At 40.1% G+C, this 120,049-nt stretch overlaps 5 protein-coding genes across 10 annotated transcripts; 4 read left to right on the top strand and 1 right to left on the bottom strand.

Annotated features, from left to right (window-relative positions):
- Positions 1–2,117: 2,117 nt before the first annotated feature.
- c10h10orf90 (chromosome 10 C10orf90 homolog) lies at positions 2,118–13,955 on the top strand. The gene is made up of 8 exons (XM_063892709.1): positions 2,118–2,302; positions 3,792–5,052; positions 6,554–6,700; positions 7,007–7,137; positions 8,068–8,239; positions 9,383–9,446; positions 9,801–9,891; positions 11,472–13,955. Exons 1-8 carry the CDS (start codon positions 2,159–2,161, stop codon positions 11,508–11,510), a joined length of 2,049 nt encoding a protein of 682 aa, XP_063748779.1. The 5' UTR covers positions 2,118–2,158; the 3' UTR covers positions 11,511–13,955.
- Positions 13,956–14,967: 1,012 nt separating this feature from the next.
- LOC134871398 (disintegrin and metalloproteinase domain-containing protein 12-like) lies at positions 14,968–83,330 on the top strand. 5 transcript variants are annotated; one of them, XR_010166683.1, is made up of 25 exons: positions 14,968–15,139; positions 25,310–25,431; positions 29,035–29,108; positions 50,133–50,211; positions 53,729–53,805; positions 54,945–55,131; positions 59,898–59,963; positions 60,521–60,592; positions 61,027–61,196; positions 61,889–61,973; positions 63,834–63,982; positions 70,533–70,710; positions 72,680–72,769; positions 72,892–73,087; positions 73,175–73,283; positions 73,810–74,008; positions 75,463–75,540; positions 76,754–76,862; positions 77,178–77,313; positions 77,582–77,696; positions 78,853–79,095; positions 81,424–81,587; positions 81,671–81,911; positions 82,177–82,344; positions 82,431–83,330. XR_010166683.1 is itself a non-coding variant. In XM_063894172.1 (23 exons), exons 1-23 carry the CDS (start codon positions 15,046–15,048, stop codon positions 81,738–81,740), a joined length of 2,862 nt encoding a protein of 953 aa, XP_063750242.1. In that variant the 5' UTR covers positions 14,968–15,045; the 3' UTR covers positions 81,741–83,330. The 5 variants fall into 5 exon arrangements, 2 of the variants coding, with proteins under 2 accessions (XP_063750242.1, XP_063750243.1); XR_010166681.1 differs by having other exon boundaries at positions 82,177–83,330; XR_010166682.1 differs by having other exon boundaries at positions 81,671–82,344.
- Positions 83,331–84,569: 1,239 nt separating this feature from the next.
- dhx32a (DEAH (Asp-Glu-Ala-His) box polypeptide 32a) lies at positions 84,570–91,530 on the top strand. Of its 2 annotated transcripts, none has more exons than XM_063892992.1 (11): positions 84,570–85,097; positions 85,900–86,093; positions 86,696–87,068; positions 87,151–87,390; positions 87,473–87,566; positions 87,743–87,892; positions 89,095–89,286; positions 89,489–89,629; positions 90,029–90,219; positions 90,302–90,492; positions 90,749–91,530. In XM_063892992.1, exons 1-11 carry the CDS (start codon positions 84,837–84,839, stop codon positions 90,945–90,947), a joined length of 2,226 nt encoding a protein of 741 aa, XP_063749062.1. In that variant the 5' UTR covers positions 84,570–84,836; the 3' UTR covers positions 90,948–91,530. The 2 variants fall into 2 exon arrangements, with proteins under 2 accessions (XP_063749062.1, XP_063749063.1); XM_063892993.1 differs by lacking the exon at positions 84,570–85,097 and adding an exon at positions 85,632–85,799.
- bccip (BRCA2 and CDKN1A interacting protein) lies at positions 91,461–94,062 on the bottom strand. The gene is made up of 7 exons (XM_063892994.1): positions 93,817–94,062; positions 93,338–93,412; positions 93,160–93,240; positions 92,983–93,069; positions 92,708–92,895; positions 92,321–92,489; positions 91,461–92,165 (listed from the first exon to the last, which is right to left on the bottom strand). Exons 1-7 carry the CDS (start codon positions 93,955–93,957, stop codon positions 91,995–91,997), a joined length of 912 nt encoding a protein of 303 aa, XP_063749064.1. The 5' UTR covers positions 93,958–94,062; the 3' UTR covers positions 91,461–91,994.
- Positions 94,063–94,290: 228 nt separating this feature from the next.
- mmp21 (matrix metallopeptidase 21) lies at positions 94,291–102,258 on the top strand. The gene is made up of 16 exons (XM_063892995.1): positions 94,291–94,373; positions 94,830–94,911; positions 95,046–95,129; positions 95,240–95,336; positions 95,533–95,607; positions 95,941–96,015; positions 96,119–96,202; positions 96,320–96,405; positions 96,482–96,557; positions 96,676–96,721; positions 97,725–98,602; positions 99,188–99,327; positions 99,425–99,566; positions 99,689–99,946; positions 100,033–100,205; positions 100,992–102,258. The coding sequence occupies exons 2-16, from the start codon at positions 94,849–94,851 to the stop codon at positions 101,295–101,297; spliced, it is 2,583 nt and encodes an 860-aa protein (XP_063749065.1). The 5' UTR covers positions 94,291–94,373; positions 94,830–94,848; the 3' UTR covers positions 101,298–102,258.
- The last annotated feature ends 17,791 nt before the right edge of the window (positions 102,259–120,049 follow it).

Genomic DNA, 120,049 nt, shown 5'->3' with positions numbered 1-120,049 from the left:
TCCTAATATACTTTACTAATACCAACCAAATCTCCATTTTGCAAAACTGATTGTTTAAAGGTAAAAGTTGTACCTTGAAGAAAAAGATTGCACAACAGAAAATTGCCCAAAGGTTCCATTTCAATTGATGTTTAGTGCCTGATCAGTGCAAGAACAAATATGGCCGAGGGGTAACTGCAGGGGCTGGGTTTGCTGGAGGGAGAATAAAAAGCTTATTTCAGGGCTGACTAGCCATAAAGTTTACCTGCCTCCAATCAGCTCCTTGCAGCCCCTGTCCTCTTTCAAACACTTCTCACTGTAAGTATGAACACTTTAAACAACCTTCTGCTCCTAAAACAAAGTCAATTTCTAGTACAACATCCTGACTGTTGTTCCAGTCGTTAGGCAGGATTGCAGGTAAACGAAAGGCACTATTAGGTGAGGGAAAGGAGAAGAAAAGGGAGGCGGGAGGAAGCAGAAAGATAAGGAGAGATGCAGACTGATTGAAGATGGAGCCCTGTTAATCTTTGAATATGGCAGGCCCATACTCTCTGAGTTTGATCTGAGGATTGATCTTTCAGCCCTGTCCTTGTTTATACCAGATATTATCCTGGCAAGGCTCAGGCCGCCTGCAGAATTCAAAGCAATTTATCCGTGGCAGCAAGGAACTTTAATATTAAGGGATGTTTAAAGTAGCACGAACCTTAATGACATCATATACTGTAGACTACACATTATTAGTTACATGCAAAGGCTGTGAGATTTGAGGAAAAGTCATCTAAAGTATAAAGTGTATAATGTCATGCTAGATGAATATAAATCTTCACGTGGTCTATATAGAGGTTTGATTATTTATTCATCAAGCCTTGTGAAGCACGATTGCTTCTGTTCAACCCTTTAATATTAAAGAATAATTGAAGAAAAACTTGCATTTCACATGCAACATCTCAAGCAATGCCTTTAGATAAATTATAAATCTGTAAGCCAATGAAATTGGCCATATATGTCACATTTTGAGTTACTTCACAGTGAATAATAATGCTGCTAAGGTGCATCTACCCATCAAATTTGCAACGGCTGAAATCCCAGCAATGAGTTAGAGCAAGATGATCGACAACAAAGAAACATTTGAACACAGGCTTGCCTCCAAATATGTCTTGATACAGTGCTGGTTTCTTTTCCTCAGCTGTCAGTACATTTAAACCCACGATTCCACATTCGAAAAACAAATGAGACTATCAGAAATTCCTTCCACAATTACTCCAACTGACTCGGTTACACTCCAGCTAGCAAATTATCCCACCATTTTCTCATCCTTTTTTTCTCCCTCTTTCTGGTTGTTCCTGACAACCCTTACAGAATCCGACTTGAGGTCTTTTTCAGACACTCAGTGAACTTCTCCTCCACAAAAGTCACATTTACTGTACAAAATGGCCCCAATGTTAATGAACAGATGATAGTAAAATTGGATCTTGTGCTCCAAGGGCCATCATGTTTAGACAGACTTGCCAATTTCCACTCTGCTCACACATACTATTTAGATTAAACTTAATGGGGATGAGGAATACATTGGGAGGGTGGTGACTTCAGAGGGTGTTTGCCATATGGTCCTGTTGCTTTATTTTCCTCCGGGATGTTAAGCTGCTGTTGATCCAGAAAAAAAGGTAATTCGAGCAAGGAAGTAATGAGAGAGGCTCTTTAAGTTAATATGGGGCCCTTCACATATAAAGATATGAGACATGTGATGGCAGCAAGTGGAACAATGTGAGTGAGAGACCAGAGGACACCTGTGTAGGGACATCTCTTTGTTTTTCAGGTGTGATCACATTTACAAAGTGGTGCAATTTTCACCTTGTCTCTTGTTTTCTCACTTAAAATGAAAAACAGATTATCCGCACAGCATTCGAGGGGTTATCCCAAAGTGAGAGCCAGTCGCCATGGTAACAGCAGCAGGTGGAAATGCAGACAGACATGCCGTCGGGCTGGCAATGGAGTAACAGTCAGGGCTGAGAGGCAGACCAGTGAAGTTGCCTGGTCTCCTGAGGTTGCAGAGAAGTGGCTCTGGGGTGGTGCTAGATTCACTTTACTGTGCCAACGTCAATTATTGACACTGTCAACATTGACACACAGGAAGGAACGCCAGAGCTGTGTTTGTGTGTGTGTGTGAAAGAGAGAGAGCATGTCTTGTGAGCAATGTGACATTGGCTCGTTTGTTTTGCTTTTATACATAGATGGAGAGGTGGAAAGGAGTCACAACAGTCTAAGTGCTTTGGGTGTGAAGACGTGGCAGTCACCTGACCAAGACTCTCCCAAATTCAAACAGGTAACTTGTTATACCTATCGTATGATTGTTTTACGCTGTTTTTTACATTTAGATAAGATGATGATGGATACTGTATCAGTGGGTCTGTGTGTGTTGGGAGTGCATAGTATGTCAGCCTGGACACTGATAGGACACTGAGTCTTCTAATAGTTGTCTGCTAGAGCATTATTATATAAATAGATTAAATTATTTTATACATTGCATGTAAAAGTTAAGTTTGCATTTGGTTAAAAATATGATAATAGTGAAGTAAAGAGAATAAAAAAACAAAGGGCCTTATTTACAACCACAACTGTGAAAAAGGTTGAAATGCACTCCTACTAAGAAAAAGAATGTTGAGACATACAATAGACAAAAGTTTCATTTAGTTAAAATACACTTGTTTCTGGGACCCCCAGACTCCTACATTTTCAGAACACTTACTTATGCCAAAAGAGAGTCCAAGAAATGGCAGTAAATAATCACTGATGGTGCAAGCTATCTGTTCAAAAGCTGAGGGAAATTAATAAAAATGTATAGTGTAGCATTCTGTGGGAAAAAAGATAAGTCCTCTTTTCAGATTGCATTACTTACATTTTACAAACAAAAAGCAAATATGCTCAATGGAACTTGAAACAAATGATAGAAAATATAGCAGGTCAAGCTTTAATGGAATTGCCATTCCTGAGTCACTGAAAAAAAATAATGCAGAGGACTTGTGATCAACATAAATGCTGATGGCAGACCTCTTTGCTTTATGAACCTTATTTGCCGAGATGTCAGAGTCTGTGTGCTGTCTTAAAGGCATTTATCCAAAGCATTGCCAAAAGGAAAAAACAATTCTGGCCTTTTAGTAGATGTGGACTACATTGCCTGCAATTTTAATTATCACTTTCATAATCTCAAGTTATTTAATGAGTGCATTTGTTTACATTTGATCGTAATCAAGGAAATGTATCAGTGGACTGCAGCAAGTATTTTAAATTATTTACTACTGCGCATAGGGACATATCAGCATTTCTTAGTGCTCTAAAAAAAACACCTTTAGAAACCTCTGGGCCAAGGACCAGAATCCTTGCATTTTTTCTTGTTTTTCCATCTCTTTTTAGGATAGAGTCACATTGTGCTTCTGTGAGGGATAAGTCACACTGTGTGCTGGCTTTGCCTCACTGTGTCAAGCATGGGGAGAGTCACCTGACTACAGAACAAACAGCAAAGCCCTGAAGACAAGACAGCTGACTGCCTATTTGAATGTACCATTATACAGTAGATATGTCATGTTGTCAATATGTCATGCCGTAGCAAATGAAGTTACGATGCATTTTCTGTACTTGCCACACAAGAGCTCAATTGACCAGATGAACGTACTGTACAGCATATGTTCTGCTGTGTTGATTAATGACTAAACATTAAGCAGCAGGCATTAGCAAAAACAGAAGGGTGGGATGGAGTTTCCATGCATAATGAAGTATCTTTTTCATTTAGAATCTGTTTTATCCACATGCTGTAGGTGCCAGATAAACGAAGCTTTCCTGCTGCTGAAGGGGACAGACCTGTAGGCTGGCAAGCTCTGAGGAGAGCCTGGAATACCAAGAGGGTGTCAGCTTTCCCTGGAGGCAGTCAGTCCAATGAGCCCCCCAGAGGGACAAGCTCAGATGCGAACAGGAAGCCCCCTCTGACGAAAACAACCAGCATAGACCCCCACAAGCATCCTCCTCTGCATGGAAACACTTTTGCAGATGCCTGCAAACCACACACTCTGCTGCAAGGGACAAGCAACACAGAAACAAACAAGTCACACGCTCACAGGACAAGCTGTGTTCAGCCTATAAGGGCAACAGTCCCACTGTTCACAGCCTCACAGACAAACTCTGCTGTGACAACAATCATCCCTCAGAACAAAGCAGGGTTCTCCTCCATCACCATCTCCTCCAGGAAAGTGTGCAGATCGGCTAGTTTGCCTGGCCGAAACCACTCTTCCAACTCCCCTTCTCCACCACTAGCCCACCAACCCATGGACCCAAACTCCAGGCAGGTCACTGTGCAGAGGAAGGCCACTATAGTCAAAGTGACAGAGCAGAGGATGACGTCTGGCCCTATCATGAATGCAAAAAGCACAACCTCACCAACTACCCAGGCTTTTGACACAGTGGTGCTCAGAAGAAAGGCTACCATCATCAAAGTGACGGAGCACAGAGAGAGCTATAGTCCAGCTAAGGCAGGGGCCGGGACCCTGAGGCACCCGGAGTACAGACACAGCTACACAGAGGGAGTGCACAAGAAAAACAGCATGTGGAGTGAGGGGAACCATTCACCACACATTTCATATAACCCTGTAGAATCCAACAATATGCCAAACTCTGCTGTAGAACCAAATACATTCACCTTAGAGAAAAATGGTGGGACGTTACACAAATCCACTCTGAAGCTTCTTGTCAGCAGTCCCCCTGCTATAGCAGCACCTGAGGTTTCCCCAGAGGCTGTTGGACAGAGATCAGGCAGGCCGAGCAGACCACAGAGCTGCTATGGCAATATATTTGGACACACTGAGCCAAGCGAGGACATTTTGAGAAAACCAGCCACCAGGAAATGGAGCTTTGGGATTCCACAACAGACCAATATCCAACCCGTGAACTCTGACAGTGTCTTCAGCCGGCCGTCATCAGCACACGAAGCAGCAGACACACCAAATGGAGGCCAGAAAGAAAGATGGCGGTCTGAGAATTCAGAGAGGAGAGCATCCCCCAGTTTGACTCTCATCAAGGCCTCAGGTAGGTTTCTCTGTCTCCTTGACAGTCTTCCTGTCAGCACACAGGCTCCCTTTGTCTCTGATCTCAATTTTCAAAGGATGGTGGTGTCTAAATATACATCTCCTCTGTGCCGTTTGTGTGTTCTCGCTTGAAGTTGTTACACACTCTGCAATGTTCTGGGGTTGAACTCTCAGTTTTGATATTGTCTATTAACTGATGTCTTATTGATAGGCATTCTACAGTAATATTGTATTTGAGTTTTCCTTTATCTGCTGCCTTGAGTGCAATTGACACATATCTGCACCAATGTCAAACAGCATTGCTTTGACGCAGAGGCCCATTGGTACCTACACTCTTTCTCATTTTCACCTTCTTTCATTTCCCCCACGCATCGCTTTGCATGTATAATCTATTAGTCTCACTTTTCCGCTGACAGCCTAGGAGAGGACGAGAAATCACAAGCTCCTAAACATGGTGACAATAATGCATTAGGATGGGTTAGAATCATGTTTGGCTTCCAGATCCTGTGAAGTACTGTAGCTATTACATTTAGGTACTTTTCTTTGTAGTATACTACTGAGGGGATAAACTCTGTTGGCACATTTGGGGGCTAGTCCCAGAAAGCTTTGTATTTTATGATTAATGCTTGGTTTTTGGTTGTGGTTCGATAAACTACAGAAAGATTTAGCTTAATGAGTTGTGTTCTACATTTTGGTAAATAGACTTTTGTGCTGAGGATTAAATAAGAAGATCAATACCTCTCAAAAATATTAAGAGTGCTATTGATCTTCCTATTCAACCCTTGGAGAGAAAGTAAATACATTTATTAACTAAAAATAAAAATGTACAATTTAATTGATTTAATATTAAAGGTTATTCTCCATTAAATAAATGCAGAGCTGTTTAAAAGTAGGGTATAGGGTAGTTTTTATCTCAAGTCTCAGTTAGTAAATGTAAACATCAATATGCAAGTTCTTATATTCAATGCTTCAGCTAAACATTAAATGCCAAGATGATGTTGTTGGGTTTATCTTTTGATATTTCAGGATTTAAATTTGGAATTGAACGTTTTGCATCAAGTCTGAACTCCTCATTTTATGCCTTAGCCTGACATAAGTCCTAGTTTTGAGACAACAGTTCTAAAATAAATGGGAAGTGTTTACGATATCCTAAAAAGGAACCAAGAAACACATTGTATTATGTTTAATGATGGGTTGTTTTTGAATGCTAATTATTCAGGTGAATATGTACAGTAAGAAGAAAGTGTTTTGCTGTTTCTTTGTTCACGATTTCTTTGCTCTGTGTGAAATAATGAATGATTCCTTAATCACATTCATTGAGAGATTCATCAATTAATTACAGAAGCCGGAGGCAACGTTATTTCAATTTAACATTTGATACAGTCAACCTTAAAATGAGGCAGGGATTATAAAATAGTTTTAACATCCGCCCAGCAGCCAAATGGCAGTCTGCCACAGCTTTACCGTCCCTTCACCTACGTTTAAGTCCTCTTGTGTTTCAGATCCGAACTCGAATCAGTCTCAAGAGGAAGTGCTTGCTCTCAATGCAGCTGCCATCATAGCAAATATCAAACTCCAAACACAACTTAGTAAGAAGAAAACCCCAAGTTGTGAGAAGGGCTCTGCTGTGTCACCCCAAGGAAATACAGGTATTATAACTTCTCTCCTCCCCTCAATGTAATCAGAATTTCTCACCTTATGAAACATTGATCCATGTTACATTTAACTGTCAAGTTTGCAAGCGCAACACTGTTTTCAGAGCTACGCCCTTCATTGAATCAATAACAGATCTAGTAAAAAATCCTCGGCTCTTCCATACTGTGAATATTTGATTTATACCATGAAGAAATATATCATGGCAGGCCCAGAGGGCTATTGCACATTGCGCCCAGACATCTGAAGCCAAGGCACGTGTAAATGAAATGCAAATAATTTGATTTACTTGTTTGTGATAGATGAAGGGAAATGTATGAAACCACATCCAGATCCAGATCAAAGACCAATCGAGAGTCACAACCAGCCCCATGCTGCATTTGTTCCACTGAGTCCTGACACTGAAAGGTCACCTCAGACTATTTCTCTACAGGTGAGTTCAGATGTTTTTTTCACAAAATAAAACAATCAGATTGGGAATTTTATGCAAATAGATATGATAGACAATTTGTGTATCGCTTTGGAACAATGCAATGTCTAATGCTGCATTCACATGCTCTCTGGATGATCACATGTGAAGTTGTTCTACTGACCTCGTGTTCTGTTAACATGCCTTATAAATCGTTGCTCTCAGTATTTTAAAAGTGAAGATTAGTTTTTTGATCCAAGTATGCTGAAACTTTTTAAAGTTTATTTTAGTTATTTTGTCCCTGATTTCCACCTGTCATTTCCCTAAAAAACACTAAAATATGTCTTTACCTAACTTGTTTTTAGGGTAATCCTGAGTAAGGAAATATTTTCTGGGCCTCTTTACCTTAATAGCAACTAACAGTTTCAAACTAATGCCAAATGAAAGTTAAAGATATCAGAAATATAATTTAGAGTGAATAAAGAGAGACATATTTTAACTTTTGTCCAGCATGTTTTTGCATAATATGACATGAACTAAGCAAGTCACAGCAAAATGCTCCCCAAATTTCCAAGAAGGTGTTCATGTGGATTCTCTCAGTGTGTACCTCATTTTTATAATTATTCTAACGCCACCTGAATGCATCTTATTTATTACACAGGTTGAAATCAGTACAGCCAAAGAGTGTTGAAAACAGTGTGTTGTTTTTAAATCCCCATGTGGTTAATTATCTGACCCGTCAGGTTGATCCTAACCCCGTTTGGGGATTTTGACCCCATGGCTGGAAACCAAGTAAAGTACTCTTAAGTGTCAGCAAAAGGGAATCACATTTGTACTGGCTACCTTTGGAGTGTTCCAAGGGGGGCCCAAGAGCTATATTGCAGGGGGAGTTGGAGTGGGAAGTTGGGCTTAAGTGTTTTGTCAAAAAGAGCAATATGTTTCTGGTCTTGGCAGAATGCACTGCAGAGGTCCAGACCAGACTTCATCAGTCGATCCCAGGGCAGACTGCGAGAGCTGGAGCGACGGGCACAGGAGAGGAGGGAGCTGGCAGGATCTGTAGACCTGTGGTCAGATGCTGCTGTCAGGCAGAGGAGAGCCCGCAGTGGCCGCTTTACCTCTCTGAACGGTACTGTGCCAGCAGCACCCTCACCTCACTCATCAACTTTGCTGCACATTGTCCTACTGCAGCTGCAAGAGCTGTTTGCCATATCGTAATCACACACATACAGGCACAGAACAAAGGGCAAGTCAATTCAGCCAATATGTTTTGTTTTTAATGGCCCACATCAACATTTTTGGTATTCAAGTTGCGTATAGGTAACATTTTGCTCAATTATACACAACATACACATTCATTTATTGCTTTAAGAGTTGCTAAATCCACTAAAACCATCTTCAGAAACCCAAAATAGTGAGTTACTAGTAGTTGAAACACCAAAACTGCTCAATGACAACACTTCATTGCATAGAAAAGCTTAATAAAATATAAAAAATGTGTAGAAAATATTGTTAAATTTTTTTTTCTTTATTTTGGGATTGGTTTGCCTTTACAGGAATAGTATTACAAGGACATTGTCAGCCTAATATATCGTTGAATCTGTTTTTCAACTGTAAGGGAAAAATATGAAGGAGAGAGCTGTGACTTAATTACAATAAAAGCCACTTGAAGTAAGATGTGAAACAAATTGTTTTATTGCATATATATATATATATATATATATATATGCAAGTGCTCGTCTATTAAGTAACAAGGTTATAGAGTGATTGAATTTCAGCTCAAATATTTCTGTGACCTTCAAATGTCGTTAAGCTTGCAGCGCAGTGTTATGTTTGGTGAGATTTCCATTCAGAGTGTCCAGGGTTCACAGGCAATAATAATGAATTTCAAGATGTGTGACAGTGATTGTGTAGCTCTTTCTGCACTCTAGTGGCCATGACAGAAAATTCACCAGTGGGCAATGGCTGCTGGGAAAATGGATGAGTGTTCATGTATACCGGATTTTGGAACCTCAATGGTCTTGCATGATGATGAAATAATACGTCATAAAGTATCCTGAGAAAATCTTCATTTAAACATGTTCTCTGTTCTTTTTGTGTAAGAGAGGAGGCTTTCAGTCTGTGCAACATCAGCAAAAGCTATACTGTCATGATCTTGAGCCTTCAACTCATCAGCGCTGTGTGTCGTGTGTGTGTGTGTGTGTGTGTGTGTGTGTGTGTGTGTGTGTGTGTGTGTGTGTGTGTTTTCATGTACATACGTTCCCGTTTCCAGATAACCTTTTGAAACCCAGAGATAGAGCCTTGACTGGGAGAGAGGTGCAGCTGAGATCTAAGCGGTGAGTGTTTCTACACCTCAGCACAATGTCTGGTGCCTCTTCTTATAAGAAGATGCATCCTTATCTCCTGTGTTGCTTTTATGTGTGAAGGAACCCAGAACCTCTATCGGTGACATCTCCTTTCAAAACATACTGCTTTTGATCCTCTGCCAAGACTTTTGCTCTAGTCATTTTTAGTTTTTTATTTCCCTTCCAGGCCCAGTTCTTTATTTTTTTTGCTTTATGGTATATTCAACCATTAGGAAGTATTTTTAGATGGAAGTGTTAGACTGTGGATTTATTCAGAATATGCTTTATTTACTTGCAAATCTACCAACAACCATAAAAGACACACATTTGTTATTTTTGTTACAGAACGCAAGGAGAGGGTAAGAGGAAAAAAGAGGAAGAGAAGAAAAGGGAGGTGTGTTTGACAAACAGACAGCGAGTTGAGCTTTTCAAAAAGGTAACCTCTTCATCTGTTTTTCAAAACATTGATAGATAACACCCTTTAAAACTCAATAACCTGCTTCTTCCAACCCGCATCTTAATAGTATATGTTTAATTATTGTAAAGATGCAATATACACATTTTGGGATATTTGGAAAGTGTGTGGAATAAGATGATGTTTCAAGGATGTAGGTAAGGGGAAGAAAATGATATTAAAGAATGAAATAGAACAAGATTAACTTCATTAGAGCAAACAGACTGACTTTAAGGTTTTAGAGGTCATCTCTTAGAATTGAAGCACCAGGCTTGCCTTTGTTGAACACCCTGAGGTTTTTATAAAAAATGTGTATGCCGAAATGATGCACTGAATTCCATTAAAACATTCAGTTCCAATTAGCATGTTACCTCAAAACTGTTACAGCCAGAGTGTTAACAACTTGCCTGGGAAATTGAACAACACATTAATTGTTCATATGACCCACAGGCAGTTAAGCAAGTAATAAAACACCTTTTCATACAAGCTCAATTAAATCTGGCAAAAGGTGATTTTTTTTTTAGTTATGGACAAACTACACAGCAATGAAACTGTTGGAAATGATGGCTTTACATTGCTTAGCAAGTCCATCATACCTGAAAAGACACATATAAGGTTGAAAGATATTTGAAACCATAGAAACACAATGAACAGCATGTAAATTCGATGTATAACATGTTTCTGGATGTTCTTCTGTTGAGGGGGAAATGTTGGCCTAGTGGAGTTATAAACAGATGAATAATTAGATACTGCAACACATCACTAATACAACAAATACAATTGTCTCTGACAAAATATTGAATGATAAGAACTTTTTCTGTTTTAAAAATGATATGATAAATAATATCGTATGGTGCACACATTAGTTTGGGGAAGTTTTCATACAGTTTAATTATATTTAATATTGAATCTTTATTTTGCCAGTAGATGTCGCTGTTGCCATACTTGTTCTATTTTCTTGCATTTCTCTGAGCAGTTTGATTAGAAAAGTTGATTAATAAAAGAAAAAATACTTCCTATGCAGTTTTCTGAATGGTAGAAATTGTAGTTTTGATCAGTAAATATCACCCAGTGCAGTTTTCATTGCTGTAGGTATTTTAGCTTCTCTCTTAAAACACTCCATACACCCTTCTCTCGTTATGGAGAACAACTGTGAACAGTGTCATTGTGCTGAGTGTATGAGGCCTGTGTTCAGTGTGAAACAAAAGGCCCTTCAGTGGCAGAGAGCGCTACATTGCAGTGCCACTATTCAGCAGAGCTGCACCCACACGCAGCTGCTCCACCCTCACTGCTGCTACAGCAGATAACACACGGAAGAGAGGCAGTGCCAGAGATCAAGCAGGGTCCTAAAAAAAAAAAAAGACTGGAAACCTGAGCATGTGGGTGACAGGACAGCAGGCTTCAAACCTGTTAAGGGATGATTTCCAACTGAAGCTGTAAAATAATGTTTGTTTGTCTGCCTGGATTCTCTAAAAAAAGCCACATTTCTTTTTTAGGACAAGACTGGTGCTCTATAGCCACAAAGGGTTTTAACAATCAGATTTTTTGTTTTCTTATTACAGACACTGTTGGATCAGATTCTTCAAAGGAACAACAGCTGAAAGAAGATGAAGAGATGCTGTGACAGAGCCTGTAGCATTGCATGGCAGACTGATGAAGTGACCTTTGCCCTTTGACAGTGCTGAACACAAGATGATGTCCTTTTGGCCCTCTTTTGTTTTTCTCATGTATCAACATTTCTCAAGTAACAGAACTTAACATCTGTTTTTTTCTATGAGATAAATCTAAGGCAATCTTTCAGAATGTCCAGACAGTCATTTAACATCGCTTACTGTACTGCTGCTTTGAAGGTTTTTCCAGAATTCTTCTTCACATCTGGTCATGCTGATATGTTGTACAAATCCAGCCATAAGATAATTATGTCCTTCTTAAAAATAGCAGTTCAAAACAGGGTAGATTTATTGACAGGATTTGTTGATGCTTTAAGGATCTTGAAAATCCAAAAAAGCATTATGTTTTGTTAAATGACCTTCTGGGTTTTTTGAAACATTGCCATAGATCATTCTTTTTAGAAAAACAGATGCTTTTCCCTGTGCATCAGCTGTTTTAAAAGCCCTTGTGGTATGCAATTACAAATGAAGATGGCAAAAGGAATCTATTAAGTCCTGTCCTAACATTCTGTTTTGGATAAATACCACATTGAGCCCCATAAACGCTGATTTGCTTCTGATAAAAAAACAGTCATGTCTGCTGTTTATCGCTGTTATCTTGTTTTTCACTTGATTGCAAATTGCCTTTCTTTCTAGAATACTTCAAGTAATGGGATGCAGAGTAAGCGCTGATGTCCTCACACAACCACTTTCACATGATCTCATGTGATGTGGAGCAGTGATCAGAAACATTCATTGTGCTTCACAGTCCCTTCCAGGACACTCTTTAACCGTCATCCTCATTATACAGCAAATATGAAGTCTGAAGTGTGCTCTGCTATTATCCAGTGCCAGCTATGAGCTGTAAGACGGAGGAATATGACCTCTTCTCACTGGAAATGCCCTGTTAATGGACAATGCAGATTTGAATTGAGCTTTTGTCCCTGTCCATGATGGACTAAGACGCGCCATTTTGCAATTTTAAAATGTGTGTGATCCAAAGTGAGAGTGCTAAACATTGGATAGTGGTTGGCATAAATCAAAAGTGAAATGTGTGTATATTTATTTTCAAAATAACAGACAACAGAGCAGACGCTCCTCATTATTCCTAATTGTTTTTTTACTCATTAGCCTTTAAGTCAGAGTTCCTTCATAGTCCAGCTGTTTCATCCATCTAAATTTGTACTGATGTCTTGGAGGAGAACGATGATCACTACTGACTGTTTTTGGTGAATTCTATTCCATGTGGGTGTTTTTGGATGAGAGGAAATTCATTTATACCAGCAGTCATGGTTCATAAATGTTCCTCTCTTTCTAAAATTAGTAATTTTAGACTGCAAAGTAGAATAAAACGTCTATGAACCATGACTGCTGCTTAAAGAAATGATTTACTGTGCGTTGTTTTGCTATTTAACTTTACAAAGAAAGTTTCACTATGCAATGTCATTGTTTAAACTTTTAGGTATGCTATATTTGAATTGAGTTACATGTTTTCTTTTATATATATATTTGAGTTTTATATGTTGTTTATTTTTATTCCAAACAAAACCATAAATGTTTTTCCAGGAATAAAGAGATGTATTTTCCCCAAAAATGCATTGACATAATAACAAAGATTAGATGGAATCATTTCCATGGAGTTAGGATTTATTATTGACTATTTTCTGTCTTCTCACACTAACAGAAATCCCCTTTTTACTGCCTGCACTTTATCTTCCTTCAGGCATCCTGGTTCTTAAAAAGAGCAAAAGATCAGCATTTTTTTTCAGCCTATAGCCGAATGTTGGGTTCCAGTCAAATCAGCAGGCCGGGAAACACTCCTCAGTTGTGTTTCATTTCGATTATTATTTAATCCCGAAAGAAGACTTTGAGAAATGTTGGTTTCTGAGTGTCATGACAAAAGGCTGTAGCCTACCCCATAGTTCCTATTTCAAAAGGTAAAAGCCAACATTTGGATGTACTGCTGTGACTTTACCTGACATCGAGCATATCAGAGTTCTCCTCTGTTCGGAGAAAAAAAGCTTTCAGGAACTCATCCCCATGTGAACACCTGCCTTATTTCTGACTGCATTTCCTCTTGAAGTGGATGTCTATGGTGGATGGCCATAGTGTCTGAATGGGTCACATCTATACTGTACGTCGAGTAGCTGGCTGTGACTCTCATGAATATATTTGAATCAGATATCGTAACATGTAAATATATTCAAAGTCATACCACTTTTTTGTGTCCTGTTCCGTTCTCATAAAACAGACACTTTTGTTCACACTATGCTTAGCTTACTCTGACACAATAACAACATGTATGCACAACAACGATGAGTAAAATCTGTGAGTGTGGGCTGTGTAGGCCACATTATTCAAATCTAAGCATGTGTGGGACTATCAGCACAGCATGTGTGGGACTATCAGCACATTGGGTCAAGTTAAGCAGTGCATACCCAGAGTCAGGCCGGAAATTAAATAGTTTGCCTTCAAAATAAAATGCCGTTTTCAAGCTTGAGTCATGTGCCCTGCTGCAACCTTCAGATTGTTGTGGCACATGGGTTGAAATGAATTCCTATTATTATTTACTTGCTTTATTGGGATATCCACTTACAAGTGCAAGTGACAATGCAAGGTTCAAATTGCCTTTTCCCATGACCATCATTTCAAAACATAATATGATCAAACATTCAATTTGCAATAAGAATACAAAAAAAAAAAGATGAAATCCTCAGTTTTATGAAAATAGAACCTGTTCATATTTGACTGTACATGTTTAAGTGAAGGGAAATAAAATCCATAGAAATGAGAGCCACGTAGCCATAAACGTTCATTATAGATAAAGTGGAATTTTTTCGTTCTAGGATAAGTCAAAGAAGAGTAATTCAAATCAAATTAACCTTCATTAGTTTAATTTAAGTAAATGTATTTAAGATTTTTCTAATTGTATCGTACAAACATAATTTCAAAGATGTGTAATTTGGGGTCTTTATTGTGAAAGCTCGGACCGGATGTTGTGTTTTGTTTATCTGTGTTAGCTTCATGCTGCTCCTGCTTGTTTAATAATAATAGGCGCGGAAGGTGGCATTAGGACCTGGCAGAGCGTTTCATGGAGCACATGGTCCCTACTCATAAGACAACACTTCTCACCAGTAATTGCCTTGCAATTGATGTCATTTCAGTAGGCGTCTGATACAGCGGCGGCTTGTGTGTTTGTTAACATTTTCCCCGGTTGCTCTTCAGTTCCCCTTACATGTCATACTTGTTTGCGGCTGCTTCTTGACTTGGACGTTTGTGAATGGGAGTTGAATCAGCTGTCCTCGGGATTTCCTAAGACACGGCTCATTTACTTGATCATATTTCAGGAAGTGGTTTTATTTCTTTTATTTTTTTTATTTTTTGGGGGGGGTGGGTGGGGGGGATTGCTCTTGTACATCAGCTGTTGTTGGATTGTATGATGCAGTGAAACAGTTGGCCAGTCCCGTCCACGCTTCAGCCGGGCATCATGAACCTCTGGAGTCTGAAGTGTGTTATTCTGACAGCACTTCAGGCTTTATCTGTCGCTTTGTGTGACAGCGTGGTCTCCACATCTGCTGAAGGTAAGAGGCGATGATGTGTCTTTCCTTTCCTATTATAGGCTTTGAAAGATCTATGTGCAAATTAATTGTCTTCTTAATTGATGTATCACTTTGTGATTGTCACACTTTAAAAAAATATATTGTTTTCACGTGGAAACGTCAAGAGAACGATGTTATGCCTAGCAAAGAACCCTTTTGGATTTGTGATTGTGTGCGGTCTGCAGTGTCTTTTCTTTTCTATTCTTCATTCATCTCTCCCCTTTGGCTGTTTGTGGTATATCATGTTTTATGAAAGCCTGTGTTAGTACAGCAGACTTACAGATCCATAACACATGTTTGGGCAGAGTGTAAACAAACTTTCTAAATTCATGGCTTGTTCTCATTCTCTCCAATCTCTGTGTCTGAAAGGCATATCATCATTTCTTTTTTAGCTAGCAGTCCATCCAGTGTGTGTGCACCTCAGAGGAGAAGAGACGCTGTATAATTGATGATGCTGAAACTCTCTTTGGTAATCAGGGGTAGCACTTGAGGCGTTACGCTCGCGCTTTAAGCATACTTCAGTTTTTCAAGGCACTTCAAAGATACTTCAAATGTTCAATTATGGACGAATACCAGCGTTACTTTAGTTGCAAATATAGAAACCAAAAATCCACAATGTTTTTTAACCTTAAGAAGTCAAGTAGATTTTTAGTTAATGACATCCCAGCAATCAAATGAAAAATAGATGCTTGAGAGCCCTGGGGAAATGTCGATGTCTGCAGCAGTGTGTGTTTTTGTCTTTTCTTTTGTGTGTTTGTCACACACTTGGATTGCACCCCTTTGGGCTGTAACTCATGCATCTCCATCACATGGCCCATGCCCTATAGGTGTGATTCAACAAGAACACTACACAGTGGGCTATGATCAACAGCTTGAGCATTGGCACCTACAGCAAACCTTTTCCATCTGCCTGTCACGACACTCACTGTTGAGTCATGGGAATTAATTACCAGCCAGGGCCAATGTGTAAAACTGGGATCAAAGAGTAAAAAAGTTGTTCATTTATTCATCAACAGTTTGTCGTCATCAGACGGTTGGCCTTGATAGGTTTGTTCTTGTGGGTTCAGACTTTATAAACATCTGTGTGTGTGTGTGTGTGTGTGTGTGGCTGGGAATGTCTGAGCCCATCTGTATTGGCAGGATATCAACTTGCTTGGGGGTAATCCATACTGATTGAGAAAAATGGATGGAGGGAGTGGTGTGAAAAAGTGCACATGAGATGAGATTGTGTTTAACTGACAAAAATAATCAAAATGTGCAGGGTGATGCATGACTTTGTAAGTGATGAAACCATTGGTCATTGTTCAAAAACTTAATCAGCAATAGTGTTGTGCGATATGGCCATAATGTTTTGCTAAGAGCTGGGTATTTTCATATCTTGATAATGATTCGAAATTCATCAAGCAAAAAGAACATAACAGCTTTAAGGGAGCTTAGCCTATATCACAAAAGAAACAATGAAGAAAGATATATATGACATACATTTTAATATCACTTTCACATATGCAGTACAGGGCTTGGGCTTCATTTTCTAATTTCTTTTTACTTACTATGACAAAAATATTGTTTGATTTATGAAAAAAAGTAGAAGCAGCTTACTGCAAGTGATGAGCATATTGAGTAGGAATCATTCTTTTTTTTTTGTGTCCAGACTGTGCTGAATTTGACTAGGCTGTCAGGAAACGAAGGCTGCTAAAAAAAAAGATGGAGTAGTTAGACTCTATGCAATGTCATGTTTGCATATATATTTCATGACACTGCCCCTAGAGCTTTCTTGTCGGTTCTCCTTTCCCTGTCTCTCTTATGTACGTTTCTGTCCTACCCAGGGATTACTGGGGAAGGATTTCCACCGATGGTTGACACATTTTAGTGTCAGCCAGTATTTACAAGCCATGCAGCTGCACTGCTATAACCAACATTACTCTGTCTGCCTCGAGCTCTTCATGCAGCTTGCATGCTGCATGCTCAGACAAATGAAAGTTGAGCTGAGAATGTATTTTTGGACTGTAGTAAAACATTCCTACAGCAAACCATGTCCTCCCCAGAGAGACATTATCACTTGAGGTGACCCATCTGAAGTCAGAGCTAGTCAGATGCAGTTTGTATCTTTTCAGTGTGAATGTATTCAGAGCTTCCAGATGAGTTGCTCAGGATAGTTGAAACCAACAGGGCCAGTAAGGAGACTTGGCTCATGTGTGGATGTGAATTAATACAGACTGATCAACCAGTTGCTGATCCAACGTGGGAATATTTATAAAGGGTGGAGGGAAATGGCTATAGAACTCATGTGGCCTAACCCTACATATGTTGCATTAATTTCTTCGAAGTTGCTTTGGACTTATTTGACCCTCCTCCCCCTGACCAAGTTTAACACACAAGCTGAAACCTGATGCTGGCTCTGGACTTTCTCATTGGACTTTCACACCCAGTAAGGTCAGAGTTGAGCTCAGCGCAGCTCTCCCCAAGCGTCTTCTCTTGTCTCTTCGGAGAACCCTTTTGGCTCAGATATCTCCTGTGAGTGTCAAATCTATCTGTGTAAATTCAAGTTACACCCTATCAGTGTTTACCCACTAAAGGTGACAGTTTATAAGCCTGTTCAGGTCAGTTCTTGTGTTCTGTTTTGCCGCACTTTAAGGTGGGGCATAATGAATAACATATGCTATATATAATGTCAGATAGCGCTTTCTCTGGCCACAAGAATAACTAACAACTGGATATCCTTTAGATTAACAGACCCAGTGTTTGGCTTTTCTGCATGAAATGGTTTAGGCAACTATTTCACTTAATATAACTGAGTCATGTCTAATTAGTCTTAACCATGGATTTTGTTCCACCTGTGCTCTTTCTGAGATGACAGGTCAAACTGTCTGATGGAGAAATAAGTCCACTGGGCCCTTCCACCTTTTAAAGCTGATATGGCCAACATGTTAGCAAACAATTGAGCATGGAGTGGAGTAGTTCTGGTTAAGTCTCCATCAACTTCTGGGAAAATATATTGCTTTCATACAGATATTTCTAGTTTATTATTTTTCTTAACGAAGTACAAAGTTTGCTATACTTAGTTAGCTCAAAGTTATTTATCTTAGTAGCTAACTTTGTTAGTCATTCGGGGATAAGCAGTTAGCTGCTCAGCCCTAAAGCAATAGCTAATGTTTTTTCTATTAATTGAAACACAATTGAGTGAGACTTAGAAAGTAAGATGCCTTTTAAAATATAATAATGAGATTAAACGCTTTGGCAATCTCCGTGAGGTTACTGTTGGGTTAACATCTAGCACATTAAGCAGTCACATTGGTACATGTGTTGTTAATGTTGCTGTTTTATTGCTGTAAGTAGCATACATGGGTTTACGTTGTCAAAATGGCCCATTTGTTTTCAACTTTACAGTAGTTATGGCTTACAAAGTAAAACCATATGTTTTTATTGTCTATTTACCCCTTTTTGTCTGTTTTAGTAAGATTGAATTTGATAAATATCCATGTAGATTTATATCACTTTTTGTCAAAGGATTTTTAACAAAAAAGAAACTACGCTTCTCATGTTGTCCTTGTTAATTTATTCATTTTGTTTCCAGCTAGAAAATCACATCAGCGTCTCATTTTTATAATCCTGCCAAAGCAGTGAATAGGAATCAAAAACAGGCATCAATCGCAATTCCAGATACTGAACTACACTGGGAAACATTCCCCAGTTTGACTTGATTCCATGTGAAGGCCCAGTCATTGTCTTTCACTTTTCCACATCATCCATCTACAGCCTAGCAAACGGCATCTGCCCTGATTTCACCATATTCTTTAATGAGAGAAAAGCAGGGATAAGACAGGTTACCTCCCTTCTGGGTAGGATTCCAAAACATTAGTCCAAAAGCTCTGCTCCAACCGTTTGCTTTGTCTTTCTGAGTAATGTTCCACAGGCAGACCTCTGATGTATTTTAAGGTGAGGCAGTAAGTGCACATAGAATAGTTACATAAAGACAACAGTTTCAAGGCCATACTTGACCAGGCAAAGATTGCTATAATCTTTCAGGTTTTCAAAAGAAGAGGCAATATCAAATCCTGTTTTACACTGCACATTTTAAATTACGGTGTAAAAAACATTTATATTACATTTCAAATTATTTAAATATTGCTACTGTATGACTTAAATGAATAGAAATTAAATAAGTATTGCTGAACTCTCTGGAGATCAAGTAATGGAGGAAATCGCACAAGCTGCATCAGTTTCAGAGTGATATCTATCTTTATTGTTATTATCCTATGAGACTTTCAAAGAAAGACATACCACTGACATAATTAGATATTTGCCCTCCACATATTGTACAATAGCTTGAGAACTGACCATATGATGATATGTTCCCCCATTTTCTCTTTGTCTTTTTTTTAGTGTTGCCTAATGTTTTATTCCTTCTTTTTTTGTGGTTTAATTTTGTGCCAGACATTGGCTTCCCATGACGCTGTAAATTGAATCCATCTTAGGGACCATATTAACAAGCTTTCACACGGCTCTGCTCCAGAAGCTCTCTGTGACTCTGACCTTAGTTGCTAAGGCACACAGGCGCCATACTGGGCAGCAAGCACAGCCCCTCGCAGCAGGCGAAGCGTAACAGTGTCACCTGCCTGGGGCGTAACAGCACAGGTTCCTCGGACAACATTAACCTCCTGCTGAGCCAAGGGGAATTTGTGCTGCAGGTCCATCTATTTCCCATCAAGTAATTATGTGCTGACATCATGCTAGTTTGACGGTAAATTAATTCAGTGTACAAGGTGGGGGTAGAGAAACAGGAAGAGGGAGAACACACAAAGAACTATTTACCAGTAGAGGGAGCCCAGTGTTAAATGGCTTGATTATGACCGTCAATATGTTCTAAGAAATTCTATAAATTCAACCATTAACAACTCTCATTGCTGTCATTTTTGACACACTGCTACCTTATAAGATTTGATTTAAGGAGACCCTCTCTCCAGTTTGTGCAGAATCCCATTACCATGATGTCACCTACAGGTTTTTATGTTTCCTAGTGCAACCCTCAGGGTGTTGACTTAATGTTCCCCAAATGGGTCAGATGTTTACCGTGGACTCAAGCCAAGATTACCATGCACTTTTCACCTTTGCTCGGTTATCCCCATAAAACATCAAGAACAAAAACAAGGATCAAGGTGAAGATTGGTTGACTAGGTGATCAGCAGTACATTAAGTCCAGCTTCTGGAATAAGATAATTCACTGCTTTGCTTTTTTTAATCATTCATTTTAAAGACTATAACATGTTGAAAATAATAATGAATGTTCATCACAAGTTCTTACAGCCCCAGGTGGTGTCTGTAATTGCTTGTTTTGTGTGATCCAGAGTCCCAAAGAAGGATTATTCTTTATAAGGATGTTCTGCTTTGAGACACTGGGTTCATTGAAAATAAGGCATTCTTTCTTAAAAATGAAGTGATGAATAATACTCTATCACACAACTAATGAATGTATTAACTATTCTTTCCAAAATATCACATTGAAATGTTTGGGTTTTGGACTGCTTTTCAATTTGAAGTTGTCTTTGGAACCTGGAACCAGGCATTTATCTACATTTTTTTACATTTTCAATTATGACAATAATGATCTGTCCCAGTGCTGATGATGAGAGAAAGAAAGAGATAAGCAAAGACATCAGAGTTCATTGCTTTTGTCCCCAAGGTCATTTATGAAAAAGCATCCTCTCAATGTATCATTTATTATTGTGTTCCCAATCACCATTCTGTTTGAATTAGCATATTTTGCCCACTCTGATTGAGGATAGATTGAGTTTGTGTCACGCCTGTCAATCACCCATTATTAAATGAGCAATAGCCATAAACATTAACCAAGTTTCCCCCTGTCGGCTGACCTCATGACCAACTTTTGGCTCAGAGCCTTTCCTTGATCTTGTCCCCAATCCTGTCAGTGCTCTGATTAAAGACATCCCCCGAATCTGGATAAAATGGGAGTGGATACATGTTGCTAATGTAGAAAAAGTGATCATTTTATTAGATTTGCTATATCCAAAACACATTTCCATATGTAACCAGGGAAAGGGTTGTTTTTAAATACCCGTGTTGTCTTTATTGTGTCATAGTTCTGCTTAAAACAGGCCAGTTAAACTCATTGCTTTGCCATAATTAATTCCACATGCTCTTATTTCAAGCCCATTTCCTTCTGGAGCTTTGAGTCGTAACTAAACAGTGTCCAGCCGTGTCAAACAATGATGGGATCATCTCAAGTGTGTCTCCTATACTCTTTTTCTTGAACTATTCAGGGGATTTTGTTTACAAACAGTGTCATTCAAGCTGCCCAATGCGTTGTTTTAGTATTCTCAAGATCATCGAGAATTGCTGTCAAAGTGACTTTGGAGAATGTCCTTGTGTTCTATTCCTGTGTCAGCCATCAGGCAAGGGTGACTGTGATTAGGATGGCTATTTATTGATGTGTAGCCTGATGTATTCCATCTCAGCAGGACCTGTGTATGTGTGGGGCACAGCCTTATCAAGTGTGCAGATGAAATGAAACGTATGCCATTTGGTAAAGCAAAGATTGTTATGAATATATTTATTCCATGGTTGCCTGTCAAGGAGTGAGTTACAATTAGTTGTGAGAAAGCACACTCTGCGGTTTAATACAGCAGAACAGTTGTTGATTTGTTTTGGTGGAACAGAGTGAGATGGGAAAGGGCACTAAGAAAGGATATCTTGACATCTGAGAAAGAACTGAGGAAGGTCATGTGTTCCCATGGACCAGTATCTCATAGGCTGTGGCGAATGCATACATTTTGAAGAGCTGATAAAACCAGGTAAAGATTGACTGTGAAATATCATCAGGAGCTGTAATCTTCTCTAGCAAGCACTGATTTAATACACAAGGCTACACAGCCTATCAAGGTTAAAACAGACAAGTCTTGACAACCAAAACAGTACCTTTTGTGTGCTATGATATCCTAACCTTTGTGTCAACATTGATGTGCTTATAATCTTAATTTTTCTATTTAATGACCTGATCATTTTGCCCCTCCTTGCCTCTTCTACAAATTCCTATATTGATCTTCACTTAACCTGAAGCCCTATGCAACAGGTGATTATGACCTACAATTAGGCTTTACTTGTAGTGGTCACAAACTGCATCTCTGACCCCTGATCTAGACTGCAGGTTACTACCTTTTTATCTTTATGAACAAGAAATGCCTCCCTTGTCACAAGTTCCACATGTCTTTGAACCTCGACCAAAAAGGGTTATTTTTTGTTTGGGTTGTTTATCTGTCTTTAAGATTAAACAGCTGGCCAGATTTCCATGAAACTTGGTTGAAGCGTGAAGCATGGGGAAAGGAAGAATCCATCAAATGTGGAGCTGATTCAAACCATGGGGCGGATACAGATTTTTTTCACTTTAAAAAACATAGTGAGACGGAGCATTTGGCAGGGTCTGGAGTCTTCTAGTTATAGAAAAAATATATAAAAATCCGATAAACCCGATCTTGTGTTTAATGGTCTTGTCAATCATCAAGACTGATTTACCTGCGATCCCTTGGGACATCCCCAACCCTCTGACCTTAGAACGCTGCTATCAAATGTAACCCAGTTTAGACACCTTTTGACCTGCAAACCAATTAATCTATGTACGTATGATACACCAGTAAAACAACCAAACAATGGCAGTACATACAGATTTTACAATAGATTTTGTTATTCTCTTCTTAACAACACTGCTGGGGAAAGACTAATTAATTACTCCAAACAGTCATGGGTCTGTATCACATTTCCGTCACCCACACAAGAACAAACACACATAGTCACATTACCACGTATAAGAACACACACTCCACCTAGCATTGATTTTATGGAGGCAATATAAGTGGCACAAACCCTCCCTGTGTATGCAGGAGCATAAAGGGAGCTGATCATGGCCAGTACTCTGCTTTTATTAAGAACTCTGTTTACACTCTTCTTTATTGAACGTATAAATAAGGCTTTGGGTTGTCGTGCCACTTTTACCGCTCCCTTAATGCTTCGGGTGGCTCTTATAACATTTTAGCTAACAAAAGCCATTTACACACCACAGCCACGCTACACTCCAACTTTACCAAATGTCTCTCCCGAGCACAGGGAAAAACCTGAGCCTCCAGACTGTTTCCACTAATATAATGCCATTTATAAGCGGGAATTAAACCTCATAGCACACCACATTAACAAAATGGCCATTCACTTGTGGACTTTGAAGTTGGGGAAGGAACCGCTGTATGGTGAACCTTAAAGTTGACGTGGACCACAAAAAAGGACACTCGTCTGTGTAAATGTGTGTTTTCTCATGAATTGGATAAGCATCATTTAGATTTGACCTTTCTCCGTCAAAATGTCTCCCTGTTTCCCCCTCATCATTTGTGTTTATCCATCCGTACTTTTCACAGAGGTCGTCATGTGTTCCCTTACTCACCATGCCCACCTCCCCCAGACGGTGTGGTTTTCTAGGACTAATGAGAGTAGGAAGCTTCCCTCGTGTGTGTGTGTGTGTGTGTGTGTGTGCATGCACGCGTGCATGTGTCTGTGCGCGTGTGTGTGTGTGAGAGATGCCTGCTTCTCATCATCAGGCTGGAGCTGGCTGAAGATTGCTGAGCTGGTCACCTCTGGCTCTCCCCTATCAGCTGGAGAGGCTCTGTGATCAACTCCAGAGGGGTGATTTCCTCAGAGGAGAACCAGAACAAAGCTCAGCTGAGGGGGAGGGGGTGTGTCTGACCTGGGTTTTGAAAGTCAGATAATAAGCAGATTCAGCAATTTAGCTGGGTGAATCATAGAGACAGCATTGATGTGAACCACGAAGGAAAAAAACCTTGAATCTGCTGCTAATAATAATAAAAATCTGTGCTCCCTTGAGGTTTCTTTTGGTTTATATGTGTTTGAAATTTGATTCAGAATTAAGAAATAAAACTCAAACATACCATAAATCATGATTAGACCACACGCCTAACTTATTCACAGTGACATCACCCTCCAAATAAATCTGTTTCCCTGCTGTTTGGAAACGCTTGGTGTAGCATCAGTGGAAGAAAACCAAAAAAGAAAATGAGCAAACATTTGATTTAGGATGTTTGCACTGAAACAAATGGTGCAAACACCCCCTGCTGTTTAAGTAAGAGACCCAAGCTTGGAAATAGCTTCCCTGCTGCGGGGAGATGATTACTGCAGGAACACTATTAGCAATGTCCTCCAGTGGCTCACTATTGCATTCAGACTCTCTGTGTGCTCATGATTTACTGTTTAGTATTTGTTGCAGCTTCTATCTCAGTTATAAGTGGAATATGTGTTTCTTTACTCCTATCTGCACCCTTGTGCAATTCAGTATTGGATTCAGGGACATATATAGCCTTAAATGTGTAGGAATACAGCAGATCTCCAGGAATTGTAGCCACTTGGAGGCTCAGTTAACACCCTGTCAGAACACGGAGAGAAGAGATAAAAAGAACGCTGGGAACAATGCTCTATAGCTTCATCCAATCCCTGCAGTGCATCCTGGACACTTGCCCTGTGTTAGGAGTTATCACAGCAGCAGCAGCAACCACAGTTCCACGCTCTAAACTCCTGAGCTGTGGAGATGCATGCAGCTTGAGAGAGAAAAGGGGGTGGTTACAGTTTCACCACAGGCTTCAGGTTTTCATTGCTTGATGTCTGAGAGTACTGATTATTGTATTCATGTCTTAATAGCAGAGGAGCCGGCTCCATCTTGACATCCTATAAAAAGGAGTTGAACATGTGTCCAGGAAAGACGTATTGTAGATGGTATTTCGTCAGTGGAGATAATTGTCCGTTGTTAAAACCAAAAAACATCCAAAGAGCATTATTTGTGTGCGGTGACTCAGAAAAGCCATCAAATACAAGTGGTGTGATTTTGTTTAACTGACATAAAATATTACATGGCAGCTGTACTGTCAGGTTGTGTTCTGTTATAATAGACACCAGGCTCAGGCCTTTTAATAGTGGGGAGGAACTCATTATCAGTATTGTTTGTATAAAATCAGTTTAGAAAATGTTCCTATTGTTTGTGTCCAAAAAGATGTTTTAACAGATGCAGAGAGTATTTAGAATAAATGAGGAACACTTAGAAGTTTTCTGTGTATTCTCATGTGGTATTTACGTTTTCTTTTACAGGGAGTCTTCTGAGCACGACCATTCATCACAGACCAACAGCAAAGCAGAAACACTATGGGACTACAGTGCCTCTTCAGCTCGTTGGAAAAGAATGGAAACCTACCAGCCAGTTCCCATCCCAGGTGAAGAATAGCAGTTGATTTAAATATGTTCGACCTCCTTCTCTTGTCCAGAGCGCAATGTCATGAAATCTTGCGTGTACATTCACTGTGGCCTCCTGCTGATTTCTAATGATTTTGGTTACCTCCAAAATCTATTTTCATGGCATCGACGGCCACCATATGGTAAGAATTTCAACATGTACAAAAGAAATATATATATCGACATATATAAAAAAATTAAAGCCTGATTCCTCTGCTTCCCAGAAGATAAAAGCTTCTTTTGTGGACACTCCAAAGCGTTCTTCTTTCACCACCGTGACTTTACGATACTCTCAGACAGGATTTGATGGCGATTTTATAGCGAGATCAATTTTAGCTTCTGTTCAAATCGACATGGCTTTAAAAAGATCCATTTTGAGTATGCTTTCAGCTTTGTTTTTCTGTTTGCAACCTACCAGGTAAAATATTTGAGCGTTGGCCACCAACTACTATCTTAAATGTTTTAAATCCTGCTCATAAACCTGTTGCAAAAACACTTAAACCCAGATTAACTCATGATGACATTTAATAAGCAGTATTGCACTGCAGTATTGAGAAAGAAACAATAAGTGGCCCTGAATTGACTTTGTGAACGGCAATAGATTGTAGATCCTGAATGTATGTAAAGTAATCCTATATTACAATACTTTTGTAATGTTTCTCTCTTGAAAGGCTTTGTTTGTTTTACTTACAGTATCTAACAAAAGTGAGTACACCCCTCACATTTTTGTAAATATTTTGTTATATCTTTCCATGGGACAACATTGAAGATAAGACACTTTGATACAATGTAAAGCAGTCAGTGTGCAGCTTGTATAACAGTGTAAATTTGCTGTGCCCTCAAAATAACTCAACACACAGCCATTAATGTCTAACCTGCTGGCAACAAAAGGGAGTACACCCCTAAGTGAAAATGGCCAAATTGTGCCCAATTAGCCATTATCCCTCCCCAGTGTCATGTGACTCATTAGTGTTACGAGGTCTCAGGTGTGAATGGGGAGCAGGTGTGTTAAATTTGGTGTTATCGCTCTCACACTCTCTCATACGTGTCACTGGAAGTTCAACATGGCACCTCATTGCAAAGAACTCTTGGAGGATCTGAAAAAAAGAACTGTTGCTCTACATAAAGATGGCCTAGGCTATAAGACGATTGCCAACACCCTGAAACTGAGCTGGAGCATGGGGGCCAAGACCATACAGCGGTTTAACAGGTTCCACTCAGAACAGGCCTCGCCATGGTTGACCAAAGAGGTTGAGTGCACGTGCTCAGCGTCATATCCAGAGGTTGTCTCTTGAAAATAGACGTATGACTAATGCCAGCATTGCTGCAGAGGTTAAAGGGATGGGGGGTCAGTCTGTCAGTGCTCGGACCATACGCCATATACTGTATCAAATTGGTCTGCATGGCTGTCGTCCCAGAAAGAAGCCTCTTCTGAAGATGATTCACAAGAAAGCCCGCAAACAGTTTGCTGAAGACAAGCAGACTAAGGACATGGATTGCTGGAACCATGTCCTGTGGTCTGATGAGACCAAGATAAACTTATTTGGTTCTGATGGTGTCAAGCGTGTGTGGCGGCAACCAGGTGAGGAGTACGAAGACAAGTGTGTCTTGCCTACAGTCAAGCATGGTGGTGGGAGTGTCATGGTTTGGGGCTGCATGAGTGCTGCTGGCTGTGGGGAGCTACAGTTCATTGAGGGAACCATGAATGCCAACATGTACTGTGACATACTGAAGCAGAGCATGATCCCCTCCCTTCGAAACTGAGCTGCAGGGCCATATTCCAACATGATAACGACCCCAAATAGACCTCCAAAATGACCACTGACTTTCTAAGGTCTCTAACATCCGCCAGCTCCGTGATGCCGTCATGGAGGAGTGGAAGAGGATTCCACTGGCAACCTGTGAAGCTCTAGTGAACTCTAGCCCAAGAGAGTTAAGGCAGTTCTGGAAAATAATGGTGGCCACACAAAATATTGACACTTTGGGCACAATTTGGACATTTTCACTTAGGGGTGTACTGACTTTTGTTGCCAGCGGTTTAGACTGTAATGGCTGTGTGTTGAGTTATTTTGAGGGCACAGCAAATGTAGACTGTTATACAAGCTGTACACTGACTACTTGTATCAAAGTGTCATATCTTCAGTGTTGTCCCATGAAAAGATATTATACAATATTTACAAAAATGTGAGATGTGTACTCACTTTTGTAAGATACTGTAGTTTGAGAATTGTTGCTTAGATTTACTGCAAATTAAAGTAATACCTCTTGAATCAACTCATTTTAAATTGTGATCTCACTGCAAGCTGCATCTTACTCTGAATGTAATGACAGTGTCAGCTCAATTAAAGGTTTAAGAGGGGCCAGCCACATATATTCAAACACAGATAGCAAAAAAGGCGGGAAAACAATACGAAATCCACTGTAACATTAATGAAATGTGGGATCTGTTTGTTGTTACTATCAAAGACTTCATAAAAACTAAATACATTTCTGCCAGGCAGACTTAGAAAAACACAGCTTGAGTTTCCAGGTTGTGTTATTGAGTCAATTCATTAGTGAATTCATTTGTTCTGGCTTAACCAAACAGGCACGGCGCAACAACGTTTTCTGGGATGTTATTACCCTAAAAATAGAGCATTAAAAAAAAGAATGAAGGTGAAATTAAGTGCTGATTTGAATATATTACTCCCTTAATAAAAAGCTCAAACATGCAGTGTACTGTGTATGTTTCCCTGAAGTTATAAATGTCATAAACTTTCGCAGTGTGGGGTCAAAGCTTGCATCATATAGAAAGCTGTCTGAATAAAAAATAGCAAGAAGTGTGGTCCCATGGCTTGTGCAATGATTCTGCCTAAAACCTTCTCTGTCTGCTTCCATATCCTCTTATGATCCACTCGACATTCTCCTCCCCGGGGGCTGATGGATGACTTAACCCAGAGCAGCGATCTCTGCCACCGTTGACCCAGATTGAACTACGTGTGTGAAATATATTTGTGTGTGTGGTTGCCAATCCCTAGATAAATTGTGTGAGACAGAGGATTTTTATATGTGTGTTTTTTTGTGCCTGAGTGAGACACCACAGGAGAGAGTTTATGACATGTGGACGAGTGTGCGTGCAAACGTGCGTGCGAGCATGTGCGACTGACAGTACTGATGTATGACTTGGTGCCACTTCATCCGACTCTAATGGAGACACACGGTCGCTCTCAGTGTTGTAACTCAGGGGTGCGAAGACTCGTGGCTTTCTGCGGGATTAATGTCAAATGGATAGAAACATAACGCTAATCCTCTCAGCTCTTGTTCTAAGATACAAAGTCGCTTCACATGATTCCCGACCACTCAATTGAAAACAGCCTTCTTGTATTGTTTATTACAGCACTGGGTGGCTTTGTTCAAGTTTCATCAGAGTTGTAATCAAGCTTTTTGATAACACTTTTGTGCACACATAGCACAAATTTCATTTATTTTCTTAAATTTAAACCATGTTTGCCACCAGAGAAACATCTTCCCTCAACCAAGATGCTGTCTGCCTGACTCTGTAACCAATCTTTCTCATCCCCTTCCCCTGTCTGCTTCCTCTTCAGAGTCACCCCGCATCACTGAAGTTCCTGATTGAAGCGGAAGGTGAGCAGCTGCTCTTGGTGCTGGAGAAAAACGAGTAAGTGTTCCCTCCATTCATACTTGGCCCTTGCCCGAAAGTGAGTGCTTTTTGGAGTACAAATGTGTGACATATGCACTGCCCAGGGGCTACAACTGGGGCTGTTGCCAAGTTGCGTGTCGCACAGAACAACTAGGCAAAGAGAAAGAGGAAAGCTTTTTCTCCTGCATTACTACTGTGGGCATGGCCATTGCTCTCCATGTTTTGTTCTTTTTGCTGTTCTGAAACAAAGACTTGAAAGACAGGGATTCCTGAATACATGAGCAAGACATTGATGAAAACCGACATCTTCCTCCTTCTTCTCCCTTTATCTTTTCATTTGATCTGTTGGCATAACACAGGGGAGAAGGAGGATTTGTTTGAACACGGCACACACTCCTCTCTGTGTATATTAAGATACTGTCAACGCAGTGTCAGTCAAGGGACTGGCATGTAAGGGGAACATCATTTGAAAGAGATCAGGTTATCGGAATAGGAACAGTCTGACAGAGCTCTGTATCTGTTCAGAGGAATGTGTGTCATCTTTGCATTCTTACTCAAGACAACCTGAACTCTGCCTCGGTCTGAGACAAGCTCTGAGTCGAATGTGTTGCTGAGAAGAATGGGACGTGATTGATGGAGCAATATGTTTTCCATCCAGCTCTGCTGCCACACATGAGCAACCAGGAACAAGCAGAGCTGTCTGTGTGATAGAGAGGAAAAGGGAGAGGGAAACAAAGAGTCAGACAGAGAGAGAGAAAGACAGACAGAGAGAAAGAGAGAGAGAGAGAGAGAGAGAGAGAGAGAGAGAGTGGATGGGTTTTTATGTCAGAGTCAGCCATTAATCTCAGTTGTTTTTGAGACTTAATATATGTAAATTCCACCTGCAGACTGTGGGACAAAGCTTTCAACACCAGCGACCGCAATTTTATGGCTTACCTACTTTGAAAACATTTTTTCGGGAAAATCACGCTCAGGCTTTCATTTGAATAACATTCCTGCTCTGCACAGGTGGGGATTTTGCAAAGCTGACTTGCAGATTGTCAATTTTTCACCAGCCCCATTTATAGCATGGAATTACATTCTCGTGCCGTGAAAACATTTCATTTCCATACGGGAACCAAATTTTCCCCCTGTGATCAGCTAGGGTGGAAAAACGCCTTGCGTTCCCACGCATTGCCCACATGATCCTCATAGCATGGCTGTCATCGATGTCCAGCAGCATTAAATGTAACGTCTACAGTTGTTTTCAAACCCCAAGCCAAGAGGAACAAATGGAGAAGATGGAGAGGTGCAATTTACTGTGGATCTTTCTAATGAGCTTAAGCATGATGGAAAACGTTTCTGAAACAAACCTCCATGCATATCAAATACCAGTCTGCCAGAATTGACTCTACACTTACACATAGCCTGGATAACAGTTTAATTACCGGCGAAACATATTCCAAAAGAAATTAGACGCTACTTTTATGAGTAGAACAGTAGAAAATAGGAAGTGGATTTAAAGAGGATTTTTGTTTTTAAGTGTGCTCTGCAGATCAGATCACCAAAGCCAGAACCGAACCTGCTGTGCTGACATTAAGTGAGGGTTTTTTGTCTGAGGTTGCTGGCAGATTGGCTGCATGCCGCTGATGAAATCCAGTTGTTCAAACACAGCTGGCATCAGTAGAGGATAAAAAGAAAATGTAGTCCAGAATAAAATGATTTGATTTAAACCCGCAGATTTATTTGTTGTTTTCTCTGGTCTTTGTTAATAAATAATGCTGGCAACCGAACACGAGTGCGGTATGCTGCACAGCTGAACGCCATCATTTCTGTTGTATTGAGAGAGGAGAACATCAACCTAGAGTGATGGGAAGAGTAGTAGAGGTCGGCAGCTGAAGTGCATGAAAGATTTATCACAAACTGCTTGAAATTATTACATTTGTGATGTTTCTGCTTATTTATTGCAAAACTAAAGTTGTCATTAGTTATCTCAATGAACAACATGTACATTGAGTTAACTAATTAAAGTCAATCCACCTATTTAAAACACATCTCCCAAGCCACTGTATTAGTGTTTTGGCTCGGCGAATGACTTACTGTGAAGGTTACAGCTTTGACATTTGAAGGTCTTATGTTTAAGCTGGTTGCCGGTTTTAATAGTGTTGACCAAACCCTCCTTCTAAAGCCCAGTCAATAGCTTTAGGGAATTAAACTTGTCCTCAATAAACTACACATTGAACGGAATGTTTTATGCTGCCATCTGTGACTTTGTATGACCATTTCATGTGAATACTGAAAGCAAATATCAGTCTGTTCCATATTCTTATAAATAATTCAGATATTCTAAACCTGCAAATCCATTGGACAGGACCATGTGAGGCTATAACGTTACACCAGTCTATTCACGAGAAATCAATAACTATAACGTACAAATACTTTTCAAAGAAGTCGTGAACTTTAGACTTCATTCTGTATTCTTTCTCCTTATGATATTTCTGTATAGACAATTCATCATACTCACCAGTGAATATGAAAAACTCAGGCAGCATTGACGCTGTTCCCTTGTGGAAAATGTAATCTCTTTCGGATGTATGCTCCTAACAAAGCACTGGTTCTTACTCTGATGTTCAGCTGTGTCGTGTCAGTGGCCCAGATGACATTTAGAGAGCCTGGAACATGATGAAAACGATTGTTGATGGTGCAGAACTGGTGTGTTTGTGAGCCAATATGGAACTGTGTGTGGTGTGTCTCATCTTTAAAATTAATGACCAGGGAAGCAGGAAACGTAAAGTAGGCGTCAAATATCCCTACATTGAAAGCCGCCTGTTTGCGATATTGAAAGGGTGCATATGGCCTCGAGTATTTTGTCAACCGTTTGAATTGGAGATCCAAATGATGTTTCAAAAGATATCTGACTGGAATCAAGGACTTCTTCATGTAGAAATGCTGCCATTGTAATCCATGCACCTTTGTATTGCCTTTACTTTAAATAACAAGTAAGAATATTGATTAGTTCTGTCCTTCGATTGCTTTAGATTTTCAGCATCCATACCATTTTGTTGTTGTGAATAAATGAAGGCAGGTCACATATAAACTCATGAAAGCAGTATGCAGGACTTTTTCATTGTTATCCTCATCATCAAGTTTGGTGCCATGAGAAATAGTCAACAAAATACCCACAGGAAAAAAGCATATGCTCTAGACAGTATTGGTTTTAACTGCAGTATTTCTGTTAGAAAAGTATTTTCTGATCATTAGCTACAGCAGTCCTCTGTGTCTAGATTTGGAGAAGCAATCATGCAGAAAACTCTGAATACAGCCCTGAAGTGAATGTTAATATTGCAGCACTTCACTTCTTCAATGAGTAGTTTCAATAAATGTTCAATGCCAAAAATATAAATCTGAAAATGTGTTGGGAGATGATTTTTCAAGGATTAGGAATGTGATCAAAATGCAATCAGTTCTTTAACCATATCATAAAAAGAACCCAAGGAGGTTCTTTAAACATCCTGCATGTAAAGTAAGTGCAGGTCAATGTGGTGTTAGCCCGGTAATATTGTTCATGCTCTCTTTGATTTGCACAATTTAAGGTTGTCGATCAGCAAAGCCCCATCAGCTGCCTTCACTCTGATCACTGATGGCATCTCATCTTCTCGGATCAATTTACTTTTGTCGATGAATAAACAGAATCTACACGTGGCATTTGCTTTGTTCATGAGCACCTTTTTGGGCTTTATTACCTAAAGCGTATTCTCCTTTTTTAGAAGACTCTGAGCACTTGAGAGAAACTCCCAAGACTGTACACATCAAGAATAGTTGTGTAGACAATTGTTAAGCTTGAACCCCCGGGTTTGGAACCATTTCTGGCCAAGCTGCTCAAGCAACTCTTGTTGCTTTGTGGCTTTAAATGTGAGGCCTGCAGGCATATAAAGATGAGTCCCAAGTTGAGCCGGCAGCATGCTCTCCATGCGTGTTTCCTTTTTCTAATGGACAGCTTGATCGCTGAAAGGAGGCCTGGGGCTCGTCAGCTTGGAGGATGATGTTCTCGGTTGCCTGCTCTTGGTGTTTCTCCCTGCTCATCATGTTGTTTGGCCTAAAACATAAGGGGCCTGGAGGTTTGGCAATCCATCTTTTAGAGCTTGTGGTGCTGTGTGACAAACCGACAGATGCACACACTTTAATCTGTCCTTTTCCCTGGACAGAGGGCAGGGAGAGGATATGTTTCCTGAGTGAAAGGCCTGGCCGCAGAGTTCTTCCACCTCTCTGCTGTTTGGAAGAACAATAAAATTCAGCCTGGCCAGGATCCAGACTGAATTTGTCCTAGTTTGCGTATTGGGTTTTTAGGGATGTTTTTTAATTCCATATCTCAAGCTGGACTGCTGCTGGTCTGTGACCTTCTCTCAATGAAGACTTCCTCATGTCTCACTGAAAACACAGGCAGGAAGCAGTCTCTCCTGGGGAGCTGGACAAACAGAAGGCTGAAGACCAACCCTTTCTGGAAAATAGACATCTCTCTTGTGACCTCCTTTTGTAGAGTTATTGTGCTCGACTGCGGAGCCACACACAGATTGTTTAAGGAATGGCAAACCTAATGTGTATAGAATCCTTCCTCTTGTCAAATAACCCAGAAGTGAGACAAGGAGTGTATAAAATCATTTCCCAAGTGTTTCCTCAGTGCTTACTCAAACTGAACAGCCTAAAATGTGTTTATTAGAGATTGTAATGTCTTTATTGACTTCTTCAAATCAAGAGGTAAATCTTTGTATCGATTCTCATGATTCTCAACTCATTCAATTACATTTAATTGGAGATAGTTGATCATTATTTCTTTAGTTCTCTCATGACCGGTCAACCTTTTGTTAGATCCTGCCCCTAAATTGGATCGTGTTCCAAGATTATTTTTAAAAATTGCAATATATATATTACATTCAGACAGAAATCCCAGTGTTTTCAACAACTCAAAGTACAAACCATTGCATAGACATTTTCATTTTAAACTTATGAATTGTTAACGGGATTTACACCCAATAAAGTCCTTTGTTCTTTAGCAATTCTCGTCTCCAATTATCGACGATCAACTGGATAAGAATAATACTTTGTTCCCATAGTTATTCGTTAGCCTAGTATCCCCACATCCCCTCACTGTAAAGCTTGTATGTATGAACATGGGTTTTTAAAAAAAGCACTTCATGAGATAGGAGAGAGGATAGGAAGGGGAACTGACAATGAAACTGGGAATTTGGAGTCTGCATACACCATCGCTTTGAAGCTTGAGATACTGTATGTGCTCTTCCTGCTATTCTCCTGTTATCACTGTGGACATGACATTATGGCAGAGCCTTGCTCATGGTTATCTTATCTGAAGCTTACATCTGTATCCACCGTCAGTGGGAAATTAGCTTGTTCTCTGATCCATTAGCCAAAATTACTGTCCGTAGTGACGCATGGACAGTTAGTGGGCGAATGACTCATTAGCTAGTGTGAATTTGTACATTACAGGGAAAGTAATTTTAGAGAGGGCACAAACAGCCCAGTCTAATCACGCACCAGCTACTGTACATGAGCAGATGTACTCCCATAAAACTTGCTTTTACGGCATGCTTGTACCAATGCTCATTTATTCTCTCTTCTGCACAATTCAAACACATATACACACCACACACACATGTTCTAACCCTTACTTCTATTCGAATGCTGCACTGAGGTTAACTCTATCCTTTGTACCCTACTACCCTTGCGGCTGGAAGGCCATGTATACCGTGTTTCATTAGTTTCAAAGACAAGTCATGGAAATGGAAGCGTCCAGAGCCAGCGCCTTTTAACTACTTCCTTCAAAAAGGATTTTTTTGGAAGGAGCTTCCTTCTTTTGAATTGCCTTTTCTGAAGCTCCAATTATTTTCAAGCTTAGAGCAGTAATTAATAAGGTGGACTCACCACTCCATACTCCTAATTAATTAGAGGGCACAGAGTAACACTGGAAAGCCCTTAGAACGCCTTTTTCTTGTCTTTCAGGATGAAGAAGAGTGAGATGCACATGCACAGTGTCCCTTTGAATGCTCTGTTTTGTGAGTGTCTGTATAACTGAGTTTTTACTGGTCCACAAGCTTCCCATCCCAACCTTCCAACTTACTACAAAGTCCCAAAACAGCTTGTTTACCTCAGTTTCTCTCTGTCAAACTTCACAGTCCTACCTTCATTTTTATGCTATACATATATTAAACTGTAATCAGAAAGAAAACTGCTGAAAAATGTATCACCTCAATTTTGTGTATGCTTTAATACATGTGGACATAAGATTTTTCTCCAGCACTAAGAAAAAAACACTTTCTTAGTATTCTCACATAGGGGTTCATGTTTCCACATCACTCTTGTGTAACTTGCAGATTCTGCCAGAATTTGCTTCCAAATTGGTGATGTCACAAAATAATTTGTACACGCCTTAAACAAAGATGAAGGTGAGTGAAGAGAAAATGATCCTCCTCAGCAGATAATGTGAAAGCAGCCCTCTTGTGTAAAATTCTGCACATGCGTCATTCTGCACAGTGAAGGTCAAACAAGTCACAATAATTTGAGTGGAGAGAGACTTAAAGTATGAAGCTGGTGAAAATGAAGATTGAGTATCAGACTCAATGGCTTGTAAAAAAAAGACATTTTGTGCAGTGAAAGGGGTCTTCCCCTCTCCACTCTGAGCCTTTTACCAGACGGACCACGGGGGTCTCAGGACTCCAGCTGCTAGATCTATTCCTCAGCCTCCCTCCCTTCAACACAAAGAGTACAGCCAAATGAAACCTGCTGTAAGCAGCACTTTCTCTCTTGGGGACAAGCCATCACTCACTACTTACTTTCACCAAATGGCTTAGGGCAGTTCCTGGAGATAAAGAAGTCCTCCTTTGGCATTACAGGTATAATGCTGCCACGGTAAAGTCCAATGTATGTGGATATCAAATTAAAACATATTTTAAAATGTAAATGTGTGTTCCATCACTTCAGTCCCTGTAACTCATCAAGAGCCTAACTTTAAGCCTGGTATCCTATCTTATCAGTTAACGAAGACTTAGGGTAGTGTTGGAACTGCAGTAACATATTTTGTAAATACATGCAAATCTTATTTTATGTTATGAATAGGGATTTAACCATTAGAGAACCATCTTAATATTGGAGTCGTTAAGTAAACATGGCATTGACCCTGTCCTAAATTCAATTGTTATGTATGGCAATATAATGATCAAAACTCAGAATAATGACGATAAGATTCCAAGAGCATCTATTAACAGGTAACCTATATATCAATAGCCAAGATAATTCTTTTTGCATAAAAAACAACACAATAGCCAGTGATAAGCAACAGCATGTTGATTTAATAAAATCCAATTTACTGTAATTGTTAGGATTTCTTAACTTCAGAAAAGCATAGAAGGTCTGAGAAAAGATAGAACACATGAGTTTGGAAATAATTGTCTTATTCATTTAAGATATGAGTTTGGATATTTGTCTACAATGAGGCCCCAGGTCAATTGTAAAATATTCTGATCATGCTTTCAATTTAGATAACTGGGGGTTCGGAGCCTTCTTCACAGGTACCCTGATGAAAGCTGATGAGGAGTGGGAGTGTGTTTGACTTTTACAGCTAATGGACAGAAACAAGTCCTGTTTTTTATTTCGTCGTGTTTTGTATGAGTCACCTTTTAAGAACACTTTTTTGCATTTTGCAACAATTCAAAGTCTGAACAATAACCCATTACATTTTGCCTGTAAATGCCAGTCTGTCATTTTAAACAGGAGCCTAAATGCGTCTTTTAAAATGAGATTACATTCAAAGTTATCAACAGAGAGGGTTATGACAGGAGCGTTTCATTTTTTAGACCTTTATTTAACTTCTAGGTAACATTTGTTCGAGCAAAATGCAAGGCTTTATCCACAAGAGCATTTATTGCACAACTTTTCAACATTTTCCAGACAGCTGATAAATTTGAAGCACGTATTCTTTCCAACTCTCTATCCGTCTTGTGAATGTGTTAAGAAATATTCCTTGAATAGGAGCCAACCTCATGTTTTATCAAGGCATTCTATTCACTTCACTACGGTATATCACACAGAAGTACTATTTAGATTGCACCACAGTATGTGCCATTACTGAACAGCACACAAATTTAATGGAATTACATTGTCTTACCTGTCTCCAAACACTTAGATCATTTGTTTTTAATATGAATACAGAATTTTGGAATCATTTCACATTGTCACAACATTACATGTGTCATCGGTAAGTCCCTTCAGACACTGACATTTCTCATTGCTACAATAAAAAGTCCCTGATGTCGCCAATTGGCTAGTTGCAGGAACTTTTACACAATTTGTGTAAATACAGAATATTCCCAAACACATGCTGAAGATTTGTGATTTTGATCATTACATTTTCATCCGCTGAACAAATGACCATAAACATAAAATGTTACTGTGCTTCCTCTTTCATTGCTTTGTTTGTGAGCACTATGTTTTGAAATGAAAAAGACAAATCAACAAACCACGACTTTTAATGTGCAGCGAATTTTCTCTCTTTTAAATATGGCAGCAATTACCAAACTTGGAGACTGGGAACCTTTAACCATGTTGTTTCCCAAAGGCCTATAATAATGTTAAATCGTTTGTATTTAAATATGGGGCAATAAACTAGCAGAACAAAAGCGTACCTTTTGGATTTCATGTAATACAGCAATGAAAGTAGAGCTTAAAAAAAACACCCTGTCATTTAATGTTTGATTTGTATGACCATAAGGATTAATACATTGTTTTTCCATTTAATTAACAGTAACAGAAATGTAAGACGGAATATTTAATATGAACTGCCAGAAAATGTGTCTATATAAGATGTTCTTGAGGATTTTGGAGAACAAAAGTTAGTTTTACCATCCGTCAGCCAAGACCATCTATCTTCCTCTTCCTTTCCATTCCATTGTTTGTCTTTCTGTCTCGTTCTCTGCCTCTCTCCCTTTCACCTATTTAAGCAAACCATAAATTGTAGTGAAATCTAATTTTCTCAAGGCTTTGGGGTGCCAAAGGGAATAAACAAAAAGCAGACAAAGTTTTTGACCTCTGTGTCTGCTGACCATACAGATAATCAGTCCAAGCTCACAGTCCTGGCTTCCCTCCTGCCTATTTGACAGACAGACAAATAGATCTGCCGGAGTTACAGTGTGAGTTAAGCCTGGAGGAAATGTTCGCTCTACTTGTCCTCCATCCTGTTCTGTCCGTTCTCACAGTCCACTGCCCTTCCTATGACCAGCCCTCCCTGCGTGTGGGGGTCACTGACTGAGCGAAGAAGCCACGCGTGGTCATCAGTCATACGTTCAAATCTGGGCTGAAGGGAAGCCTGTTTCTTTCAGCTGATGTCGAAGTTTTGCCCCTTCTGTTGTCCTACATGCTCACCCAGAGCAGTGTCCTTGTGAAAAATGATTGCTGGCTGGAAAGCAAAAACAGCATCCGCTACAGTTGACCAGCACAGCAAAAAGCTCCAGCAGTTTCCCTCCCTTCTTGCCCTGAAATGTAGCATCTCTGTCGAAGAACATCTTTTTTTTCTCTCTTATGTTTCTGATTTTTTTAAACTGCATCTAACCGCATTCGACTCAAAGGTAGGAAGGAGTTAGAGGTCAGAATATTCTTTCATCACTACCTTTAACTATGTGATTAAAAGAAATTATGCGTACAAAGTCATGGATCTGGAGCATAGGGTTTTCCCTAGTCTTCCTTAGTCTCTGTGTCAAGCTGAAAGCAGATGCTTTTCCTTTACCATCCCACTTGTCATTAAGGATATGTGTCTGAGGCCCCACAGTACTGAGAGATAGACACACAGGGAGTAGACGGGGGCAGGGGAGGATGTGTGATGACTGGATTGGAGGTTTCTGCTGTTTTTGCTTTGTCAGATGAGGTGTGAAGGCAGTCCTCACCCAATTCTGTCCACCTGCCTCCATATCTTTCCTTCCTTGCCTATTTTCTTGCCAGCAACATCTAATAACTCTGTTTTAGGGAATTGGACGCGGCAGGGTTTCCTTTTGGTTGGCCCTGCTTATTCCTTCTTCTTCTTGCTCACTCTCACCTAATCCTTCCAGCGCTGGGGAGTGAGCTGCCAACATCAATAGGAGCTGCCAGGGTTTGATGAAGAGGCTGTGGAGTGCTTCGGGGTGCAGGGACCCCATGGAATCGAGGTCCATGACATAGATGCCTTAGAATCCTCAGCAGAGTTCCCGAGAGAAGGGGTCACAGGCAGGTTGTAAATTCACAGAGGGTTAAGCAGGAAACTGCATTTGTTGACACATGAGCTGAGAGAAAAACTATATGTTTTCCCTCTTGAAAGATAAGGCGTAAAAGCCATATATTCAGTTGGCTGGAGGTGACCCAGTTGTCAACTGAGGCCATAGTCATTGTATTTGCATCGCAAATTACGGTTTAAAGCTAGTAGACATGATTAAAAGTAATGACACATTGCTCCACATTCTTGGGAAATACATCCAATCAATTTCTTGAAAAGTGTTAGAAGAGATGATCAGTGTTAAACATTAATCAGTTTGACATACTGTAAAGATGGAGTTCTGTCATCACGACCAAAAGATTTCAAAGCAACCAGTCAATACTCAAACAAGTCGATGCAAGTCAGTTTAGAAACATTCCCCCACATACTCCTCCAACAAATTACAGCTTGTCCTTTTTACAATTCAGTTTTTGAATAAACAAACAACACTGTTACAAAACCACACATTTAGTAGTGAATAGGGGTCCTAGGGGATAATGGGTCTCGGTTATTCTCGAGACCCCATGTACCTTTTAGTAGTGAAAATGAGTACTGATGCCTTGGTGGTGTCGCTCTTCCCATCCGACCCTTGGCAAGAAACCCAATAAGTATACTCAAAAGTAAGGTTCTACTGTTACAAAAGTTCCATGACGGTATATTTGATTGGCTGGCTGTATTTTGGGACTAAATATATTTAAATTAGCTGAAAAATAAACAAGAAAATTAATGATTTAGTAGATATACTTTTATGTTCAATACATATCTGGCTGCTATACTTTTATTTTTGTGTATTTTGCAATTGTGTGATTCTTTTACATATATTATTTTAGTATCTTGGTGTAATATTGAGCTGTCTTTGGCTCTTTCTGCTGTAACAATGCAAATGTACCCTCTGTGGGACTATTAAAGGTATTCTGATTCTGTTTCTGATTCTGAAAATAGCAGTGGGGAGAAAAACTTTCAACAATCAGACCTTCTTGTTGGGAAGTAAAATCGACTCAAAAGTAGTAGTTAGAGTAGTTAACTAAATGGTAAGAATATGATATATACAATTAAATGAAAACGTTTTAAGGCTCTTAGTTTGGGTGTTTTGTAAGGATATGCTGAACATGTTCAGGGATTGTGAATGACTTACTGCCTTGGATTTTCTAACATCCTGGCAGTGACTGCCTGTCCATCAATATTCAAAATGCAGATGAAAATGATTAAATAGATGCAAATCCAAATCAAACATGCTCGCCTTTTTGTCATGCTCGATGGGTCATCGATGGTGCGAGCTGTAAGCTCCATCTGCACGCTCTGATGTATGATGTTTACCAACAATCTCTTAAAGACATCTAATAATTGTCCACTTCCTGTGTGCATCAGGAGTGCCATATTCCTTTCAGAGATTTTTGGACCATGGATGATCAATGAGCTTTTTGTGCATTATTGTGAAATCAATCACCAGCTTTAGAAACTGGGTGAAAGAGATGTGAAGAGCTGATTCAAAGAGGCATGAGAAAACTGAATATTCTCTCAGCACTCACAGCAGAAAATGGTTTGAATAAAAGCTGATAGAGATGTATGATTGCTTTATGAGTGCTAAAGGGTGGAGAAACGTATTGATTGTTGAATTGGACATTTTATTTCTGGTCTGAGAACAGACCGCACCTGTTTTAGATGCATTAGGTTTCTGACCTTGCATGTTATGCTAAAGTTCACTTATTTAGTGTATTCTGTCTCTCTAATCTAGTAGCTTTATTTTCCTGTCAATCATCTTCTAAAATAATACAGGGTCAGGGTGCATAACCAATCCCACCTAATGCATAAAAAGCTGACTTAACTACAAAGAGGAAGGACATCTCCTCCACTGACATAATCGGAGGGGTGAAAGACCTGAAGGGAGAGAGCGCACATTTGTATTCATCCCTTAATTGTTTGATTTCCCTGAAGGCATGCAAGACAAGTGAGAAGGGCAGGGAAGAAGGGGGGAGGGCGTACAAGAACAGACAGATTTAATTAAATGAATTGCTGTTTTTCTGCATGTGCATTTACCTTGTGAAAAGAATGATAGGCTTGATTGTTTGAAGTTCCCTAGCTGCTCATTAGTTCAAGCACAGTGTTGCAATGAATATAGATGCATGAGCTTTGGGCCTGGAGCCAGCTCTTCGCAAAACCATTCAAATTAATGGGAAAGCTCAAAGCTGTTGTTTTAGCATGACCCGTCCAGAAAATGACTTTGCATTCACCCTTCCTCAGTACATCATCCCAGTTCTCAGCCAAAACAAACATAATGATCTTAAAAACCGATGTAGAAAACACACATAGAAGATGGGAAGCAATTAAATGCTTTGAAGCCTCAAGTTTTGTGATTTTTCTTCAGGCTGAAAGACATGATTATCAAAAACAGGCATCTATCACTATGATTCCTGCCTTCACTCAAATGCAATGGAGGTTTATGGTGCCTTTCATGTTGTCTGAGAGAAATTCAGCATTTCTTTCTAGAAACTCTCCTCATTCCTCACAGACCTCACCATCAAAAGATGTTCCAGGGACTGCTTCTTTGGTAGGAAGTAGTTCTAGTGGAAACTGTTTACTGTTTTTAAACTGGGTAAACTTGGCTTTTAACGTTATTTTTTTCAGAGTTTGCAAATACTTCAGGAGAGCATTCAAGTTCTAAAAGCCATACTGATATTCCGGTGCAGGATGTACAGAGTGTTGAATAAGTAGTTTAGGAAATCAGGCAGGGAGTGTTGTGGTTTGCTGATAGTGTTGAAAGAAAATAATGTGTTGCATGATCTACAATCCATGAGGCCCGATGTGTGTGGAGCACACACACACACAATCCTCATTGCGGAAACAGCACAAGCAGTGATGCCTTCATGTGTATAAGCACACACACACGTGCTCCCACACAGTCGCGCATAAATCAAGTCGGGCTACCAGCGCATTCGATGATTGCTGCACACAAGCAGGGACACACTCTCTGTTTCCATCTCTCCCACACACCCGCATGCTGACACACAACCAGAGCTCACCCAGAGGGGAAAGCAGAGGCAAGCTCTCTGCCACAGAGGAGCCGAAGCCCCAGGGCAGATAGGAGTAGAAAGCAGGGTGAAGTATCTCCCCTGCAGTGATCCACAGCCACAAAGACGATTTGAGAGACTGCTGTCTTGGCACCCGGCATAATTAGTCTCAGATAACAATGTCACTGGTCCATGCAATTAAAAAAACAAAACACATTCACCTGGGACAAACTGCCAAAACATTTCAGCTTTTGTTTGTTTTTCTAAAATTTAGATATAATTAGTATCAGTTGTCTAATTTCAAGCGTAAGACATATTTAGGTTCGTATTCCACTTGACCTGGAGAATTTAGAGTTCATACTGTGCCCATCAACTGCCTTTGATTAGTCACAGTGATTACATTTCCCTTGCCCTTGGGGATCGTGACATCATGAGCAATAAAGTGGTATTGATGTTCTTTTTAGAAGAAATGAAAGAGACTTGCCCTGCTGTAAACCCAACATGAGCAGGTTATGGTTTGCTAGTTTCTCATAGACACTATTTATCACATGTGGCATGTGCCAGCATGCCTTTGGGTGACAAATACTGTGACGTAAGCCACACACATTATAGCCAGATGTAACTTGATGTCACAGTTGGAAAGTGTCAACAGGCAAAGAAACAAAAGAGGGGAACAATTATTTGGAAAGAAATCTGACTCAGTGTTTCACTTTTCCTGTAGTTATCCTGTTTGAGACTGGTTATAGTTAGGCTATTGTGCTATTCTAATACGCACCACAGATACGTTGTAAAACCAACAACTTAGAAGCTACATAAACATTGCCATTTATTTTTGTATTAAGTGATCATCATGCCTGTCAGTTTGGAATGGCTGGACTATGTATCTCTCCACGCTGAAATGTGGTTCAGCAACAGACAGAGTGTTTCCATTATGTGGTAAGGCAGCAACATGTGTGCTTCGTGTGACACAGGATTCAACTGAGAGAAAAACAAGTCTCCATTGATAAATGACACGTTTGAATGTGCCTCACATAAATAGGCCATGTGGCCATTTCAAAACAATTAATGAGCTTCTTCTGGTCTTACTTGGTCTCATTAGGGTAAAGCAAGTCAATCTGCTGCGTTAACATTGTGGTTGTGGTTACCATTCATGCACCATCTACTCTCAACTCCTGCGCTTTTGAACTGGTTTAACAGTATCACTCCACTTTCACCTTTTCTACTTAAAAAGTCGTTATTTTTGCAACCCCAAGTGCTCCCTCCAAGTGAAACACAAACATAGGCCTTTTTAAGCCAAACATACAATCAATTCAATGATTGTCTTTGTTGGGACATACTTTACACTTATTCATGGAGATGTGAGGTTGCCAGCATCACTTATCGGCTTTCTCTGGGCTTTCTCTCTTCTCAGTGATCTGATCAAACTGCTCAATCATTTTTAACTGCACAGTTGTTTAAGTGGTGACCCAAATGTAGCCATCCAGTTACTGTACAGTATACAAATCTATTTTATCTCAATGTAGGAGCAAGATTTGGGGTTTATGTGTTTCTATTTATTGTGTGGTATTTTTTACATATTATTGGTAGTGGGCGTGCACTGGAGCTTGGGGCGGAGTAAGTGGTTGTTTAACCTGGCTGCACTCACCTGCTCAGTGTGGTTTTGTATGGAAAATAAAGGGGGTTAGAAACCTTCTATTGACTGCAAATTATACAGAAACTGGCAAAAGTTTTCCACTGCAATATTCTAAAACATCAGTGATTGAAGCACTTGGATAGATTTTATTTTCGCTTGTTTTTTCTACAATAAATGTTCAAACGAAACGGAAGGAGTGGAGCAATTGTTTGAGTGTGTCAAGGTGTTTATCTTCCCGTATTTAACTCCTCGCGGCAGCTTTCAATTGGACTGCCTATAGCCTCAACATTCCAAAAGCAGACCATGACGGGTATACTTTGTGCACTTTGACATATACACTGCACTATATCAATCATTACTTAGATTGTTTAGTTAACATGCTTGTGTATCTCAGTATTCACGGCCTCATTATCTTCAAACTTTATCAAAGATTAGTGTTGCATTTCTGTCCTAATTCCGCTCATCTTACCCGTTGTTTGGGGGGTATTCATCACCCAGTCTCTGTAATTGGGATCCTGTGGAGTCATCCATCAGGCAGACATTGCACTGAGATGACACTTTATTGATTTCACGGGGCATGCCTGGGCTTAACCACATCAATCTTGCGGTGACAGTAACTGTGATAATTGCGTGCCACTGCTACTAATGACTATTGTGTTTGACCATCTCGCTGCCCAATTAACCACCCCAGGAAGCCACGCAGGTGTAAAGAATCATAATGAGGCTGTCATGGTAAAAATATGAGAAGCTTTCATTTCTTCCATTTTCAACACAGTTAGCTTTCTTGACAGAAGCCAAAGACCACATTTTTTTGTGTTTCTACCTCGTCATGTTGGACGTAGCTTGATGGGCGCCAGCAAGCACCATGTTAGCTCTCTACCAAACGTGACAGCTTATAAAGTCAAAACCATCTGCCTTGACTTTCTACTCTTTTTTCCCCCCTTCTTCCCCACTCCCTGAGCCGAAATCATTGGCTGGCATGCTCTAACAGCTCTGTTCATGACATGCTTGGTGAAGACCGGGAGTTGCATTGAGCTCAGGGTAAGCAGGGGGAATTCTGCTTCTCTGCTCTACTTGGCACTGGCCTGCAACACTGCCTGATGTCAGACAGATCACAGCCAGGAAGACTGGCCCTCTTCTCTTGCGCCTGGAAAAAGAATGTTACTGACACAAGTATTTTTTTTCGCTCGGGGGTTTGCACCATTGTAGGTTTCATGCACATGATCCCACTTTTCCGCACAGAGCTGGTTTTTTTTAAACTTACCACAAAAAAAGAAAAGGGAAATTATCACTACCACATTGCCTCACGGGTCTCTCCACTGAAATGTAATGTACTAATTGGAGCTCATAGATTAGGTTTTACGAGAAACGTCTTTCTTTGATGGTGATTTCATCTGCTCTAAATGTTTATATTTACATCTGTTCTAAATAACTTTTTATATAGCACAGGGCTTACAAATGCTACAGAGCTACTTGCTCTGCAGAGGCCTAATGCCTGGTTTCTCATTTATCATAGTTAACTGCAGGATTTGTCCAGAAGTCCCTGATTAGGTCGTCTGAGTTTAACGAGACATATCCAAACCTGTGACTGTGAAATCGCTGCAAGTTGATACAGCTTGTATTCCAACCATGGTAAAAAAAGGCTGGTGTGTCAATGAACTGGTCAGAACAAGTCACTTAAGGATATTCACTTCATCTAAAAGGAAGTTAATGTTCTTTATAAAATAGAAGAAGGAACCCTTAATCGTCCCACAGAGGGGAAATTTACATTCTGCCTTTAACCCATCCCAGTGTTAGGAGCACCTCGGTAGCACTTGGTCTTTTGGGGACTTGAACAGGTGACCTTCCGTTTCCCAAGCCAAGTCCCTATGGACCTTTACTGCCATAAATACTTCTAACTATTGTCACAGATCGTGTTAACATATCCTTTCTATGCTCAGTTTTTCTTATCGCTGAATTGGATACTTCATGTGGAGAAAAAGGGGGAGTCTTGTAGAGCTTGAAGTTGAAAACCCATTTGTGACTACTGACTGAAAAATGAGTTTTGTATATTCCACCAAATAAAAATGATCCAGCATGAGCAAGGAGACATGGTATTTATTTATCTTTTTGACCTGTTGTTTAATAAATTCAACCATTTGTTGTTTCCTCGAGATTTGTTCAATCGTGAAAGCTCTAGATATGTATGTCTGAATGCTTTGGTGTCGTATCGTTTTAAGTCGCCTAAAAAAAGAATGGATGTACAATTATTTCATAATCAATGGAAACTCAATGAACATTAGCATATAAAAGCTGTAAAGGACGTTTCTTTCTACAGTAGGTCATACGCAGCACTCGCCTACAAATAAGACCTCCTGTTTGCCTTTGATTGATTAGGCACCAACTGCAATTCATCAAGCCTGTTGCAATTAATATAGCTCACACACCACAAAATTTGCTTTACTCGCATAGAAGCAGCGCAAACACTTGCCATTAAGACCACATGCGAGGAAAATGATGGAATCTGATCATAAAACACCAATGAGCTAAGTGTCCTGGGATTGGCTTGGTTGTATTTTCTGAATTAGAATGTTCACAACAGGGATTGTGTTTGCAGAGTAAGCTTTGACATTTTTAAATATATTCCATTTAGATAGACATTGTGCAATTCCCTGTGTTATTTCCCTATACAAAGACAGACAGAAGAGGCTGACAATGTTGAACAGATACAACAGGAAAATGCGATTAATTTAATGCAGGAAGGAAAGAAGTGGCATTTAATAGCCGGCATTCAGGATTAGCTTGAAGTGTATTCATTGTCTTTCTGTCTGCATTTGAAAAAATCTACTCACAGGAAAATCCAACATATTTTCTTTCATAAGATGTTTTGTCTATTTTAGCCAGGAGACGGCAAAGCATAAACACAACTAATGTACAGTATTGTACCTGTCTGACAAATGTAGAGGAGTTAAAACATATTTCTCTGTCAGAGCTTTAAGACCATGCCTGTCATGTTTCCTACTTTCGGCACTAACACTCGGCTGTAACAGCGGGAATGTTGCATCTTCTTGTTGATTCTTGGTGTCCCTACCTGATGCTAACTTCCTGTCAGTCAGACGGAGCATTGTTGTAGGCTTGTCTCATGTGTGATGCATTTTAAATGGGAGGCACAACCCCCAATCCCCCCCTTTTTACATGCCTCATTAACTTCCGCCTGATTGATAAACATTGAGCCGCTGCTGTCACGCGGGCGGTTGGTTTGTGGAATTAGAAACATGATGTATTGGTTCAACACTTCGATGAGATGGGATGAACGTACAGGTGTTGTCAGATAGGTTACATGCATTCAAAGGTTTTCTGTTCATTTGTTTCAACCCTTGTCTAAATAATATAACTGGTACCCCTGCACTGTGCTTAATTGCATGTGTGTAGTGCAGATTGCAACTCTAATTTGTGTAGTTTGTCATGTTCTAGCCTATTTAGGGACTGAGGGGTCTGAAAGCAATAGCCAAGCACCGATATAACACTTTATTAGGTTCTCCCTTCTGTTCATACTAAACATTAAAAATGTACTCTTAAACCACCTCCAAGGTAATTGATGGTGGACATACTTTAGTAATTACGCACAGAGGTTAACTGCTGTTGCCAGGAAACTGTGAATCTTGGCACCAATTACAGCCCGTGCTGTGAAGCTACTCACCATGTGAGTAAGCAGCCAAGGAATGCTAGCTCTAAGTTAACCTTAGTTAAGTTCAGGCAGGCGTATAGCTTACCAAAAAAGAATGGTAGTGAGAGACCTCTCATTAAGTACCACTGGCTTCCCATTTAGATCAGTCATCTGTATGACACATCTGGCCACTCAGTCCTATTTCTGAGATGTCAGTGAAGGCCCTGTCTATAAGAAATTGGAGAAAGTGCAAATAACAATGAAGAAAGGGAATATTAGTTATCTTCATCATGTACCATTGCTAACGGTGCAAGAGTACCTCACTCAGGTGGACTAAGGTGACATTTCTTGGTTCCATGTGTCTGCAACATGTTTTCATTTTTCATTCCCAGACTCTCCCAGATTGTTACAGGCAAGCAGTGAAGCAAACACAATCACCACACTGGATTGTCCTTTGTGGGCAGATGTTGAGGTTGACTGTCCAACTGAGAGTGCAGACCTAATTAAGACTGAAGAAACACATCATTTTATTTGGCGCTCTCTCTTCTTTGGCTTCGCTTTGATCCAATGATTATTACCAGCTCTTTGGCTCTGCTCTAGAGGGTGGGGAAGTATTGTATCTCATGCCGACAGCTCCCAAACAAAATAACCCCCCTCCCCAGGTTGTTACAGCTGACACTCCCAGCTGGGTTGTCAGTGGTGAGGTCAGTAAGAGAATCCAGCTGCCTGCTGAGGTTTGTTCCTCTGCTGTGGATTAGGACCAGCCAACCATCTGCTGGTGTCCTGTAGTTTATTACTGTACATGCACTCCCTGTATGTACAATACATGGACACTCATCCTCACTTATACAAATCATGAACACAAATACACATGCAAATGCTGCAATAATCTGCCCAGCAGGGGGTCGACATAGCTGTTTTGGACCTCAGTTTATTTGTTGATCTATTTATGCAGTTATTCCTCTTCCAGCGTCCTTCCTTTTGTCAGACAATAGAGCAGTTATTGGTAACAACTATAGGGGAAAAAAAGGGCAGCCATCATTGCTTTGATAAAGAGTCTTCATTGTCATTGAGGTGACATGTCAGCACAGTTCGGCAGTTACTGTATGTGGTATACCAAAATCAATCTTTTGAGTGTCAATAATAAATCAACTAAAAGTCTTAAAAGCTCAGGACCTCTGAAAGGTTTGTAGTTTGCCTTTCGTGAGGACACCAGTTTTAGTGTACTGATATAAATCAGTATTAAAGGATTCTGTTCGTGACTCATCGCCACACAACTAACATCGGAAAAAAAAGTTGTATAATTCACTGAGTCAGAGAGTTGTAAATGCATTTTGTTTTGAGACTAAATATTAAAAAGGTTCATTATTGACCATAGAAAAGAACAGTTTGACGAATAAATGATGTACACAATGTCTAACTTGTTTGTTTTATCAGTACAATTAATAACAACTAAACTTAGCAACTCCCTTATGATGGTCATTAGATGTGACGTATAGCTTGTAATCAACAAGTAAGTGGGACCTTGTCTCAAGACATGAACATGAAAGTACCATTAGAAGAATTACCACATTTCATAATGGCCTATTTTCTAATAATCTGTTTGCCATGTTGTATCTCTTAGTAGCATTTCTTCTTTTACCATTCTTCATGCCAATATTTAAGACTGTGCTAACACAAAGGGCTTTATGCTGCATATATCCTAATATATTGAAGACGTGCTTTTACACATCCAGGAGTACCAACACCATACGGCTACAGGGAGGCTTTGCTTAGGAAAACACCTTGCTAGCGGAAACCTTTAATTGTGAAGTAGAGATAACAAAATTGAGTTTGCTTTGATGAAGACAAATGAGCAGGCAGGAGGTATCATTACCAAGGTATTGCTGTAATCTTTCCTGGCCTACATGGTAGTGACCCGTGAATAGGAAGAAAGAGAGCAGTGCAAAATGCCTCTGTTTGCCTGCAGCAGAGTTTCGTTGTGTTGATTTATTGAGCTTTCTAGATATAAACTGTAAATGGATCGCTTGGTAACCTCAGAGAATCACTTTGTAGTGTTATTGATTCCCGACTGTAACTAAAAATGACTCCTTCACTGCTTTCCTGTCAACATAATCTCCTCGTTCTCGCCTTTATCAGATAACTCTATTGTGTCCATCTGCTCATTGTCTGTAATGTGTGAGCTAATAACTGTTCTTCCGTAACACATGGAATGAGTTATGGATTGATATTGAATGCTTCTTTTTGGTGCTTGCATATGGTGTGAAAGTAAACAGCAAATATAACAGCAGTCTTTAAAAAAAAATCTAATTTGTTTCTTAGCCTACAGGTGCTTCAACTCAATCTATACTAAAGCAGGGTTACATTTTAAATCACATCAAACTGTTTATTGTTCATGCAAGTCTGGCCTAAGACATAGTGATTGATCTTCTCAGGATGAAGCCCCAGAGGGTAATTTGTGTTTGTTTTCTTTGTTTATTCTTTCTAGGGGGCTGTTTGCAAGTAACTATACAGAAACCCATTACCTAGAAGATGGCATTGCAGTCACCGGCTCGGACAACTTCACGGTATGTTAGCAACCTTTTATTTCCTGTTTCTTTATTGAAGCTGACACTTCTCTTCATTACCCACCCAGCAGCTCCTATGGATGTCGGGCTGCTGTGGACCCGTACTTCCTGTCGGGTTCTACTCCATTGTGCTTTTGTTAAGGTCAGCAAGGAAGTAATAAAAAATGTATATCACAGTTAGACCCACTTTTGAAAACCGCCAGGAATTGGTTAGTCTTGCGTATAAGGAAGTATATTCATATTTGATGAAATAAAAGGCGGACAGAGGTCAGAGAACCAACTCCGTTTTAGGAAGCGGCTCAAGTGTTTTATAATGGATGGACTTCAAACCATCTCAAAAAATGCTCTGTAATGCAGCTTTGCACGAATACATTGAACTAGTGAACATCTAAGTGCACTTCAGAAGTCACACTTAGTCTAAAATATTAAGCACCCATCATTGCATCATGAGACTCGTGCGTATAAAACTGAGATAAGAGGATAAAATTGAATGCAACGTCAGATTTTCTAATGCATAACTTTCAAATATATTCTCTTTTGTGCAGTTTATGAGGTTATTAATGATATATTATACTTCATTTATATCCTGTTTCTCCAACCTTACAAGAGCTTTGGTCTTATAATTTCCTGTGATTTGCTTGGAATAAATATAGCTCATCTGTTCAGCGTTCAAATACAATGGGTCTTTGAAAACATATTTCATGCTTCCATAAATGTTCCATGAATTTTCGAGGTTACAGAACAGCAAGATTATTAGGAAACTATGTGTACAGCACACTGTAATGAATGAGAATGATGTGGCAGCAGCATGTGGAACACTTTCTACGCCTCAAAGCTTCCACCTGCTTCCCTGATTTCACTGATTTGATCATCTGCTGTTTGGAGAGAAATTATACGTCAATTTTTTGTTAAGATCTCCAGAAAGAATATTAATAGACTGCAAGGTCTGTGTACAAAACGCCTGGCCTACTTATGCTCAAAATTCACAAAAGAGAGATTAATATAATTCAATAATAGCCAGCCCACACAGTGAAATGAACAATTCTTTCCTCTTGAGACTGCAGTGAGACCAGAGCTGGTGCCATCAGTGGCTTGGCTCTGTCGCTCATCAGAATTACCGGCAATCCAAAGGACAAAGACAAAGAAGGAGTTGAGGAGGGTCAACTTTAGGAGACACTGAGAGGCCATAGCTGGCACATGGCATCAATGGAGGGTTGGATGGAATAATTGGTGTAGGGGCTTCATTATCAAGATAGATTAATCACTAAGTCCTTAGAATATTTGGTGTTTGTGAAAAATGCTATCACAATTTCCAATAGCCCAAGATTTTGCCTTTTATATTGATTGATTTTTCGTTGATAAACAGCCCAAATATCCAAAGTAATGATGTCAAAGGAGAGCAGCGTATCCTTGAGTGTCATTTATGCCTTGTTTGCATCAATTAATTTCCTAGCCATTATCTTCTGAGCACCTGTTTTGCACATGATGGATGGGCGGATTAAAAACAGCATGGACCACCGAAGGCTAGCTGCCAGTATCTACCTACTCAGTGTCTCAACATCTTGGGAACTAACAGGCATCTTTTGACCTTCGTCCTTCTTCTCATTCCTCTCTCATGACCACAACCGGGGAGGGTCTTTTTAACTGGAAACGGCCAGGCCTTTTGAGGCTGATCCACAGTTAATTTATTTATCCTGCCTGCAGGGAGGAGACTGATACAGTGATCTGGGCAAGTATCTGGAGGGTTCAGTTTTGTGTCAAAGGTAAGGTACTGTTGAGATTGACTTCAGCGTGAGTCAGCCCTCCCTCGGTTCTATCTGTCGGTTTTCGTCCTCTCCCTTCCTCGCTGAAGTCCACATACAATGCAATAAATGAGTGCTGTGTGCTGTAACAAGCACTACGGGGAATATGAATCACTAGCATGGTTATTAGAGCGTTAACTTAGAATAATACATGCAGTATGATAAACAATGTGATGTTCACACCCGACCTTGCCTCCTACAATAATCTGGGTATTAGTTATTAATCTTTCTTATTCCAGATATGAAGGCGTAAGCACTTTCCTTTCTCATTTCTTTCTGCCGAAACAAAAAGTCTATTCATATCTTTCATATTCGATGCATCACAGTCATGATCTCATCAAAGAAACATGAGGTGGTAGCATTAACGCAGCACACTAAATCCAGCCCTGCTCCACTAAAATTTCATATTTCATGTATTGGGCTGTCCTTTCTTTGCCTTTTACCTTGCCATAATGGATGAGTCTCTTTCAGTGCACCTCCAGGTAGAGATATGGAAAGTAGCCAAACAGACAAGGCTCTCAAGGCTTAGGGTATGTATCTTCAATGTCCTCTAAATAAGATATTGTCCTTTGGGCGGTAGGTTTTTGTTTTGATAGCTAATCCATGTTTCTCTTAAATAAATCCTGTTTATATGACTCTTTAATGTATTACCAAATATGTTTGGGGAGAAACATTAGTGCTGCATAGATTATGTTTACTGATATAATGTCTTTCCAGTCCATTTTGGTCTTATTAGTCATATTTCTACACTTTAAGTTGTGCAACAAAAAGTATGTTTTAGTTCTTTGTATAGTTTCTGTTGTTCTCAAAGCAGTATTAATGTTGTTTTTTTGTAGAAACATTGACATATTATCACTGTACTGCAAATGTACAGCCTTAACAAACAAAGTACACATCCAGCAGACATTAAGCATTCCTTGGGGGTCATGTTTCTGGCAATCCAAAGAATTTAGGTCCAGGAAATCACTCTCTGGTCTGTTAAGTGTGTGGCTTTCTTAAAGATTCAGCTTCAATAAATGCATTCAATAATAGATCCAGAATTTGCCTTTTATCCCGAACCCCAAAGAATTGGATAATTGTGGTTTAATTGCAGAATCACTGTGAAAAAGTGCTGTGATGCAACAATAGGAAAGGATCCCCTTTAACACCAGAAACTCATTTAGACTCTGAACATGCGAAACAAGCAGTTTCTCGAGGTTAGCCACCTTGCATTGGGCTGGACATTTAAATTTACTGCCTGCACTCTATATTTAGAGGGGTGTAAAACTCATTTCCTTGTTTTCAGGAACAGGGTGGCAAAAGGGTTGGTTAGACCTCACCTGAGCAAGGCTGTGTAACTGCAGCAGAAAGGCTGTTTTCACTCTAAACCAGACGCTTCCTCCCCACCCTCTCGCTGCCAGGCCTGGTTCAATAAACATGGGCTGCATTTACTTTCGTTACTCCCTTTTGCAGCTTGACAGGTGGTCCTTGAAAGCGGGTACCTGGGAAATGCAGCAGCATGCAAAAATTGTGCTGGGAAATATGAAACGCTGCACAGATTTCAACCATCTTCAGCCTGTGGGAAAGTGAATAGCTGCTTTCTAGCAACAAAAGAGTTAATCTGGTCATATTTCACAGTGATTAGGGGGTACAGCTCTTTAGTCTCACACCGGTGGTCCCATCTCTTTCGTCCTGAATTTTAAATACTGAAAAACGTTTTGTCTGTGCTCCTACAGGCAAACTGCTACTACCATGGTGAGGTGGAGGGACATGTCAATTCGGACGTCAGTCTCAGTACCTGCACTGGTTTGAAGTAAGTCTGTCAGACATTTACTTATTTTTGTCACAGAAAAAACAGTGGTCTAGTGCTTTTGTGATGTATTTGTGACAGCCCATATACTTGCCATTCATGCATTATTTTTTTCTGTACAAGAAGTAATTATTAACACCATCTCTGGAACTAATTTTTCAGTTTATCTCCAAATTGTTGTTTACAACGTCTCACAACAATTATTTTTGATCAATACAATGACATCAAAACCATTAAAACTGTCACCAAATCTATGAATATCCAATCCAGGGTTGTAATAAACAGAAATTATGCTTTTAGTCTGACTGGAGGCCAAGTCATAAGTCCCAAGTGTACAACTGGCGTGTCGGCAGAACCCAATAAATAATGAATTTTGCTACATTAATACGTTGAGATGTCAGTCTTTATATACTGTTGAAAAGCAGTAAAGTTGAGATATTGTTAGGCTTTAGAAAAGTAAGGAATTTAAGTGTTGGAAACACTGTTTGCAGATGTCAAACAGGAGTAATGATTGCAGTAATATCATTGGACACCATCAGGAATGTTATCAGAAACCAGCCAAACTTCTACACCATCTACGGATGAATCGCCTGATTGTAAAGCCCTCGCTGTTGCCCTTTGTTTTTGATATGTATTTATCTATTTCCGTTTTTCTATAACCTGTGAGCACAATAATATATGCATATAATTGTTTTTGACAGAGCTGCACATTGCCTGGCTCACAGAGACAAATTGTATTTGGTTTAAAGTTGGCAGTGCTCAGGCTGTCTTTGGGGTGAGGGGGGTTAGTGTGAGTTCATTTGGTTGTGAATATTGAAGGTCCGTGAGAATCTCAGAGTTTATCCAGATTCTCTGCATGAGGATGTCAATTTAAATTAGAAAGGCCAATGTTAAACCATGAGAAAAATGAAGGAAGAGGAAACAATGGGAATCTAAGATATTATACTCTATATATAAGACTGCATTCATCACAATGATGTACCATCTTTAGTCACACATACTCCAATGTTACTTCTGTTTCAGCCAGGTTAGCTTAACATTATTATTTGCTACACATCTGATATGTTTGAGCACAATACTAGTGTTTGAATTCTGAAAACATGAACAGAATTCACATTGTCACACCTTTCCTTGCTCTGCAGGGGTTTCATAACTCTTGAAGGCAAATCCTATGTAGTGGAACCATCTGCTGATCACTCCGATGGGACTCACTGGATCTACACAGCTGAACACCTCAATTTTGCTCCTGGCACCTGTGGCCATGATTTCAACATATCCTACCCCATTGAACATGCAGACAGCAGTCCGTTCAGGGCTTTCAGCACAAGGGTAAGGATCATTAAACTGTCTCTATTTTATCACCGGTAAACTGACGATTTGAAAGAAAGTTCTGTCTGCAAGATTTCAGCCGTATTTTTGGCATTTTATGCTTTTATAACTACTTCATAGCTCATAGTCAGCAAATCACCAAAGTTTACTACTTAGAAAACATGTTCTTTAAGCACTCTTAGGTAGAACAAAGGGATCATATATTTCTAAGGCCTGTCAATTGTGAAGCCACTTCAACAGGTCCAAATGGTCCACTAAGGAGAATGCACTGGAAAACATTCTAAACCCTATATCTCTATACCCTAAACTGAGCTTTTTTATTCTGATCATGTTAGCATTTTCCTCGAAGATTCATTGTTTTTTATATTGTAGTAAGTCACTATAATGCAAAGTCAGCTCAGAGGAACCTTTAATCGACTGGAGGCGGGAGAGATTAAGAGTTACTCATTCTGATAAAAAGAGTTTTCTTGTGAGTTATCTACAAAGTGAACCAGGTGTAATCCATTTATTTTTATTATTCAACCTTGTGAGGGTGGCATGTTGAAAAACGTTATATTTTCCAATTAGCACTTTTTTAGTCTCCAGAATATTTAATAACTAATTAGGCCTTGTATGCCCGTTCATTCAGCCTTTCGCTGTGACTTCCATTCAAAAGTTGAATTTGTAGTCTCAAACCCACTGTGCTATGAAAATGCTGTGGTGCAGAACATCTTGAATTAACCAGCTACGGTGGAAAATAGTGATTGAATGCTCATGGACCTTTGTTGCGGTGATTCCCAATTTTTGTATTGCCTGTTTTATATGTTCATTTACTCCTCACTGTGTCTTTACCTGACATAGGTGATTTAAATGATCAACTTATGTTTTGTTTAGCATAGACATATTGGCTAGGTTAAAAACAAGACAATTGAGAGGGATTCAACTCTTCTTAGTTTGGGAGGGAGGGAAAGATAAAAGACACACCTGGCAAAGATTTGTACTGTACTGAGTGTACTGTTATAGTTGGAGCAAATAATTCAATTCCATCTGCACACAATTTGAAAGATTGCTCACCTTAACCCTTTTTGAGAGATCATTTGCAATGTAGATATTGGTAAGTGGTCTCTTATATATTTTAGAAGCTACTACTTGTTGAAGAATTCACTCTTTCTTTCCATCTGATCTAACATTGTCCATTAGTGACGGAGTATACGTTGAGCCCAGGTTGATAAACGCCTGTGGAGAGTGCATCGGCTGCTAAGTGTCACCATTTGCTCTGAAAGCAAGATCGGGCTTGTACATCACGGCTTCAGCAGGACCCGTCCATCCAGAATTAAACAGATTGCTTTTTAGAAAAACCCCACCCGATCCACGTCATACACTCAGCTCCTTACTTTGCCAGTGAGCAGAGGGATAAATCATAAGAGCCATGATCATAGAGCCTCTTTATCTTCAGAGGGAACAGGCCTTTAAAGATGACGAGCGCTGATAAGTGGAAAACACAGACTCCAGTGATCTCTATCTGACTGGTGAAGGACGGCAAGAGTGGATATACATGGTTTATTTATCAGGTCAACACAACAGACACACAGATAGGTGGTGTAAAAGATGAAACAGATGTCCAACAAGGAGGAAAAGCACACATTCCATAATTGTGATGCAGCGTAAATGTGAGGGACTTTCCATTTTCTTAAATCTGATTTTTATTCTCGCAATTGTTTAATCATTTCATTAAGGTTGTATTGAGATTGAGTGTTGTTTTAGAAAGCAGGCCAAACACATGGCTTTGCTGGCTAAAACATAACATTGTTGGGTTTATTTATTCATGAAGTGATCTGGATTTTCTGATGTTTAACTGCAGTTGTTGATTCCTGTTGATGAATATAAAACTGGCTTTAATGACCAGCATTTTTATTTTTTGGTTAGAGGGCTGCAAAGCAAAACAATTCTGACAACAGCACAATGCAGAGGGTTTTAAAGACAGAGACAGAGGGGGAATAGGTGACACAAGTGGGATCATATTGCTAATTTAAACCAGTGTGAAAAAGATGATTTGATTATAACTCATAAGGGTTTATTCATTATACTTTAATATGTTTTATCAGATCGCATTTCATTTGTTTGAAATAGCATGTCCCTACCCCTCCTAACCCAGCAAAAGATGCCAGAGTTAGAAAGGAAAACATCTCTAAGTGAAGACAGATGCTGCTTTTAAGGGAGGTTGACACACACAGTAATCCCACAGGTGATTACAAAAGTGAAAACATATAAAATAGACATGGAATTATTTTTGAAAAATGGTCACTTCTTCTTACCCGAGGAGCAAAAGGCTTTGTTAGTAGCAGCGCTAAGGTACACAGAAAAGTGTGAATTTAAAGTCTGGTTTTCTGTACTTGGTGGCATACAAGCAAACTCACCTCCTAACAAGAGGGCACCGAGGTGTACTGCTGCTGCTTTGATAAGCTGCGCTGTGCCCTGCTTGAGTGTCTAAAGATACAGAGGCGAGCTGGCAGAGTGCCGCCTGGATGATTACAGTCAGATGGGGTAGAGAAGGGAAGAGAGAGATATGATGGCTAGCTTTCAGGACCTGCACATCAACAGCATGAGTAGCTGCAAATCTCTATTGGCGTCAAGCCTAAACAGAACATTACATTTTGGGAAAGGGTTAAATACAATATAGGAGAACTACACATATAGAGCTGCAAGTCACCAATGTTTTTATTATCCATTAACTCCCCATAACAGAGAAAAGCAGGAAATCCTTACATTTGAGAGGCTGAAAACGGTATTTTCTTTCATTTCTTCAATTATTTTTCTTTCATTGGACTCATCTATTAGTTGACTAATCGTTGCAGCCTGAACTTGCCGTGGAGTAGAATCTAATCACAAAGATGCATTGGCCGTGGCGCAACTGGCTGGGGCACCTGCACCGTATGCCAGTGACCCGGGTTCGATTCCCGACCCGTGGCCCTTCAGGATCCCTACCCCGAATCTCTCTCCTACTTTCCTCTCACTCTCCACTGTCCTATCCGATTAAAGGCAAAAAGCCCCCAAAAAATATTTAAAAAAAAGATGCATTATACCGTTTTTATCTTCACCCACACCTGAACCAGCTCCATTTGCTTAATGAAGGTAATGTGCTTGAAAGCTTTCAGGTTGGTAAGCTGGCCTTCGTTCTTAAATTCTCTTTGTCATATAAATTGTAAAAGAAAACCAGCCTCTTTCTTCACCTTAATTCTCTGATATTGAAGCAGCAGTGGAGTGGAAACAGGAACTGAGGGAAGTAGAAGGGAGAACATTTGGTCCATTTATGTAAAAGGGAAGCCGTTAAATATTTGAATATATTAGTAGGTGATTTTATTTATACACATCTACTCAATTGGATCCAGAAACCAATTTCATTTTTACTTTTATAGAGAGACGAATAATAAAACGTCATGTGAAATAAGTCATGTTTACTTCTGATTAATCTGAATTAGTTCACAAACAGTCATGCTCTTCAATGAGTTGATTGAACACAGTGTCCGTGTGTGTGTCCCCTCTCCAGTGGCCTCCTGGAGATTTCACCATAGCGTGCATTTGGAGCACACTGGCCCATCCTAGCTTATCTATGGAGGAGGCAGATAAGAGCAGAGAGGATCCAGGCTGCCAGGCCAGCACGGATATAGAGGCTCAGGTTGAAAGTGGGCCATAGTGTGATAGCAGAACACTCAGCCAGCAGGATAGTATAGGATCTGTGTGTGTGTGTGTGTGTGTGTGTGTGTGTGTGTGTGTGTGTGTGTGTGTGTGTGTGTGTGTGTGTGTGTGTGTGTGTGTGTGTGTGTGTGTGTGTGTGTGTGTGTGTGTGTGTGTGTGTGTGTGTGTGTGAGAGAGTGGAAAAACTGAAACATGAGAGCAACGTCTGCCCCATGGACAGGAGTTATTTGCCTTGGTTTGGAAGAGCCTCAAAATAATCATCATGTTCGTGTTTTCTTTTTGTCCTTAACTTCTTTTATGAAAATGTGTGTCTTTTATTCAGTCATCATATTTTCAGCCAAGCTAGACTTATAGCTCTAGGGATCACAATGTTGTTTCTTTTCGTTGGTGTGTTCAGACATCAATTTTTCCCTCTTCTACTTTTTCTCTTCTGCCCTAATAATGACAGTGTTTGATTCTTCCTTCTTTGTTCAAAGTTTTGACTGTGATCCTTGACCACACAAATATACAATAACAAATAATAATATATTTGAACACCTTTTACCATTTGAGAAAAGTGTGAACCTGCCTTCTTAAATGTGGATATCATTCTCATCAGCCCTACTCCGCTGTCTTGGTGTGTTGGTAAAATCATTGTACAGTTGTAAAATAAATCAATACTTAGCCCGTCACATGCTCTTTTAATTTTAGAAAGAAAAGCCCGGGGGATTATACTGTTAATGCCTACAGTGCAGGCACCATTGTCTAAAAACAGTGATTTATTTGTGTTGACAGAGTTACCTGTGACCTTATTGGGTCACCGTGAGGCATATCAGATTGCTTTGTACTGATTGTTGTGTTTGCCGCCTTAAGTGTGGAGTGGAAGGTGTGTATCAAGTGGCCACCTGCTAAATCTAAGCCGCCCTTTCTAGAAAGCTGAGGTTAAGTGTGTCCTCCTAACGTCCTTCTTCTTTCTCTGTTCTCTCTCTTCATCTTTATCTCGCTTCATCTCTTGGTTTATCACTTTGTCATTACCACACTCGATTCCCTCTCCAATTTATTGCTCATTCTTGCCTCATCACCACCTATTGTCCTTTCACTCACCCACGCAGCATAAACGCCACGTCCAGACTACGACCAAGTATGTGGAGCTGATCATTGTCGCTGACAACAGAGAGGTAAGCAGAAGTCGATCCTTCCTGACCTATTCACCGTCTCCAGCCCTATCCTCAGCTAAAAAGCTCAGAGGTCGCCTGCTTAGCTGCCCCACATTCCACTTGAGACATATATAAGATGACTGAAATCTTTCCATTGTTCCGCCTTTAATGTGTCAACTTACTCATATTGATTGACTGTCCAGCTCCCTTATACATTATTTGACCAATGAACCATTCCATTCAAATCTAAAACCTCAACCATAAGATCTTAGAGAGGGCAAAGAGAAGAAAGTGTCACAAGCTTCAGAGCCACAGAAAGTGAATGAATGCTGGATAAAAGACAAGGTGGTTGAGGTTATCTCTTAAGCCGAAGCTCCACTCAGGAGCCCTTTGATGATAGCAGCTGCAGTGGAATCAACACGACACCCTGTGAAGACATTTCCAAAGCTGGTGCAGGGTTGATATCCGATGCAGTGTTGATATGCTTCCTAAATAATTTCTTTGATGGAAATAAACATTCAAGAGGGTGGATCACCTCTCTTTCTCCTTGCTTTACTCTGTCTACTTGTGTTGTTCAGTTTCAGAAGCAAGGCAAGGACATGGAGAAGGTCAAGCAGCGGCTGGCTGAGATCGCCAATTACGTGGACAAGGTAACAATCAAATCAACAGAGGGGATGTGGTTTAAGCGTCTGATTTATTAGAGGTCACATCAAGCCTGCTGAGAATTAACCGACCTGCGAACAGAGGCTGATTGGATTATGAATGGACGATCAATTCCATAACTCGACTGAGAAATGTTGTGAAGAGGCCGCTGCAATAATACATTCCGTGGGTGGTGGTTTAATAAAACAGAAGCAAAATATGATTTATTCATACGGAGTCACACGTTTATTAATGTTTAAGGATTTGTTCAGAGCCTCTCATCATTTTTAAGCGACTTGTGTATAGTATGTGTGTTTCAATAAGTAAAGTACAGTGAAGAGAAGAACAGAAATGTTATGAGACAGATCAAAAGCTCTTAAACTGGGAAATATGTCTCTCTCTCTTTCCCTCTCTACGTCTCCCTTCTCCCCTGAACCTTCAGTTCTACAGGGCTCTGAATATCCGTGTGGCCCTGGTGGGCCTGGAAGTATGGAGTGATGTAGACAAATGCCCGATAACCCAGGACCCCTTCACCACTTTGCATGAGTTCCTAGACTGGAGGAAGGTCAAGCTGCTCCCTCAGAAGCCTCATGACAACGCCCAGCTAATCAGGTAGATCTGCTGTTGTAGTGTTCAGCTAGATAGTTGCATTCTTAAAGTCACTATTTGAAATTGATCATATTTACAAATTATTAAGAGCGCATAATGCAGTTGTTTTGGATTGGTCTTTGAGTTTTATTAACTCAAAGCTTAATTGACTGTGATGTTTTGTTATATTAACTTTTGCTGTGGCTGTTCTTTTGAGCTACCTTCAAAGGTGCCTTGCAGTGTGGATGTCACAAAAACAAATCTAATTTCCAAACTCTTTCTGAACCAGTCTTAATTATTCACATGCTGTTAAAGCCTCATAAGATCCATACAAAATACACATCTTTTTAAAAAAAAGTTTTCTATTGGTAAAATGACAATGTGTAGCTGTTATTATCAGATGTAGATGTAGACCACTTTTTTTTTTAATGAGTTTGTCTTTCTTTCTGTTGGTCTGTCTGCTCGCCACTTTCCTAGAATGTTAAACTAAAATGTGCTAACTTTAACCCAAAGCAACACCTAAGGTTATTTGGCATGCAGGCCTAGTCAGTAGCCAATGAAACATTTCCAAACCATGTTAGTCATGAGAAAACCCTAGCAGTACTCAACATTTGAGACAGCCCTTTGCAGATATAAAAACATTGCTCTCTCGAGGGGCGTTTACCGTGACAGTTGAAGCATCAAAGATCTGATGACCTTTGTTGTCTTCCCCTTAGTGGGGTCTATTTCCAGGGCACCACCATTGGTATGGCACCCATCATGAGTATGTGCACAGCAGAGCAGTCGGGGGGAATCGTCATGGTACGTAAATCCACTAACGAATATTCCATCCTGAAGCAAAAGGAGTACAAAAGAAATATTTGGTGTGTCTCTGACTTCCAGAAAGTAGACCAGACATATTTTATCATTTCCCTCCCTCTGCCCTCCACTCTTTGCCTGGTTCTCCCCCCTCCCTCCTGTCTGACATAATACTCTCATATTTCTCCCCTGAGTCTCTTGTGTAAGGGTTGAGCTAAGGATTCCAGAGTTGATATTAACTTGTATTAACAGGGCACACACATCATTGAGACTTTTTTTCCATGAAGGCTAAGTTAGTATGCATAGCACCCTCCACTGATAAATCAAAGCGTGTATCGATTACACGAGTGGAAACCATTGCTTCTTAATGAGGTGCAACAAATTAATGAATTCAAGGGTACTGTGTGTCCTCGAATGAAAATGTAGGTGCATGTCGTAAATGATCACCCAGTAAAGAACTGCAACCCTATGTGCCCAAGTCATGTTGTATTAGCGCAAGTCATGCTATTATTTTATACTCCATTTCCCTGAGTGGCTGTTTGTCTGGCTGGCTGGTAAGCTTTACAGCAAGTCCCCAGATGGTTCTTCACTCTTGTCCTCGCAGATGGTAAAGTGGGGACTTGGTCATTATGATAGAGCTCTACATACCACATATATCAGGTCAGGGACATTAAGAATTAGTCTCCAACCGCAGACTCTTCCGTGGGCAAACTGCAACCCTGTTGTCTCAGTTGTCTCGCTAACTGACAAAGTACTTTTGAACTCATTAGCCAACTTCCCCTATGGGTCTCATTGTTATTTTTCTAAGCAGTTAAATCTTAAACATCCATTCTGGAACCATCTGGAATATCCATTTACCAGACCCAAATGTTACATTCATTTCTTGGGTGTGGCAAAACAGAACGCAGACAGTGGCATGTAGTGCCCTCTTGAGCACATAAGCCTCATCAGTCAGCAAGGTGTTTTGGAAACTGAGCTAGAGGGTTTTCTTTTCATGGATTTTTGGCGGCACAGTTGGATCGCAGGAAGTGCTGACAGCTGATGACCGTTACTTTCAAAAGCCCCCAGCAGAGCAGTTCATCAGACTGTACAGCTCTTCTGAATAATGCACAGTGACTGAAGACTCCAGAGACAAGGTGCTCTGATGCACAGTGCTTCATGCACGAAGAGCTGATAGCGGCTGCCGCCACATTATTTATCCGGCCTCTTCACGTGTTCATGTTTTACACACCTTTCAGGAACTCTCGGCACCTCAACCAACGAAGCTTTCACGGTGACAACTTCATCTTCACAGCGCATCCTCTAGCACTGTGTGTTTTTTTATTCTGTTATCTTTGCTGGCCGTGTGATTTTTAAGCTGTCCTCAAGCAGAGTTTTTCTTTCAACTTTTTTGCCAGTTTTGTGTGGATAAAGCAGCACATCTGGCTTGGTCAAAGTTTGCACAGCAAGCTGAAGGTGACAGCCCGCAGTCTGCCTTTTCCTTCCACATTTCAGTACTACAACTTCAAGCAGAGGAAGCGCTCTGATAAGCACAGATCCAACAGTGTTGTTTGTTTAATCTTGGCAATTTGCAATTACACTCAGTGATTTTGAGTCATGTTTTTCCAGTAGGTCCTGGGGGGTAACAGTGATTTGGCTACCATTACATTTTAATTATTTATTATTTTCCTCAGAGAATGTAATCAGGAAGTTCTGGTTTAATAAGCTATTGTTTCCTAAAACAGAGCAATAAAACACATTGCTTGTATCATGTCAAGTATAGAAATATACTTGATAAATCTGACTCTTAAATTGAAGAGATACACGTTATTAAGAAGCAATTGCTTGTTCATTTTCTGCATGATTGATATTTTTCTTTTGTAGGACCATTCAGACAACCCCCTGGGGGCTGCAGTCACTCTGGCCCACGAGCTTGGACACAACTTTGGAATGAACCATGACACCCCGGAGAGGGGGTGTGGCTGCAGGGTGACCGTGGATCGCGGAGGCTGCATCATGACTCCCTCCACCGGGTGAGTCACAGCTTCCTTCATAAACAATTAAGAGTCAATCGATCTTTAAGATTGCTGACTCCTTAAAGATACTCTACTCTACTGCAATATCCAAGACTGCAGGAGTATTATTTCAGCTAGTTGGCCTTCATCAGTCTAAGGACATATGCTATCATTCACTGCTTCAGTGCAATCCAGTGGGGTCGCCTCTGGATAGGCTTTAAAAATGACGTCTTGTTCCAAAACCATCTGAAATGTATCATCGTAATGTCAAGCCATCATTAAGTTTGCATTAATCCAGTCACTTATTGAGACGAGTGTGGCTCAAAACAGTCCAGATTGTGATCATATGTAAACATTATTCCACATGCTCTCTATTTGTAATTCATTGTCTATCGAGCGGTAAGCAAATAATGCTGTTGAACTGCTGGACTATTTTGGTTTATGGCAGATTCAACAGCTGTGCTAATGCCCTGAGGCAATATGACTCATACTGATGGGAAGCCAATGGTTCAGACGCAGTGCATGGCCAAAGCAATACTATTTTACTGACTCTTACACAATTTAGCTAAACTCCAATAATTAATTTGCAAAAGTTGTGGATAGTACTGGCTACTTTTTCTAGTGCCACCTCAGTCATGGGATTTGTAAATAGCAAAGATGACCATGGCTTTGGGATTACACTTTTTCATTTACTCACAAAACACTCTACAAAACCATGATGGCACCTCACAAAACCATGATGTACACTTAACCACACAAGCAACAATGTGCAGACAGGGATTTGAGTTAAGCAGAGCCGTACCATGTTGTAGAAACATGGCGTAAGTGTGCATCTTACAGCATATCAAGACAGACTGGTACATAGTTTATATTTGTTAACTATGGATGATTATGCCTTGCATCTTGTCAGATCGAGCAGAGGGATAGGGATTTTTTAAGTGTTAACACTGGGTATAACTTCAAGCCAGAAGTCTAGTGGTCTGTGGGAGCCACAGTTTGGTATTTAATGCTGGAAACATCCCTTTGTATTTGGTTTGGACCAGACCCATAAGAAACAGGGTAAAACTATTTTTGAATAGAGACTCATAAAGCAACACAGCAATAAGATTTAGAATTATAATTAGCTTAGATTTTGGGTATCCTTGGTCAAAGACTTTATCCTAAAATTGGCCGCAACATGAATGTGTAAAAAAAGCTACAATTACATACCCTCTCCTTTTCCTCTTTATTTACAGCAAGTTAGAGAGTGATTCTATTTTTTGAAATACATTCTTGCAGCTCCAAATAAATAGTTAAATACTGTCTATTATACATTTTGTATGTAGGGAAAGCATACACATTTCCCTTAAAATATCTCTCTATTCTGAAGTCATACGTAGCTATGACGAAATTCACTAAATGTGAAAGGATGTCATTTCTACCAAACATAGACTGGTAAGAAATATGTGGCATGAATATTTAGTGTTTTGTTCCGCTCTCCACGGAGAGAGTGCTTTTTATTCCATCTGAAAAAAGAAAGAAATTATCTAGCCATTGGTTTTAAAATAATCCCCTGAACATCTCCTTATCCATCCATATTGCTGCACTGTGACTTAATCCAGGATTAAGGAAGCAATACATTTAAATGAGGATGTTAAGGAACTCTGTATTGCCTCATTCTGCTTCCTCAGTTAATTCCAGGTCAGCACTATACACTCACTGCCTGAGGCGGCACTACATCTCCCATGAGTCCAACTCAATCCCCTTGTAGTTCTATGCTTTAAAATGCAATGTGGCCACACACACATGGCTCTGCTGCAATCACCTGCATGTTGTTCATCACCCAGCAGCTACAGTTATTTGTTCATAGCATTGAATGCCATATTTTTCTTGGCAGGCAACCAGCTCTTTCCAAGTGCAATGTGATTATACAGAATGCCTCTTCATAAGGCCAAGAGTTGGATGAGTTGGTACAAAAGCCCCGTTGATAACCAGCCCCTGCTTTCAATAATTGAAAGTACTGGCATAACTCACTTACACTTACTCAGCAAGGAGTACCTTGAGTTTTTTTTGGTTTGATTGATCTTTCATTTTAATCAGCTAAAGCACAATAGTGCCTTCATCAGTGCAATGTTAAGAAAGATACCCATCAAGCTCTGCTGGCCTCGCTTCTAGAGATAATAGGATCCAGTTCATGCTGGTGGGGGGGGGGCACTGAAACTGTAACTGTCCCAGAGCCAGCTGCACATATGCACAGAGCACTGCTTGTTTCCTGCTCACATTGGTCACGGCCAATTGTCGCTTCCTCCTTTCCTATCCATCCCCCCCCCCCCCCCCCCCCCCCCCCCCCCCCCATTAGGGCTAAATGAGAACAGGCTGGAGTCTCTATCCTTTGAGAACATAACATAGAGGAACACACATCAACTGAGCTGCTGCAGGGTAATCCATCGAATGAACATAAGTGCACAAAGTATTCAGAAAGATACATCTCGCTTATATACTGAAAGAGGAACTCCACAGGGTTCTATGTTTGGTCCACTATTGGTTCATCTTTTGCTTTCATTAACAGGGTGTGGCTATTTGAGTGCCTTTTAATATAGTTTGGATACAGCACATGCCACGTTATTGCAATGTCCTGAGTGTGCTTTGTATATCAACCCCCCTCAGTGTATAAATTGCCATCTGATTGATATTCCTGTGATTCAAAAAAATGTAAAAAGCACTGATCCGTGTTATGCAGCTGCATTGCAAGATGATGATGGACAGATAGACACCAAGATGAATTATTAAGACAGGGTTCACACACTCATGGGTTGAAGACCTTAGTAAGATTTTGAATGCTGGGCATGATCACCATCGGAACGAGATTGAAATATTTCCCTTGTTATAAAATAATCAAGAATCAAAATCACAGAAACTGAACCAAGGTCCAAGGCATGCCACCGAAATGTGACCCGTGCCCCGCTCAAGAACAGGAACTCTCTACTATGCCTTGTTTAATTGGGTCCATAGGGAAATCAATGTGAAAATGCTCTTCAGGATCTACAACATAGGCCAGACTGCCAGGCACCAAAGGCCACAACAGATCATATCACCTAATGTCATCGGCAAAGCTCTACATGCTCAAAGGAAACTGTAAAATTAATAATAAATGTGTAGTGAAGGAACTGTGGTTTTGAATTACTTAAGCAAACATGAAGTATTTGTCATGCTTACAGTTGTCACGGTCAGGTTTGAATTAAGGTTTGTTTACATTTGTGTTGGAAGATCAAGGTGCAACAAAGCAAAATAAAACTGTGATAGCAGAATGAAACTACAGTCTTATCAGTGTTTTTTGTATTTAAAAAAAATATTTTGTCAGATGTGTCACCAGAAAGGCAGATCTAATTCATAGCCTGATCAATGTTTTATGGCTGAAAAGTTGTAACATAATCTTGCTGTGCAGGATGTGGTGGATGGGTTTTGCGGCATTCTGTATCATCTGAACCAAAGTCAAATGTATGCCCAGCCCACTTTAATTTGGATGTAAAATGCTCTGTATATTCATTTGCAACTTTGCCTCATGATTATTGTAGTTGGTGGTACAATATATCTGACTGTATGTTCATCTTCAGCACTAAAATCCTATATAACCATGACTTTCCACATAAAAATAAAAAAGGGTTATTTTTCTCATCACTGAAGGCACACTCCCATTACATTTAATTTAGAAGAGCAACCCTTTCATCTTACATTTTTGCTTCATTTCAGCTTTGAAATGTGTTTTACTTTTTAAATCCTTAAGCTGTAAAAGCCTTTGGATAAGCAAGCTCAATCTGAACACTTTTGGACACGTCTTTAATTCATTATTTTAGTTTTTTAATTACATTGATTGTACATTTCAAGAGTCAATTTAATCAATTTGTTGTCCTTTCTGGATGTGTGTCTGTAGCGTCTTTACTATACTTCTCTACCCTAATGTAGGTCATTTGTTCATCTATCCCCTTGTCAGGGCTGCTGGATTGTTAGATGTTTGAAAGCCTTCGGCGCTGTAGTATTATTACAGTGTGTGGCAAATCATGGAGGCCTGTAATAGATCTGGGAATGATTCCTTATCAGCAGACCTCCCACAGTTCTGTTAAAGCCTTGTCTGGCAGCTGACCGTTGCTAAGATCCTGTGATTGCATGGTACACTCCATCAACCATCAACTGCAGTACCTCTGAAGCCTAGCAACCAACTGTCAAAAACTGACGTAAGGTTAAAGAGAAGAAAATCAGAGAGAAAAATTGATCCAATAATGGAATTGGAGGTGGGTAACAATGCAGCACTATGGGACAAACCAAAGAGCAGACAAAGAGAATAGACAGAGGTGAACAAGACTCATCTTTCTTGAAGCCCAAACCGCATTTGAACCAGCCGGAAGGTCACACAGGGTCTTTTCTCTTGTGGTGGTGGCATAGACTCCCATGGGATGAGTTGTTGTCTAAAGGGTCTTTAGTCTGCTATGAGCTCCAGATGTGCCCACCGTGATTTGCCCTGGCACTGCTTTTCCTCCCCTGGGGGCCCGCAGCTGCTAAATGCCATCCACTGTAATTCATTGGTGCCTCTTCCTTTTCACAGCCATTATTCCTCCACCCACCCCCACACCGTTGCAGGATAGACCAATTATTTCTGTATTGCGTCTCATAAAGAACAGCTGGATCCTGAGCTCATGCATCTCGGGGATGTGAGCTGTGATGTGAGTGTTTGTCATGGCTTGCATGGGCTGGTAACTGAAGAACAGGGCTGAGTTCATGGAAATTCACTGAATTCAGCAGAACAGGGTGTGCAACCAGAGTAGGCAATTTTGGTTCGTGCTTAGGGGGCAAGGAAGAAATCAACAACAGCGGTTGCTAAGGAAGTGGTCTGCCAGCCTTGACAGCCGTTCATCATAGCAAGGTCCCCTGGGAGGTTCAACAGGGAGGAAAGGAAAAAGAAAGGTGTTATAATGGCTGTTATTACAGCTTTCCTTATTGGTATTTCCTTTTGCCATTACATGTCATTACAAATCTACTCAGATATTTTGCTTTAGTCCAGAGTGTACAGAGATCTGCTTCCAGGTACCCCATTTTCACCTAACACAACCTCTGAATAGTATTGATGTTAGAGAGCAGACGGTTGTGTGTTTGGAGAGGGGGTCAGCAGCAGGAGTTGATGTAGGCCGCCTCCACACATGATGGAAATCAAAGGCAAGCCGCGAATGAGGTCATGTAAAAAACATTCACAGAGTGTCATGACATATTTAGAGCCATATTAGCATGTGAAACCCAATCAAAGAAACACAGTTTGAAAGACTTGTCGACATTGAGTCACATAGAAAGGCCTCCTTCTCTTAAGCTGAAAATCAACGGCCTGTGAAAAGGCCAGAAGAAGACGGCTCCTGCATCAATACAGCCATCAGCCACACTTCAAGGCTCAGCCCTGAAGCTGGAAACAATTGGCAACTCCTGCAAATGTAAACTTATGTAGAAGAACCTCATTGAGTTAAAATCTTTTGGGCTACCAAGGACTGTTATATGATGCCTTGATGCCACAGCAGCTCAGCCTGTGCATGAATTGGCCGTATGCACAAGCTGCTCTTTAAATATGCTTATTGAAAGATGAGGAGGCATTTACAGTTGTGCTACAACCAGACATGTTTGCTGTCCTTTCATCACTGTGATTTTCTAGACAAAAAAACACCTTGCAAGCTCAATAGAAAATTTGCCCTGCTGTCATATGGGAAATACATTATACACTGAATACATGGTATGTGTTGGATTTACACTGTAGGCACTTTCTTTGCTGCTCTGAATTATAAACAACTCTGAAGTGGACACATTTTATAGCGAAAATCATTAAAATGAATGCCTTCAAAGGTTCTTCAGCGAACATGTGGTTTTACTGAGTCTGCATATTTTGACTTGTATATATTGTACGTGGTGCGCCTGTAGAAAGAAACATATTCGCAGCTAAGTTGACCTGGATCCCCCACATAGTCATACATGCACTCATCCATGTGCAAGACGAGCACATATATTACACACGGGTTCACTCATTCGGGCCATATTGGGCTTTTATGATGTAGACAGAGGTATTAAAACCTAATATAGTGCTTTTTTTATAAAGATAGTGTCTGCACATAATCATGCTCACTTCACACACACACTCTTATCCAAGGCACTATATTATCGGAGATATAAAGCCACAGGAGGTTTTTAACAAAGCTTTTCCCCCTCTCCCCCTCCAAAAGCAATATTAAAAACACCCCATCGCCATTTCTTAATTTATAGGTGTTGCAATTCTTGAAGGAGGCACTTTTTGGTTTTATGTTCCCCTGTCTCATAAAATATGCCTTATCAGATCTCCCTCGTTCCATGGAGGCAGACGTCACCGGGCCCCTGTGCTGTTCGAATGCTAATGGAGCTCTGGAGAGGTTGCTGAGTTTTTGTGGTTAATTGATTTTGTGATTAGCAGCAATTAGCACTGATTACATCAGACTGAAGAGGACCCTTGTGGGTGATTTTGATCTTCTTCCTCCACTTTATCTTTGTTTGTGTCACTCACAAAGAATTTTTCTTTTCCTCACAGGTATCCTTTCCCCACAGTGTTCAGCAGCTGCAGCAAGAAGGACCTGGCAGCCAGTTTTGAAAAAGGCATCGGGATGTGTCTGTTCAACATGCCTGAGGTCAAGGTGCTGTACGGTGGACAGAAATGTGGCAACGGCTACGTGGAGGAGGGAGAGGAGTGCGACTGTGGAGAACTTGAGGTGAGCGTGCTACTGTATATATAGACCTCCTACAATTAGTCAGCATTCTTATTTTATGCCCCTTCTTTCAAAATTGAAATCTCTGTGTTAACTGCCACCCATAAATCATTGTAACTGTGTTCCCCACATTTGAGAAATGAAATAAGCAGAAGCGCTAGTAGGGGTTTCTTTAGCGTAAGTGACAGAAGCATAGCACAAATATTTCCGAAAGTAAAAACTAATATTTCAACGTGGGTTAAAAGCTAACAGCGCATAGCTCTTGTAATTCAAACACAGTCTTCAGAAAAAGAGCTCAGAGATATGAGTGGGAATGTGTTCATTCCCTGCACTGAAGATGTGTTCGCAAGGATGGTTTTCTGATGGTGATACAATTCTCTGAGAGGAAACATCTCTGACAGCTCTCCCTGTCAGCCGGTGAATAATTTAAATGAATCTGCATTGGCATGCACATACGTAATGGTAGCACACATTGCTAACTGCTGCGACTGTGGGATGATAAAACAGTTAATCATGGAGCAGCTGACAATCAACAGGGGCAGGCTCACAATAACTGAATTATGAAAGACCTAAATTATGACTTGGAAGCATATTTTGAATTATATAATAGCCTGAGTGAGAGGATGCCTTGTCTCACATGATTTGTTTACACCTTTCCAGAGTCTTTTTGTCTTTCTGTTCAGGCTTCAGCCGGGGGGGGGGGGGGGGGGGGGGGGGAATTGTCCTTCAAAACAAAGAACTGACATAAGCCCCTCAGAACTGAGCCAGCAGCGATAATAAAGCTCTCCACAGAGTTGAGCAGCATCCTGCCAACCCAGGCCAGATCAGAGCGCTCAGACAGCATTTCTCTCCTCCATTAAAAAGCCTCATTAAAAAGCCTTGGTCCTTTTCATCACAATCACAGGCAACTTCTTTTCAGCATGACTCCTACGCCTCTTTTGGCCCCCGGGACCATGGGAAAGGCCCTTTATAGTTTTCAGTCTGAAAGAAATTCTAGGAAGGCCCATCATGTCAGCTGTGTCCCCTGCCAGCTCCGGCCATCTACTCCCTCTTTATGGCTGAACAGTGCGCTCAGACCGCTACTTAATGCCTGTAGGGAGAGAGATGACCCTCCAGGGTCAAATCAGCCTGCCTGTGTGAGATCATACGTGCACAAAAATACATGCACACACATCTTATGTGTCTGAGCTGAGCTTTGGTTGAATACTATCTTTAATCTGTATCAGAAGGCAGAGAGCCACTGATTGGTGAAGGGCATTGCTCACGATAAAGGCCAACATGAAACAGATGGGACTCCATGGAGTATTGGGAAATGTTACAGGGATGCGCAGATATAGTGTGTGTCTCACTGACTGGTTGAACTTGAGCAGACTGCTACACTAGTATTAAGAAAAAGGACTTGAGTTGATTGTAGAAGTGTTTCTGCTATTACAGAGTGCAAGACGGATGGAGATTTTAGAATATTAATGAAATGTAAAAGCTAGTATTTCGCAATGTTAAATCGCCTTATTCTTTGAATTGTTTTATTTTTGTTTGCTTAAACTGATTCCCTCACATCACACATGTTGCCACTAAATCCTACACACTGGAACTTTTACCAAATATGTCGCTTATTTGTTCAGAACATTTTTCTATGCTGCGTGTATGCTTTGTTTTCCTCCTCATTTTTCTATTTCCTTTGCCATCCAGCTCATGGTTCCAGGGGTCTAAGTGTGCTTGTAATTCCTGTCAGATGGACACACTGTTGTTTTTAGAGAACTACAACCTGCTGTTGCCTTTCCTCTGCAAGGGTACTAAGTTGCTACAGAATCCAGTCCTGCTAGGGGCTGGATCCCCTCTGATAACAAAGTGTGAGAATTTGCTCTGAGTTGAAATATGATCTCTTTGAGCTGAGTAAATTCTTCTTCACTTTTGTTCCCCCTTACTTTCATCCCATTTCTGTGCTTGCCTTCTTTTCTATTTCCATTTGAAGGAATGTATGAATCCCTGCTGCAATGCTACTACCTGCACTCTGAAGGGGGATGCCGTTTGTGCACACGGACAATGCTGCCAAGATTGTCAGGTAGGATGTTGGCTGCTTAGCCAGCCATGACACTCACACACTTCTTAACTGCCATCAAGCTAAACACATATTTTCTAACTTTCACTCTGGGTCTTTGTCTTGCTTTCAACATCTGCATATAGCTAAAGCCAGCAGGAACTCCATGCCGTGAATCCAGCAACGCTTGTGATCTGCCTGAGTTCTGCACCGGCACCAGCCCTCACTGCCCCTCCAACGTCTACCTGCATGATGGCCACGCCTGCCACAGCGTTGACGGCTACTGTTATAACGGCATCTGCCAGACCCATGAGCAGCAATGCATCACACTATGGGGCCAAGGTATGTGCAACAGTCCCCTTCAGCTGGCTCACACTGTCTTTGAATAGCTCAGTGAGGGTGGTCTTGTGTTTCATGTTTGTTTTGTAGGAGCAAAGGCAGCTCCAGGGATTTGCTTTGAAAGGGTTAACTCAGCGGGGGACCCATACGGCAACTGTGGCAAGGACTCTAAAGGCTCCTTTGCCAAATGTGAAGCACGGTAAGATCTGACGTTTCCATAGAAACAAACAAATGCATTTAATTGTATGAGGAATGAGGAGAGAGGGCCTATACTGTAGTTCCTCTTCTCCACAACTGAACCTGAATTTGCTGCATTTTCTCAATGTTCTTTTTCTATTTTTAAACTGACAAAATTCATATATTTTGAAGATGTTACATCGGGCTACTGCAGCTCGAGATCTGCCTTCCTCCTATTTTCTCTGACATTCAACAGACTAAACTATTGATTTAAAAAGAATATAACTGACATGTTAAGCTATAGAAATACTCATTAGTTGCAGCCCTAAAGAAAGGTAACCTGGTGAAATGCAGTCAAAATCTTTGTGGTTGTGGTCTGGAAACTTCATAAACAAGCAGCCTTTTTGGCACTTTCCCTAATTGGACAGCAACAGTGAGAGGAATAAATGGAAATACAGAGTAATTGCATCTATACACTTTTGGGAAAACAGTGACATGTTATTCAATTATCACATTGTTATTCTCCCTGTTCCTCGTTCTGTTTACAGAGATGCTAAATGTGGCAAAATCCAGTGTCAAGGAGGAGCTAACCGCCCAGTAATTGGTACCAACGCTGTTTCCATAGAGACGAACATCCCCATGCAGGAAGGGGGAAGGATACTCTGCAGAGGCACCCACGTCTACTTGGGTGATGACATGCCCGACCCCGGCCTCGTGCTGACGGGAACCAAGTGTGGAAATGGACTGGTGAGAGCTGAGGCCTGTGACGGTTAAATACAGCAAGTAGAGACAGACATGTAACACACTCATTAGCACAGGTGGAAAGTAACAGAGTACAGTTACTCAAGCACAAGTACTGGATCTTAGTACAATATTAAGGTACTTGTACTTGTTTCATTGCCTACTTCTTAATAACTTGTCTTCACTACATTAACCTGTTGTTACAGTAATATAGTGAAAAAAAACATGTACAATAGGAACAACATGTTTTTTAAATATGAATCAAAGACAAGCGAAAATGTTAAAAAGATCTAAGACCAAAGGGTTAATTGTATGCACTGATACATTTGGAACATTTTCCGGGAATAAAACAAATAATAACTATATACAGTCTATAACACATTCAAACTAATTATGTTTACAATGTGCAAACAAGTGGTAATTACAGAAAGCGCACTATCCTAAAACGTAAATATTCAAGCAAAACGACATTAAACAGTACAAAACTCATTCAAACTAAAAAACAAATGTTGTGGGAAGATATCAAAACAAGTAATAATTCACTTCTATGCTTTTATTTGCTACTTGTTAAGGACATGTCCTCCATTGTGATACAATACTAACCTGCCCATATGTACTCCAAAAGACTTCTCCTTTTTGTACTCACCATGAAAATCCCTTTCCGTTTGTTAGTTTCCTTGTGCAGTAATTACTTGCTGAGCTTGAGTTTAGGAATAGTACCACAAATAGGGATTTATTTTGGAATGAATTTTGTGCACATGGTGTGTGAGTATTGTTTAAACACAAAATTAAAAAACCAAAGACAAATCATTCAAGTGAAGCATTTGAAAACCGCTTTTAGGGATGTAAGCTACAGTGTCTGTGTGAAAACACAAAAGCTGGGATATAGGAGTGGAAAAAGTGATGGGGAGTGACAATCCATGACTAAGACTTTCTAAGAGGTTCTTCAGAGTGTGTCATCTTGTCATTTCATACTCACACAGCCTCAGACACTCAATTGAATCACCATTATTCAGTCTATTTGGCATCTTCCTATGGTCGTCAATTCAGACATTGGTCACTTAAATGATGCAGTGGCTCCATTTAGTCTAACTGTACTTCTCTATGGGATCCGCCCTCTGCCCTCATCTGTCAAGGGTTCTGGCAATACTCTCTGTGCCCAATGCTGCCAAGTCCATCTTCACAGACAGCCTGAATATATTTAGGTGTGGTGCCTTTAAGGAGCCACATCATACAACTTTTTAAAAGCATTTTAAATTCCTTCGTGAAAAATCCTAATTTACTTTATTATATTTCATGCTGTTGCTTAGCTGAAGAGGTTTGTCGGTTGTAAATTGAAAGAAGTAGAAAGCCGAATTTATTGATCTTTTTCCCTTAAAAGATTTTAGGGTTTAGAATATGAAAGAATCTTTCCTCGCTGAACTCACACTTTCAATTTTGTATACCTTTGTCTGCTTCAGATGTGTCTGAATCGTCAGTGCCAGAACGTCAGCGTCTTTGGCGGGCACGATTGCTCAGCCAAGTGCAGCAGTCGAGGGGTGAGTACAGCACCATTCATCGTTTTTCAGTAATATGAGGACCTAATGTGATAGCTGTCAATCTCAATTCCCCCCCCACAGGTTAGTTGTTTTCTTAATAACCCATTCCTCCTTCACACAGCAGCTCATTTTGGCTGTAATATGTTCAAAATGCCCAGAATACGGTGGGTAGGGTGCCATTACAATGCCTTGCAATCAATCATCCTGGTTGTTGAAAGGTTCAATCAATTAGATATAATGGCTTCATTTGTGCTCGGCTTTAAGTGCCATTCATCATACTCTAAGGCACTCGTCCTTGTCCCAAAAATTGTGTTGAAATCTGAAGGCCAGGCTTTATTTGGATAAACGCTCGGAGCAATGACACGCAGTTTGACTTTGAGCTGGGGAGCATGGATATTGGATTTTTATAAAATGCCACCCATCAAACATCTATGGGTGGTCCTGTTTGAGATAAAATGTACAGCCCTTAAATTCACTGGTAGATAGCAGAGGCTTTAACTACCACTGAAGTTGCATCAAAGCTGCACTGGAAGCAGTTTTTACAGTCTCTTAAAATGCATCTACAGATATTATACGGCCATATTTGTTTGTCTAGTTCCAATTAAGACATTTCTATAAAGCTACAAGGACTGTTTTACTCAGAGAAATAAAAGAGGATGTTACTCCTCGAGGAGACACAGCACCCCTTCAGGCTCAGATTAAATCAAGATGTTGCCTTGGAAAGAGGCCCTCACCTGTTCCATATTACCCTGCTGGGGAATCCTCTTAGACAGAACCATTCTTCCACTCTGCATGACAGGAAGAACTGAGACAGAGGGGGAAAAAAGGTTTGAGGCAAAAAAGTCTGCACTAGTTTTAAAAGCAGACATCTTTGCCATGTGGATGCTAGCAGCAGTCGACCGCAGCACACAGAGCATCATCATGAGATCATGTTTGTTGACTGGGATATCTAGTGCTGAGACAATAACCCAGACTAAAAACTACTTTTAAGCAAAAATCCAAAACATTCACTGATTGCAGAGAAGCTTTTTGTAAAATGTTATCCCTTTTGAGTTAAATAATATACAAAACTGAAAGGATGAATGTATCAAGGGAAAACAACTGATAACCTTTAATGCAAATACCTGAAATGAAGTATTAAAAAGAGAAAAGGATAATATTGAGTGCATTTTGGGCTCATTTCCCAATTAAATGTCCTTTTGGTTTACTGCAGGTGTGCAACAACAACAAGAACTGTCACTGCGAGGCTCACTGGGCGCCTCCCTTCTGTGACAAGGCCGGTTTTGGAGGGAGTCTGGACAGTGGCCCCATCAGGTTAACAAGTAAGTCAACAACTCAATAACAACAAATGGCTGATTTATTGTAGCTTAGATAATGTTATGTTTTATTTCTTGAGAATGGAATGTACGAGCATTTCAACAAGCCTTAAAACTATGGATTTCTCCATCTCTGTCTCAAAACTATCCCTTTTTCCTTATAAAAACCCAGTGTTTTGAGGTAGCAAAAAAGATAAAAGTTAAAAAAGAAATGTGCTGACAATTTCAGGTAACACATAAATAACTGAAATACAGTTCTACAGAAATATAGACGTTGAGTTTTACCTTAGTGACTGTGATTTCCTGTGTTTTTCTGAGCAGACAGTGGGGGTCTGACCGTGGGCATCCTGGTGGCTATCCTCACTGTGCTGGGAGCCGGTCTGATCATCTGCATCAAGAGGAAAACAGTACTGGGACTGCTCTTCACCAGTAAAAAGAACCCAATTGAGAAGCTCAGGTGTTTGTTTTTTAATACCACCATAATTAAATAATTTGGAATTATCATACTTCTTCATTTCAGCATTCATAGCAGCATAAATAGTGGAAATCTGTGTCAGATGCTGCTGGGTGGGATCACCCTTACAATTGGTCGCACTGTGAGGACAATTGTCGTGTATAATTTGTTTTGATTTCATAATTTGAAACATATTACCATTGTAACTGATGCATGATTAATAGAGTACAGTGTATAATCAGAGATGTATAATTTCCTCTTACAATTCCAGATCAGTAAGTGCTGCAATCAGCAGACCCTCCTCTCCAAACCAGCCTCCGTCTCAGAGCACAGCATCTCCATCGCGACCGGCCCCGCCCCTCCCACACAGTGCCACCGTCTTCAAGGTCACTAAATCACACGTCTTTGCTTGACAGGCTCATTACATACACACAGATGGAGATCTTGGTGGAGTTACAGTATCTTTACAGATGATACAGGCTGTGGATGATTCTTCCTAAAATGCCCTGGCTGTTTTGTGGACACAAAGAACTCTCATCAGGATTGACGTGTTGTTTTCACACAAATGGCAGCTCATTCAAATCCAATTAAATCATCCCAATTTATGTGGAGGAGGTGGTGAGTCTGTGGTGAGCAGTGTGTACACAATACATTCCTTGTCATTAACAGCCGCCTGTTAAGAGGGAAATTGATTCATCTGTGCGTTCCTCAAATGAAAAAATGTAGATGCAGCGGCTTACTTTAGGAGTAAAGTCATCCTGTTACTGATAATTGCCAGACAGAGCAGGAATTCCTTGCTGTAATGACTTTTGTGTCCAGATCACGGAATGCCTTAACTACTCCATTACTGTGCTGACACGCTTGGTAATGGGAACGGACCTGTGATCGATGGCGCTAGGGGTGCTGGAATAAGAGTAGCCGTGTCAGGATTGACATTTGTGCTGCAGGGTGGCACATGCGCGAGGCGAGCTGTTGAACATTACCGTGAGATTTCAGTTAGCAGCATGTGGTTTTCATTTGGGGTCAACGGTAAGAGGAGAAAGGATGTAAGGCTGTTTGATGTGAGTACAGTGCAGGTGAGGTCATTTTCCAGTTGTCGGGAGCTGTGTTATACCGCTGCATGAGAGGATGTGTGCATGCTTTTTATATGTTACATTGTGTGTTTTTGAGTTTTGCACATCTGGCCAGCTCTGAATACTAGGCAGACTCATATTTTGGCTCTATTCTATGTCTGATGTGTCTCAGAAAAGCTAGTGTGTGTGGGCCCTTTAGCTGTGTCCACCTTTGAATGAGGCCAAGTCTGTGCTTCTGGCCCAGTATTGGTTTTTCCTATGATAGCCTACCTGAAGAGGAGTTGGGGAATATTGAGCAGGCAAGTGGGAGCGTTTGATTTATACGTCTTTGACAGCATCAGGAAGACCGGCAGAAGAAGAGGAGGAGGTTAACATGACATGTTTCTGATAGGAAGCAGACGCTTTTTCTTATGCCTTACACAAAGCATATTTTCTGACTCTGCTGGTTCTTTCTTTCATCTTCCTGCAGCTTCCACATCGGGTTCCAGAGGCGGGGCCCCCACCACCCCCTTACCCCTCCCAAAGCCTACACAGACTGCCCCAGTGCCCCCCGGTTCACATCAGCCACCCTGTTTCTCTGTCTCTCACCCTGTCCCTCTCCCCCGGCCCCGCACTGCCTAGACCGCCGCTGCCTCCCCCTCACATCCATGTGGCACCTAGGGGGGCGTCGTTTCGCACCGCGTCACGCCATAACTCTTGCAGGATGGTAATGGTGAGTGACTGCCTCGTTCCTTCACTTGGAAACATTTTATTTGACGATGTTTCTCACCGTAATTTGTACCAACGACAGCCCATAATACCTAACCAGAGAAATGATGTTGTTCATTGCACCTTCAGACGGGTGTCACCATGTCGACCAGTTTAATGGTTCTTCTGCGTCCTGTAAAAGTATATGCATGGTGACAGTTATGTACAGTCTCATAAAATAACCAGTTTAAGCGAGGAGGTAGCATTATCGGAGCGAGACTTCAATTCTACAATACAAACCACCACATAAATAATACAAAATAGAGCCAGACGTACAGAGGGGGTGAGACAGGCAAGATGAAACAGCAACTGCAGTGAGCAAGTATGTCCAAATATCACAGGGTGGTAAATTTGCTTCCACTGGTGTTCCATGGAATTTAGTTATGGCATTGCAGGCTGTCAAAGTTGATGGGAAGAGAAAGCTAGAACTTCCCGGCGTTAAATCTCTCTCACTCAGTGATTCTCAAAGGCTCTTATTTGCTTTAATCCTGTTTGACTTGTACCCTGTGGGAAAGTGAGGCAGAGAGAGCCATAAAGAGAGGATCCAAAAGACAGAAAGAAAAAGTGATCAAGACACAAAAGGAGGACTGAAAGAATGAGTAGATTAATCAAATATAACACATTTTTCAAGAGAAACAGAATCATATACTTCAGTCAAGTCTCACAAATGAGAGGATTTGCTTTGTTATTTTTTATTTCATTGTACATTGGAAACCTTTTTGGTTTTGGAGTGTCTGTTTAAGCCATAGGCTGATATAAAAATGTAATATCACGATTATTCTGGCCAAAATAATTGCAATACAAAAAATTATCATGGGAATCATCAAAACATGATTCAAACTCTAAAGATCGGACTAAAACATCTATCAATGAAAAAATATCTTTCATATCTCTAATGAAAGAATCAAACCCTATATCGTCTCAAAATTGGTTGCATGAAACCAAAAAACCCAAGGAAGTCCCCTTCTGAAAATGCAATGTGAATTTGTGTTGCCATTTTGATTGAAAAATCTACAGAAAGAAATTGAAAAACGAATACCTAATGATAATTCATTGTAATAATTATTTGTTACAGCAAAGAAATTCCAAATAAGTTTTAAAAAAGAGGTAGGGATCGAGAAAAAGGATGAGATGTGGCTTAGCAATCAGCGATGAAGCCTGAAACAAGTCCTGGGTGTAGTTGACAGTAAAAAGCCTTTAAAGACAGCTCTGTAAATGATACCACAGGGGAGCTGAGGTCAAAGAGATACCAAACCAGTGTCAGGCTAATTAGCGGTGATAATCTTTAATCTTTAATAATCAAACACTACAGCTCTATTGAAGGTGTGTTCAAAAAGTATATAATGTGCTTTGCTTTAAAATGTACACCTTCCAGATCCATTGAAGAACTCCATTTATTCGACAAAGGTTCGTAGCTGTCATACACCCTTATAACAGGTAAAGTGCTATAGCTCTTGGCACCGTTTTGACTTCAGGAAGTACATCTTTCCTCTCAGCTGCTCCTTTTAAATGTCAAAGTATGAAACTAAATGTGATGCCTGTTGCCAGCAGACTTCCCCGACAGTATCTTTAGCAGCTGTTTGGCAGCTCCCAGACGTTGATAAAGCTTTATTTCCCTCCCAGAGTGAAAGCTCTGCTGGGGGCACGGAAGAATTGTCCAAAGGGAGAGCTTCACCTGATGTAGCTTTTTAGACTTGGGTTTGTGAGAAGCAACATCGTGTGCCTTTCAATCCCCGTATCAGGCTTGCTTTTTTTTTTTATTTGCCTGCATTTTCACTTGACCAGCATTTGTTTTTCTTGTGATTTTTGGGATGGAGACCCCATTGCATGAGAGTACTGGCCTGTCAATGAGATGAATTAGCAGCAGTTTTTCAATGGAGCAGATTGTTATGGATGAAAAGGAGATACATATCCATCATTAGAGACTTTGTTTTAATGATAACATGAAATAGGAGAGTTAATTTTAACTTTGAAGGACTGATGTTTTGAATGGGCAAACCTCATTCCACGGGTGAGTGAGGTCTGAGGTTCGGTTGTTTGGCTCTTTTTCCTCTGTGATGTTTGGGGAGAATTCTCTTCAACCAAGGAGAGGAGGAAGAAGTGAATAGAGAACAGATGGGGGGCTAGGTAGCAGGCCTGGATCATGATCTCAGTCCTCAGGAGAAGATTAAAACCACATGACTCCTCCTCTCATGGCAAGTTGAGAGGAGGACTCTTCAAGCAGGCCTGAGCTGTTAGTGCCACCTGGTGGAGAGTCTCAGGAATTAATTTGTATGTTTCTGTTCTCTTTCAGGAGTTGGAGAAGCCCAGCCCTCCTCAGAAACCCCTTCCAGCCGATCCTAGGAGCTCTCGCCTGGTGCGAGGTCCCTCTGTAATGCGGGGGGCCTCGGCTGTATGTGGCCCCGCACCAACACCCACTGTACCCAGACCTTTGCGGCCTGTCCCAAAACCCAACAGGTGATCTCCAACCTTCACTAGAAGCTGAAGCTTCCACACTCTCTAAGACATTATTTTAACACATTTTTTTCTCCTTCTCTTAGACCCAGTCCCAAGCAGCCTCCAACACTACCAAAGCCTTGCATTATTGCCAATGTCAAATACAGAAGCTGAGACTTTCACCAGGATGGGACAATGTTGTGATAAGACACTTAAAGAATTTGCACTATGAAAACTCTGAAATCCATAAAACAAGATGGCGGCTTCTCTGAGTTTTGAATCAGGAGATCTGCCATGTCCCTTTTGGTGCTCTGTCCCTGAATGGTGCTACGAGTCTGAGCTCAGGTACATGTAAAGTATTTATATTCTGTATTTATTGCCACGCAGTGCACTGTGCCAGACACTTTTACTACACGGTAGCAACTTAGAATGTTTTTTATTTGTCATTTGCATCAGTTTCACCTTTTTTTAAAGGGCAGTGACGGAAAAGTGTGGTAAAATGGATCCAGTATGTGAAATTCTGACTTCAGAAATAATTTTTTGAAATGTGTTTAAATGTGTTCAAATTAAAGGAAACTTTTACATGATGGTTTTGATCTATACACTACAGGAAGGCTTGGAAAAGGAGTATGGTGCAATGATGAAAAAAGACAAAACTTGTAGTCCATTTAAAACAGAGATGGACTTTTCTTGAAGAGCAATGCTCACCATTTCAATAAGGCTTGAAACAACTACAGAAAAAGAAAAGAAAGGGCTGCAACAGACAGCCGAATTGCAGGTTTGTCTCCTCTGCATTGATATTTTGGAAAGGTAACAAGTGGATTTCGGAAACTGTCACTTCACCATTTCTCTTTTTTTAACAAGACCCAGGGGGCTCACTCAAAGGATCTGGGTACTGAGGTATGGACTGAACACGGATCTAAAAGAGCGAGATCAGGGAAGCACTTTTTCCTCAGAGGGAGTAATCGTCTCTGAAATATTGCCCTGCTTAAGGTCATGTGTGTTTTTTTGAGACTGTCCCTGTGTTCCTGTCTACACGAGGACTCTGAGTGAAGGACTTTCTTCAAGCTGAGGCCACAAAAGAGTCTTGAAGGCACTGAGGTGTGAATTACAAATCATGATTTGTTTTATAATGGGGTAAAGACATTGATTTTACAAGGACACATGTCTTGATTTCTTTCTGCCACTGCAATTAAGGTTCTAAAGTTATGTGGCAGTTTTCTATATTTTGTACTTTTTTAATGTGGCTATCAAGATGAGTTGGTTTTTTTTAACAATCTACATGCTAGATATACAATCATACATAAACTGTACTTTTGGTGATTGAACAGTCTTTCATAATTTCTGCAGGACTATTATTTTACTGGATTGCAGCGCCGCATATATACATTCACCCTGAGCAATTTTTCCTTTAAGCTCAGCTCTTGTTCACAAATATGTAGGCTCAAATTGACTTTGAACTTTTCTTACTTTTGATACTGCTATCTTTTTTTAAATAATGCGCTAGTTTAAAGCTCAGTGCTTTGTTTACTTTGCTTTTTCAATGCTATGTGTCCATGTAGGCAGTATTTGAGTCCTGTCACCTGAATGTATGTTAAGTCCATATGTTTCTTGTATGTTGTGTTACAGGTGAACACATTTCCATGGGGAATGCTTTTTTTATAATGATTGTTTGATACATTCTATGTAAAGAAAACACTAAACCTATCTTGTCATGGTAATTTTAACACTCATGCAGTATTAGTAAAGCTGTTTTTCAAAGAATTGAGTAAATTTTTGTTTTTGATGTTTGTGCGTCATGTCAACAATATACATATGTACATACTTAGTTTCAGAAAGGTTACAAGCGTTTAACCATTTGGCACTGACATCTGAGGCTCATTTGAAACAGTCAAAAGCAATTTGCTGAGGTCTTTGTAAGGGATCCAAATACTGCTTCAATCGATGCAGCTGTTAGATTGTGTGTTCACTGCTGGCCATCAGGACTCTCTGCTGCTGACCTGATAGTCAAGTGTGTGTGTGAAAGGGTGTTCAGAAATCAGTACAGGACAACATCTTATTGCTAATGAGTAATCTAAGAAGCTCCACATGCAAGGAATTACACAAATTGTGAATGAAGATCTCCTAAAAACAGCCAAAATCCTCTTAAGAAAATGTAACTGCAGACAGATTTGATTTGTCATAAAAGGGAGCAGGCTGGGATGCAATATCTAAAAACAATTGTAAAAAATTAGACATGTATGTTTCCTTAATTTTGTTTAGTGCTGAATGCTTGAAGCATAATTTAGTCAATTACATATATTTGTATGCTTTAATATCAGACTATATGGGGCTATATGTTTACAGAGAGTGGAGTCCTTTAAGGCTTGTTTAATAGTTAAATATCTGAACAAATCTAATAAAATATTTAGAAAGTTAAGGATAACTCATTCAACTCGACATGTGTAGAATTGGACAGAAAAGAGTTAAACAGCTCCATCTTGTGGACAAGCTGCAGCCTGGTGATGGCTATTATTGAATTGCTTTTTAAAAATATATATATATATAGTATTTTTTAAAGTTGTTATACACATAAAATCATAATTCAGAATGGTACTTTTGGTTTTGGAATCACGGATTTGTAAAAAATAATAATAGTCCAACAAAAAACTTTCCTTTTTTTAGAACTTTGAGATATTGTGTCATATTTATGGCTTGAGAAACTTAATATGAAACTGCTTTAAATTGGAATGTACTGTGTGTTAATCAAGAGACGGAAAACCTTTGCATGGTGAACTTATTTATTGATTATGAATATTAATATTCCACAATAGTTCAATCCTACTGTTTTTATTGCACATGAATTAATAAGTATCACATGATTAAAGACAGATATATTAAAGGGTGTTTTTGATTTGTTATGAGGGAACATTAAAGTCATATTCATTGGTAATTCACACGTGATAATGAAACCCTGTGGAAATCAAAACACGTGTGCAGCCACGCTGGGTGAAATTACGCGCCGGTGCGCACTGTGAGTCTGCCAGCCTCAAGCAGAACAACATCAAACTTTTAACAGCTTAAATAAATATACTTTTAGAAATAAGGAAGCCGAGTGGAGACAGATTCTGATCATTCATCACATGATCCGTCCAAGTTTGGGAATACAAGATCATTTGTAGGATACCGATTGGAGTTTTTTTTTTTTTTTTTTAGTATATCAAATAAAAAAACCGAAATGGACCGATAGTTCTTTGTCAGCTCTCGGTCAAATTGATAAATACATGTGTCATGTCGGATGAAAATAATTCAGCGGAGTCAGACATTTGCCCTGAAAGTGAGGAAGGTGCTGCTGATGATTCATTTGGTTTTGGAGATGATCTGGAGTTAAATCGGTTCGATGGATTGCCCTTTTCCTCGCGTTACTACAAACTACTAGAAGAGAGGAAGACTCTACCAGTGTGGAGGGTCAGGTGTGAGTTTGAACATGCTCTGGTAAACAACCAACTGGTTATTGTGTCCGGGACTGCAAAGACTGGGAGGGGTACACAGGTAAGACGCACAATATGAAAAGTGTTTTTCTTTTGTTGTTTTTTTGTATATAGTGATTTTTATCAGCTTAGATTTATCTCAAAGGCATTACTCTTATTTGTTTCCCCCTACATAGTCACATGAGTTCAAACTGTTTGCTTTTTTTATGACCTTGGGGCATTAGAGTTCAGGAACAGCGCTTCTCCCTTTTTACTTTTCTCCACTCAGGGACATGTTGACCTCCTTTTTAGACCATGCCCAAATACCACAGCATAACCCAATTTGTATGACTTTACTTATTTGTTGCATCATGCTTAGTCCAGCTTGTTCAGTAGCAAATATGAGTCTGCTTCCCTTGATATAATTCCCCCATCATTACCATATTTATGTAGCACAAACTTCTCTCTTTGACATATTTAAGATTCCAGTTGCTTGAATTTTATTTTTACCCCCACTTTTACATGCAAAGAGGACCATTATGTGAGTTTGTGTGAAGGCTGCCCAGCTCAGCAGATGCTGTTGTGTCACTGTCAGTCTGTCTGACAGTCATGCTTCACAAAGTCTCCAGCAGGGTGTTAGGGAACCTCCTGCTGCTAAGCCCTGATCCGCCTCATGCTGCCAAAGCAATTTTGCATTATGAGCGATAACACCGTAGGATATCTCCTGTCACTGTTTGTTTTAGCTGTTGGTGCATTTTAAATTGATCATGCTTGCCTCTTAAAAGTGAGTTTATGTGAATAGAAAATGTTCTGTAAGATGGAGAACTTTAAAGCGTTGTCAAAAGTTACGATGAAAACATCATTCAGTGATAATTCTCTTTCAGATCCCTCAATGGTGTGCAGAGTTCTGTCTGTCTGCCCAGTATCAGCATGGCATGGTTGTGTGCACTCAGACCAGCAGACAGCAGGCTGTAGATCTGGCCTTGCGGGTGGCAGATGAAATGGACGTCAACATAGGCCACGAGGTGGGATACACCATCCCTCTGGAGACCTGCTGCTCCTCTGATACTGTTCTGAGGTCTGTTCATAAGCTCTCAATCCGTTATATATCATCCCCAATCTATCTCTCCCTCTCTTATCATTCCTTTGAAGTTGATCCTAAACATTTCTTGGATAAAATGTAGATATGTTGTCATCATTCTAAGCTGCCAAATGTTGTCGCTGCTGTTTAGAAAAAGTTATATTGTCTTGCTTTATTATAGCTCTACTTGAAAGGAATACTTCACCCACTTCACTTCCACAACAGAGAAACTACATCAAAACATCCGTTTAAATACTCTCTCACAACTCAAGCAAAAGTCAAATTTTTCTAGTAGCATGGTCGCTACTTACCACACGCTTTTGAAAAAACCTTACAATTTAAAAAATGTAGAATAGTGAGCATACAACTGGATAAAAGAGACTTTGATTATACGTAATGAGTTGTGAGAGTTTGTAAACTGATGTTTTTATATAATTTTGCTGCTAGTAACTGCAGCCCCCATTTTCTTTAAGACATTTTCCTGTTTTTGTATTATTTGTTCAATGTTGAGGCAAGTTAAAATAACACAGTTGAGTAATTTATACACAAATGGTTTTGCGGATCATGTTTCTCTTAAAACCTCTGACGACTTTTCTCAGGTACTGCACAGACGATATGCTGCTGAGAGAGATGATGTCGGACCCTTTCCTGGAGCACTATGGGGTCATCATCATCGACCAGGCCCACGAGAGGACAGTGAGCACAGACATACTGCTGGGCCTCCTGAAGGACATCCTGATGCAGAGGCCTGAGCTCAGAGTGGTGCTGCTTGCCATGCCTCCCTTTACCAACAAGCTGCTGAGCCACTACCACAGTGTCCCGCTCATCAGCCTGGACCCCTCATCTCCTGCTGAGGCGGTGCACAGCCACAGTAGCAACAAAGACTATTTCTTCCCAGCACTGAGGCTGGTGCTAGAGATCCATCGAACCAAAGAGGATGGGGATGTTGTTGTGTTTTTCGCCTCAGCTGAGGTAAGACACTGTAGTGTTTTTTAATAGTGGTTTACCTGGATAAAATCTGAGATCTGTTTGAGGAATTTACTTTCGTCTGCAGGAGGTTAAATGTGCCCAAAGCATCCTGCGGAGAGAGGGCACCAGGCTGGGAGCGGAACTGGGCCATATGGTGCCTGTGGTCCTGTGCCCGGGCCGGAGAGGGCTACCTACGGCCCTCTCTGAACAACCGGACTCCAAGAAGTCCAGGAGGGTCTACCTCTCTACCACACAGGGGGAGGACATGTGGTGGGCCGCAGAGTCAGTCAACTTTGTCATTGACACAGGAGTCCAGAAAAAGATGGTATGTATTTTTCTCACAAACCAATCAACCTTAAATGACCTATATGCTGATGTTAATTTGACATGTGGTTTGTGTTGTGCAGGTGTATAATCCAAGAATAAGAGCTAACTCAGAGTTTCTGCAACCCATCAGTCAATGTCAGGCAGACATACGCAAGCAGCTGTCTGGACCAACAGGTAATTTACAAAGCTCACTGTGTTTATTTCTGATGTTGTCCAAGTGCTAAAACATCCTGGAATCTTAACTATAATAAAGCTGAAGGAGCAATGTCAGAGTTCAATCAAATAACTTCATAAAACCACAATGAAGTGGCTGTTTTTCTTTACTGAATTAAGTTCCATTTGTTCCCTAGGTAAATGTTTCTGCCTTTATCAAGAAGATAGTGAGCTCCCTGCAGAGAAAACCCCACAGATTTTGGATACCAACATCACACCGACAGTCCTGTTCCTAAAAAGGATGGAGATCGCCGGCCTTGGGCAGTGTGATTTCATCGACAGACCAGGTAACATAGCCTGCTAGTACACATCAGTGAACAAGCATTTTGTCTTCTGCCTACTGGTTCCCACAGACAGCATCTCTCTCCCAGCCTAAAACACAGCCAGAGAGGTGTATGCGGGAGGGGTCAGTTTTGGCCAGTGGAAGCACAAATGAATTTGCTCAGTGTAGCTGTTTGGGCCTAGTCAGCCATGATTGAGCTGAGCTGACAGGACTCTGCTACTAACTATTGTCTGCGCTCTAACCAGCCCTAACACGAACAGAACAGGCAGAGAGAGGCCAGCTCATTAACGATTATGCAGCACGTCTCGTTATCAGCAACAGATGGGTACAATGAAGAGGAAGAACAAGCCAAATATACTGTATTATATCCAAAGACTTGTACAATGTAGCACGGAAGTTACTTTCCCTCATATGCAGATATTATTGGTGTGTTTTGTAAGAGATTTTAAAGCCACTAAGTGAAGTTATTGCTTGCGGTTAGAGCAACTTGAAAGTTGTTACGGCATAAGTGAGTGGGCGTAGAAAAATATGGCGCAATTAGTTTTCAGCGGCTGTAAAGGGGCAGTTCAGGACAGTTCATGCCGGGTCGTATGAGGTAATCATCGGCAGTCAGGATGGAGCTGAGTGTTACTGGTGTGGACAGGAGCAGAAGCAAAACATATTGAAGCCACTTAAATAAAATCAACATCACTTTAACTATTTGCTGTATTTACATTATTTTTACATCAAAAACAATTTTTCCTTGAGGAACTAAAGCTAAAAATACTTTCTGAGCATGGGATTTGCTAGTGTTATTGCGTGAATTTGGTCAATTAAAAGGGTAGTTTGGATCCTCCAAAGTCACACAATAATCCCAACAATCTAACCGTAATAAACCAGCAACTCCTGTATTCTGTGATGTAGAATTACAGATTTTTTTCAATGGAGTCTGGTTGCTTTAAAGACAGCATAAATGCATATTACAACCTCAGTTCCGCATTGGATAAGGCTGTCTGATGGCTAAGTAAAGCAGCTGAAACTTCCTATACTAGCTAATTTAACTATTCCTTTGAAGTATTGGTGATGTCCCCCTTAAAATCTGCTGTTCCATTCACTGAGCAAGGAACAACACAATAGTTATGAGATAAGAACATTTTGTAACACTTTTCCTTTTTTGATTTATGTAAATAATGTATCACACTCAAGCTGTTTGGTCCTCTGTTGCAGATCCAGAGGGTCTCATGCAGGCGTTGGAGGAGCTGGATTACCTAGCAGCTTTAGACGATGATGGAAACTTATCTGAGATCGGCATCATAATGTCTGAAATCCCTCTGGACCCTCAGATGGCCAAAGCGCTGCTGGCATCCTGCGAGTTTGACTGTGTGAGCGAGATGTTGACCATCGCAGCGATGCTGTCAGGTAAGTGCTATGTGATCCAACTTTCCAATCAGAATAAGATTTGTTCCCAATAACTGAAGACCATAATTGGTTTGTGGATTCAACATCTAGATAATATTATAGAATCTCATTTGCAGATGTAGCTGCAGTTTCTTCCAACAGTGAACCAGATGGTCTTTGGTAAGTGTCTCAGTGAGGTTGACCTCGTTTCCTTGTCTTTTAGCGCCAAGCTGCTTCATGGAGCCCCCTGCTGGCATGACCCACGAGGCAGTCCAGTGTCACAGAAAGTTCCAGCACCCTGAGGGCGATCACTTCACCCTCATAAACATCTACAATGCCTTCAAACAAAGCCAGAGAGAACAATGTGAGACGCAGAACCAATCCACTCCCAGCAAATATAGTCCACTTTAAAACATGCTGCAGACACCCTTAAACTGATGCATCCTCACTGCAGTGTTTCTGAATCTTTCCTTCATTGTGGCAAATGTTAAACGTTTGTTAAATATATTCTTGCACTGTCCAATGAAGAACAATTTTGCACTGAGGCAATTTGAAAGTGCTTGCATTTGTAATCAAAAGGAAGAAAGGGTTAGCAAGAATTGTGCAAGTATTTCAACTTCATCAAAATAAGTTTAACTTTGTTGTTTAATTTTATGCTCTAGGGTACTCTGACCTGATGAGTTTTCAGTAAGATCCACTGTGGCCCCTTTTTTATAGCTTGACTAAAACACTATGTTATTGTATGTGATGCATTTTTCCACAGACTTCACTTCTGAAAAGTGGTGCCAGGACTACTTCTTGGATCATTCCGCCCTGAAGACAGCAGAGGCCATTAGATCAGAGTTGACTGACACTCTGAACAGGATCGAGCTTCCCATCTCTGAGCCCTGCTTTGGAACCAAGAGCAACACACACAACATCAAAAGGGCTCTGATAGCCGGGTTCTTCATGCAGGTATTTTGGAAACTAAACCAATATTCAGGAAATCACCTCCAGTTATTCACCAGTATTTAAAATTGCTGCATCCTTTTTGTAGATCGCCCGAGACGTCGATGGATCCGGAAACTACTTCATTCTGACACACAAGCACATGGCCCAGGTTCACCCGCTCTCTTGCTACGGGGCTCAGTCGCACAAGCAGGGGCTGCCAGAGTGGGTTGTTTTCCACGAGTACACCCTGTCAGAGAACAACTGCATGAGGACCGTGTGTGAAATTTCCCCTCAAGTGTAAGCCGGTCCCTTTTTAAGCTCACTAAAAGATATGTCGTGCAATCAGATTATGATAGAGTTCTACTGGATTCTGTATTCACACACCACACTGGGGAGACAAACATGTTGTGATTGTTTTTGTTATTATAGAAAAACTGAGCCTTTTGGTCACATTTTTAAATCTTTTTTAATCCTCTTCAAATCTCTGCAGTTGTCTTTTTGTTTGCTTTTTTGTATCTTTTCTAAGTAATATCATTTCTGTTTTTCATTCTAGGTACATTCAAATGGCACCCCTGTACTTCTTCTACAATCTGCCCCCTAGTGAAAGCAAAGAAATACTGCAGGACATGTTGGACCCAGATGCATCCATAAAATGTGAAGAGGAGAAACAAAAAGCCATCCCAGTCAGCGACCAGGATGACAGTGGCTGCGGAATCGGGACACAGACTTATGACAGATGTGTGATTCAATGATCTGAAATGAAAAAATATGAAAAGCTGGACTGTAATCCTGTCACCAAAAGTAAAATGTTTTTTTTTCTGTCAATGCAAACCATGGACTGTAATAACAAGTTATTACTTTACTTAAAGGTTATTTGATGATCAGACGTAGCGAGCAAAACAAGTTTGGCTCTTGTCATTAGAGCATGTTGCAAAGTATAATCATGAACATGTTTATGGTAAATCCTATTTCCTGAGTGCCAGCATCTGAAAATAATTGTCTTTCGCCGTTTATTCCTGCTCTGCTCTATATTTCAACATCATCTTTAGGGAAATGCAGTATCCTGACAGCTGTTAGCCAGCAGAGGGGTTGCTATTTCTGTACTTCTGAAAAAAGAAACTCCCATCCCAACTCCTGTTCACATTTCCCTTTCTTTTTTTAAATGCAAAGCTGTCTTTTTTTCATAGGTGTCTGCTGTTGAAGCGGAGTTATGATGTATGAGTTGACATGCTGCCAGATTAACAAAGCAAATGATTGTCAAGGCATGTTATGCAGAAAGGATTTATTAATAAACAGTAGCAAGAGAGCTACAGATATGCCGCATTAAAAAAATCACCAGAAACTCAAATTCAGGATTCTGATTTTTTACAAGATTAAGTGTTTTTCCTTATGTCAGCAATCAAGATTATATTGTGAAATCTAGAATTGCCAACAATTTGGTTATTGTAGGTTACTGAATTAACCATTCAATAATTAGATTTAGCTGCAAATGAAATCCCTCCCTAGGCTCATACATATCCGCTGTTGCATTGACATTTGTTTCTATCACGTCTTAGGTTCAAAAAACATGACTTGCTGTATTTATATGATATAACAGGTGTATACTTCTGCAGTATAAGCAAGGTATCTTAAAACCAGAAATCTGTAAAAAATGTTCATGTGTACTAAATGCGCAGTTTATAACACTGGCACTACTGTGGTTGACATTACAAAACATTTTCTGTTACAAGGGTATACAAGTACAACCATTTCCATTAGCCTAAAGTATTTCAGTGTGAGCTGAAAGTTTATTGTAAGTTTCACACAGTTAGGTATTCTTTGAGTTTCGCCATGATAGCAGGCATTCTGTCGGCTGGTATCAGCATCACTGTCCTGAAGGGTTTCATCGGTACATCATCGAACGACCACCTGCCGCTCAAACATGAGTCTGACTCATCCTGGACCGAGTACTGGAACTTCATGATAGCTTGCTGTAAGGAGAATACAAGGAAATATTTCAATCCAACATTTCTGGAGACTTGAAAATACATAGTTTTAAAATAGTTCAGTCACATGGTTTTGTTTTAGCTCATCCAGATACTGAATGCCATATCATTAAACATTTAGTTAGCATCTCATTCATTACCTCAAAGAAGAATTCCTCCTCTGCGTTGATAAACAAGTATTCATCTTTGGGAGCTCCTCCTCTGGCTGGGATAGTCTTGCTCACTTCTTTGCAGGTCTTGCTGATCATCAGACAATAGTGACACCTCCCACTGGGCATATTCGTCCTCTGAGCTTCAGCTATTTCTTCCCTTGAAGCAAACAAAAGATATGTTTAATTTCCTATACGGAAATATTTTCCAAAGACCGATTTAGTTTTGACCGTGAACAAAGTAACATTTTTATTGTTCTACCCATCATATACATAATTCCATGTTTTACATGCATTCATATAACTAACCCATCTTCAAATTTGTATTTTTCCCTTCACAAAGCACCATCAGGTGATTTAGGACAGAGCAGAACTCACTGGAGTTGTTTGTGTAGTGGCAGTGCGATCTGTGGGGGCACGTTGATGAAGCGCTCACTCAGCAGTAGCCCCACTGGCTTGCTGGTGTCATTGAGGATCAGCTCGAGCTCTTCTGTCATGCTGGGGGTAGAGTTCTTCTCACACTGATCTAAAATCAGTTCCTTCACCTCCTCAACACATTGCACATCCTGCCAATGACAAAACATGTTAATTTCCTACAATACCAGAGCCACAAAAAGCCAATTATTCTGTAAAGTTGGTGCCAGGGATGTTACCTTTCTCTCTGTAAGGTTGAGCATACTGATGAAGCCAAACACTTCATCTGGGTCTTCGTCATCGCTGTCTTCTGGCACCTCAGCTTGCTGAAGAAAAGTGAAGGGATGAGCGAAAGCTTATTAGAGCTAAAACTCCAGAATAGTCCCCTAGGATATCTGAAATGACTTCAATCTTACCTTGATGACACTTCCAACATGATTCTGTTGAATGATCAGGTCTGTCATCTCTGATGTATTTACATGAGCCTTCAGGAACAGCTATATACAAACAAAAGACAAGTGAGAACCATGCTAAAATATAACACTAAATATTAACTTGATAGTGTGGATGCAAAAGACAAGTGTTTTCTTAAACCTGTTGAAGGAGTTTCTTGACGCCGTTGAAGTCGTTCGCTGAAATGTTGTGAGCTTCGAAGTCCACCATGACCTCCTGCAAGCGAAACAATAACAAAACACCGCGCATTTAGCAACAACCTAACATGTCTACCTTTATAGAAAGTATTCAATTCATTTACTTGTGTAACGTTTTTCCGAGTAGTTGTTTCAGTTACTTTTTAAATGGATAAGTAACACTCGTTTAATTTCACACATGTTTTTGCCGTGCATTGTGTACTGAACATGTGCAACAACTCACTCAAGTAGCTACTAAAGTGTAACATTCTCGTTAATTTAGCTAAGTCATTTTACACTTTTTAATCCTGGCTAACAATAATAAAAGATATCGCTAAAGTTGCTCACTGTTAACTGCTGACAGCTGAGTTAGCTTGTAGCTAACTAGCTGGCTAGCAAGGCCGTGCACATCACGGCTTTTTAAAGACGTGGTTGTTGTTTTACCTCATTGATCTCCTCATCTGATGCCTCGCTGTCTTCATCCCTGGAATCATCATCCCTCTCTGGATTTTCATCAGAGCTGCTTTCAGTTTCTCCGGCATTTTGACCTAAACCTACTGCTCTCCTCTTAGCTGAAGAAGCCATGCTTGCAAAACAGAAAACACGCGTGTCAACTAAGTGGGCGGGGCAAAGGTTAAAGTGCACTCAAAGGCAGGAAACTGAAAGCACAAAGCCGCCATTATGGCTCCCGATTGCACGACTTGCTGTTTATCGTAGCAGACTTCGGAGCCGAAATGTTAGCTTGTTGCGGAAATGGAACATACCATTATATAAACAGGTGAAATTAGGTATTTAAAGGGTGCCTAAACTACTGTTTCCGTTACAAATAGGAATTGCCATTAAGCGTTTAGTTAATATAATCAGATTCTTTTGGTGTTAAATAATATTCTTTTACAATTAACTTGATCTTTTTGGCAGGTTATTCAAATATTGAATGTTATTCTCCCCCTCTTGACAGTGCCTCAATGTCGTAATGCACTCAGCTGTGGGGACAACTCAAGGTAATATGTTGTATTTTGTGTTATAAACGTTGTTATTCATATAAATGTACCATAAAAGCAATATATTTAGCAACTTATCATCACTTAGCATTACAGCTAAGAACTATTAAGGAAACAGTTAATACCTAGCTAAACTGTCATTGTGTATGTCTTGCTAATGTAAACAATAACACACGATTTGGCTAATGCTACATAGATACTAACGTTACATGCATTTAACGATGAAAGGGTGATACTATTGCATTTTAGTTTTCTCCTCTAATAATCGTGACTAAACAATTCTGTTATCAGCAGGTTGCATATGACCATTTTGGGGTGTAGCTTAGCTTGCTGTGCCTCCACACCCTCTGTCCTAAGTGTCGTTGCAGTCTTGAGGTTCTGACTTTGGCTGAGGCTGAATTCATATAAACCTCGTTTGTTCTGTTGCTTTCCTCCCAATTTATTTTATTGATTCAGTTTTTGGGTCTTTGTCAGGATGAATGTGCTGCTTCTGAAAGAGCCAAGAGATGGAGAGTCTGGACCTGATCCTTACATTCAGGTAGATGCACATATTTCTAACAGCACTAAATTCATATTATGTATTTTTTAGCAGCAGTGAGTACAGTAGTCCACTTTCATTGCTTTGCATTTCAATGAACATTTAAATAGGACTTCCTTATTTTGATTTCACAGGAGCTGGCATCACATGGACATAAGGCAACCCTAATTCCTGTGCTGTCTTTTAAGTTTGTCTCATTAAACACCTTATCGGATAAGGTAAATTCCAGCATCACAGTTTTGGATTAGAATTGGTTGCATTTGTGTATAAACCATACTGTTTGTATTACAGTATGTATCTGTTGTTGAGGATGTCTTCCTTTGTCAAGCTTTTCCAACCAGAAAAACATGGAGGTCTTATATTTACCAGTCCAAGAGCAGTGGAGGCAGTGAAGATGTGCTTAGAAGCAGAAGAAAGAAGGGATGGTGAGGGAATGTTAAGGAATTTGCATTTCTATATATATATCTATATATGTATAAATGTTGTTCCCTGTAACCTATTCAAAAAATCCCCTGAAATCATGTAATTAATTACAAGTCTATAAATTATGAGTTTCTGGACTGCTAAATCAGATTTGAAAATGGGTTTTAAACATTATCATTGTATTTATTATTACTCTAGAATGGGACCGCTCTGTGAAAGACAAATGGAACCGCAAGTCCATATACGTCGTTGGAAAGGCAACTGCTGCATTAGGTAAATTATTGTCATATATAAAAGTTGTTCTTTGAAATTTTTGCTTTTTATTAACCCTTGCTATGTGAATGCTAATTTCAGCAAAGTGTGGCAGGCACCTGGTGTTGACAGAAGTGTGTGAGTTGTTGTTACTACCCTCAGTAATTTGGAAATAGGTTGTACACAAGTGACAGTTTGCTGCAAGGTGCAGCACCTCCCTGATGTGTGCTTTACGTTGTTTATTCAGTGACACTTCATCTCTTTGTTGTCAGAGTTGAGAAATGTATTGCTGATATCAACAGTCCATATCCCATAATATAATTACAATATTTTTTTGTGTTTTATGCTACACAGTACGGAATCTGGGTCTGAACCCTTTGGGCGAGGACACAGGGACAGCAGATGTCCTATCACGTCTTATCATTGAACGTAAAACCTGACTTTATACTCCCATATTCTACACACTTCAGTCTAATAGGAAATTCCTGATTGTTCCGATAACTCATATAACCTTATACCTGATTCTCCATAGGAGAGGACAAAAATATTCCACCACTTTTTTTCCCCTGTGGCTCGATCAAAAGAGAAGTCTTGCCCACGGCTTTGAGGGAAAATGGTAAGCCCCAAATGCAATATTCAAGGTGATAGAAGTCCCATTGGGGCTTCACTAATTATAAAATAATAATTGTGCTACCTTTTTATCACTGTGGGGATCTGTTTCTTTTGTTTCCAGGCGTGCCCCTAGAGACGCTGACTGTCTATCAAACAGCTGAACATCCAGATCGGGAGAAAAATCTCAAGAACTATTTCAAAGAGCAGGTAAATCCCTCCTCCTTCTGCAATTAACAAAATCATTTTTCTAAATGTAGACAATGTTTGTATTCTGCTTTTACAGGGCGCTCCAGCCAGCATAGCTTTCTTCAGTCCATCGGGAGTGAAGTTTTGCCTGGAAGTTGTACGGAGGCTGTCTGGTGAACAGCTGCCTCAAATAAAGGTGCCTTTTTCTCATATGCACTGAAATTGCTTAAATCTGCAGTACTTTATAAAACATTAATGCCTCTACAGTCATTTAAACTTGTTTTTTTCCAGTTTGCAGCCATTGGACCTACTACACAAGATGCCATGATAGCAGAAGGCCTGTTTGTCAGCTGTACTGCAGAAAAGCCAACAGCTGAACACCTGGCAGCAGCAGTAGCCCAAGCGCTACTGTAACCACCCACAGGCCAGATGCAGCACTTAAATCCATCCTTTTTAATTTCTACATTTGTATATACTGCATTATTTATAGTTATTGTTACTTGTTCATTTTACTCTTATCAGTTTTGAATGTACATCAGCTTGATTGCACTGGGGGAAAAATAGCTTTTTGTGCAAACAAATCCTCAAAAATGTAATGGAATATAATAGTAATATTTATGTTAGCTAATCTAAGACAATCTAGAGTTTGTTTTTTGAGAATAAACTTTGATCATGTGATGATATGGGTTTCTATAGTGGCGAATCATTGTAAAACAATCCAGTGTTGTCTGTGGCTTTGTGTGTGTCCTATTCGCAACAGGTGTTGGCAGAGTGGCTTTCTTAAACTGTTATTGTCCACATGAAAGTAAAGGTTTGAACCCCTCTCCACACATCAACAACAGCCAATTTAAAACCAATGGAGCGTGTATGACACATCAATTCAGTCATATTGAGCTGTTTGAGACAGTAAAGGCAGGTTTACCTTTCACACAAAGCTGAGGAAAGTGGGACACCTCTAGAGAGTCGCACCTTTTGATGGGTGTGGAGAAACTCAGGATGTGCCTATAAAGCACTGTGGCTTCAATTCTACTTGTGGACAGTTACATGAGTAAACCAACGCCACGATGCTGACTTTTATCCAGCTGATGATTTTGCCTCTTTGGACGAGCATTAGCTCAGCTGATGCGGAGAAACTTTTCCATAGTCGGGATCATTCTGATATAGAGACCCTTACCTCTCACCACGCTGAGGTCATAACTGACAAGTTCACTGCAGAGGTAACTATCTTACTATTATTATATTCCTTTGTTTTTGATACTTCAGCATTTATTAGATCAGACATGATTGATTATAGTAGTCATATAATGTGCCCATATCTTGTTCTAGTTATTTCTCTCTAGATATGGATTCATTAAGCCAGTGAACTGGGAGGAGATACAGTTTGATGATTCAGATGTCTCTTTTAATGATGACTTTCTGGATAACCTTCAAGACATGATCCAGGAAGGAACCTCAGTGCATCACTCAAGGGATGCTCCTCAGGATGTCGATTACGAAGACCACAATAGTCTTACCAACAACCAAGAGTTTATTTCAGCACTTAAAGAGTTTCAGAGGGTTTCCGGTCTGCCTGCCACAGGTGTGTTTGATGAAGCCACCAGGGTGGCAATGAACAAACCAAGGTGTGGAGTCCCTGACAAAGAAATTGACATGGACGCAGCTGTAGCACCTGAGGATAGTGGAGATTTAAATGCTAAAAACAGTTCAAATAACTCTCTAAATGAGACTGACAGTAACAACACAATCAGTAGCTCTTCTTATGGTTCTACCAACTTTGAAGATGACGTATTCAATGCTATTGACACAGAAAGTATTGTCACAGGCGTTTCCAATGACACCAGCTTAAATTTCACATTATTTGATCCAATTTTAAACAGCACATCCCTGAACAGCTCACATGATATCAATAGTCAAATATTCAATACCAGCAGCCATCAGAGCGCAGCAGTACGACACAGGAAACGTCACCTCGCCACTCTGGTATCCAAAAGTAGGCACAAAAGAGACTTGAGTGAAACAGGATACATGGCCTTCTCTAAGAGGGTGTTGAAATGGAGGCTGATAGGAGAAGGCTACAGCAGTCAGCTGTCCATCCAAGAGCAGAGGTACATTTTCAGACTGGCGTTCAGGATGTGGAGCGAGGTGTCTCCGCTGGAGTTTGTTGAGGACACACGTTCCCCACTGGAGGATGTTGATATCAGGCTGGGCTTTGGAACAGGTACGTCAGACGCAATACACTAATAGACAATAGACATTTTGTTTCAAATGCCAGCATATTTTGAATTGCTAGTATTTGTTTGAAGGTAACATCACTTCTTTCTGAAGGTTAATCTCCTTTAGTAATAGTCTGATAATTGAAAAAATTAGCCTCACAGGAAGAGAAGAAGAAGCCATTGATTGCACTAGGATGAGAATAGCAAATTTGGGTTGCCAATATTGGTAAGTTTCACAGGGGTATCTTCTTTCACTAACTAATCTTGCATAGAGAGCTATCCATATGTATTTATATATTTGTTTCAATTTAATAAATTCAATTATGTCCCCCTCGTGAGTCATGCTGTCTTAACATTTTTAAATGTTACTGCTAAAAACGTATATATTTCAGCTGTAACGGCCATTTCCCAATAGTAAAGGATTATTTAGTTTAGTACAATAAAGCTTTATGGCTTTACTGCAGAACAGCTGTTGTTTAATCTAATTATGTTCCACTGTAAACTCTCATGAAGTAACATATTGCACTTTGTGGCAATCCTGTTTTATTCAAATAAAAAATCAATGGATCTTTTGTTTGATTCTGTGGCAGGACGGCATCTGGGTTGCAAACAGAGGTTTGATGGCACTGGGCAGGAATTTGCACACGCCTGGTTCCTGGGGGATATACACTTTGATGATGATGAACACTTCACTGCTCCCAGCGCTGGCAGTGGGATCAGCCTTCTAAAAGTAAGCATCATCAAAACGAATTATCAGAAAACTCTTTAATAAAAAGAAAAATAAGGGTTTTTATTCCAATTACAGCTTTTTAAATTTACTATTACAGGTAGCAGTTCATGAGATCGGCCATGTTTTGGGTCTCCCTCACATCTACAGATCCGGTTCCATAATGCAGCCCAGCTATCTGCCCCAGGAGTCTGGCTTTGAGATGGACTGGTCAGACAGGAAGGCCATACAGCACCTCTATGGTACATGGATACAGCACCATCTAGTGGAAACACACTGATAGAAATAGATTCAGGTTTATTTACACATTTATATTAACACAAAACCATTTTCTGTTCTAAAATGTGCTTTTGTTTGAACCCAGGGGGCTGTAAGGGCCGATTCAACACAGCTTTTGATTGGATCAGAAAGGAGAAGACACCCTATGGAGAGACGGTCATCCGCTTTAACACCTACTTCATGAGGAACGGCTGGTATTGGCTGTATGATAACAAGAGTAACCGCACACGCTACGGAGATCCAGTGGCACTGCAGGCCGGCTGGCGTGGTATCCCCATGGACGGAGTGGATGCGTTTGTGCATGTGTGGTCCAGAAAAAGAGATGCTGTGTACTTCTTCAAGGGTAGGTTTGCCAACAGGGTAATCATTTTCAATTTGTTTAATGTTTGTACACATACAGTATTTAGTGAATGTTGCTTCTGTGTCCAGGTGCTCAGTTCTGGAGGTACGACAATGAGAATGACGAGGTGTTCAGACAGGACCCTGAAGGTCACCGCTATCCGAGGTTAATCTCCAAGGCGTTCCCAGGGGTGTTCGGGCCCATCGACACAGCCTTCTATGACAGGAGAGACTCTCGCATCTACTTCTTCAAAAACACTCTTGTAAGAATAGCATTCTTGTCTTGATCTCTTTCAAACATGATAACTTGGGAGATGCACAGGAAGTGCATATGTTAGATGGAGTTGTTGAGTTAAAATATATTTAAGGATTTTGTGAGAGAAGACTAACAAGGAGATACTATTTTACAGGATGGCCAATTAATACAAGAAATATACCTAAACATTTATGAATTCTTGGCCCTGTATTGTCAGAGAGAGAGCCTTTTGTCAAAATCAAACTTAATCTGTCAATAATCCCTAAAGTTATGGCTTTATGTTTATAACACTATAGTGGGAGCAATTTAGACACAACTGATCAATAGCTGTGGTTGTTTTTTTTATACATTTGTATTTATTATTATTATTATCATTCAATTTACATTTTTTGATAGTATTTATTATGTTATGTTGTGTTTTATTTATTTAATTGTATACTGGTTTTATTTATTTGGTTTTGGTTGTATGTGTGTTTATATATAAAAAATCTAATTAAAAAGTATAAATGTAAATTGTGTTATTCAAAATTGCCAAAACTAACAGAGAAAAGCTGGGTCCTATTATAACAGCATAGAACAACCTGCAAAGAAAAACACAGAGATTATTAAATACAGTATGTAGACATAAGCAACGTGTTAGAGGGACCAAAGCCCAAGCTAATTCATTGTGTCTCGGCATTATGAGGGAACATATTCATTCAAGCAAAGCTGCCACACTTCCTCCGTGGTTTGTTTGCGTTCTGTAATTGAATTGATTTCTATATGTTTGAAAAACAATGATCTGTTCAAACAGGTGTATGCATTCGACGTGGAAGCCAACAACTTGGCAAGAGGCTTCCCCAAAAACATCAGAGACGTTTTCCCTCCAGTGGTGAGCGGAGACCATCCAGATGGCAACATCGACGCTGCCTACTTCTCCTACACCCACAATGCCATCTTTCTACTCAAGGGCGCGCGCTTCTGGCAGGTGGTGGGCAGCCGAGATCGCTGGCGCCGGCCCTTTCTGCCACGCAATGGCCTGTTGCCACACAAGGAGGTGGATCAGCGCTGGTTCGACATCTGCAACGTTCATGCCACTGCACTCAAACTAAAGCGCTGAAACACAGATTCATTCAACCCTACTGACGTGAACCGACAGCTTCACCTGGTGGGGTATGTATACATGTTGTCATACATGTAGATATCCATTATCTATTTTATTTAAATGTTTACCTTTAGACAAAAACAGTGTACTTCAAATACTTCTGTTGGCTTAGTTTCAATGAGGTGTGATATGTGTATTAATATATCAGCTGCTCTGAGTGTCTCTCACTAAGAGCTGCCAAATGCACACTGGCATAAAAACTATTGTGAAGGACGGCTTATGATGAATAGGTTTTTAGAGCATGACTGAGAAAATACTTATTTATAGAATGAACTATTTTGAGTGTTTAAAAAGGAAAAGGTATTCCTGGGACAGAGTGGTTTCTGGGTAAACCTACAGATTGTATGCATGTTTCTTATTTAAAGAAGTATCATGAAATGATTTTAAATATATCTTCAAACTTCAATGCCCACAACAGATTAACATTCATTTACATTTCCTCTTTTTCTTCTTAAATGTGGAGTATGTTGTTGTGGGGGACAGGGGGAACACATACAGTATAAAGCAAATACACAACCAATCTTTATACTGCACAAAAGAGCCTTACGAATTATACATAAAAGTACTTACAGAGAACCAACAAATTCATTAGTTATCAAACTAAGAAAACTAAAACTAAAAGACCTGGTGGTCTATAAAACGTATCTAATCTGTGGAATAACTGAAATACTGTGCATCTTTATCTAAGCAAAAAAAAAACTATTCAGAAACAAAATCCTAAATGGTAAAGAGCAGGACCGGGGATTTCTTGTCATTTTTGTTTTGTAAAAGAGATGATTTATGACGATGACGATGACGATGACGATGACGATGACGATGACGATGAACTGAACTTTTATTTTCATGAACAATGTATGCTAGAGGGGGGTTGTACCAGAAACGTTTTTAAGCTTCTTCTTGTCCCTTTTGAACATGAAGGAAACTACCTGAGTATATATTTTCATAGCTTGTAAAGTCTTTTGTCATTTTGTTTCTTTTTGTATTATTATTTTTCTGTTTGTTTTGTAACATGTTCAATAAATTGACATATAAATCTACACTATAACCATGCTACAACCAGATGATGGATACCAGCACTCTTTCTAAATCCTTTGGGGAAACCTTAATCTACAGCTGCCTGCAGGCGGGAAAGAATACAACATTAAGTCAAATGCATATCCCTTCAATGCTCTGATACAGCCTTTGCGGAAGCTTTTGGTCTGACCTGTAAGAAAAACCATCTAATCTTTATTATGGAAAACATCTTCCCAGTGATGCGCTATTTTAATTCCATCTTGTTATGGAAGGTAGCATTAAAGATTTACACAATATCAATCAGGAAAGACGCTTTTGAAATTTTGATTGAAGCAAAATGATTGAAAAAACAAAGACTTGCCTTTTTACTTAATGCTGTTCCATTGCATAGTAATCATTTGAGCACGCTGCAAAGGAACCAACATTGATTCTGTGATCAATATGTTACTTGAACACACTTATTAATTCAGCTCATTTTAGGAGATTAAGCTCCTGCTGGGCTCCACATAACTAGCGTTGTGCTTCAGGCGCTGCATAGACTATATTAATAAATTGAAGTCAAAATCAATTACAAGCAAAGGAACAAAATGTCATGGTAAGTAGGGCTACAGATACGATGTCATGAGGCAATGAGTCTGCTCCTGCATGTATAGAATGAGCTTTCTGTGGAACCAACAACAGCCTACAAATATCCTTGTTATATTTCTCTCAGGATGTGCGCTTCTTCAGATAATATTCCTTGTCATTTTCATGGTATATTTAGTTTTTGAGTGACTAAATAGCCATGGGAAATACATTTTCTGGATTCTTTTTTCAAATTCACTTAGATTATTTTCATTGTTACAATTTATACAAGCATATTATCCCTCCAAGAGAACTAATAAACATCCTGTAATTCAGCGTGAAGTCACATCTGTTTGAATCTATTATGCCATATGTTTGTTGCTGCGTGTTTGACATCTCAGCAGGAATTATTGATAGACTAATATTGAATCCAGTGCGTAAGATGATGCATTGCAGTGATCTGTTTATTCATCCCATTATGAAGCGCCATACATCTCCTGCAGCCTGGAGTTCCCCATACAGAGAAATCCTCAATACCAACTGTTATTCACACATGCGAGTCCCATGCTGCCATACTGCACAGCTCAATGATCTCTGCTTTTGCGCTAACAGTGCTGCTATTGAAGCTCCCTTCCCATACACCCCGGGCCTCTTTGGATGCGACTGAAATAAATGAGATCAGTCATGCTGATGGAGAACGAGCCGCAGCACAGGAGAGATACAAAAACCTGTGTCACGGCACAGGAATCCACATGGGAAGCATGTTCAGAAACAGGAGAATGGGACAAAATGCCTGTCGTGCATTCTTTTAACAAAAATCTCTGAAATCCAAGAGGTAAAAATATCTGTTGCCTCATTTATGTCTTAGAGCCTTGTTGAAATCACTAGAATACATCTAGTATCATTTCAGTTTAATAGAGGTATTTGTCCTTATGTGTGATTTCGTTAACAAACTGCTGCATGTACGGTAGTGTGTTGCATTTGAATATTAATAGTTCAAGGCTGATATCACTTTGAATATGTTCTTATAAAGAGAACGTCTCCAGGATTTCTCCTGTGATGGAAATGATGGCATTTTATTCTGTGAGTCACGCTCTGTGGAAAGGATGTTGAATAGTTTCAATTTATTGTACGTTCGAGAAATTGTTCGTGTCATAATATTCACACAGTGCTGTCTGCCCTTGTAGTAGCACAGCGAGTGAAGTGTTAACCTCCACAGGAAAGGGAATAAAGAATTCCATTACCTTAAGAGAATTGATCCATGGGTTAGAGAGGACTCATGAGGATGGAAGAGCGTGTCTTGTAAAAAAGGGCTATAACACAATTGAAGGCTCAACTTTTTAACTACATTTTGACCTTTTCACCTTGATCAATGTTGTGAAATGTAAATGATCCTGTCTGACTAAGGCCATGTAACCTTTGTCTATCTGCAAAACATTGTAATATCGAGCAAGTGTTTGACAAACAAATCTAAAAATGAGTTTGAAAATTGAAGAGCAATGGCAGAGATATCCTAGCTTTTAGTCCCTAATATGTTTCAAACACCCTGGATCCTACACTCAATCCTACAACAATAATGGAACTCAGAGTCTTTTGTTGAACTTTCTCAGCTTGATAAAAGTCCATATCAATTAACTCTATGCCCCCATTTTTTAAACAGAGGCTTATAAAGGTATGAAATCAAAATGTAACCTCAATAACATTAACCCAATGATGGAGGACCAATTTAATATTCTGTAGATTCTTTACATTCCTTGGCAAGAAAACAAAAAGTATGTACAAGTATTAAAAGATGATCTTTAACCAATAAAACTTCTATCAGAACCCTCCCAGTAAATACATATTCATATTTAAACAGCACATCACTTTATCTGCATCAATCTACACTGCATTCTTCACAGGCCGTTACATGGCATCTATACTTTCTGCAGTCTGCTGTAACTGCCATATGTAAATGTGGGGATTCAGATAGTGTGCCTTCAAGCAGGTAAACTCATTTCTCATGCTACTGAAAGATGGGCCAGTAGAGGGCAACCTGAGCACATAGAAGTAATTCCACTGGTCCGCAAGACTTCTGAGTTTTCCATGGCACGTTCGTAGTCGTTTCTTGATGTTATTATTTATAGGCATGTTTTGCATTAAATGTATTTGATGTTTTGAATAAGCTTTTGGGCTGTGTTCCTTTTTGCACATTTTCGAATGTCAAAAAGTGATTTTGGACTAATGATTATGAATCCAACTGAAGTGTATTGGATAGTTGACATCATGATTTAATTAATAGGTATCTTGCACGGCCTTGTTGAATTACTGTGTGTCTGTTGCAACATCAGGTGTTTTTAGAGAGAAAACTAAGAAAGGTTAGCATTCTTCATTCTGTGTGTGTCCCCTGTTTTCAGGCCTCTGTGGAAATGTGTGTGTGTTTTTATCCTGAAATGACAGGTTATGGAAATAAATTTACCTGGGTATAGACAAGCTCCGTGCTATGGTTCACTATGTCTGAATGGAATTTGTAGCTACTTCCAAAGCTTCCTCTGCCATACTGAGGTAGGGTGCGGATCAACATTTCTTCTGCGCTAATAAGCGAGGAATTCAGACTTTCCTGAAAAGCGGATTTTGAGTTGAAAGTTGTTTTGCGCATTAACTCTGAGTGGCATCGTTAACAAGGCTCTGGCTTGTTTACAGTGGTTCAAAAATCAGGCAGTCTCTCACCTCACTCAGCAAGAGACACACAGGAAACACACACTGTAATACACACAGGTGCACATACTTAAGCCCACATATGTACACGCTTGTGTGCTCTCACAAGAATCACACACACACACACACACACACACACACACACACACACACACACACACACACACACACACACACACACACACACACACACACACACACACACACACACACAGATGTTCCCCCACATTTGTCTCCCTCCCTCCCTTCCTCCCTCCCTCCTTTACTTTCTGCTTTTCTTCTTGCCCTCAGATATAGAAGTTCGGATTAAAAGAGAAAAACACTGGCTGATGCCTTCACGACTGCCTCTCAATTTCAAATTCAAATCAATATTTCAAAAGCTTTTATCATCAAATAGTTTCGAGCAAAGTGCTCCTCACTCACTAATGTTGAGGAGAGGTAAATAGGATTTGGAATTCACAAACCTAAGCTCTCCTGCCGTCATTATACCGCGAAGAAGTCTGCAGTAAAAAGCAGTTTCTTGAGACGTCAAGTATCTCCGACTTTATATATTCCTCTTTGGTTACACGTGCAAGTAGCAGTCATATGCTAAATGGAAATAGTACAGGTAATTACATGGTTTCTCTTGAGAATAGTCCATGTATCAAACAGACTCATTTGAATGAGGAATCAACATCAATTCAAGTGTAATTAAGCATTGTGTAGCCTCATGCATAATGCAGCATTTAAGTAAATACCTGATAAACAAATAGTGTGGGTGTGATATGGTTGTCACGTCTGCAACGTGCCCAATAAACGCAGGCGGCCCACTCATTTGCCTGGGTATGTGGTGGAGGAATCTCTCGCACCCACTGCAAACTGAACCTTGACCTTTGGCCAATGAGGAGTTTTAGAGACAAAACAAAGGGCTTTCTGGTGATGTCAGTTTGAGTGGCAGCTGCAGGTCAAGGGTGGAGGGATGAAGCTGTCCCACGCATGGCCACACAGAAGTGACTGGCCGGCCGCCACCTCCATTTCCAATCTTGCGAAAGTGACAAGAAACGTACGTGCTGTGGCGGGCTTTGTCAAAGAAGGATAAAAATGAAAAGTTTTTACCCACAAATGTTGTCACCACCAGTCAACAATACTGCTTTTATCTGATGAGCCCTTGTATTCTCTTCTGAGGGACAGAAGCCCACCTGCCTATAAGACCACTTGTCCTTTCAGGAGCACCAAACAAGGAATTTGTCAAGTGGCTGGGCATTGGGGTTCCTCCTCCTCTCTCCTTGCCTCTGTTTCTCCTCTTACCCACCAACACTAACACCTCCATCTTGGCCATCTCCATTCCTTATCCCCTCCCTCCTTCCCCATCTCTCTCAAGATCCCACCCTGATTTTCTACTCACCTCAGAGCCCCCACCCTTATTTCTCCTCCAACCTTCCCTCTCTTTTCCCTTTTTCTACCAGAGGAACAGATGGGGTGTAACTCGGGGGGGGAATGATGGTTGGGTATGAACAATCCCTTACTTAGGGGGAAGGGTGTCACACTTTGTGTTACATGCCAGTCTGTCTGTGTCCAGGTTTCATTTTCAGCCTTCATTTGTGCTAGAGGACATATTTACATATTTCATATATTATAGGGCTTTTGGACAGTTTTTTCGAGAAAAAAAAAACAACCAATAATGTCAACACTTTTGCACACACTAAAAAACTGAAATATTGACATTGATAAAATGTTTTATGTCAACAGAGTTCACATAACTGTATTAGGTTACTTGAAAGCAATAATATTAAGTTAGTTGAAAGAAATAATATTACGTTTAAATTCAAATCAGTAGGTTCAACTTAATATTATTGCTTTCAACTAACCTAATACAGTTATGTGAAAGGTGTTGACACAATACAATAATTAAAGTCAACATTTCAGTTTTTTCAGTGCATGAAAACAAAAAGAACATGGTTCTGCTTGTTTTATTTATTAATCAACTAAGTATTTTTACTTTAATACAACTCTTGCTCCAGCATGCAATTTTTATATTGATACATGTCAACATTTGCATGATAAAATTCAAGAAAGAGGAGCCTTTTTATGATTGGGAAAAGTTTTAAACAAACCCTCAGGCAAACAACAAATATTACCTTGACTGTCAGTTGTGAGTATCCCAAACAGTTTGCAGTCTCCCTGCATTAATGTCAAAGTACCGCACATATGCTGCATGGCGGGCTCTACTCGCCTCAACTCAGCACACTCTTTTTTTGATACTCTTTTAAGTACCACCTTGGTCAAGGTTCAAAGCCAGATGAGCGGATACTACTAAAAATCGTTGCAGACCACACGTGCACAGAGGTTTTTTTAAATACCAACTACTGTCAAAAAACATCATATGTTCTCAAATGGCAGCCGGAAAAACTATGCTGGACACTACATCTTAAATCTTATTGACAAAGAGCAGACGTTCCTCTGTCTGGTTGCTGAAAAAAAGTCCACCAACCTTAATGAAGTATAAACCTTAACCTGAGTTAAGATTAATCAATTTTATCTCGAAAAAATCTTTGCTCACCACACCCAAGTCATTTCGTGTCTAAACGTAACCAAACCTTAATCATAGAAAAGTCCATTCTGATCATTATACTGCTCATAATTCTTCACTTTTTAAGACCCTGTTGTTGTAATGTTGCCCTTTTCTTACATCTCAGCAGTTAGCTGGTTGAGAAATACTAACTTTTAAAATACCAACAACTTAATGCCTTAGAATCATGTGGAAAGTGCTAGTATGTCGTCCTGGCTTAATCTTGTGAGGGCCTCAGCTCACACTGACACTGAATGCAGTCAATGACCCCGAGTTCTCTATTCTGGGGTGAGATTTTGACATGTTTCCTCTGCAATAAAAATACCATGTCACAGCCATCCTGTGATGCATGATGAAACATGTTGCAATGTGAGGTATCCATTTCTTTATGTGTCAGTAACTGTGCAGTCAAATCATTATCTAAAAGTCTTCTCCCTTCTGCGGTGTATGTGTTTTCCTTAAATATACATGTTGCACTATCCAGTGTTCATGAAAGATGCATTTCCAGACATCTCTCCACTCAACACAAACAGCGGGATACTTGTTTTGCCGTGCCTCAGCTGAAGCCTATTTGAAAATAGACCTCAGAGTTGTTCTTCTCCAAACAGCTGCCATTATTCATGAGTGTCAGCTACGGGATTTATTTCATATGTCAGTGTCAGAGAGATTATATTATGTTACAACCTCTGGCTGGTGTTGGTAACTGCTTTTTTTGATGTGCCAAACAGTGCATCAGTAAAATAAATATTGCATGCTTTTCACCTTGAGTGATATGGTATGTTTTCTAACCTATGCTCCAGGAAGTGAGAGAATGATGTCTTTAGAGGGGAAGCTCTCTCCTCCTTAATGTTCATGCATTACGTTCTAGAAACGGCAGGAATCTTGCTGGGAGCTGGATTTTGAGCTTTGGCTCCCTCCCATGTAGGTCATACCTTATTATGGCGAATTTAAAAAGTTCTTGCCATGATTCTCTGTTTAGAAAATGAGAAGGAGGTCCCCTGTGTGGTGTGTGTGTGTCACAGATTTAAACGGTACCGTTTCACCTCCTTTCTGGAGTGTTTTGTTTGATCTAAATGAGAATCGGAGAAAGTGGAACAGCTCGTGAAGGAGCAGTGAGAAATTGAGAGTGACGTTGCCACCTCATAGCCCTGAAATTGTGCGGAGTAGTTGTGCCAGTCTCTTTGTTTGGAGATTAATGTTGCGTCAGTCACATTCTTTGTACCAGGGACACTAGCCAAACTGCATGGTGAAACCTAGCTACTCCAAAAACACCCATTCTGATGCAGGGGAGAAGAGGAGAGCAACATTTGGAAAGAATCATAAATTTATCTGACATGCATGGGCTCCCACTGTTATGCTCTATTGATATTCTGCCAGTCAAAGCTTGCCGTTTGTGGCATCATCAACCTCTGTGTTTTAACTTTCTATGTGTGGTTTGGTATGTAGGTGTATCATTACTGGCTTGTGTTGTGCGGCCGTAGCTCTGAATATGGAGGCCTCTCTTTCCCTTTTTTTCTCCTCTTTTCTGCAGGCTTTGCTCAGGGGCATGACACATTTCTGAGGGGCTTTGGATCCCCTAGCCTGATAATTCCTTCAATTATTCAATGGTTGGCTGGCAGATGAAGTGAGGCCATGAATAAAGCAAATCTGTGGGCATATGAGCTCTGACAATACAAACATACTATTAGCACTCATTTCCTCTGCCCGTCCTTGAAGATACATCTTGAAAATGGGCCGCTGTACGCAGAAGTTGGTGATTATACGCAGCCTCACTACCCTGCAAATTCAAGCTCAAACAACAAAGTTAGGAGGGGGTCACTTTGCCCTGAATCCCAGCCAAGCTGCTGTTGAAGTGGGATTTTTGCTGCTTGTCAGGTCAGCTGTGGAGGTCTTTTTACCTCTTTCTGCAAAGGTCTTTTGTAAAATCAGGCCAGTACTTTTTCCTGGTTGCACATGGTAACTCGCTAGGGCTAAAGTACATCAGATTATAGCTCTTTTCGCACGGCAAGGAACCACTACAGTGACAGAGCCACAGCTCTTAATAAAAGCCTGATTTTCGCAGACACCCTGTCCTTCCTCTAACTTAGTGCAGTCAAGTGTAGGACAAAGCTAAAGAAGGGGTGCTGTGCTCCACCCTAATGAAGTTGTAGGTCTTGTTCCTCGCTGCGCTCTGTTGGAGAAACAAAGCTAATCATAGTGAGAGCAGCCCCACACTGCTACAACAGAGGGACCAGGTGCTTGTTCCTTTTTTTTTTACCCCTTTTATTTTTTTTTCACTGAGCACCTGCCTTTAACCATCTGCACCTGCTGTCTGTAATAAGACAAGGGTGCAGCACTCACAGCACTCCTTGGATGTATTTGATTGTGATGATGCCTCAAAGACATACAGTGCACACACACATCTCTGATCTCCTCCATAAATCCTCCAAGACAGAATTCAAAAAGTCAGACTCAACACTGACCCTCTTTGTTGCCCTGACAGGAAGCTGAACAGCGGAATACTCAGCATTTTACATAAGATTAAACTGACGAAACTGCCTTTTTTTGTTGCTCCTGCAACGTCCCATTGTTGCATGATTTTAATCTCCTCAGCAACAGATTCCTGATGTATTTGGTTCACAGGAAGGTCAAGGACAAGCCAAACGCCCCACCCTCTTCCTGCAACAAAGCTTCTCAATAACTCAGAACTGCCACTCCCACTCCTTACAGGAGAACGTCAACCCTCACATTTGACTTTACCTTGAAGAATTTGTGGATCAACTTGCATTTCTTTAAATAAAAAGATCAAAGCATTAAATAATATTTCTTGAATCTTGAATGATAAATATGTTTCTTTGGGAATGCAATCAAACTTCACTTGGCGGAATTTCATTCCAGCCTTCAAAATCTAAATGCTTGACCCATGAATATACAATTCAAATATACTAGACACGAATAATACACTGTCTTCTTTTGAATACGGGATACAATTGAAGATGAAACTATGCGACACCCTGCACTTCAGTCTGTCACTCTGCCATTGTGTCTTTGATGTGCAAGGTAGAAAAAGCTGTGCACCTGTGGGGAGCATGAGAGGGTGATGGTGGTAGAGGGGGGGGGGAGGGGCGGGTGGTGGGGGGAGGCAGATTTGTAAGCCACCGCCAACTTACTTGAGTGTCTTTCCACCTTGCCCTGCTGCTGCTGCTGCTGCCAGCATTATTGTGCCAGACTCTGCTCTTCCAGATAAACAAATGCAAGACAAATTTCTCTTTGTTAAACCTGTGTCGACTGCTGCATAATAATGAAGGCTGGTGCTGCCAGAGCATGTGTCCAGCCAGTAATGATCCTCCTGTCTAAGAGGACAATGAGGGAAGAATGTATTCATACAGACGGACCCCTCTGCGGCTCTGTACATTCTTTCCTTCCTGGACAGTCTTGGCGTTAATGCGCTTTTGTTAACACAGTAGTCCAGTCACTCCGCACAATTATCTTTAAATGTATTCATAGCAGATCTGGGAACGAGCCCAGGGCGTAATTCATTCGACCCATTCTTTTTATTTTGGCTATGACTTACCATTTAACTGACTCTGATACCACAACGTTGAGCCTTTCAGATAGTTTGCTTGTACTAAAAGAGATTGTAAAGATCAAATTGCAGCAGAGTTAGAATAAATCTACAACATGCTCGAAAAATGGCTCCGATCAGTCAGGGCTCTCTCAGTGCCTAGCTCCAACAGGGCCCACTTCTCATAAAAACAATAATACAACATTAAGCTATGCTCCTTTAAAAAATCCTCATCTTAAAAACATCTCAGCTATTCTCGGTGGACTCTACCTAATTATGCATGGAAAATGTCTGAGGGCTGTGGGGGGAGGAGGTGAAAGAGAGTGGCGAGTGGAGGACTTTGTGTGGCTTGAGTGCACCGCTGAAGGCAGCCAAAGTCTACTTTGATACCTGGCAGCTGGATCTCCCTGCTCCAGATTAAAATTACTCTTGGAATATCATGCATCATTACAAGAGGCAAATTGGCCAGATCACAAGGTTACTGTGATAATGAGGAGAGGACGACAAGTTAAACTGCTGCAGTGAGACGTGGATTTTCTTGTGCGACGCATATTTACCTTAAAGGGCTTAAAAAAGGTGCCAGATCTCATTTTCTGGAGTGTGACCCCCTTCCAGAGGTCCAATTAAATAAACAAGAGGAATGTAGGATTTTTCTTCTGCGTGTAAAATGCAGCGAGGCAATCAGGAGCCCGGTGTAAAAATGCAAAGACTGTCCAGGAGGATAATTTGAAATTCTTGTTACACCCCTCCTCCACTCACTTGTGTGATATTATCAAATCCAGTATGTAAAGGGACAGGGAAGAGAGCTAACACAGTCGGTGCAATGAGAAAAGGCACAGTTTTTTAGGTATTGCATGGCAGCTATACTTTTGAACGCTGTAATCCTCAAGTGTGTTTGTTCACTGACCATGTACTGTATATTGATTCTGTAATTAATTGTATTCTAACTTTGGGATTAACATTAATTATACAATATATTACACAGTGGTCGTAGAAGTAGTCAGATATTTGTTTTAAAAGTTAACCAATCCGATTTATTCAAGCTGATGGAGAAGAAGTCACAGACAGTTATAATCAGTACTACGGAATGTTCTAGCCTCTTTTAGCTCATTGTTCTGATTTAACAACAGCATCTCTACTGTTTCATTTTGATAATGTTTGAGCAGAAGCAGTCCCCCATTGTCAGCAAAACAGTTGTAATGACTAGCTAGCCCAAATAATGGAACATCCAGCAGTTAATGAGCCAAATATTGCCTCTAGCAGTTGGTGGAGACCAAAACAGAGTCAAAAAGAAAGAGTAAATACTTGACTAATATTCATCAACAGGGTGGCTAAAAAGGCTGTGTGCTTACACGTTTGCCATGGTTTGTGTAATGCTATTTTCCACTGCCCCCTAAATGCCAAGGAAAGTTATGATTACAGGTCTACATTTTAAAAGTATGTGTTTAGTATTCCATTGACTTATTATTAATACTGATACGTTAACATATTTTGTGCATTTTAATGTGGTAGATGGTCAAGCTGACTAATGAACTACTTTAAATAATGTCAAATATATATTTATATGGGTACAAAACAACAAGTAACTACAGCTGATAAATGTTATGATATAAAAAGGATTGTATTTCCACCTGAAACATTATGGATTAGAATACAGCAAACATTTTCTGTAAGAATTATATTTGTAAGTGCAGATAACGTGCAGTAATGTTAGTAAATGAGACATCCATCATGTGATCATCAGCTGAGCAGACATACATCTTGTGCTCGATGACCGTAGTGCTTCTTATAACGTCCGTATGCAGCAGTCCTGCTGATGCTGCCGCTCCCTCAAATGACAGACGCTCTGATTTAGTTTTTATTGCTGAATCTCACTCCGGTAATGAAGTTGGGACTGTTATGTTTCTCTCATTACCTTTTCATTAAAGATATGACTAGAAAATGGGGTTGCCATGGCGATGGCTCCATGAAGTCTCAAAGCTGTATGCGGGGCTGCATTGTTTACTCTTTTGCCAAGAGTGCTGTCTTCAATAGGAAACAGAGAATTTTTTTCTTCCCTGCGCCTTCTTTATCTTTTTTTCCCCCTTCCCTTTTATGGATCAAACAATGACCTGATGCAAATAGAACATTTGATAGTGGTCCTATTTGTTAATGCTGAGAGGTTTCATTAGCTTGCTCATTGTTTCCAAAAATGATGGCTGATGCTACTCTGTGGGAAAAGTAATTCACAGGCGGTAATTTACAGGGAAGGGAGATTAAAGAAAATGGTATGGAACCGTTTTGTCTAGATGACAGTTGGGCTTAATGTCTGCGAAAGCAACTGGCGGTTTGTTTATCTTCTGCAGGCAAGGAAGTCTTTTATTGGTAGTGATGACGATGAATGTAAAGTAAAAGTATCTCACGTTCAGAAGGGAATTTAAACCCATCTATCCAGCCAACCATCCTTCAAGCCAAAAAAAAAAAGCTTCAGTATCACTGTGCTGGAGTTGTAATGGTGCCCAGAAGCAAGGTAAATAAAAGAGGGTAAAGACAGAGTCACAACCTTCCCTCCTCATTCATCAGCAGCATTTTCCAAACCATTAGCCCTGTCATTGCTTCCTGTACTTTTCGTGTCTGCTGGCTGGCTTCACCCTCAGTACTGTGATTAGTTCAAGCAGGATGCCGCTCATCGATTTAGCTCGCCTGGGTGTAAGTTAACCCTCTGCCAGCTTTTAATTGCTTCTCTTGACTGTTAAAGCAGTACACGGCTGCTGCAGGGGGAACAAAATAAATAAAAGGGTAAGGATTGAATTTAGTTTGAATGCTCTTACACCGGTTCCAAACATGTAGGATGGTGCCTTTCAGAATATTGGAAAGCATCAAATTCCATCTGTACTATCAAACAATAAACGTGTTTTGCTTCTATCCAAGAATAAGGTGTTTAATTGAATGTGTTACCTGCTGGCAGCAATTACAGTCAAGCGGAGAAGTACGGATGGAGACAGAAAACAGATGAAAGAAGTCTCCCTCTCGCTGACTCTCTCTCTCTTTGTCTTATTGTGTTTTCTGAAAGTAACATGGCTATGGCGTGATTGACATAGACATGATAGCTGCAGTAAAAAAAAAAGCAGCTGCATGTACACAGAGAGATGAGCATGGAATGGGTTTTTGAAAACAATAAATCACAACTCGCTGAAAAAGCTTATGCCCTGAGCCTCATTTGAATTGGATTACCATTGGATCCCTCATGACACAACTTGTCATAACAAGCGATTAAAAAATAAATTATAATGTTGCTAAAGGAGCCTGTTCCACCAGTAACTGTGATTAATTGTTTGTAAAGGTCTGGCATCATATTTATTCTGAGGTTTTTAATTTCATATCAGCATTATATCATCAAGGATCTCAGCGGGGCAAATCTAATATTTAAAGTTGAAGAATCTTAATATTAGTGCAACGCTTTAAACGATATGTTAGCTTTCAGAGTGCTAACACAATTAAAACAAGATGCCAAGATAATGTCTACAAAGCACACTTTCATGTAGATATCCATCTGCACGTCTACGCGTGAAAAACACTTTGCCAGAGAGGAAATCAAGACGTAGGCAGATGTACCGTCATTTAGAGGAATAAGAAACATCAGCCATAATGAAAGATGATTTATATGTTTCTCTGAAAATGAGAAGTATAAGAAAATTCAACCGTCAAAATTGTCATCTTGTGGCAAAAAAAGTCAGACAATCATCCACTGAAAGATGAGTCGATGTGTGCAGATGGATAACATTTTGCAATTCATGGCGCAAACAATTATTTCAAATGAGTCAATATTTGCTTGGAAACAGCCCTTTTCTCTCTGAGGAAAACATTTGTAAATGAGTCTAATGCATTTTATCAACATGTTGACAAAAGTCCTCCAATATGGTTACGAGGGCCTCATAAAGGCAGCCAAGCAAAACTTCAATACTTTTCTAAACGCCCCCTTGGTTTCCTACTCTCATCATTATTTGAATGCTTTTTGAAGGTCTTCAATTTGCATCCTAATGCTGTGCCCTTGTTCAATTTCATTTACAATGCAGATACAAAAGTGTGACGGAGGTTAATCCCCAAGAAAGGAATGGCAGAAAAAAAGAAAAAGCTAGCCATCAAATTTCACTTTTATATGTTGCTCCCTTGAATTGAACTGATTAACCATTCATATTAAGCAAAAAGCCACTCAGCATCAGCAAGTGTATTAGTAAAGAATGCATGTGGAGGCATAAAATAATCATTTCTAACGCTGCTTGAAGATACGGACATTTAAAATGCATCTACCGTATGACTAAGCTGCCCCTTGTTTCATGATTTGTTTATCTGCTTTTGACTTCATGTCTACATGTTTACTTAACAGTAATTTATGTACTCGCAGTCAACATTAGTACACAAAGACAAACAGCGCAGCACATTTAGGGAAGTAGCAGGGCTGTTCTCAGGGCTCGCAACGAGTGGAAATAACAATGGTGTCACAAGAAACAGATTGGATTTGGGCTCAGGACACTTTGGGCCTTTCTTTTCCTAGGGAGTGGTGTTAAAAGTAGGTTGCAATGCTGGGGGTGTATGTACCCACCCCCAGGGCTATGACAAAAAATATGGGGCACTCTCTCTCACGCACACATTTGCTTTCTCTTCATCCGTCTTTTCTCTCTTCCTCATTATATCTTCAATTATCAAGTCAGGAGAGAAACTCATTATTTTTTGTGGAAGTCAATGCCCATGCTGCTGTTCTTTTTGACATAACACAAGGAGGGAACAGACTAAATCCATTTGTAGAGATTTGAATCTCTTAATACCATTAGCTAATTGTGAGAATAATCATGTTAAAATTACACTGAGGAAAATATGATTTATATATTTTCACTTTTCAGCTCCAGGAATGAATTACACAAAATGATCCTGTGCAGTGTGTGTCATTAAAGAGCAGGAAGTAATTACAGTGTGGCTTATTCTACGATTTGATGCAGCGTTTTAATTGACAGCAGGGCATTTCATGCAAGCCATGACCAGGCTGAGCAGCACGTGACCCACCACAGGGACTGTATCTGATTTCATTATTAGCCCCAGTATGACTGGCTTAGCCCTTATATGTACCATGAACACCTTTACCCTTGGGTTGCTCGAGTTAATTACTTCAGCTCATAATGCCTGCGATATCACCTAATAAGCATGGAGTGTTACAAATTACGATGCTAGGATTAGCTACTGCTTACTCCCAGAATAAAAGCCAGATCACGTCAGTGTTGGGAAATGAATGGCCTTTATTAAAAAGAAAAATAATAAAATATAGTGCTCGCATTGGTCAAGGTACACTTTGCAGTTGTCTTTGTTGCGTTGAATGAAGCTGTGTCCTGAATTATAGGTGAAGGTTGTTGCGGCTTAAAGATAATGGCAACTTTGTTCGTCAGTTAATGTTGTTATACAGTTTTGAATATCAGTCAAAGAAACATCAGTAAAGGGAAGGTTTTTTTAGGAAAGGAGCATACAACATCTTTTTTATTTGTAAAGGCGTATGTAAAAAAAACATAAACCAGGTCCTACAAGTGTTAAGTTATTAAATGGTTTTATAATCTGAAATCTGACCTGTTGAAAGAGCTCTCGTTTTGCACTTATAAAAAACAATTATCAACATTGTTGCAACAGAGGCCAAAAACTGGCATAACTACTTTTTCTATAATGCAACGCTGCCTGAAAAAAAATCCTTTGCTTTGTATGTCTCTGATTTTAAGTAAAAAAAATCCCTGAACTTATGACAAGATAACCGTAAGATAACCCTTAGTTTTTTCCGACTTAACAAAGCTCCTGTAAAGCCAAAGAAGATATTACACAACTGATTCACATGTTGATTAGTACTCCCCATGACCTGTTTTCAATGGTTTTGATGGGTAGGAATTGTAGTTGCCATTCAAATATCAGCCAATAATCACAGAGACATTTCCAAGATCTAGAACTACAATCCCCCGTCCTGTAGACCACTCTCATACAAGGCACTGCAGGGTAATTTAGAATATATTAATCCTTTGTGCTTTTAAAGTGTGTTTCTAAGTGCTTTAGTTCGTGCCCTCTTGCACTTAGCGAGGTTAAGTTCACAATATCTTTCTGTCCGCATGTGCAAAATTACACAGTTTACCGACGTGCAGGGGAGGCAGGCCATTTCATGGTGATTAGGTGTATCCAGGGTGGTAGGTTTGTGACTACATGTGTGGGTTGGCAGTTGGGGGAAAACTTGAGACAATGCTCCACTTCAGGAGCACACACTGTACAGAAGCCCTCCCACACAGTCTTTGTTAAGCCTCCTCTCTTGAGCTGGCACTTCAGCCTTCCTGAGCCCATTGACTCCCACTGGATCCTCACCACTGTGTTTCCTGTGTGAAATATATGGGGGCCTCTTTAATACTGTAACATCCGTATCCATTCCTTTCACACGTGCCCCCCCCTTCTCAGCAAACTGCAGCCAATACAATTTAATCCCATTTGGTAGGCAACTTAAATTCATCCAATTTCACAGATTAGGAGTTGTGGTCTCTGCAAAAATGAAGCAATACTCCTGGTGTTCCTTTTTTTTAATTTGTGATGCACACAACACACAAGGGAAGCATTTAACCAGATAATGCATTTAATATCAAATCTGTATATGTTATTTAGTTTTTATATTTAACCTTTCCCCTCTTAAATCTGTACCAGTTCTTTCATGGAGGCCATATAAGCCACTTTCATTTTGGTTATAATTTCTATGCTTATTTCATTCAGAAGACATTGCTTCAGCAAACGTAGTTTCTATAACAACCATACATCATTATGAAGCTGCACGTATGAACATACTGGGCTAATGAGATATAGGCTTTGCGTGGCATTTGCATTTAATTACAAAGTGTGAACTTTTGTTAAAGGTTCTTTGGTCAAGCCTAGAAACAATAATTAATGAGTATTTGAAGATGGCTGGCTAGATAAACCGCACTGAAAAAACTGAAACATTGACTTTAATTAAATGTATTATGTCAAAAAGTTTCACATTACTCTATTACATTAGTTGAAAGTAATAATATTAAGTTGAACTTAATATATATATTTTTAATTAAATGGTATCGCTTTCAACTAACCTATTAAACTTGTGTGAAATTTGTTGACATAATACATTTAATTAAAGTCAATGTTTCTGTTTTTTCAGTGTGTTTTGAGACTTTTGCTTGCCATGTCATTGTAATTCCTGCCGTAATTATGTAAAGGGTGGCATTATGTTAATTCATTTTCAAAAAGAAACATTTTATGCGTTGAAAACTTTTCTTTCCTGCCAATAAGAATAGGAAGTTAGAGGTGCAGCACCTTGATGTTTTGGTGCAGTTCTAAGGATTGATTTGCTCTGTGGACAAAAGGAAATGCAGTAATTCTTTCAAAAAGTGTGACACAAATAGATGCACTGGGTAATAGAATGAGAGAAAACGAAGTAGGAGAAGAAATAAAAGACCTCTGACAACAGGGATCGGTCTGTCTTATGAAAACGAACACCAACGGTTTTAATTTACTGACTGCATTAGTCAGCTCCTCTCCAACCAAGCTTGGTGTTGTCTCGTTGGCAGCCGCAAAAGTTATTAATGGTGCAATAACAGGAGGCAAGCCTGGGCACAGAATATTCTATTCTCTCTCAGATTGTGTAATGATTTTCCACGAAAGGGAGGGCTGTTTGCTATTCCTCAGTGCAGGTTTTTCTTTTTAATGGAGTGGCGAGGTGGCAGTAAGCGCTAGCCTTTGGGTTAATTGACTTATATCCTTCACAACACCTGACATTCCATATAAGAATGAGGAAAAATGCTTTACTATCAGGGGAGATATATCTTAACATAGGTGTATATCTGTATTAATCTTACATGTAATGAAAAAAAAGAAAATGTGGGACCAAAAAATCGAAACTACTGTGAAAAAAAAGAGCTTTCCCATACCGCATGTAAGCTGTTAAAAGGCAACAATGGTAAGTATGTAAATAATGTAAAGGCAAGATGCTCTATCTTCATTCTTTGATCTGGAAGTCAGTGGGTTGTTTGTAAAATCAAAGCGAAGCAGGAAAAGATAGTTCAGCAGGAGATATATACGATGACCTACTGCCTTCGAAAGTTGTTTTTTGTGGTTCTTTCAGCTTTTTATAAGGCCAGCTCTGCAGGTTCTGCTTTTAATCACAATTACTAGCCAACCGTCTGAGTCTGCTCTGTAATTTATGTGCTTTAAAAAGCAGTGAGGCGCTTGTCTGAAAAGGTCAGACTGGAGGGCAAATGAGTGGATGGCAGATTTGCAACACTACGCTTACTGCCATTTCCTCTTTCTTGTTGTTGTAGTGAA

Source organism: Eleginops maclovinus, chromosome 10 (genome assembly GCF_036324505.1).
Source record: "Eleginops maclovinus isolate JMC-PN-2008 ecotype Puerto Natales chromosome 10, JC_Emac_rtc_rv5, whole genome shotgun sequence".
Taxonomy (NCBI): domain Eukaryota; kingdom Metazoa; phylum Chordata; class Actinopteri; order Perciformes; family Eleginopidae; genus Eleginops; species Eleginops maclovinus.
The sequence above is the reverse complement of the archived record's forward strand: the minus strand, read 5'-3'. Positions and strand labels throughout refer to the sequence as shown.

Bases quoted from the DNA above. Each gene is read 5' to 3' on its own strand.
- LOC134871398 (XM_063894172.1), top strand. From the start codon at position 15,046: ATGAACCTCTGGAGTCTGAAGTGTGTTATTCTGACAGCACTTCAGGCT. The intron at 15,140-25,309 runs GTAAGAGGCGAT...TTTCTTTTACAG, and splicing joins GGTCTCCACATCTGCTGAAG to GGAGTCTTCTGAGCACGACC. The intron at 63,983-70,532 runs GTGAGTCACAGC...TTTTCCTCACAG, and splicing joins ATCATGACTCCCTCCACCGG to GTATCCTTTCCCCACAGTGT.
- dhx32a (XM_063892992.1), top strand. From the start codon at position 84,837: ATGTCGGATGAAAATAATTCAGCGGAGTCAGACATTTGCCCTGAAAGT. The intron at 87,567-87,742 runs GTAATTTACAAA...TTTGTTCCCTAG, and splicing joins GCAGCTGTCTGGACCAACAG to GTAAATGTTTCTGCCTTTAT. The intron at 89,630-90,028 runs GTGAGACGCAGA...ATTTTTCCACAG, and splicing joins ACAAAGCCAGAGAGAACAAT to ACTTCACTTCTGAAAAGTGG.
- bccip (XM_063892994.1), bottom strand. From the start codon at position 93,957: ATGGCTTCTTCAGCTAAGAGGAGAGCAGTAGGTTTAGGTCAAAATGCC. The intron at 93,241-93,337 runs GTTTAAGAAAAC...GTTTGTATATAG, and splicing joins TCAAGAAACTCCTTCAACAG to CTGTTCCTGAAGGCTCATGT. The intron at 92,896-92,982 runs GTAACATCCCTG...TGTCATTGGCAG, and splicing joins TCAACCTTACAGAGAGAAAG to GATGTGCAATGTGTTGAGGA.
- mmp21 (XM_063892995.1), top strand. From the start codon at position 94,849: ATGAATGTGCTGCTTCTGAAAGAGCCAAGAGATGGAGAGTCTGGACCT. The intron at 96,203-96,319 runs GTAAGCCCCAAA...TTTTGTTTCCAG, and splicing joins CACGGCTTTGAGGGAAAATG to GCGTGCCCCTAGAGACGCTG. The intron at 96,558-96,675 runs GTGAACAGCTGC...GTTTTTTTCCAG, and splicing joins AGTTGTACGGAGGCTGTCTG to TTTGCAGCCATTGGACCTAC.
- c10h10orf90 (XM_063892709.1), top strand. From the start codon at position 2,159: ATGTCTTGTGAGCAATGTGACATTGGCTCGTTTGTTTTGCTTTTATAC. The intron at 2,303-3,791 runs GTAACTTGTTAT...CACATGCTGTAG, and splicing joins ACTCTCCCAAATTCAAACAG to GTGCCAGATAAACGAAGCTT. The intron at 9,892-11,471 runs GTAACCTCTTCA...TTCTTATTACAG, and splicing joins GAGTTGAGCTTTTCAAAAAG to ACACTGTTGGATCAGATTCT.